Below are 108,334 nucleotides of genomic sequence, written 5' to 3'. Positions count from 1 at the left end.
TTCTGGGGATGCAGTAGAGGTTCTGAATCACTGCCTGTCTGCTGTGTGGTTAACTGGCTGAAAGTGAACAAACTGAACCCAGACAAGACAGAAGTGAAGGATGTTGTGCTTCCCCCTTTTGATGGGGTTCAACTGACCCTTGCTGACTTGGTCAGGAGCCTAGGGGTGTCAGGTCAGCATGAGGTCTCAGCCATTAAACCAAACCTGAGCCTGGTCAGGGCTGGGGGAGTGAGCTTGGCTCAGGAACTGGGGAAGAGGCCTTTCACTCTTGTCCTTTTTCATTTCTTTTGACAGTGTTTCCTGCACCCCCAGAGCTGTGGGGTATGGAGAAGCCTCAGCAGCTCTGCTGTGCTTCAGCAGGGGCGAGCCCAGGTAAGACTTGCCTTCCCCTAGGTGAGGAGTGGAAATCCACTCCTGGCCTGCCGCACAGTGCTTCATCCTTGGTGTACCAGCCAGGGGGATGGATGCCCTTCTTTGGATGGCATTTTTGCAGCTCTCTCAGGCTGGGAGTTTCAAATGTATTGTTTACCTGACCTGTAGACCTGCATTTTCCTGAATCAGACCACCAGTCCCTTTGCTCAATGGCAGTGAGCATCAAGGGCCTCTGGCAGAGAGAGGCCTTTACTAGGAGGGGGCATGGGTGGTGTCCGGGGGCCTTCTGTGTGCGAGGCAGTGTCTCTGCCTGTGAGCCTCTCCCCACTTTTAAGGTGCAGCTCTCCACTGCAAGCAGCTGCCAAAGTCATATCCAACGTTTCAAGAAGATGAGAGTTCGAACCTGGCCAGATTCTTTCTCTCTCTCTTCCTCCCACCTTATGGGGAGACTCCTACTGCCCTTCCTGGCTGGAATGCTGGAAGACTCAGTGCTTTGAACACTTGAGGGGAGCAAGTGCTACATAAGTGCTGCTATGGTTATTCTTGTTCTTAGGAGGAGGAGGAGTTAGTTTTTATATTCCAACTTTCTCTGAGAGAACTGTGAGTATCCCAAGGCCACCCAGCTGGCTTCAAGTGTAGGAGTGGGGAAACCAACCCGGTTCTCCAGATTAGAGTCTAGCACTCTTATCCACTACACCACGCTGGAGGAAAGCTTTAAAACAGAAGGGGTGTTGACTGTCCTCCAGTGTTTTAAACTACCTCAGAAGGATGGGGTAGGGGGAATTCCCTGATTCGAAGAGCTCTTGTGTGGTGGTGGAATAGCTCTCCTTCCGAATCTAAAAAGCAGCTGAGCAAACTCCTGCCCTGGGGATAAAGAATCCTGAGCCCCTTCTCCTTCCTTTCCTTTTCAAGATTCCCACCGTTTTCCCTTGCTTGATATTTGGCAGGCTTCAACAGGGGATTCAGTGGCCGGCAGAGGGGGGGTGTCGGGGAGCTGGAGCTAATTGGTTCACTTCCTGGGGGGTAACCCTGTGTTCCTTTCCAGGCAGAGAAGCCAAAGGCCGAGGGGGTCTTCCAGGTGACGATGCTCCCTGGGGACGGGGTGGGCCCGGAGCTCATGCACTCGGTCAAGGAAGTCTTTAAGGTAAGAGCATCGTCTCCCTGGGGTGAAAGGCTTGGGTGTCCAGAAGCGTTCCTGGGACTTGATTCTTTAAAGGAGACTTAGGAGGAATCTTTTGGCTCCGCTCTGCATTTGTGGTCCCTCTTGTGGGGTTTTGGTGTCGTCAGATAAGGGTTGTTGTGCCATCATGCTTTGTACTGCAGTGGCAGTGACACAAACGCCTGCCACCTTTCTACCCCTGGGGGCTCCCTGAGCAACAGAGTTCAGTGGAAGTAACCGTCTCGGTCACGCAAGATTACCACTTGTGCTTGTAAGCCATCATGGGCTTGTATGCCGGTCTGACAGGTGGTTGGAGATTGACAGGAAGGGGGAGGCCCCACATCAGCCCCCTCTTCCACTGGCATTGCCCGGTTGACCGGTCTTGATTTCCTGCAGGCAGCTTCTGTCCCTGTGGAGTTTGAAGAGCACCACCTGAGCGAGGTGCAGAACATGGCTTCGGAGGAGAAGCTGGATGAGTTTCTCAACTCCATGAAGAAGAGCAAAGTGGCCCTAATAGGTATGGAGGGGGGGCACAGGGAGGGGGGGTTCTGGCTGAACTGGCTGCTGGATCCAGGATATGGAACCCATTCGCACTCCTTGTGTAGAGGAGGGGGTCGACTTACTGGCCTGCTGTTGTCATGATTACTGAGAACAGTATAAGTGAAACACAGGGAGGTCTCAAAAGTGGACCTGTTGATGTGCCTAGAAGGGAGCTGGTGGCTGCCTCTCTTGCACCTTTCTGATGGGGGGGTGTCTCTTTTATCTTGCAGGAAAGATCCACACCCCCATGGAGTACAAAGGGGAACTTGCCTCATATGACATGAGGCTCAGGTATGCATCAGCAGACTTGACAGAGGACACTCACGCTGCACTGGGGGGGACGGGACCTGGCAGTCCCCGCAGGGCACCCATGCAAAGCCCAGCCCCAGCTGCTGCCTGAGTTGTCCGGCTCTTCTTGCTCTCTCTGCGGTTGACAGGAGGGGCAGCCTTGAGTCAGGGCAGCTGGGTCCTTTTTAGGGGACTTCCCCCCCCCAAAAGCGCAGCGAGAGCTGATTGGAGGATTTGGGGCAGCGGGACAGGTTGGTGTAATGCTGGGATGTGTTAGCCTGTGTTCACGGGGAGCTCTGTGGGGAAGACCGTCCTGAGCTCTGTTCCCTCCCGCAGGCGTAAACTCGACCTCTTTGCCAATGTAGTGCATGTGAGCAGCCTGCCTGGCTATAAAACGCGGCACAATAATCTGGACCTGGTGATCATCCGAGAGCAGACCGAGGGGGAGTACAGCTCCCTGGAGCACGAGGTGGGGCTCGACGCCTGTCTCTGCAGCACAGGGAGCACCTGCTGGCTGTGCTCTGCAGGGAATGGCCGATCTCCACACTGTGGAGCCTAGCCAGGGGAGATGGCGTCACGGCTGAGTGGATAAAAATGTCCTTCCTCCGGGGGGGGGGGGGTGTCTCTCAGGCTGTGCTTAACCTCCAAGGTGTGTGGAGGAGAGGGGCTCTGGAGAGTTTTGCCACAGGGAAGGGCTGCAGCTCACGTTTGTTTCTGTGCTCAGAGCGTAAAGGGGGTCATTGAGTGCCTGAAGATCATCACCCGGGCCAAGTCACAGCGCATCGCCAAGTTTGCTTTTGATTACGCCACCAAGAAGGGCCGTTCCAAGGTCACGGCTGTGCACAAAGCCAACATAATGTGAGTGCCAGTGGGAGGCCCCCGGCTCCGCCCTGTTTCCTTGTCCCCACCTTGCCTGAGGGGCTCAATCCGCTTCTCCCAGCTGCTTCCATATTCTTTCCCTCAATCCGTGCTGGTGCGTCTCCCGCTGTGGGGCGCTGGCCAGGATGAGGAACCTGCCTCCCTTGTTCAGGCACTGGATTGGTAGCAGGGAGGCCTGCTGGAGCTGTTCCTCTTTGGCAGCTCCATCTCTTGTCCTGGGAAACAGGCAGCCTTGAACTAAGCCAGGAGAAGGCATCTCAGCATGGCAGGAAAGTGCTCCTTGTGGAGCGGTTCCGGAGCCCCTGTGTGAACAGACTGCTGGACTTGATGGGCCTTGGTCTGATCCAGCAGGGCCGTTCTTATGTTCTTGTGCTCTTATGTTTACACAGGGGGAGATTGGGCAACGTTTGGGGTTGGAGCACTGCAATGCCAACCCTGAGGACTTTCTGAATCCGTGCTAGAAAGAGCAGAGGGGCTCCTGCCAGCGGCTAAAACTCTTTGTTTGTTTTTTTAATGATGAAGGGAACTTTGGTTCTTGAAGGCTCATCCCCTGAGAGTCTTGTTGGTCTCTGAGGTGCTCCTGGGCCCAAATTGAGCTCTTCTACTGCTGGCCCAAACTGGCTACCCTCCGGAAACTATTTATTTACAGTTTTGTCCTGCACAAGGGGCTCAGGGTAGCATGTTTGTATAAGAACTGGATGGAAGTGGTTTGGAATCCTCGTGACTCAGGGAGGGGCAAAGATGGTGGTGGAAAAGAGAGAAGCACCACGTGGAAGGCTGCACAAATGGGCCCCCGTGGGGTCATGCCGCTCTGACATGAGCACAGGACGCTGCCTGGCCCTCCGTCCATCAGAGTCATTATTGGCTATTCAGACTACCTGCGGCTCTCCAGGGTCTCAGGCAGAGGTCTTTCACAGCGCTTCCTGATTCTTTTAACTGGAGATGCTGGCGGGGATTGAACCTGGGACCTTCTGCCTTCCAAGCAGATGCTTCACCACTGAGCCACAGCTCCTCCCTTCCCTTATGCAATGGGGCACTGCTTGTATGCTAGCTTATTTAAAACACTCTCCACAGAAAACACCCAGGACAATCAAAGCCACAATTAAAATAACTCTGAACCATGAAAACCACTGGAGAGAGCCCTGAGGCCCAGTAGGCTCAAGAGGGCCTGGCAGCCTTAAAGCCAGAGGAGACTCCTGGTGGGGCAATTAACAAAAGACTCGGAAGAGCAAAATGTCTTTGTTAGCACGTAGAAAATTGCTGGTTTGTTCCAGGCAGACTTGCCCGGTCAGGCGGCTTGAATTCCCACCTCCCTTTCTCTCTGGTAGGAAGCTGTCCGACGGGCTCTTCCTGCGTTGCTGCAAAGAGGTGGCCGAATTGTACCCCAAGATCCAGTTTGACACCATAATCATCGACAACTGCTGCATGCAGGTAGGTCAGCCCCGTCCGCAGCCTGCGGTGTCCTCTCCCCACCCCGAAGCAGAGGATAAGGGGACTTCCCCCTCCCCACTTCTGCTGTTTGGCCTCGGGTCTTGTATGTCGGTTGGTGTGCAGGGATCTGTGTGTGTGCTTGTGTCTTGCCCATCCAGCCTGCCAAATGTCCACCCTTGCTGTGTTTTGCCCTGGCAGCTTCACTCGGCTGAGCAGAACCTCCTGAAGGTTCCCCTTGCCCATGGGTGAGGCTGCCAGCTGCCCACTTGTGAGCATTCTCAGCGGGATGGCCCCCACCTTGTAGAAGGGCCTGCCTGAGGAGGTCCAGAAGGCCCCCATACTACTACCATTTTGCAAAAAGTGCTGAACAGAATTTTTCAGGAGGGCATTTTTGTAAAGAGATGAGAACTGTCACATAATGGAACAGCACAGGAGGTGACTTTTATAAGGGAACAGGATTATAGTTTCTTGCTTAGTTTAGTATATGTACCTCCTTCCGTTTGCTGCACTGTCTTTTCCACTTCCTGTGGTACAGCATTTCATGCCTTAAGTACTTCTCAAAATGTGTGTTTGCACTGATGCCCAGTTCTGTGTTTCATATCCTGCTGCTGCAGGTTAATTGAAGTTCCCTGCTGTCTCCTTTATATTCTGTAATGTGCCTTGATTCTCAGTGAGAAAGGTGGGCTCTACATGAAGGAAATTAAAAAATAAACAAACCGCCTACATCCAAACCCATCAAAACTCTGAGATTCAAACTTTGAAATGCCTAGAGGGGGGCAGAGCACAGATGCACGCTCCCAGGAGGCCAGGCTCCACGTCCTTCCGGGGCTTTCTGGAACCTTGCCAGAGAGGTTGCTTCCTTCATCTTATTCCATGGCAGGTTATTCCACAGGGGGGAGATGCCATTTCACATGAATGCACTTCTTTCCTTTCTCCAGCTGGTGCAGAATCCCTACCAGTTTGACGTTCTGGTCATGCCCAACTTGTATGGGAACATCATAGACAATCTGGCAGCTGGCCTAGTGGGTGGGGCCGGGGTGGTCCCTGGAGAGAGCTACAGTGCCGAGTATGCCGTCTTTGAGATGGTGAGTAGCAGCCGCTCCCCTCCTCCTCCTCTCCCCTGGTGTGGCTCCCTGCAGGGAGTCAACTGTGCCTTTATCTCTTTCTAGGGTGCCCGGCACCCCTTTGCCCAGGCTGTGGGGAGGAATATCGCCAACCCCACCGCCATGTTGCTGTCTTCTGCCAACATGCTGCGCCACCTCAAGTGAGTTTCCTTTCTCTGCAAGGGGGCTGGGAGGCAAGAGGGGTGGACCTGATCCTGAAAGGCAGTTCTCCCGGTGGCCTGGGTCAGGCTGCTGCCTCCTAGGGGGAGATTCTGATGAGGTGCAAGAAGAGAGTGCCCCCCCCCCCTGCCACCTGTTGTGTAACCGGTCTCATCTCTCTCGGCCAGCTTGGAGCATCACTCGGCCCTGATCTCGGAGGCGGTGAGGAGAGTGATCAAGGCCGGCAAGGTGAGTGGGGCTGCTGGCACTGTGCCTTTCCTGCCAGGTGGCTTCTGCTCTTCCTGCCTTTCGGCTCCCTTTGGATGCGGCCTGCAAGTTCAGCAGGGCTTCTGGTTTGGTCCTGAGTCAGTCTGGGGGTCCTCCTTGTCCACCTCCGGGGTTTCAGGCAGAGAGGAGGATTCTTGCCCTGCTGACCAAGGCCCTCTCACTGGTTCCCTTTGGCAGGCGCTCTCTGCCTTCTCCAAAGGAAGTGCTGACGGCTAAGTGGCTGACGGCTGCTTGGCCTTTTTATTGCAAAAGAGGGGAAATTGTGGCTTGGGGAGAATTCTGGGCTGGTCTTGGGAAGGCAAGGAGGAGGGCCTGGGCCAGCTTGGCCCTTTGGTCTGGCTAGTTTTCTGACCCTCCTTGGCAGCTCAGAGCTGAAAGCACCATTAAACCCAGATTTCAGGCAGTTTCTCACAATCCCTGGCTTTGTGCTCGGAAGGAGCGGGGGGCGTTCCTGCAGGGGCCTTGTGTGTATGGCGTAGGATGCGTGAAGGAGGGTGGGGGTGTCGTGGTGAGGGGTTCTGTTCGGCTCTGGGGTGTGGCTGCTTCTCTGTCTCTGGGCCTGGCTGGCTGCACTCTTCTTTTGCCCTGCTTTCTTTGCCCCCCCCCCCATTTAGCTTCTCAGTTCACTGCCACATTTCTCCCGTTTTGTTCTCCACCCCCTTGTGTTGGCTTGTAGGTGCGGACGAGAGACATGGGCGGTTACTCCACCACCTCTGACTTCGTCAAGTCTGTCATTGACCACTTGCACCCCCACTACGGGGTCTAGGGCGGGGCCCTCCCTGCCCTCGGCCCTCCTTGGCTGCCGGTCCCTATGGAGAGTCTGTCTCGTGCCTTCTCCTGCCCCCCATTTCATGCTGAGGGGTGGGGAAATGACCACCCCCGTCCGGACCTGCCTGGCTGTTTGCGGACTGGGAATTGATCCCCTTGTTGGCTGGCTGGGGAGCAATGTGCGCCTCCCGTGCGGAGCTGAGGAAGTGCTCCAGGCCGGGAGTTTACAGCCCGTGGCTGCTGAAGAGGGGCTGTAGACCCTTGTGCTGGCTGGCCCGCTGGTGCTGCGAGAGGCTGGGGCTTGGGACCCCTCTCCCCCGGCCTTCTCCTTCCTTCTTGGCAGTCATCTGCAGGCCTGCTGTGCCCTCCCCAGGAGCGGGGTGTCCTTGACTGCTGGGGGTGGGGGGCACAGGGCATTCCTTCTGCAATTCACTCCTGAGTGCTGCTGGCCCCTCTGCTTGAGGGGGGGAGGTGCGCACACCTTTTTTTGATGCACTGACTGTTCCACTTCCATGACCTTTTGGGCCTTTGTGCGAGTTTCTCCCTCTGGGCAGGGAGAGCTTGGGGGGAGGGGTCTGGGGGGCAAGCGGAGGGTCTGGGGGGTGGCCCTCTGGGCTGCTTCATGAACACAAGCTTCTGGACACCTCCCTTCTGGAGGTGACATGGCAGATGAGAGCCTCATGAATTACCTTGGGGGGAAGAGGATTGAGGAGGCTGAGGGTGCTGGGCAGGCGGTTATATGGGGGGGCGGAGAGTGTCCGGTGTGGGGTCAGAGAACAGCATCACATCTGCTGTTCATGCTTTGTATTAATTGTGAATAAATGTGTCGATGTCTTGCACCGGCTTCGCTGCCTTGCTGGAGCAGCATGATGCCTGTGAATTCTGGTCATGCTGTCACTTTAGCTCTGGGAGAAGATGCGGAGCCCCAGTAGCCGATGTTGGGCACACGGCGCACCAGCCCAGCCCCTGGCATGTATGCCCTCTTGGCTGCCAAGGCTTGGGCTTTCCCACAGGGCAGAGGGCAGCAATTGCCTCTGTGCCTCTTGGAGTCTGTGGCCTCCCGGCCTCCGTGTCTCTGAGAGGAGCCACGCAGCCCCCCCCCCAGGTGTAACTGACAGTGTGTTGGTCAGAGGCCTGATGTGGATTGTGCTGTGGCTTCCTCCCCGCCCGCCCCTTCCTTCAGTGCTGAAGCAGTTGGACCATCCGAGCCCTGCCTTTCTCCCCAGCAACTCTGAAGACGAGCCCCCTGCCACGGGCCAGCGGTGGGCTGCTCACAGTGGTGCTGTTCTTGGCTCTGTTGCGCCACCTCCGCCCCCTCGACTGGATCCCTCCTCTGTCCCCTCGGCTCACTCAGCAGACATGAGAGGAAAACAGCTTGGCAGGGAAGTGGTTCAAAGGGAGGTCCTGTGTTGGACTTTGGTCCCCGGTCTCCTCGGAGGTTCTGTCTGGCCAGTGTCACCCCCAAGAGGCTGGTGCTGAGCTCTGCTTCTTGCCCTGCGGCTCCCACTGCCAGTCTGACGTGCCCCTGGGCCAGAGTTGCCCTCTCACACTCAGGGTGCTTGCCTCCCAAACCTTCCTCCCCTCGGCTTCGTTCCTTGCTGGCTGCCCTTAGTGCCAGCCGCCCTCTCTGTTACTGAGGTGCAAAGCCTTGGCCAGCGCTTGGATTCCCTCCCGCTGTCAGTCCATCACGTCACTTCTGGTGAAGGACAGTGTTTTTTGCGTGGCCTGGTAAAAGCCCTCGGCCTTCTGGAGCCCCAGTTCCATTTCCAGCAACTGCTGGAGACCTTGAAGAGCAGCTGCCAGTCAGAGGCAGTCTGTCTCTGCATAAGACCGTCAGAGTTAAATTAGGGGTTGCTTTTGATGGAGACCCAACATAAGGTGAGCAAAGATTGGCTTAAATTTGGCATTTTAAAAAAGGAACTGACCTTTGGCAGGAGGTGGGGCTTGCCTGAACACCACACTTGCAAACAAAGCATGTTTCCTCTGCATGGAAGGGGAGGGAGGCCCCCCTGATCTGAGCGGAGGGGGGGGGCAGTTGATGTCTTGGCTGTTGGTCAAGGCTGGCACCACACGGGCACCTCTTGGGCACAAGTGGAAGAATGGAAGCGCTCAAGGTGGCTGGCAGGGAGGATGAACTGCCTGCCACAAGGCTTCCCTTAGCTCCGCAGCCCCTCTTGCTGCCTTCCTGTCCAGCCAGGCCTTCCTGCTGTGTTTGGCTTCCTTGAAATACGCAACTCCTACCATGGCATTTGCCCTGACCTGGATGGCCCAAGCTGGCCCAGTCACATCAGATCTCAGAAGCTCAGCGGGGTTGGCCGTGGTCGGTACTTCGGTAGGAGACCTCCAAGGAAGTCCCGTCGTCGCTACGCAGAGGCAGGCAGTGGCAAACTGCCTCTGAGCCTTGAAACCCCAATGACTTGACAGCGTTTTCCAAAGTTGACAGCTTTCAAAGCTGCGCCAACTGCAAGATGAATGTGGCATCCTTCTTCTGTGGATGGCTCAGGTAATTAGGTAGAGGGGAATGTCCACAAATAGATGGCGGGGCAGGTTTTTTTCTCTTCTGTTTTTGGGGGTAAGAAGGGCATGTTGTTGCCCTTACCCACTTGCAGAAAGCTTTGCAAGGATGAGCTGCCACGTTCTGGAGCAACTGGAGTTTCCGAGTTGGCTTGGAGGAGGGACTCAGAGTGTGCGTGGCAGTAGTCCCCAGGGCATGGTAGCCAGATTGAGAGGGAGCCGTCTTTCAGGCTAAAAGAAGATGAAACACTGTTTTTCTTTTTCTTTTTTTGCAATCGCCTTAGCTGGCTTCTCCAGCAGTAATGCTGGGTTCAGTTTAATCTGCAGGTGCTTAGCTAAGTTGAGTGTCAGCTGGACCCCTTCAGAAAGGAGGGGCATCAGGTTCCCCAAGGCCTCGCCCATTGCAAATATATTACCTCTGTCTTGTCCGGATTTAATTTCAATTTGTTGACGTTCAGCCATTTAACCACAACAGTCAGGCAGATTTGGATAATGACCTGGAGTTGGGGTTAAACAGTGAAGTAGCCAAGTTTGCAGATGACACCAAATTATTTAGGGTGGTTAAAACAAAATCGGACTGTGAAGAGCTCCAGAAGGATCTCCGCGTACTGGAAGAATGGGCATTAAAATGGCAAATGAGATTCAATGTGAGCAAGTGTAAAGTGATGCATATTGGGGCAAAACCCAACTTCACATATACACTGATGGGATCTGTGCTGGCAATGACAGACCAAGAAAGGGATCTTGGGGTGGTAGTGGATAGCTCAATGAAGATGTCAACCCAGTGTGCGGCTGCTGTAAAAAAGGCAAAATCCATGCTGGCCATTATTAGACGAGGAATAGAGAATAAAACTGCTGATATCATACTGCCCTTGTACAAATCTATGGTGAGACCACACTTGGAATACTGTGTACAGTTCTGGTCACCACACCTAAAAAAAGGATATTACAGAGCTTGAGAAGGTGCAGAAAAGAGCAACCAAAATGATTAAGGGACTAGAGCAACTGTCCTATGGGGAGCGGTTAGGACGCTTAGGGCTGTTTAGCTTGGAAAGAAGGCGGCTGAGGGGAGACATGATAGAGGTCTATAAAATTATGCATGGTTTGGAGAGAGTGGACAGGGATAAATTTTTCTCCCTCTCCCATAATACTAGAACACGGGGTCATCTGCTAAAGCTGGAGGGTGAGAGATTCAAAACAGATAAAAGGAAATATTTTTTCACACAACGCATAGTTAAATTGTGGAACTCCCTGCCCCAGGATGTGGTGATGGCTGCCAGCTTGGAGGGCTTTAAGAGGGGAGTGGACATATTCATGGAGAGAGGTATTCATGGCTATTAGTTAGACTGAATACTGGTCATGCTGCATACCTATTCTCTCTAGCATCAGAGGAGCATGCCTATTATTTTGGGTGCAGTGGAACACAGGCAGGATGGTGCTGCTGCACTTGTTTGTGGCTTCCTAAAGGCACCTGGTTGGCCACTGTGTGAACAGACTGCTGGACTTGATGGGCCTTGGTCTGATCCAGCAGGGCCTTACTTATGTTCTTATGTTCTTATGATAAAGAAATATCGAGCTGAATGTCATTAGCATATTGATGATGGCCCACTGGAAAAACCACAAATGATTTCACCGGAGAGCTTTGCACAGAGATTGACAAGTGCAGGGGCTGAAACCCCACAAGGCAAGTCCCTCATGGACGACAGCTGGTTTATGACATCAACCTTCTGACTCTGACCTGTCAGGAAGGCTTTCAAGCAGTCCAGAGCACCAGCTGTTGTGGCCCAGGGCATCGAAGGCTGCTGCTAAGCCCAGTAGGAGCAACGGTGGGGCCTTTGTGTACATCCAGCCAGAGGTAGTCAACGAAAGCTGATGGGGTCGTTTCTGTCCCACTGCCGGGCCTGAAACCAGCATGGGGGATAGGATTGCATTCTGTGGAAACCTATTGGGTAGGTACCACACTGAGATAATGGGTCTCCCGTGGCAACCCTTTGAGACCAGTCCATGATGAATGATTTAAACCAGTCAAGAGCACATCCCCAATTCCTTCTTCTGCCTCCAAATGTTTCCCCGAGACAGCCTGGTCCATAGTATCAAAGGCTGCAGATAAATCCAGTAGGAGGAACAGAGAAGCCATGAAGAAGCCATAGCCTTTGTCTACATTTGGACGGAGGCTCTCTGTCCCGCAGCCTGGCCTGAAGGCTGCCTGGAAAGGGTCCCAAGCGCGAGAGTTACCCAAGAATATCTGAAGTTGTTCCCCAACTGTGCTCTCTCATTCACTTTGCCCAGGAAGGGCAGAGTGGAGACTGGGTGACAAGTGGCCACGTCCCTTTTCTGTAGGGATTTTCTGACAGCGGTGGCCGAGGGAAGGCGCCCTGAATGATTTAATACCTCGCTGCTGGGGTCCTTACATAATTTCAGCAACCAGGATGGGCTGTTGTCTCAAGCAGAAGTCTTGGCCTTCCCAGATTGCTGAAGTATCCTGTCAACATTCAACACAGTAACTGGGTCAGAATGATCCGTAAATGGACTAGCTGAAAAATGAGGTGTGCCCTTATGGTGCGGAGACAATTTTTGGAGGGGTCTAAAGTCCCTTTTGAAGTGTGGTGCGATCACAAGAACCTGGAGGCGCTCACGGGGCCCCGTAAACAGTTCGCGAAACAAGTTCGCTGGGCGGACTTCTTTGCTCAGTTCCGTTTCGTATTGAAACATGTGCCGGGGAAACAAAATGTCCTGGCTGATGCTCTCTCCAGACTTCCCCAATATCCAACCAAGGTTGAACTCCCCACGGAGTCCCTGTTCACTCCTGCTCAAAGGGGTTTTCTGCCCACTCTAGCAGTCCAAACCCGATCGGAAGCCCGGCTCCCACCGCAACCCCCACAGGGGGGGCACTTCAAGCCCAACCACACCGGTCAGCCCGACCGCGCCACCCCCCTCGCCTCCTTCGCCAGCCCCGCTGGCACCCGGTCACTCTGACAATCCAGCCATCCAACCCCCCTCCGGGACATCCCCTCCCTCCGGAGCTGCCGGAGGCTGCTGCCGCCGTAGGTCACTCAACTCGCGCCACATCTCTTCCATCAGGGTTTGCATGGCATTCATCCTTTCTGCCATCTCCTCCTTCTCAAAGCGAAGTTGACGGCGTTCTTCTTCCAACTCATGCCGCAAGATCGTTTCCCTTCGGGCCGGGTCATCCTCAAACCACATGCCCGTGAATCCTTGCCGCTGAGGCCGAGTGTCCATCGCCGACGTCAAGCCCCGGGGGGATTCCAGCCAGGAACTAAAGCGGGGGGGGCTTGAGCTGCGCGCCCGAGCCACTCGGCCTTTCCCCCACTGGCTTGTTAGTCTTGGAGTCAAGATCGGGCTCACCCGGCATCGTTCCATCCGGTGGCACCGTCTTGTCCTCCTTCTTGCCATCTCCATTCCCCGCCATAGCCACCCGCACGCTGGGATGGGAGCGGAGACCGGAGGAAGATGGTTTATCAGCTTAATGTGAAGTTCTTGAGCTGCCCTCAGCAATCCCAATAAGTCACTTGCTCGAACAGGTTAGGTTGAAGCAGGTAAATCTTTATTGAGGAGCTTGCAGGTATACAGTGTAAGCAATCCACGGAGGCAAAGCTGCTAATGGCGGCCAAAACTACAAAGCATAATTTTAAGCACGACACCCACCCAGGTGCAGAGCTAAGCGGCTTGGGAACCAGGAGATAACAGCGCCTAGTAGAAAGCAAGGGAGTAAACCAGCCATAACACTGAGAGGCCTGTTAGGGGCTCAAGGCCGGAGCAGGGAGGGGGATGGGAGAGGGGAGTTCAAAGAAACGAAACCTAAACGAGACATGAGAACAGCAGTGGGCCTAACTCATGTCAAGAGCCTGCCTGACAAACACTTCACCGAGAAACGAACCCACATGACCTGATACTGACAGAGCCAGGCACAGGATGTCAGGACCCTGAAGAAACAGTCAGGATCCTGACACGTATATATACATAATTACATTGGAGTATATCAATAAAAAGACTTACTTTTTAAAGTGGGTAAATTAGAGTCCTGCTTGGTAGGTGACTGTTTGAATAAGATAATATACCACTTCTCAGGAAGGGGTCAGTTCTAAGAGTATAGTCACACAAAAGGCATTGACCCGCTTCAGTTGCTGATGAGCCACAAGCAAATGTGAAACATTAGGAGGCAAATCTGTTTGCCTAGCACAAAAAAATTGGAATAAAACCCCCTCAACTCTCCCCCCCCCCCCGCTGATTTCAGGCTGTTTCAGTTCCTTAGAACTTCTGTCTGCGCGGCTCTATACTGTTAAGCAGCAGCATTTTGTGCAACCTTGAATTAAAATGAGCTGGAGTTTGGGGCCAAGGCCCTTGACCAGGCCCTGGATCCACTGCTGGGATTTGGCGTTCCCCACCTCTGTGCAGCCCCCTCCATACATCCAGGAGCAGAGGGAAGGGCCCACCACAAAGGCGGGGGGATGGGACATGTTTTGAGCCGCAGAGGCCTTCTCAGAAGGGGCACGTTTAGACTCCCCCCCCCCCATTGCCATTCAGCTGGCTTGCTCACGGTCTTCTCTCTCCCTGCCCACAGGTGCGGACGCCAGACATGGGCGGCTATGCCACCTCCCATGACTTCACCCAGGCTGTGATCACTGCCCTCGGCGAGTAGAAGGGCCCAGCGCCGCTGCTGGACGGCTGAGCTGTTGCTTGCTCATTTATTGTGTCGTTACAAAAATAAAGCACCTGTGGCTGATTGCATTCTTTTGAGTCGTGGGAGGGGGCGGATCTGAAAGGTCTCCTCCATCTGCCATGCTTCTGACTCAACCTTGGTCTGCTCCCTGTGCTCAGAGAGGCCAGGCCTGTAATGTTTCTCCAGGAGCAGGTAAAAGTAAACCTGAGCCTGAGGACAGCTGCCGTGGAGGGCGGGGGGAAGAGCAGGTCTGATCAAAAAGGTTCTAAATCAAGCCTCCAGTTTTGTGTGTCCCCCAGCCCCGCACTCTTAGAAGCACTTCTGCCCTAAGTGGAGAACAGCCAGCCTGAGCGCCAGGGAACACGCTGGGAGCCCCCAACGCCCGATAGCAGCACGGTTGGCAGCCCCCTGGCCAGAAAGGAAACCTGTGAGTAACCAGTATGTTGGATGAAAAGCTTTGGGGCAAGCAAGCGATCCTGGAGTGGGTGGGGGTGGGATAGCGGCCACTGCCTGTTGGGGATGGCTTTTAAAATGCCACCTCCCCCAAAAAAAGGCCATGAATAAGCAGCTGTGCACCGGATCAAGCCTCAGCTCTCCAGAACCAGGCTGGCATTTTACAATCAACCGGGTCCCATCGCCCACAGGGAGCTTCTAAAAGGTTGTGTGTGAAGAAAGGATTCCACGCACGCACAGTCCTTGGCCACACTGTGCATGGCCCCAGCCCAACCCTTGCATGTCAGCGCCCACCTCAGGAGCAGCTTTTGGGGACCTCAGGTTCCAACCTCTGGGCAGAGGACCAGCCTAGGCGAGAACCTACAAGCCCACCCCTTCCATCTCTACCATGCCTGACTCCCCCCCCCCCCATACCAAACATGCACAGCTACTGATTTACTGAGGAGGAAGACGCTCTTATAAACAATCTGCTTTATTGGAAAATGAAATGTTCTGCTTCACACAGCTGGACTTCTGCATCAATTGCTGATCCCCAGGGGTCGGAACAATAAGGCAGGCCAACCCCCGCCCCTGGCTTGGGATCCTCTGCATTCCTGCTCAGAGTGAGGTGTGTGTATGCGCCATAGGCCTGCAAGCCATGGCCCCAGTGGCCTTCAGACCAGACATTTTGACAAAGAAGGTCCAACCTGGGCTACATTCTCCTGTCTGGAAAACTCTGGGGAGAGCGGCAGTCAACTCCCGCAAAAAGCCAGTTCATTAAAGGAGGGAGGAAAAGGGCTCTCTGGTCTCAGCCAGGCCCAGATCCCCCTCCCCTGCTAGTCTGTGCCGTCACTGTCCTGCTCCGGCTGCACCTTTTTCTTCTTCTTTTTCTTCTTCTCTGGGGTCTCCACAGCAGGCGGGGGCTCCGGCCTCTTCTTCTTCTTGGGTACAACTTCAGGCTCCAGGCCATTCTCAACCGCCTCCGCCTCCTCTTGCTGCTTCCTCTTTTTCTTCTTTTTGGGCTCAGTCTCATTTTCCTGTGCAGAAACAAGAACATTGAAGTGAAGACACTCGGGTGGCCCTGGGTTGGCACCTCTGCAAAAGGCAAGTCACAGTGACCATGCCTGGTCAGCCCCCAGTGGGTCATTCCCTGAGGGTATGTGGCCAGATTGGTTAGGCTGCCAGCATGGGAGATCAGGCGGGCACCCACCTGTCAACAGGAAAGGCAGGGAGAAACAATACCAAGACAGGCTTGTTACACCACACAGCACCCCCTTTCCCGCTCACCACTTCGCCAATGAGGGCTAAGAGGCTAGGGGCCGCTTGGCTCATGGAGCGAAGATCATTCCCTAAGGGAGTGGAGGCACAGGGAAGTCCTCAAAAGGAGCCAATGAGACTGGGGGGGAAGCCCCTCCAAGCTCCCTCACCTCTGCCGTGGTCTCCAACACCGAGTTCTCTGCAGCAGCAGCTTCCACCACCAGAGCCTCTAGCCGCTTTTTCTCACGTTTCCGCTTCTTCTTCTCTTTCTTCTCCAGCCTCTTTTTGATCTCCGCAGCCACCTCTGTAGCCTGAACAAGGGGCAAAAGGATCCAGGTCAGCCCCAGCCCATTCCCAGCCGCCATCAGGGGCTGTCAGGCACTGTGCTGGATCAGGCTCATTAAATCAGTGTTTGCCTCCACGGGTGGTGGGTCAGGGACTCCAGACTTCTCATCACATCCAGCTGATGCCAGCAGCGGGCGGCAGGGACACCTTCCCCCACTCACCTCCACCATCGCCTCCTTCATGACGTCCAGGTTCTTGCGGGGGGGCTCTCCCGTCTCATAGAAAGCCAGCCGCTCCTCGACTTGCTCCCGCAACTTGTCTCCAAAGACACAGGTCGGGACCTCTGCAAATGGAAAGGGGGGGGCCACACCTGTCAATCATGGCCTTGAAAATGCCCCGTGCAGACAGGGTGTGGCAGCTTTAGCCCTGACCCACCCCCAACAGGCAAGCTTTGCTCAGACGTGAGATGTCACCATTCACTGCGTGAAATACTGTTGACGAAAAATGTAACCATCACAGCAAAGCGTCCATTGAGGACCCTCCGCCTCCCGGGGCTGCGAGGGCCAGACCCCAGACAGCCCAGCAGCCTCACCTGAGAAGCAGTCGATCCGGGAGGCAATGGTGCACTTGTTGGCCAAGTAGCGGGAGATGCGGCCCTTGTTCTTGGCCGCTGCTCGCCCAATAAAAGTGGAGTGAAAGATCAAGCCGTACTTGGGGGTGTTGCCTCGGGTCTTCAGAGCCCTGCAGCACAGGAGAGGAAGAATCACGAGCATGGCACGGGGTCAAAGCCCTCCCAGCCACACCGGCAAGACTCCCCTTCATCCAACACCAAACCTCCTCCTCCTCCCAGCCAAATTCGGTGCAAGAAGCTAACCTGCCAGACCAAGGGGAAAGGGAAGGCTCCAGGTAGCCACTCAGAGGGTGGGAGCTGGACTATCACGCACACTTGGCAAGTGTGTCAAGCCTCACTCTCCACAGTCCTGCCATCACTGTGGCTGCCCTGCAGCTGTACCTGAAGAGGGCCTTCTCTGCGCCCAAGATCTGGACGGTTGAGGCTGGGTACTTCGCCAGATTGGTTAGGCTGCCAGCGTGGGAGATCAGGCGGGCACCCACCTGTCAGTAGAAAAGGCAGAAAGAAACAATACCAAGACAGGCTCGTTACACCACACAGCGGCCACGGAGCACAGATTCAAGAACTAAGTGGCACTCAATGGCACTTAGAAACTGCTCCTTACTCCCCCCCAACACCACAACTGCAAGGAAACCTAGAATCATCTGCTTACCTACAGAGGGAATGGTCCTGTAGAGCTGGCAAACCCTGAACACAGGTATACCCACCCTCTTGGCGAGTCTGAAATACCACCCGGACTAAATACCCAAGCCTATGGCAAAAATGGGAACTGTCACACCTCCTGCACACCCACAAAACACGAGGCAAGCTTGAAAAAGCTCAGCATTATGGATAGCACCAGGCCTGCCCCTCCTTCCTCTGGCACAGATCAGTAGTGATTGGTTGTCAGCAGCAAGAGCTCAGTGGATTGACAGATTCACAATGCACATCATATCTGTAGCCATTGGGGAATTCCACAGAAGCGGCCAAGTTCTAACCAGGCTAAGTCTGCCTCCTGCCCCTTGCAGGGGACTGTACAGGCGGGGGGGGGGGGGGGCTGTCCCTTGTTGCCCGCCCCCTTTCCCACTCACCACTTCTCCAATGAGGGCTGAGAGGCTGGGGGCCACTTGGCTCATCTTGGAGCGAAGATACTCCTGCAGGCCTTTGCGGTATTCAGAGAGCGAGATGACTCGACTGGAAAACCTTTCAATGTTTATCAGGTCAATGGGAGATATGTCCATCCCTGTGGAGGGTGGGGGGACATGAGAACTAGGGGGAAACAGTGAACAAGACATCCCCTCTTCCCTTCCACTTCGAGGGCTCGGCCTCCAAGACAGCCTACACTATGCCCAGGAAGGAAAGCAAAGAGTCTGAAGATCAGCATGGAATACCTACATGTAGCCAAGCCAACAGGCTACAGAGCAAGCATTCCAGATTGCTCCCCAGGAAGCCTCCGCCATTTTGAATTTTTCAGCTGCTATAATTTTTTCTGCATTGTTCTGCATTCTCTTTGGGAATCTGCATGAGACCCCAAGCAACGCAAAAAAAAAAACACACACCAGGTTACTGTGCTATGCTGGCATGCTTTCTTTTGCTACAGTGCAGGGAACAGTTTGAACAGGGAAAAACCCCAGCCCTGTGGGTCTATTTTTTAGTGCCAGATGCTGAGAACAACAATCTTGTCCCAGAAGGCATCCACTGGTCTTTAGAAACAGATATGAACTTGGCCCACGCTGTGCCTCTGCCTCCTCCTTCCCCCATTGAGGCACCGCTGGTCTGTTTGGAACCAGGAACTGCCTGGAGAATCACTGGCAGACCCTTAACCGATGCAGCACTTCCATGCCTCCTCTGCCCACCCACACCGCTGGCACTGACCCATGGATGAGCGAGAAGCGTCCAGAATCGCCTGCGCTTTTGCGCTGTCCATGACGATCTCTTCCAATTCCTCCAGGCTCTCTTCGCTCAGCTCCTTCCGGTTCCGGATGAGCTTGGCCAGACGGCAGTAAGTATAGTTATCGCTCACAATCTTGATCAGTTCTGGGAAGTGATACCCGTACCATTCTCTGCAGAGAAGAGGGGGAAACAATCGGGGTAAATAGCCGGCCCTGCTGGACAGAGAAGCTGTACACTTACTAACACATGGCACGGTTTACGAGAAAAGGCTGAAGCCCCAGAGAGGAAAGAGCTGTTCCCTGTTCACAATACAGCCCGGGCGAGAAGCAGCCCGGCTGTGGTGCACGTAGGGTGGTGGATTCTGTATCTCTCGTTCCTATGCAGTCAGCGCTCAGGGCCAGCTGCCTGCGGTAAGCACTGAGAGACAGCGGGTGCTTTCCCTGCCCCCCAGCTCACCTGACCCGCATGGAAAAGGTGTTGATGTCCTTGTCCAGCTGGTCCAGGAGGCTGATGGACTGGATGATCATGTTGTCCACCCTGTTGACGTTGAACTTGACCTTGGCCCGGGAGTAGCTGTGCCCCAGTCCCAGCTGGGCCTTGGAGGCTGACTGGGCCGTCAGGCCCTTGATTAGGTGGCAGAAATGCAGCCGGATGCCTGGCGGGGAGGGAGGGAGGGGGTCAGGACGGGAGGCGGCCAGGCGAGCCCCGGCGCCCCCCCCCACCGGCCCCTGCCTCACCTCGGGTGATCTCAGCGACGACCCCCCCAGTCTGGCACTGGCAGCCCAGCTCCTCCTGGATGGCGGCCCCGATCTTGGCGTCGCTGACCCCCAGGAGCGCCTTCTTCCTCTTGGCCGGCAGGTGGGTCTCCAGCAGCAGCCGCAGGTCCTCGTGGAGCAGCCCTGCAGGGGGGGAGGGGGAGGGGCTTGAGGAGTGGGGGAGGGGCGCGAGGGGGAGGAGCCTCTGCTCGGCATGCGGGGGGCCCCAGGCGCCACCCCCAGTGCGAGGAGGGGATGCGGAAGGCCCTTTTCTGCCGGTCCGAGCAGATGGGCCGGGGCGGGGGGGTGCGAGGGGGGGCGCGTCCACCGACCGACCGACCGACCGACCGACCTTCGGAGACGGCGTGGATGTTGTCGAGGGCGGCCTGGGCGGAGCGGAAGGGGGCGAAGGCGACGAGGCGCACGAGGGCCTGGAAGGGCCCCAGGCTCAGCACGGCCGCCTCCACCTGCGGCGCCAGCAGCGACACCTCCTCGGCCTGCCGCAGCGCCACGAGCGCGTAGCCCGACGCGTGCTCGAACAGCACGTGCAGCAGCACCGGCCGCGCCTGCGGACAACGGGGGGGAGGGAGGGAGGGGGGGAGAGACAGCCGGTGAGCGAGCGAGCGAGCGAGGGGGGAGGGGGGAGGGGGGCAGCGGGACGCCCCCTCCAGCCCCCCTCCCCCTTCACCCACCATGGCTGCGAAGACGGCGACGGCCTGGCCTCCTCCTCCTGCTGCTGCGCCAGACACGACTGAGGAACGGAAGTGACCCCCCCCCCGCTGGTCGCCTCTCTTCTCTTCTCCTGGGCCCGCCCCTTCCGCCCACCCGCCGAGCGCGGGCCAATGGAGCGCCGCGGCCGCTCTGCACGCCCCGCCCCCCGGCGCCATGGCTGCCCCTCCGCGTGCGCCGCCCGGGAGCCGCGTGCTGGGCGCCGGCGCGCTGCCTGCCGGGAAAGCGAGTCGCGGCCACGCCCCGCCCCGCCCCCTCCCGCCGCGGCTCCCTGGGGCGTCGCTGGCGGGCTTGAGGCGGGCGCGGGCCTGGCGCCCGCCGGGGGGAGCCGCAAGGAGGGGCGGGAAGGACCGTCCCGTGGCGCGCCCGCCCCGCCCGCCCCTCGCGCGGGAAGCATCCCGGGAAAACCCACCCCCCCCCCGCGCGCTTCAGAGCCCCCCCCCCCTTGCCAGCCTGTGTGAGGTGCGCGCGGGGTGCAGCCGAGCAGCGCGGTGCGCACAGGTGCTGCAGGCCCCGGCAGAGCGGAGGCCGGGGAGCCCGCTGCTGGCCTGGGGACCGGCCACGGTTCTCCTGGGAGGGTGGGCGCGTCCCTCGTCCACATCGGCGGGAGGTTTGGGGGGGGGCGTTTTCTCCAGGGGAACTGGTCGCTACTGGCTGCAGATCAGTTCTAATAGCAGGAGATCTCCAGCTACTACCTGGACGTTGGCAACCCTATCTCCTCATAGGAATGGCCTCAGACCTCTAGGTTCCCACGTTGCTAAAATACTCTCGCTTCCATAGACCAGATGAGCAAGTTCAAGGTTGCGGGGGCGGGGGGGGAGTATCCCTCAGCCCTTGAACTTAAAAAATGTACGCTTGTCACATGCCCTAAGGCCGTGTGGCAGCAGCCAATTTTCCCACCGAAGAGCAAACATTTTAAAAAAAACTTCCCCTCTCCATAGAGTCCCCCCAGATATCTGTTGGAAGTCCAACGCTGCTAAAAATGCAAGAGCCAATAAATTCCTGACTTGTCTTGCTGACAACTTCCTATTCCAGAAAGTGGACGCGGAAACAAGGGGTTCTGCTATCTTAGACCTGATTCTCACCAACAGGGAAGAACTGGTCAATGAGGTTAAAGTAGTAGGCACCCTGGGTAGCAGTGACCACGTACTCTTGGAATTTACAATCTTGGGGAGAGGAAAACCTGTACGTAGTCAGACATGTAGGTTGGACGTCAAAAGAGCAAATTTTAACAAACTTAAACTTATGCTAGGTAGTATCCCATGGTCAGAAATACTTAAGGAGAAGGGAGTTCAAGAAGGGTGGGAGTTTCTTAAAAATGAAATACTGAAGGCGCAATCACAAACCATTCCTATGAAAAGGAAAATTGGGAGGAGCCAAAAGAGGCCAGGGTGGCTCCATAAACCGCTTTTTAAAGAGTTGAGAAATAAAAAAGACTCATTTAGGAAGTGGAAGGAGGGCCTTATAACCAAAGAGGAATATAAGCAAATAACTAGTGCTTGTAGGGAGAGTGTTAGGAAAGCTAAAGCTCAGTTAGGAAAGCTAAAGCTCAGTATGAACTTAGGCTAGCGAGAGATGCTAAACGCAACAAAAAAGGGTTCTTTTCCTATGTACAGGGTAAGAACAAGGACAAGATAAGCCCATTGCGTGGACCGGACAGTGAAATTGTAACAGGAGATGAAGAGAGGGCAGAACTCCTCAATTCCTACTTTTCCTCAGTCTTTTCTTGCAAGGAAAGCGGTGCTCAACATGGCATAAACAGAACAAGTGATGAGGGAAGGGATTTGCAGCCTAGAATTGGCATTGGGGTAGTGCACAAACACCTGGTTTCTTTAAATGAAACAAAATCCTCTGGGCCAGACGAATTGCATCCAAGGGTACTCAAAGAACTTGCAGATGCAATTTCTGAACCTCTGTCCATTATTTTTGAAAAGTCTTGGCAAACAGGTGAGGTGCCAGAAGACTGGAGGCGGGCAAATGTTGTCCCCATCTTCAAGAAGGGGAAAAAGGAGGATCCGAGTAACTACCGACCCATCAGTTTGACTTCTATACCAGGAAAAGTGTTCGAACAAATCATCAAACAGTCCGTCCTTGAGCATTTAGAAAGGATGGATCTGATCACTAAGAGCCAGCACAGGTTTCTCAAAAATAAGTCCTGTCAGACTAATCTTATCTCCTTCTTTGAGAAAGTTACTACCTTGCTGGATCAGGGGAATGCTGTAGACATAGTTTATCTACATAGTATTCTAGTTGACAAATTGAGAAAGTGTGGGTTAGATCCTATTATTGTTAGCTGGATCTGCAACTGGTTGACAGATCGTACCCAAAGAGTGCTAGTTAATGGTTCCTCGTCCACTTGGAGAGAAGTGACTAGTGGAGTTCCTCAGGGATCTGTGCTGGGCCCTGTGTTGTTCAACATCTTTATAAATGATTTGGATGAAGGAATAGAGGGGACGCTTATTAAATTTGCAGATGATACTGAATTGGGAGGGGTAGCAAACACGGTAGAAGACAGAACCAAGATGCAGGATGATCTTGACAGGCTGGAGAATTGGACTAAAACCAATAAAATGCATTTCTACAAAGACAAATGTAAAGTTCTGCGTTTAGGTAGGAAAAATCAAATGCATAATTATAGGATGGGGGAGACTTGTCTGAGCAGTAGTGTGTGTGAAAAGGATCTTGGGGTCTTAGTAGACCAAACACTGAATATGAGTCAGCAGTGTGATGCGGTAGCTAAAAAGGCAAATGCAGTCTTGGGCTGCATCAACAGTAGTGTCCAGATCACGCAAAGTGATGGTATCGCTTTACACCACTCTGGTTAGACCTCAACTAGAAACTAGAGTACTGTGTTCAGTTTTGGGCACCACAATTTAAAAAAGATGTAGATAAGCTGGAACGTGTCCAGAGGAGGGCAACAAAGATGGTGAGGGGTCTGGAGACCAAGTCCTATGAGGAAAGGTTGAAGGAGCTGGGTATGTTTAGCCTGAAGAGGAGAAGACTGAGAGGGGATATGATAACCATATTCAAGTATTTGAAGGGCTGTCATATTGAGGATGGTGCCGAGTTGTTTTCTGTTGCCCAAGAAGGTTGGACCAGAACCAACGGGTTGAAATTAAATCAAAAGAGCTTCCGTCTAGACATTAGGAAGAATTTTCTATCAGAGTAGTTCCTCAGTGGAACAGGCTTCCTCGGGAGGTGGTAAGCTCTCCTTCCCTGGAGGTTTTTAAGAAGAGGTTAGATGGCCATCTGTCAGCAATGCTGATTCTGTGACCTTAGGCAGATGATGAGAGGGAGGGCACCTTGGCCATCTTCTGGTCACTAGGTGTGGGGGGATATGAATTTCCTGCATTGTGCAGGGGGTTGTGAATTTCCTGCATTGTGCAGGGGGTTGGACTTGATGACCCTGGTGGTCCCTTCCAACTCTATGATTCTATGATTCTGATTCTAGTTTCCACGCCTCCACCTGCGACAAAATGAGGCCCTGACAGAATGCACACCTCAGATTAGGAAAGGTATCAACCAATCTAAAAGGATGTCGGCACGGTTAATGGCCCAAGTGAAGAAAGCCACAGAAGGCAAAAAGGCACAGAATGAGGTGCACAGAAAGGACTCCTGCTAGATCCAAGTCCAGTAGCACCGTAGAGCTTTGACTCTCGAAAGCTCACACACACACACCCAAAATCTGGTTGGTCTCTAAGGTGCTGCTGGACTGGAATCCAGCTCTTGTACTGCAGACCAACTCCCCTCTGAAGCTCCCCTCTGAGGTTATCTTCAGGAAAGGACTACAGGTTCTGACAAATGTAAATAGACAATAAAACAAGCAAAGAGAATAAGGAGGTCAGATGGTCAAAACCCCCAAGACTGTGAGGGGGTTATCGCGCTTGTATTCCCAGAAATGTATTAAGAGTTTGAAAATGTTATAAAAAATACTGTTCGCACTTTGTTTGGTCCCTTTAGCTGTGAAGATGTCTTCCAACCATTTATAAGCCGTGGTATCCAAAAACCCTTTTAAAGCGATGTTTTTTTACAACATTTTCAAACTCTTAATACACCGCTGGGAATACAAAGTGCAGTAACCATAGCAAGCATTTCTTCAAACATATCCGGAGCAGGAAACTGGCCTGGGAATAAAAGGATTGCTTAAGGAAGATGGGCAGAAAAGCTGAAAAATGCTTTGCATCTCTTTTCACTACTGGAGCTGCTGCTTTGGGGAAGGGTGTCTGAAGAACTGAGTCAAACGGAGGTGAAGCTCCAGGACTGCTAGGAACCAGCTGTTGGTCGTCTAACCAGTATAAGTAACTTGTTGCTAAAACTCCATACCAGAGGACTTGGACGTAGTAAATGTTACACCACTTCTGTAAAAGGTTGAGGGGTGTTGAAGCCAAGGTTGCAGGTGACACCAAATTATTCATGATGGTGGATAGTGAAGGGCCCAGGAGTATTTCTGTGGATTGGGTGAGTGGATACCATGGCAAACGGAGTTCAGTGGTGGCAATTGTAAGGTCATCCACATTGGAACAAAAAATCCTAACTAGGGGGGTTACCGCACTTTGTATTCCCAGCGATGTATTAAGAGTTTGAAAATGTTATAAAAAACATCACTTTAAAAGGGGTTTTGGATACCACAGCTAAAAAATGGTTGGAAGACGTCTTCACAGCTAAAGGGGCCAAACAAAATGCGAACAGTATTTTTTATAACTTTTTCAAACTCTTAATACATCGCTGGGAATACAAGTGCGGTAACCCCCTAGGTTCTGAACTGTCCAATGCTGAGTTAAAGGGATATCTTGGGGTTGTAGTAGATGGTCAATTAAATTGTCGACTCAGTGTGTGGCAAGGGTAAAAAAGGCCAACTCCATGCTAGGGATTATTAGGAATATTGTAATGCCCTAGAATGCGGCCTCGTTTGGAACACCGTGTACCATTACAGTCACCATCTCTCAAAAACAAAGCTCAAAAAAGTGCAGAAGGCGGCAACCAGAGTGATCGGGGGGTTGGTGTACCTGTCCTATGAGGAAAGGCTGGAGACTGGGGCCTTTCCTGTTTGGGAGGAGAGACAAGGGAGGGGGAAAATGATATTTGTAAAACGAAGCAGTGGGCTGGTGAAAGTGGAGCGACCTTTTTCTCCCTCTCCCAGAATAAGGGAACTTGTAGGCACCCAATGAAACTGACGGCCAGGATGGAGGACAGGGAAAGCCTTCGTTTCAGGGGCAAGGGTGGTATTCAGTTCCAGTAGGACATCTTGATGGACACAAGCAGAGATAGCTTGAACAGGGAGCTGGACACATTCACGGAGGAGGGGTCCATCAGTGGCCACTAGTCAGTGACTAAAGAGAACCTCCCAGTTCAGTGGCAGTCAACCTGCAAATCCCAGTGCTGGGAGGCAGCAGCAGAGAAGGCCTCGTGTTCTGCTTCTGCTGCAACGGACTGACCTGCCTGTTCTCCTGTCAGCCGACACACCCAGCTGTCGATTGCCCATCAGCTGGCAGCAGAGTGGGCACGCCAAAGGAAACCTGCCCTCACCCTGCTTGCGAGCAAGACCCCAAGCAGGTGGAATGAAGACTCCTTGAGGGCAGAGAGGCTCACGGATCCCCTAAAGCAGGGGTCCTCAAACTTTTTAAACAGGGGGCCAGTTCACTGTCCCTCAAACACTGTTGGGGGCCGGACTGTTTCGGGGGAGGAGGCGGCGGCGCGAGGGGGCTCTCCGGAAAAGCATCCTCCTTACAAGCCCGGTCATTCCCCCTGTAGTGGTTAAGAGTGGTGGTTGGGAGCGGGGACTCTAGAGAACCGGGTTTGATTCCCCACTCCTCCACTTGAGAAGCGGAGGCTAATCTGGTGAACCTGGTTGGTTTCCCCACCCCTACACACGAAGCCAGCTGGCTGACCTTGGGCAAGTTACAGCTCTGTTAGCGCTCTCTCAGCCCCACCTGCCTCACAGGGAGTCTGTTGTGGGAGGGTATGGGAAGGGGATTGTAAGGCAATTTGAGTCTCCCTTTAGTGGTAGAGAAAGTTGGCATGTAAAAACCAAGGCCATTTATTCATGGAAGGGTTTGCCTTGGATTTGCCGCTCTCCAGATGCACATTTTCCCCATCCGAATTCTCCAAACTCTCCCCTGGGGTGGTGGTGGGGGGATTTACTTTTGAGTTCTGAGAATTCGGATGGGGAAAATGTGCATCTGGAGAGCGGCAAATCCAAGGCAAAACCTCCTGTGCATAAATGGCCACAAGTCTTTTTCTTCTCCCTGGAGATATGCCCAGCCCCCCCCAAGGGGCCCCTACAATTACCTCCAGGCCACAAGGATACCCCCAGGAGGAGAGAGAGCCCCGAGCCGTGAGAACGCTGCCAACTGTGGCCAAAACAGGAACGCCAGGACAGGAAGGGGGCGACTGGGCGGCGTGCGAGGCAGCAAGACGCCTCGCGCACCCAGGAAAGGAGGTTTTGGGCCTGGGAGGGAGAGGGGGAAGGGGGCGACCGGGCGGCACGCGAAGCAGCAAGATGCCTTGTGTGCCCAGGAAAGGGGTTTTGGGCTGGAGAGGGAGCAGGGAAGGGGGCGACTGGGGCGGGAGGGAGGCTTCCAGTTGTGCGTACACAGCCAGGAAGCCCAGAAAAGCTCTGGGGAGGGGGGCAAGGGGGGACTGGCTTCCTTGGTCCCCGGGCCGGACAAAAGCCCTCCGGGGGCCGGATCCGGCCCTCGGGCCTTAGTTTGAGGACCCCTGCCCTAAAGGGAGTGAGTCGTCTTCCGCTGCCAGCAGGGCAGGAAGGGAAGGAAGAGACGGCGCAGAGCCCAGCCTTGAGCGGAGAGAGTTTATTTATTTGAAGAGCTCATTGTACAGGAGGCTTCTCCAGCCCCAACCTGCTCCCATCGGAGGCAACAGCGGATCCTCCCCCCCGCCCCCCCCGGTCTCTATTGTAAGTGCTGCATAGAGGAACTGCAAGGGCAGGCCAGCAGCAGTAGGGAATGGAGGGACTTAGGAAGAGGCAGAGAGACCCCCCGCCCGGGGCCCCGTGACCCAAATGCTCACAGCAGAGGGGGCAGCATAATGTCTCTTAAGGCCAGCCCCCGGTGGCAACCCCTGCCAGACGGCAGCAGCAAGAAAGCAGAGTGGTCTTCACAGAGCTGTCATGAGCACCGTAGCGCACCCCCCCACCCTCCTCCCAGGGAGCTGAGCAAGGGGCTGTCTCCTCTGTGCCTGCTCCTGGGCCCCAAGGGGTGCTCAGCAGCCTTGCCTACAGAATGGTCAGAAGCCACTGTGCAGCCCGCGAGACGGTCACAGGGGGAGGGGGAGGGCCCCTCCCTGGCCCTCCTCCCCTGCAGGCAGAACCCTCTGGATGGGGAGGGAAGCCTAGCTCGCATCAGGGGCACCTGGGCAGTGCCCAGGCCACATGGAAGAGCCCGGGAGTGGTGGAGGCACAGAGAGAGAGAGAAAGAGGAAGGAAGAGAGTCAGTGGTGCAGGGAGAGGATTGCAGCACAGGGCAGTCTCTTGGGTCATGGGCAGCAGGCTGGCAGGGGCAGGGTGTGCCCGGGCAGAAGCTCTCTTAGGAAATGAGACGGGTGTGGAGCTTGTGAAGCTGCTCCGGCGTGAGGACCAACTTGTGCACTTGGCTGTGGCCCGGCTGGCAGGGGAAGGTCACTTTGCCAATGTAGACGGTGTCCTCTTTCTGCTCCTCTTTGGCCTGGAGAACAGAGAACGGCGGACAAGGGGTCAGGAGGAGAGTGGGAGGCATGCAGGCCCTCTTCCCCTCCCCCATCCTGGCCCAAGCCCTCACCTTCAGGAAGGGGGCAGACGGGAAGGTGCCAAAGTCAGTGGGGACGCTGGCGCCAGGGTGCTGCAGGATCGTCTCCTTCATCACTTCGTCCTGCCAGGGGGGGGAAGGAGGCCACACCCCATCAGCCCCTGCTGCTGGTCCCGGACTTTAAGCTGCTCAGGCCAGGAGCAGCTGTCACACTGGCCATGCCCTCAACCGGCCATCTCCGTTGCTGCTCCTTGAGATGGGAGGGAGGCCCCACTAAGAGCAGCAGGGTCCGGTTCCAACAGCATCCCGGGAGGGGGTGGGGCTGGAGTCTGTCCGTCCAGCCAGGCTGGGGCAGAGACCCTTTTGGAAGAGGAGAACCCCCCGGAATTACCTTCAGCCTCTCGATGGTGTCACTCAGTGCTTTCAGGCGTGTCGTCTGCTCTAGGAGCTGGGCTGCTGGGCTGACTGCTGCACACAAGGGGAGAAGAGAAAGGCACGGGTTGTTTTGCGCATGTGCACACTCCCCCTGCCCCCACAGGCATCCCTTGAGGGGAGAGCGCCTCCCTCCCCGCCCCACATGAGACGCACCTGTCTTCTGCCGTGTGACGTCCACCACCTTAGTGCTGGCGCTCATCTGGTAGAGGGTCTCCAGCAGCTGGCTGGTCTTGCGGTACAGAGAGCCAGAGAACACCTCCTCTGCCTGCCGATCCTTGGGGAGGGAGAGCTTGGGCACCCGCAGGGGGGGCAGAGAGGCCAACTCCTTCCGCATTTGAGCTCCCTGCAGAGGACAGGAGGGGGGCCGTCATTTTTGCTCCGGTCGACCTTCCCCCCCTGCTGCTCTGGGTCACCCCTGCCATCGGCAGCCCCCCCCCCGGGGCTGCTGATTCAGACCAGAGCTGCTTGTGCCCCTTCCCCCTCCCCAGGCTCTCTAGCCACCCCCTGCATGCATCCCTTTGAGGACAGCGCCAGACTTTGTTTCAGCTGGGAGGTCGAGAGAGAGAGCGCTGTGAGCTGGGGCGGGGGGCATCGCTGGAAAATCTCTTCTGCAGGACTTCTGGGGAGAGCCAGCTGTCTGCTGTAGGACACAGGGACCACCCCCACCCCCTTTCTTTGCCTCTGCCTGCTGTAGGACACTGGGACCACCCCCACCCCCTTTCTTTGTCTGCCAGCTCAGTGGCCTCTGGCATCAGACACCACAGCCTGCAGGCCAGAGCGGAGGAGAGGGAGGGGAGCCCCCCTCCCGGTCTGTCTCTGTCCATCCTTCACTCTGCTTCCAGGGGGTGGATGCCCCTTCAGCAGCCGTGGCTGCTCAGGTCCCAAGTTGCCCCCGGTCGGCTGGCCGGCCCCCTCCCTCCCCTCCCCTTCACCTTGAGCTGGTTGTTCTCGTTCTTGAGGTGCTTGAGGGAGAGCTGCATCACATCGATTTGCTGGAGGAGGAGAGGGGAGTCCTTCACCTGGAAGGGGCCTGACCCGCCCATCACCACCTGGCCAGCACCCACGCCTGCAAAGGGGGCAGAGGAGAAATGGCAGCACCTGCCGAAGGAGAGACGAGAGCTTCCCAGTTGCCCTGGGCACGGGGGCTGCTCAGACCCCCCTGCCAGGGTCTGCGAGAGAGGACCATGCCTCTGCCACGGGGCAGAGGGCTGGAGAAGACCAAAGCTAGCCTAGGAGGAGGATCCTTGGACATGTGTGCAAACATGCTGAGCGCAAGGTGGAAGCCGACCAAGGGCACAGCCCACCCCAGGGCATGCCAGCAAACCGGCACCGAGCGTCACCGACAGGGCCAACAGCCCTTCAGAAATGGGCACCACGTCATGAACTTGAGGGATGCGTCCCTCCTTCCAGGACACCCCGTGGCAACTGCCTGTGTACACAGGTCATGGGGAGAGGCATTTCACTACCCCACCCTGGCAGAATTTCCCTGGCAAAGGACCCCCCGCAGCTGTCCCTTCTGCTTCTCCCGCTTCCGCATTCCTGGTGTCCCCCGGCACTCCCCTTCCTCCCTCCCCTCCCAGTCACCCCCACACCCAAGGGTGGCCTTGGCCTGGGGGGCATGCAACTGTACCTCTCTGTTGTTCCTCTGCAGGGCAAGCATGGGAGAGAGGAGAGGCCACAGAATTACAAGAGGGCTTCCAAAGCCCGCCCAGAGCAAGCAGCAGCCTGCCCCCGGAGAGCCAGGCCTGGCCACAGGGGCCTCCTGAGGGGGCTGCTCCTTCTCAAGGGCAAGGGTCACCCCGGGGTGAGTTCCTCCCAGACACCCCCCAATCACTCCCCCGTGCCCCCCACTTGCGAGCCCGCCCCCTGCCCGTGCTCCCAGCCGTCCACAACACCCACACACCCTTCCCAGACAGCGCTGGGCAGAGCAAGGGGCTGGGAGTGCAGGCAGAGGAGGCTCACAAGCACGTGGGCAGAAGGGGAGGCACGCAGCAGCAGGCCTTGGCAGCTGCCCCATCACATGACCCTGCCCAGGCAATTCCCTTGGCCTGCAGGGAGACCAAAACCCCTCCGTTTGAATGCCAAAGGCCACGGCTACGAGCCCGGCTCCATGGGCTCAAACCCCACCCCCCCACGGGAAAGGTGGGCGGAACTCGGAAAGGAGCGCCAAGCCAGAGATCTTCGAGGGAGTCAGCCCCCGACTTGCATCCCCCAGGGACATGGCCACCGTCCCAGCAAGCACCTTCTCTTAGGGACTGGTTCGGGGCAGTTGTGCAGCAAGCAGGCAACCCAAAGAGCCTCCCCTCCCCAGCTGCCTGCCTCCCTGCAAACACGAAAAGCCACATGCGGTAACCAAGTCTTTCTCCTCTCTGTGGATCGGCCCCGTTACCCCAGTGCTAGCCTGAGCCAAACGCTTGTGCCCACAGCAGCCCCCCTGGCGGGTGCAGAACCCAAACATTTCCTGGGAGTCGTGACACTGTCAGCTGGGCAGCACAAAACCATTGGGGGTGTGTGCGCTGGCGGCAGTTGGACAGTGGCCCTGCTAGAGTGCCCACATCAGGGCAGTGCCAGGCTTTGGCGCTGGCCCGGCTCCTACTCTGGGACAGGGCCACGGCTCGGGCAGCACCTTCACCTCCTGTGATGCCAGAGAGGACAGAAGCGATGCCCGAGGCCGGGGAGCCACGCAGGCCTTCGATGGTGCGCTTCGACTGGGTGTTGAGCCGCTGCTTCAGCTCCATTTTCTCTGACTCCAGCTGGTCGATGTCAGCCTGGAGGGCGTCCATGGTTTCCTCAAACTCCCTGCGGGGGCACAAAGAAAGACAGCACCAGGCTCGCTAGTGCGGTGCCAGCTGGAGCTGCTGACTGAGAACTCTTGGGGGCCCTCCATGGGCAGAGGCAGGAGCGCCTCCGGCCAGCTCTGACCCCCCACGGTTCTTGGCCCCGATGTTCATGTCCTCATCTGCATGGCAAAGACCTGGCCATCTTCCTCCTCTGCCACATGTGACTAGATCGGCCTGTCAAAGAGCTGGAAGACCCAGCAAGATGCCCAGCCCTCCCCTCTCTCTGGTACTGTGAGAACCACCTCTTGGGCCAGTTTCCTGGGATGCTGAAGGACTGCAAATAAGCCCCGGCAATGCCTGGCAGATGTGGCCTGGGGCATTACACAAGTGCCCAGGAGGAGGCAAGTGACAGCGTGCCCCCCACTCACTTCTCTTTCTTCTTCAGCACAGCCTGGGTCTCGTTCAGCCGGGCCTGGATCTTCTCCACCCGGTCGTCGGCGTCCTTGGAGGCACTGTCCAGTTTCTTCTCCAGCAGGCTGAGCCGCACGTTCGCCTCGCTCAGCTCCTCGCCCTGAGGACCAACCAAGCACAAGGGCCGGATGGGGAACTCTGGCAGAGCGGCAAGCGCAGAAGCCACACTGGAGCTGCCCTCTGCTGCCGCCTGGGAACGTGGCCTACGGCCCCACCTCTGGGGAGGGGAGGGGGCAAGCTGTGCCCAGGGTTTCTGGGGCAGCACCTTTCTGTTCCCAATCTGTTTCCAGGGAGGGCAGCTGGACACATGCCTGCCCCAAGCTGCTATCAGAGGGGCCAGCTCACCTTGATTTTGAGGGACTTCTTCAGCTCCTTGATGACGGTCTCTCGGTCTTCCAGTTTCAGCCCCAGCCCCTCCGCGTCCGTGATCTCCGCCCGCAAAGCAGCTGCTCGGAGCTCCACTGGGGGAGGTGGCTGCAAGAGGAATCCACATTGGCTCGCTTGGGAGAGGAAGCCGGTGCCCCGAGCCCCCCCCTTAAAGCCATTGTAAGGGAGAAACAAGAGGCTTCCGTGAGGACACACAAAGAGGCCTTCCTGGCACCACAGCCGACAGCGCAAGGGACCCTGCCCCAGAGGCCGGCCCCCCGGCCCACGCTCTGCCTCCTCACCCTGCTCTGGGGTCTGTCAGCGTCGTATTCGCCCTCCTGCATAGCCGTGGCCATTTTGTTCATGGTGGCGATGAGGATGTTGCACGACTGGCGCAGGCACTCATGGGGGTCGATGCCCTGCACCCCGTAGATCTAGAAGGAAGCAGCCAGCAGGTCCTTGGGGGTGTGTGCCTGGAGACGGTGGCCCCAGCAGCACATACCCCCCTCCTCAGGCGCTGGGGACTGCAGGAGCAGCCAGGCTTGCCCCCAGTCCTGCTTCTGGAGTGGGGGCAGCAGCGGACACTCCCACAGCAACCCTGGCCAAGGCCATCGGGCTGACCAGGCAAGCCCAGGAGCCCGCTTTTGCCACGTGCCCATGGAGCTGCCCACCTGCTCGCTGGCCTTGAACGCCAGGTCTTCCAGCTTCATGGCCTGGAGGCCCTCGTTCTCCGTCAGGGGAGCGATCAGTTGAGCCCCGGCAGCAGCCACCTCCTGCAACACGGCCACCACCCACGTCAGGTGCTTGCGGCAGTCCAGCAGCGTGTCCGAGACCTGGGGGGGAAACGCCACAAAGAGGGGTCGATGTGCAGCGGCACCGGCCGGGCCCTTCCATCTCATGGGCTGCCGGGCGCTGCTGCACTTGGTGTCGGCCTGCTCAGCGTTGGGCCGAGGTTGGAGCCACGGCAGGGCCAGGCCGCTCACCTGCTGTCCAAAGCCAAGGGCCGCAGGGATGCCGGGGGCGTCGGTGCCAGGCATGCGGCGCCGGATTTTCTTGCAGAACTGGCGGATGTCGCTGCAGGAGGTTTCCAGGTCTTTCAGGAGGATGGCCCAGTCTGAGGCTTCTTGCCCGGTCTGCAGGTGAGAAGGGGAAAGGGAACCAGTCCCCGGGCTGGACCTTCCTGAGGGAGGCAAGCACTCACTGCCGCAGCCTGCCTGGTTGCACACACACACACACCCCAGCTTACCTGCAAGAAGGAGCGCAGCCTGCCCACCTCCACACTCATGCAGTCCAAGGCACTTTGGGTGAACTGTGGAGAAGCACAGGCACTGTCAGCTCGGCACAAAACAGGACCCACCAGAGACGCTCTCACGAGCGTGGGCAGTTTCTTGCTTTCCTGCTCACAAGGCCCTGACCCCGGCTCTTCCTTTCTCCCCTTCCTGGCCAGCAGAAAGCCAGATGCAGACCTGGAGGGAAGGATGAGCCAACAGGGCCCAGGAAGGACCCTCCCTCCGAGCCACCTTAAGGGACAGCCCACTCCTCACCTTGATGTGGTCGGCCAGCTGCATGGTGCAGTCTTCAGCCTGGTCAGCCAGGTGGATGCTGTACAGGTGCTGCAAGGGAGGAGGAGAAGCACAGCTGGATGGCTCCACAGCAGCCCAGAGAGCACCACAGGGGCAACGCTCCGGCAAGACACCTGGCCAGCCTCGGCCCTTGAAGTGGCAGGGAGACGGGCAGCGGAGCCGAGCAAGGAGCAGAGAGGCCCTGGAACCAGGCTGGCCTGCCCCTCTCAGGAGGACAGAAGGGACTGCTGGCAGGAGCCGAACCTTGCGCTCCCTCCCCCCGCCCCGGTCTGGGGGCCTGCTGGGTGCCAGGAGGGGGGCCAGCGCTGGCTACCTCACCTGATAGTACTTGATAGCTTTGGTCAAGGGTTCCACATTGACGGTCTCGTCCAGCTGGTCTTTGTGCAGCAGCTCGATCAAGAAGTCCAGCGACCGCTCGTGCACGCTCATCTCCGGATAAAGCATCCCCACTTTCTTGTAGACCTCCACACTGCACTTGTTCAGGGCCCTGGGGGCAAGAAGGGGAGGGTTACCAGCTGTCACAGAGGTCCCACAGGAGACTCCGGCTGAGGCGACGGCAGGGCGTCGTCAGGCACGGCTCCCGGCATTACTCACTGCTCGTATTTGTGCAGAGTCGCTTGCAGGAGCAGAAGGGAATACACCAGGCCGGCGGCAAAACTCAGCTGCTCCCCTGGCGCCCCCCGGAGGCCAGCACGCTCAGTACAGCTCTCGTTCAGTTCGAACTTCTCCTGGGCCTGCTTGCTGATCAGCTCGGCCTGTTCCGGACAGAGAGGGGCCGTCAGAGTCGCACATCCTTCACCGCCCTGGGCGCCCCCTGAGCCCATTCCCCCAGGCTCCAACATGGGGCCCCACAGCCTAGGGTGGGGGGGTCACAGTCTGCCCTGGGCTCGGGAAGGGCTGGGGAGCAGGGAGACCTGTGCTCAGAGCCCCCTCCAGCTGGGGGACCAACTGTCTGCTTTCCTCCTAGGAGACAGAAGGCGTCTCCTTGCAGTAGGCCAGGCCCCCAGGCTGCCTTGCTCAGCACCACCACCATCCCGCGGCAGTGGCTTCTCCTGGGTCTCTCGCAGCTTTCCCACCAGCTGCAGCCCAAGATGGCAGGGACCACACCTGAGAGACTGTGTGTGTGTGTGTGTGTGTGTAAGGTGTGTGCCATCACTAAGCTACACCCACTCAACCCCCGGTAAAAGGGTGGGGCTGCACCAAACCTGGAGAAGAACCAGCAGGCAAAGCCATCTGGAGTCCAATGCATTCAGCGTGCCTCTTCCATGGCTATTCTGAAGCCAGGACAGCACCCCTGCCTGGTGGCCGCACAGAGCGCCTGGGCCCCACTTCGGCCTGCCAGGCGCCTGCTGCTTACGCCCCTCTGCAGCACTCCTCCCGCAGCCCCTCCCTCACTCCCACAACAGGCAGCCAGTGACCTTGCAGATGAGCCTGGGGATGAGCAGGAGCACCAGCACACAGTCGTGGTCCCCGCCGTGCCGCAGGAAGCTGTCCGGCATGAACGAGGTCAGCAGGGAGACGTGCCGGTTGGCCTGCTGCACCTCCATCTGCCGCAGCTCCATCTCAATGGCCTGCACAGGAGGCACGGCATCCGTCAGAGCACGCCCAAAGCCCAGGGGCACCCCAAACCCACTCCGCTCCACATGACCCCTGCCACCGAGCGCTCCACGGACTGCGCCCCACGGACTGACTGCAAGCTGGCAGGGCATTTATCAAAATACTTATCAAATCCCTGCAATTCAGTTGTATTAATCCATGCAAGCAAGCACACCACAACGAGGAGCCACGCCCCAAAGCAGCGAAGCCCAGAACATTTTACACCCCTCCACGCAGCACGGCCCCCCTTTCTCTCCCCAGCGCCGCAGATCTGACTGTCCTGGAAAAGGGACAGAGAGTGAGAGGAAAGGGAATGGGGCAGCCCTTTCAGATGGGCGGGCCATGGGGACCAGCATTCTGCAGCGCTCGGGCGTCCACCCCAACAGGCAGGCCTGCAGGAGCCACGCTTTGACCACTCAACACGACTGACCGGGAATCCTGAAGCTCAGAGGCTCTCTCAGCAGTGTGAACTGGCTGGAGAAGTGGCCGTTTAAAGCGCTGCTGCCCAGAGACTCTTGCGGCACACGTTTATTGGGGCAGAAGCTTTTGTGAGCCAGAAGCCACGTGGTGGCATGGACCTGGGTTCTGGCTCACGAGCTTTGGCCACCATGGCCGTGCGGGGCCTGCTGCAGCCAAGAAGACCAAGAGCCTTGAGGCATTCCCAGGCAAACGGGGCCTCCTGGCTGGACCCTCTGGACACAGGTCTTGTGCCACAAGGAAGTCCACTGCAAGGGGCTTTTCCAGTTCCTACGTCCCGCTGTGGGGAAGGAGCAGGCCTTCCCATCTCCATGCGTGCCCAAATGCCCTCCCCCACAACCACCCCCAGAGCTTGCCGGGGCGGGAGGGACGCGGCAGGCTCTGCCCCACAGCTCTCCTACTGGGCTTACCTTGGCATGGGCCTTTGTCTCGGCAAACTTGATCTTGAAGTCGAACATCTCCGGCGGAGGCTGCTGCTGCTGCCTCTCCACAGAAGCCTCTTGCTGGCTCATGAGCTCTCGGTTCATGTCCTGCAGCAGGAAAGAACGAGCGTCAGGCCTGCAAAGCGGGGAGGGCCCAGCCCAAGGATAAAACCATGCAGAGCCAAAGCGGTGCCCATTGGGGGGGAGCATCCTGAGGGCCCAGGAACGGGTAGGCAAAACTGTTCAGCTAGAGGGAGGGAAGCCTACAGGGCAAGAGATCGCACAGGTCAGGGCAAAGGAGATCCTTTCCTGCTCACTGGCTTCTTCCCTGCCAGGGAGGAGCTATGGCTCAATGGGCAGGGGGGGGGGGCTCTGCTTGGCATGCAGAAGGTCCCAGATTCAGTCCCCAGCGGCATCTCCAGCTAAAAAGATCACACGGAAGGGGAAAATGGAGGCCTCCACCGGAAATCTTGGAGAGCTGCTGCTGGCCAGAGCAGACAGTACTGACCTCGATGGACCAATGGTCTGATTCAGAAGAAGGCAGCTTCGTTATATTCAGGGTGGCATAGAGGTAGAGAGGGGGCTGCTCTGCATTGTGACCCCTTCCCCTTCCCGAAAAAGTCAGTTGGGTCTTTCTTGGCCAGCTTCAAGGGCAGCCAAAGTCTCCTTGACTGGTTAGGGCTGGTACAGGGAGGGCTGCCCTCCCAGTCACTGGGCCCTGATGGCCGCTGGCAACTTCCTCACACCCAAAAAGTGCCCCCTGATGGGTTGGAATCCCTCAGAAGGAGGACTCAGGGGCCACGGCCAGCAACGCAGCAGGAGCAGCGACTGCAGCAAATGGCACCTGAAGGCCACTTCCACACGAGGGGCTTTTTTTCAAGGTGGGGGGGGGGGCGGCACTTTGACATCCAGAAAATGTTTGGAGGCAAGTGCTTTGTGCAGCCCTAGAGCAGGAGGTGGCTGCCTGGGTGCCGAGGGAGGGGGGAGAGGCAGCAGCCCCTCCCTCAGCTCACCCAGCAGCCGGACTGGTCTCCTCTTTGCCAAAAAAGCCAACATTCTGTACCAAGACACGATCAATTTTGTGACTGGGATAAATTGTGCAAATGCCCTTGCTGCACAATTCATTCCATTCGTCACGGAAAGAGGCCAGCAGGTCGGCAGGGCACTGAGCACCAGGCAGCCCGCTCGGTTCCGACTTGCTATCAGAATGCAGTGGGCCAAGACTGCCAAAGGCGCAAAGCTTGCCTTGCCCTGCAGCATGGTCAGCACCGACCTCAGCCTGTCCCGGCCAGAGACGGGAGGGTCGTGAGCTCTTCCAGCACAGCCAGCAAGGGGTCGCAGCCATGCAGGCCATGGGGCCCCTTCCTTCGGTACCTGCAAGTGGGCAGTCAGCTCCCGGTACTTCTTGATGGTCTGCTGGTAGTCGGCCACGGTCTCCTGCGCTGCCTCGACGCGCTTCTCTGCTTCACGCACTCGAGCGGTCGCCATGTCCAGCTGCTCCCGCAGCTCCAGCTCCGTCTCCCGGGCGTTCTCCTGCAGCTCGTCGTTCATCTCGTTCATGGCCTCCTGGAAGGGGGGGTAGAAGCGGCCGTCAGACCAACGCTCTGCAGGTAGTCAGGCCGGGGGCGCCACTGGAGGCCCTCTGGAGGGCAGGCAAAGAGCAGCTGCAACGGTCAGAACAACGTTCCCCCAAGATGATGGCAGTCGGCGCAGGGGAAGCGCCGAGCCCCCTCCTCCCGCCCAGCAGGGCTGGAAAGTAAGCGAGTCACATCCTGAGATCAGCCAGTCCCCTGCAAAGTGGGGATAAGGGCCAGGAAAGGACTGCCGAGAGCACCCCGCTTCCTCTCCACCTGCCAGCCAACGCTCACCAGGTCGCCGACCGTCTCACGGAGCTCGCGGACTTTCTCCTCCAAGTCCAGATTCCTCTCGGTCAGCGTCTCCACCATCTCTTCGGCCCCCAGAGCAGCGTCCACCTGGGGCAAAGGAATGCCGGCTGAGTTGGGGCCATGTGAGGGAGGGGCCAGTTATGCACAGGACAGCCCTGAGCATGGCTTTTCCACCACCACAGCCGCTCTCTGCCACCTGGGGGGAAGAGGGCCAAAGCCCTGGGGGAAAGTGGCTGAGGAAAGGGGAGGGGCCCGGGCCCACTTGCCTGTTCCTTGAGCTCATCGACGGTCCTCTCGCCCTGCTTGAGCTCCTCCTGCAGCTTCTCCTTCTGCTGCCGGAAGGACTCCAGCTCCATGTTCTTCTTCTCCATGTGCTTCTGAAGCTTCACGTGCTCCTGCTTCTCCGAGGCAGACAAATCCCGCATCCTTCCCCAGAAAAAAAGGGTGCTCAGAGAAACTCCTGCAGGGCAGAAGGCTGTCACTGTCCCCCCCCCCCCCGTTCTGAGCCCTTGGGCAAAGGCCCCGGCCCCTGGCTGGGGGCAGAGCAGAAGACCAAAGCGCTCCTACCTCACGAGGGCCTCCTTCAGACGGGCATTCTGCTCTTCTAGCTGCTTGACGTGGTAACTGGAAGCGGCACCATCTGAGCCTAGGGGCACACAATGGCTCTTCAGGATGAACGGGGCAACCTACTCACAAGTAAGCTGCGCTATGTGGGAAGCAGGGCTGGGCAACCCCCCGCCACACACATCCCTATCGGGCTCCCAGCCCTTCGTGGAGAGCGCGCTTCAGAGCTGAGCTCTGAAGGACGGGGTCTCACTGGCGGTCTTTAAGCAGAGGCTGGGCAAGCACCTGTCAGGGGTGCTCTAGGCTGATCCTGCATTAAGCAGGGGGGTTGGACTAGATGGACTGGATGGCCCCTCCCAACTCTGTGCTTCTATGATTCTAATAATTGACACACTGAACCCCCACCCAGGTGCATTATGCACAATGCGTGCAGCCAAGTGCTCCTTCCATGCTCCCCCTCACTGCAGCTGGCTCACCCTTCTCCTCGATCTCGTGCTTGAGAATCTCCAGATCCATGGTGAGGTACTCCACCTTCTCCTTCAGGGAATCCACCTCCTGCTGCAGGGACTCAGCCCGCTCCTCGGCCATCTCCTTGTCCAGAGTGGCCATCTCGATGGCATCGGCCGTGTCGGCCATCTCCTCCATGTAGCGCTCTTTGGCCTCCAGGGCCTCTTTGGCTTCCTGTGGGGAACGGAGGCAGCCAGGCTCGCTCAGGGGAAGGGGGACCAGTCAGGCGGCCCCCGGTGCCTGGCTCCCCCTTTCTGGCAGGCACCAAAGCCAACTGAGCCAGGATCTCAGGCTAATCGGCCAGATCAGAACTGTCAAGAGTGTCCTTTCTAGATGGGTGAGGGAACATGCAAGGTGTCCCAGAGGACGTTGGGGGCGGTGGTCTCTCGTCTACAGATTGCAATGCCAACCAAAGCAATGGCCCTCATGTGGACTGGCAAAATGGCAAGGAGCCCCTCCCCCAGTGACACCCCACTGGATGCTTCCCCCCCCAATTCCTCCAGTGCCAGGCCACTTCCTGCCTCACCTTTTTGGCCTCCTTTAGGCGCTTCTGGAGCTCCGCCTGCTGCTCCTGCATTTTGCTCTTCCACTCTTGGACCTGCTCCAGCTGAATCTTGTATTTCTCCAGCTCCTTCAACTTGGCCTTGTCTTCGTTCCGCTTCATCTTGAGAGTCTCCAACTTCTCCTCCAGGTCCCGGACTTGAGCACGCAGGTTCTCCTCCTCCTGCCGCCCAAAGGAAATAGGAGCTGCCACGGCCAGCCAAGAGGGTTCCAGGCAGAGCAGCGCTTTGCTCTCCGACACCAGCAGCTGGGAGCCCCAATCGGGAACGGTCCCTTACCCCCCACCTTCACATCAGCTGAAGGGTCAACAGGAACACGTGACCAGCAACCCTGAGCAGCTATGGCCATAGAATCATAGAATTGGAAGGGACCACCAGGACCATCAAGTCCAACCCCCTGCACAATGCAGGAAATGGTGACGCCCTGTGGGCTGCAATTCAGGTAGCCCCTTGCACATCTGCAAAACCATGCAGACGTTTTGACAAAGAGGATACAGAGGGAAAGGGTGGGTGTTGGAGACAGAAGGGCCATGGGGTGAGTAGCCTCAGGAAAGTGGCCCCTCCCCCAAGAAGGGGCTCTGAGATTTCACCCTGCTCACTTCATAAGCTTGCCACAAAAGAAAGCGAACCCCTCTCCCCAGCCAGCCATCTCCACTTCCTTTAGGGCACGACATGGCATGGGCAAGGGGCAAGCCAGCTCTACAAAGGGGAAGGCCAAGGAGTCACTGCCCCCCCGCCGTCCTTATTCTAGTTTCTCAGCACCAGGGAACTCCGAAGTTGAGCCTGGTGGCAAGAACGGCCAGTCTCCGAGGCCGCCTGCTTTCCAACTCCAGGGCTCAACAGAGGCCAACCTCTATGTCAGGTTGGTAATACAACAGATGGGGCATCAGACTTGAGGAGCCAGTCACTTCCCCTCCCCCCCGCTGGCATCCAGGGCAGAGCCAGAGCCCAGAGGCTGTGATTCAGTGCCTGGTTTGATGCAGAGTTTAGTCTCCGCCCTGAACTTAACAGGAGGGTCTTGGTTCCTCAGTCTCCTGTCGGTCAAGCAGCAGCTAACAAGTCAGCAAATACTTCCCATGGCTGCAGGGGGTGGGGGCCGGGCCAGGCCAGGATCTCAAAGTTGGATCCAACGGTCAGTCCCCACCGGCCACATGACATGGGCCCCAACGGGACTGGCCGCAGACAGCCCCAGGGCCCCCTGGGCACACGTGGTGATGAGCAAACGCCCCCCAGAGGCCCCTCCCCAAGGGGCGCAGCAGAGACAGGGCCCAGCGAGAGGAGGCGGGCACCCTCCCACAGGGGCCGGAATCCTCGGGGAAGGTGCCCGTTTACCTTGGTGGGTGACAGGGCCATGGGCGGCGCCACCGGAGAGGTCAGAGGCGGGGTGGGGACGATGGGGGCCGCCAGGGGCGTCTGCGCAGGCGTGCTCGGCTCGCTGCTGCTCATCTCTCCAGCCGACGCGGAGGCCGAGCCCGAGAGGCCAGCCGTGCCGCTGGACGCAGCGGAACTGGCCGTGCGGGTGGGCTGGAAGAAAGCAGTTGGGGAGAGAAAGAGTCAGAAGAGCGGCTTCCCAGTTGGGCCTGGAGGAAGCCCTGGCATCCAGGGGCTGGGCACCCTCTGCGCAGGAGCACCACGGTGATGGCCTCTCTCCTTTCTCCACGGGATCTGGAATAAAAGCCCAGGTTCAAAGAAGGCCCTCGTCTGCAGCGGCTCAGGGCTTCCCACACACAGCGGGATATGCCCCCGAAGAATCCGTGCAGCTGGGAACAGAATGGGCAGCGCCAGGCTGGTGAGGTTTGTTCACGCTGAGGCCCATTCCTGGAGAATTTGGCAGGAGAGGGATCAACTAGGCCAGAAAAACTTAGCAAACCGCCATGAGCTGCCCGCATGAGGCAGTTAAAGTGGGAATCTGCTTCTTTTCTAGCAAAAATATCCAAACAGCCATAAGCACGGTTTTTAAAAAAGGGACCTGGAGTGTAATAGGCCAGTCAGCCTCACATCTGTTCTGGATTAGAAGGCCAAACTGGTTATTAAAGAGAGAACTGAGCACCAAGAGGGACAAAGCCTGCTGAGGGAGAATCAGCCTGGCTTCTGCACAGGGGAAGTCCTGCCTCACCAACCCTTTCAAGTTCTTGGAGAAAGTGAACAAGCACATAGACCAGGGTGACCCAAGAGACGTTATAATACTTGGCCTTTCAAAATGCTTTTGACAAGGTACCTTTCCAAGACTCGTGAATAAACTTAGCAATCATGGGATAAGCAGATGGGTCCTTCTATGGATTAAAATTGGAAAAACAACAGGAAGCCGAGAGTAGGAATAAATGGACAGTTCTTGCAATGGAGCGAAATGAGCAGCGGGGTTCCACAAGCTTTGTGCTTTGCAGTCTGCACCCTGCCCCAGACTGCAAAGCACAAAGTTTGTGGGACCCCGTTGCTCCCCTCCCCACACACCCCTCGGGTGTATATGTGTACAAAAATATGAAGTTTGGAAAAAGTGAAACTCCAGAATGAGGAGTCACCCAATTAAAGGGATTGGAAGAAGATTCAGAAGAGTCAAGGAAGTTCTCCTCCACTTAGGCAGTTGACAGCGGCCACCACAGAAAACTCTGGGGGGGGGGCAGGGGTGTTGCCTGCCCCCCTGGCTCACCAGTCTCCAGAGGCCAGCCAGCACTGGGATCAGGACACTGGGCTTGATGGACCCTTGGCTGGACGTTCGTATCCAAACAATGTCAACCAGGGAAGTTGTCAGTAATCAGCTGACACAAAGCTTTGTATTGCCTACAAATCAGACATTGGCCACAAAACCTACATTTTGCAAACTCCCAAGACGGTTTTCAAAGCACATGCCTTTGGTTGCTATTTCAAAGAAGTTGAGTAGGAACGGAGTTGCACTCTGGGAGAGACAACAGTCTTAAGAATAATTCACAAGACCCAAACTGAAATTTAAAACCAAAAGTGAATGTCTGAAACAACTTCCTCCATTTCATTCTTGTCTGTTAAGTGCCAAGATAACAGCAGCCTCTCCATGGCAGCCCTGGACTTCCTCGGTGGTCTCCCGTTGACCAGGGCTGACCCTGCTTAGCTTCTGAGATCTGACTAGCCGAGGCCACCCAAGTCAAAGCAAGAGACGTCCAGAGCTTCTAAGATCTGACAAGATCAGGCTAGCCTGGGCCACCCAAGTCAGGGCATTCTTCTCCAAGGAGATTCCTGCTACTCACTTGTGGGATTCATTCTCAAGATGCCCAAGCCCTTCTCCTTCAAGATTTTTCACATTCTTGGCTACAGCACATGGCACATGGGCGTACGAGACTGTCGGGAAGACCAGGAGAGGCAGCCAGAGAGTCTCCGAGTAGGTTTTGATCCAATTAGGATAGCTAATACCCCAGAGGACAGGGTTAGAGTTCAGAATGACCTTGATAGACTGGAGAGCTGGGCCATAAACAATAAAATGGATTTCAATAGGGAGAAGTGTAAGGTACTTCACCTAAGCAGAAACAACTTAAGGCACAGGTACAGGATGGGAGATATTTGGCTTGACAACAGTACACGTGAAAGAGATCTAGGAGTGGACCACAAACTGAACATGAGTCAACAGTGTGATATGGCAGCTAAGAAGGCCAATGCAATTCTGGGCTGCATCAATAGGAGTATTGTGTCTAGATCAAGGGACGTAATACTACCACTGTATTCTGCATTGGTCAGACCTCACTTGGAATACTGTGTCCAGTTTTGGGCTCCACAATTTAAGAAGAATGTTGACAAGTTGGAGCGTGTCCAGAGGAGGGCGACCAGAATGGTCAAAGGTCTGGAATCCATGCCCTATGAGGAGAGACTTAGGGAGTTGGGTTTGTTAGTCTGGAGAAGAGAAGGTTGAGGGGAGACATGATAGCCATGTTTAAATATCTGAAGGGATGTCATGTTGATGAGGGAGCTAGCTTGTTCTCTGTTGCTCCAGAGACTAGGACACGGAGTAATGGATTTAAACTAAGAGAAAAGCGATTCCACCTAAACGTTAGGAAGAACTTTCTGACAGTGAGGGCTGTTCGATGGTGGAATGTGCTGCCTCGGGGGGGGGGGGGTGGAGTCCCCATCTTTGGGGGTCTTTAAGCAAAGGCTGGATGGCCATCTGTCGGGAGCACTTTGATTGTGGCATCCTGCATGGCAGGGGGTTGGACTGGATGGCCCTTGTGGTCTCTTCCAGCCTTGTGTGATTTTGTGATTTGTGATCTGAGACGGCACAGAGAGCAAGGCACGCCTAGTGCCACTGGCACCATGGAGAACCATGCCATGCTGGCAGGGGCCAGTGTCAAGAGGGATTTCTCCCTTCTGCAGTCCTGACAGTTCCATGGCAGAATTGATGGTGCACGCGAGTGAAGCCAAGGGGTGGGTCTTTGGGGTCCCAGGGGGGCATCACAACAAGTCACAGGGAGCGGAGACCCCTTTCTGAGGGTGGGGGAGTGGAGAGTGAAGGTTTGCAAAACAATCGTGTCCCGGTCCAGCTTCAGGAACTCATCCAAACTCGTGGCTAAGCCCGCCCGATTCCCCCTCCCCCCTTTACGCTGGCTTCAGGGGCCAGCGGCAGCCACCAAGAACACCCGAGCGGTGCCAGAACAACATGGAGGAAGACTGAACGGGAGGGGGGGGGCAAAGAGTACCGGCTGGTTCTCACCTTGGGCCGCCTGGTGGCGGCGGTCTGCCGGCCGGCAGGAGGTGGCAGCAGAGGAGGAGAGAGAGACAGGCGCACAGGGGGAGACGGGAGCAGAGAGAGACAGACAGCGGCAGTGGCGGCAGAAGGAAACCAAGCAAGGGAGAAACCAGACAGACAGCTTGTTAGTGGACAGGCCATCAGTGCCACACACTTGCCAATGTTCATGCATGCAAGCCCGCCCACCCACCCATCCATCCCAGCTTCGTCTCAGCCTGCCTGGGGCCCCTCTCATCCACATGCATTCCTCCCACAGGAAGTGGCGGAGGCACCATGGACTGCCTGCTTAGAGAGGGAAGAGCTGATCATGTCAGGCGTTGATGGTGCACAGCAATCTCTCACGTGTGGTGGAGAGTGCTGCCAAGTTGCAGCCAACGTATGGTGACCCCTCTTGGGGTTTCCAAGACAAGGGACGCTCAGAGGTGGTTTGCCACTGCCTGCCTCTGCATCACGACCCGGGACTTCCTTGGTGGTCTCCCATCCAAATGCTGCCCGGGCCAGCCTGGGCCATCTAGGCCAGGGCACCCCCTGAAACACCATCACCCCCCCACACACCAAACACATCAGGTGGCAACACAGAACAAGAAGTGGAGGGCCACACCCTGGGGGGAGCTCTGCCGAGACCCAGGGGCAGAATTTGGAAGGCTCCTCTCCAAATACTGCCGTCGGTCTGCTGGGCTACAAGGCACAAACATGGGGGGGGTGACTTCCCTGCTCCCCACCCCGAAGCAGGCTTCTCAGGAACAAATCTCCACAGCAGAGCCCCTTCTGGCAGAACACCAACCCACTGCCACAACTCACTCCTCCCCTCTTCTGCCTGTTTGCCACTTCCCTGCCCCAATGCTTCTCGCCGAGAAAGGCAGGCCACAGAGGAAGGAAGGAAGGAAGTCCGAACTCTCCCCAGGACCAGTGGGGAACCTGGAACCGTTTGCACCACTGCCAGAGCTCCCACGGCTCAGGTGCCCATCTAATATTGCGGGTGGGGGAGCAGTGCCCCCAGAGCGGAATAAGCACCAAGGAGGATCAAGGGCGCTCACAGCTCTCTGGCCACCGCCTCCCACGCGCTAAGGTAGCGCTTGGAAGCTTCTCAAGATCTGTTCGCAGCCGAGGCTCCGGGAGGCTGAAAGGCCAGCAAAAGCAGAGCCCCAGGGACTCGGGAGGTCCGGCCCCCGCCCCATCAGCGGCATCTGCCGAGGGCCACCATGGCGCTGCACCAACTCTCACCAGGCAAGCTGCCAGCTGGTGCCACTGGATGCTCGTTTGTGGCTCTGCACACGGAATTCAGCAAGAGACTACCTGGAGGGGGGGGTGTGTGCTATATGGTCCTCAGAGGGCAGGGCAGGCTGAGGACCATTCCCAGGCCCTTTTCTGTGCTAAGACAGGCAGCCTGGTGCCTAGAGCAAAACCCCCATCCCTATCCAGGGGCTGACGGGAGGCCAGGGAGGAAGCAGCTGCCCTTTAAAAGGGGAACACCAGCGGCTCACAAAGGGGCTCCCGGTGGCCCCAGCATCCTCCTCTGCCAGGGGGTGCGTCTGTGTGGCCAGCACAAGACTGGAAGCTAAAAAGCTGGAAGGGAAACCAGCATCGAGATTTGCCCTCGAAAGGCCTCCAGCACATTCTGCTGCGTATCTGTCCCTTCTGCCTTTCTCATGCGCTCGCATGGCAAGCCCCAGAACACAGCCCCCCACCCAGCTGGGAATGGCTTAGCCAGCCCAAAGGGCTCTACTCCTGGCCAGCGAGGGGCCTCAGCGCCGCCTGCCAAAGAGGGACAAAGTCGCCATTGTCAGAGATGGCCCTCCCCCCCCACTCGGCCCTTGCAGCCCTGGAGGGGGAGGAAGCAAGAGGAAGAGGAGCCAGCAGAGGCCAGGCCGGCAGAACAAGCCCGCCGCGGGTGCCCAGCCAAACCAGTGGGTGGGGGCCGGCAACTAACTTTCTGCACCTGGGAAACAGCTTAGCAGTGCCCCACGCTGACTATGGGGGCATGCCAACAATGGGGCTGGCTGAAATCTGGGCAGCTGCACCTATTTAAATCTCACGTCTGGGGAAGACCCATCAGCAGTGGGGATGCATTTCCTGTGGCCAGGGTGTGGTCTTCGATAGCCTCCGCAGCATCTGCTGCTAGTCAAGCTTCCGTCCCACAGGCAGTCTCTCCTGCAGCAGAGCATGGACTTTGTTTGCAGAGGGACCCCGGATAAGCACTGCTGTACAAAGTCGTCCCTTCAAGCCCAGAAAAGCGTCCCCAAAGACCAAGAGCCAGATGGGGAGTTTGCTCTCGTCCTAGGCACATCTGGTCCAACGGAAGGAGAGGGCAGAGAGAACCGGATCTGGGCCGATGGCATCCACTGGGGGATCCAGAAGCTCACACACACACACACCAGGGGTTCCTGCCAGGTACAGGGAGCAGTTCTGCGGGAGGAGGGGAGCCCCAGTCAGAGATGGAGAGGGAAATGGGAAGGTGGGCAAGCCCAAAAGCCCAGCCTCCGCCCCTGGCAGGAAGCCTTTTGGCAACAGGCGGTGGAGGGGTGCCCTCCAGGGTCAGCTCAAGCACAGCTCGGCTGCACCCAACCTCAAAGGCTCTCCGTGCAGGCCCAAAGGAGGCACAGCGGGGGGAGGGCCTCCGTCTGCCAAATGCAGCCCACAACCTCCTGCTCTCTCTGCTCCGGCACCTCTCACGTCAGGTGAAGCTGCCCACAGTCCTGGAGGGACACTAATTCTGCCATCCCCAAATTCTGCTATAAAATTCTATTTGAGATATGGTGATAAATACTGCCACTTGCTCCCCCCCCCCCCGCCACAACCTCTGGTGCTGGTGAACTCTCCCAGAAGGAAAGCTGAATTCCATGACCCAGCTGCAGGGCCCTCAGGGGATGGGGGGGGGGGCTCTCCCTTGGCAAAGCACACAGAGCCAGTGGCCCTGGGCCCGGAGGGGCTCCCCTCCAACAACACCGGCGACTCGGCCAGCCAGGGGGAATCCGCTGCCGTTTCCGGAGGTTTGAGTTGCATAACGTTCAGGACAACCTGGAACAGGAAAGGGAGAGCACCCGGCCACGTGACCTTCTCCTGCCTTCCTAGCAAGCGCTCTCTAAGAAAGGCTGCAGGGGCCTAAAGGCCTTTCCCTTCTGGGGGGCATCTTCAGAGCCCCTGCCTCAATCACGGCAAGGCCTGCTGCAGCCACACCCCCTTTCTGTCCCCCTTCCTCCTCTCTTTTTATGCAACCTCGTCCTCAAGGCGGCAGGGAACCTGTACGTGCCAACACTCATTAAAAGCCCTCAGGATGCCACATTGGCCGTGGCTAGCTACCCATGCGTGGCTGTCACGCAGTTCGGCTGGATGGAGGGGTTGGCTTTGAGTCTGAATCACTGAAGACCCAGCTGCAGAGGCTGCAAGCCCCCCTTTGCCACCCTCCCTCCCACTTTCAGCCTGGTGCAATACCAAGCCCTCCTTCAAATGTGGAGGGAGGGGAGAAGCAAGCCTTCGGACTCCAGAGGCTCCAGACGGCCAGATCCACCAGGACTCCCATGCCTGAGAAGGGAACTCAGTTCCAGATCCCTGCACTCTGTCCTCAGGTTTCTCCTACCTTTGCAGAATATAACAAGCATCCACCGATGCTCTAGGGCCCCTTCCCAGACTGCAATGCGCTCCAGGCTAACTTTCTGCTGCTTCCCATTGACTGATCTGCAGCCTGCATGCCCCTGACACCCCACTCACCATCATGGGGCTGATTTGAAGCTTGCAACAAAGGCCCTGAGGAAGCCAAGGAAGATGCATCTTCTTCTAGATGCAGACGCAGCCACAAAAGCTGTTCACTCCTCCTGAGAAACAAACGCTGTCCTGGCAGCCCACAGAAGCTGCTTCCAGAGGCCACGTACGCCGGACACCCACCCTGGGGGAAGAGTTCTGCATCTGGCCAGAGACAGGAGGTCTTGCCCTGCACTTGAGTGCCCAAGACACAGCTCCTACCGAGACCCCCCCTTCTGAGGAGCCCCTGGAAGCCCCTGGTGAATGTCCCATCAGACAGCCAAAGCTACGCAGCAGGCTTGCCGCAACAGGAGACTCGCCTGCCAGAAGTCCCCCAAGCGGACCCCAGCAATCGCACCAGCAGACCTGGCAGATTCACATCTTGCACTCAGAGCTGGGCTGCTCAAAATGCGAGAGGTGGGTGAAAATGGCTGAGCGGGCAGCCGTGCCCGAGCTCCTCCGGAGCAGGCGGCCACCTCTCCCCCACTCCGTGGTGGCACCGGACTCCATTCTGCAGCATAAAGCCACATGGAGAAGGAAAAGGAGGGGAAAGCCTGCCCACAGAAGGCCAAATTGGCACCTAAAAGACCGTCCACATTTATCTCTCCCCCTAGGAGCTCACTGTGAAATAAACACGGGCAGCCCCTGGGCTTCTGCTTTATCCCGCTACGCCAGACAAAAACGGCCACCCCTTCGCCATTATAAAATGCAAACACCTCTCCTTCGAGGCAGGCACCCCACAACCCCCCCCACACACACACACAACCCCCGGGGAGCCAGCTCCAAGGCAAAGGGCACCCCCTTTGTGTTCAAGCAAAATCCAGCCACTCGGAAGCGGCAAGAGCGAGTCCAGCGGCACCGTACCTTCCGTGTGGTTGCGGCCTGTTTCATGGTCGCAGAAGACAGACGGAGCAAGAGAGAAAGAGAGAGAGAGAGAGGCAGATAGAAGATTAGCCCATTCAATCACAGCAGTGCAGCGCTCCCGAGAACAGCCTGTCCAGGAGATCTTGCAAATGGCCGCAGCTCCCTCGCCTCTTCACTGCTGTCCTTCGACCCCAGCTGGTTAGCAGGGCACTGGAGCCTGGCAGCCTCCTGGCAGCTGCCAGAGCCCTGGGCCGCGCATCCTTCTGCCGCCGCCGGCCTCCAACCACCGCCCCAGCAGCTCATTACATCACCGCTCCTGGCCCTTCCCCTCCCTTCCTCGAGCTCCAGGCAGGCAAGCAGGGCTCTGATCCCGCATGCAGTGCCGGCTTTCTCTTTCGCAGGCTGGGGAGAGGAGGGATGAGGAGAGGGTGCCCGCTGCTGCTGCTGCTGCCGCTGCCGCTCAGGGACCTGCGAGGTGCTCTGCGTAACTTAGCAACGCTGTCTTTCTGGCTAATTAAATGGCTTCTTCTTCAAAGCGCCCTCCCCTCCCTCCCCCCTTCTTGCCCCTCCCCAAGCCAATGGGCTCAGTGCCTGGCAGAGCCAGGAGAGTTCCCTCCCATCCTTGACAAGTCAGGCTTGGACCCAGCTGCGGCCGCCTGTGATCCCACAAAGGCCCCCAGAACGGACAGACTGGCTCTCACATGGATCTGGGATGTGCACAGAATTGCCTTCCCACCCCCCAGCATCGCAAGTAGGACAACACGGCGGAAAACAAACACGGCAACGAATGCAAAGGAAGATTTATGACTGGAGGCACTGATGGGGCTCTCTTTGGATCTCAGCCACTGTGGAAACATTATGCGCTCCTCAGCCGGGCTCCATGGAGCAGATGGACCAGCCTGTCCTCCAGCAAAAAGAAGGTTTCGAAGTCTGGAAGATACCTACGCCTCCTGAAGACCGTGTGCATTTGCAAAATGTTGATGTCATAAAAATCGATACAGATTTCTGCAACAGCCTTTTCCTGGGAGATATTGGCGGCCGGGTCTGATCCTGCAAGTCACCCCCAGAAGGAAAGGCAACCAGTGTTCCCGGAGCACCCTGCAGGAGTCTGGGACGGTTTAATTCAGCACAGCTGATAGCAAGTTATATTTGGAATTGTAGTGACCTCCCTCCCCCCACCCGGATTTCTGGGTATTATCCTGGAGGCACCTTCCTCTTTGCTATAGTCCAACACACACAGATGCAAGTTAGGCACCAACTCACTCGGGCATCATTACTCCGTGCTTGCATTTTGCACAAGTTCAGCTCAGCCGGTTGAATGGCTGCCTACAAAAACAGGTGCCTAAAAAGCTCTTGCTCTCACCTCGATGCCCCAAATCCAGTCCTTCCATAGCCCAATGAAACAGAAAGCCCATGCCTCCCCCGCTCCCTCCAGCATTCCTCAGATGATAGGTTCGGAGGTGGTCCTGCTTGTGTTCCTCTGAATCTTTAACTCACGCAAAGAATCTCTGCTTTTACTGAGGGCTACAAAGATTAAAGCAGCTCAAGAAACTGAAGACGCAAGACAGACCAGATGCCAGAGGGAAGAGCACTGGTGGGTTGGCCGTACCATTCCACAAGTGGGGCTCTGTCGCAGGAAACCGGCTCTTTGGTCAGCTGGCCCTCTGTGCCCCCTCCACACGCCCAGGTGTGACAGTCTGGCCTCCCTGCAAGGGGCCTGCTCCTCCTCCTGAGAAAGCAGACCTCCGAGCTGGTCCCGGGAAAGGCCCCCTTGCAGGGCAAAGGTCCATCTTTGACAAGCTGAGTGATGCACCCAAGAGACCAAGGCTGTGCTCGGCACTCGGGGCCCTTTCTTGCATGCCCAGGGTCATGCCCATTGCCACTTTGGGGTCAGGACCATTCTCCTCCAGGCCAGATTGGCCCAGGGAGCCTGGAGGGAATTATTTTTTTGCCATCTTCTGGGCATGGAGCAGGGGGCACTGGGGGCGGAGGTAGTTGTGAATTTCCTGCATTGTGCAGGGGGTTGGACTAGATGACCCTGGAGGTCCCTTCCAACTCTATGTGTCGTGCTTTCCAGGGCAGGCCCCTAGCCTCGGACCCCTCCAGCAAAATATTGAAAGAATCTGAGGAACTCATTCCCCATGCAGGAACATGAACAAGTCTCTGGGGACACACCCTGGGAGGAGCCTCAACCAGGAAACTTTTAGCTACTGTCTAAAACACACAAATCAGAAAACCCGGGGCATGCATCGCGCCACTTCACAGCAAGACCCAGTCCAGGAGTTCCCGGCTATGCGGACCCTCTTTGGGTCCCAACCACCAGTGCCCTGTTCGTTTTTAAGATATTGCCAACTTCTGAAGGAAACCACAACCCGTCTCTCACAGAATGCCACATGAGCCACCATGAATATTATATTCGAGTCCAGAAGCACCAACAACATTTTTGGAGTGTGAAAATCCCTGAAAATCTTGTTGGTCTCTAAGGTGCTCCTGGACTCGAGTCCAGCTCTTCTACTGCAAGCCGACACGGCTCCACCCTCTGGAACCATGAATGTTCATACTCTTTATACCAACATCCCCCACAAGTTGAGCTAAAAACCGTTAGGAACATTATCCCTGGTAACATCACAACACACCCTGCTATCAACATTTGGTCTCCACCCATAACTGCTTCAGATTTGGCAATGGCTTGTGCCTTCAGGTTAACGGCACAGCCATGGGTACAGCCACAGCCTCACCATATGTGAGCATATCCATTGCTAACCCAAACCCACACTTCCGCAACTTCTACCCACAAACACCTCTCCTGTGCTTGAGATTTATCAATGACTCTCATCTTCTGGGAAGGAAGCTTTTGAAAGATTCCACCAGGACTTCATCCTGTATGATATGCACCACTATGTACAGCCACACCCTTCTGTTCTCTACATGGGACAAGCAGATTCGCCCCCAAGCAAAAGAATAAATGGAGGCAAATCTGGGACTTAAAATGGCAATGCGCAGAAACCAGTGAGGGAGCACGGCAGCATCCCAGGTACACCACAGCTCTCCTGGCTCCAGAGGAGAATTTTGCCTTCAGACAAAACTCAGACAAAAACCAAGGTGGCGTGGGTGAAGAAAACCGGATGGGTCTGCCAACCCTGGATACGGTGAGTTGGTCTTCAGCAGATCATGTAAAATCAACTCCGCTGTGACCTCTAGGCTGGACTCCTCTGTGCTGCCTCCCAGGCAATTTGACATCTGTGTAAAGCCCCTTAATGAAATCACCCGATGCTTTGCAGCGGAAGGTCATCAGTGCTGCTCTGGATAAGCTTCCAGCAGCAGCCACCTCTGCCCTGGACTGGAATCCAGTGGCTGAGGGAGAACAGATTGCAGCTAACCCAGGTAAGATGGAAGTGAGACTGGTTGGAAGGGCCACTGCTGTCCGCGGGATTTTCTTCCTCCATTGACGGTGTGCAGCTTTTGTTGAAAGAAACAGACACAAAAAACAGCAGTTGGTACAAGGGAAGAGTTTATGATAATTAAATTGCCCCTATGCATTTTGCATACGCTTCGTCAGGGGGATCTTTAACTCAAACTCCCAAGCAAGCAATTATTAAAAACGTTTCCCTTGCACCAATTGCTGGTTTTTATCTTCGTTTGGTTTGGTGGGCCCTCTTTTCTTTTGTTTGAAAGATGTCATAGTCTTGCTGTATGCTGCATTCGTCAGGCCACACCTGGAGTATTGTGTGCAGTTCTGGAGGCCTCACTTCAAAAAGGATGTGGACAGAATGGAACAGGCACCGAGGAGAGCGACGAGGATGACCAGGGGCCTGGAGACCCAGCCCTGTGAGGAAAGGCTGAGGGACTTGGGAATGTCCAGTCTGGAGGAGGTTGAGGGAGGACAGGATTGCTCTCTTTAAGTATTTGAAGGGCTGTCACTTAGAAGAGGGCAGGGAGCTGTTTCTGTTGGAGGCAGAGGATAGGACTTGCAATAATGGGTTTAAATTGCAGGCGGAGAGGTACCGGCTGGATATTTGGGAAAAAACTTTTACAGTAAGTGTTGTTAGGCAGTGAAATCAGCTACCTAGGGAGGTGGTGAGCTCCGTCACTGGCAGTCTTTAAGCAGAGCTGGAAAAGCACTTGTCAGGGATGCTCTAGACTGATCCAGCATTGAGCAGGGTGTTGGACTAGATGGCCCATCTGGCCCCTTGCAACTCTATGATTCTAAATGAACCCCTGCACAGATGACATTCCTCTGGTCGCCTCCTTCTCACGGTGTCCTTCCACAGACTGGCCACTCTTCCTCTCTGCAGTTTAGGACATTTTTGGTCACTGCACCCTCACCCCTGATTTCTAAGAGGGCTTGCACCCAACAAGGCAAAAAGCCTCCCTTTCAAAAGTGGGACGTTTCCCAAATGAGATGCCACCAAGGCCCCGTCCTTCCTCTTCCAGTGCAGAGAGCAAGACTCCCAGGGAGGTTCCAGCATCCCCCTACCCCCACCCTTGGCCGGTTCCCTTCCTGCCTTCCATAGGGTGGCAGCGACGGTGCCCTTGCCTGGCAGCCATGAGTGGGCCAAGGGGATGCAACCAATGCTGGATGGCCAACAGGAGCACCAAGCAGCAGAGCACTGGAAGGCGAGATCGAGCCCCAAAGGCCTCCGGGCACTGAAGCTCCACAGCACACCCCAGAGAGGCAGCTCCGTTTGCAGGGGAGGGGAGGAGGCCCAGTTGGGGGGGGGAACAGCCTGGCCTTCTGGTTTTTCCTGCAGGGGACTGGTGTAGCTTCCACTGTTTCCAGTTCCCTTCTGATTCCCAGGCAGGAGCCAGCTGGGACCAGATGGGGGGGGGGACGACAACTGCATGAGATCAGAATAAGGGCAGACCGAGGCAAAGCCCAGGAGGCCGCTTGTTCTCTGCACTTCAAAACACCTCTGCCCCAGAGAGACTCGGCAACCTGCACAAGCCAGGCAAACACATTTGAACAGCCTTTGTGATTTCCCATCATTCAGTTGGCTTCTTCCCATCCTGAGCTACGCAGGCTGCAGGAATACCAGCCTGATCTCAGCGGATTAAAAGCCAGCAAGAGCCGAGGGAAAAGGGGGGCACCGTGGCAGCCTGCCGGGGCTTCTTTCATGGTGGGATTGGTGCCTTTCTCCCTTCTGTCCAAAACAAAGAAGTGTCAGCAGTCGACACCCATGGCCAGATTCTGCGCGCACACAGTGCAGTCGAAAGAAACAGCCCTGCCCGTGGATATCAACATTAGACAGCTCTCCCTGCGGCTGCCCTGCGGAAGGAGGAATCGGCACCGACAGTTTCCTAAGTCCTAAGCTTCCTAAGAAATCCCAACTGCTGCAAAGAGAGAGCGGAAGACGGGGCTCGTGTTTGGCCTCTCCAAATGCCACCGAGATGGGTCCAGAATTCCACGGCACTAGCCTCTTCCCCGTGGACCAGCAGGCTCCTCTCTTCCTCCGCCAGGGACTGGCCAAGCCATACCTGAAGAAAAGCCACACTGGGACCAGCCCCCACCCTTGGCTCAGTCCTGTGTCAAAAGCAACACCCAGCGTCAGGCCACAAATCCTCCTCAGCTAATGAAAAGCCAACTGCAGCTCCCTCCTCCCCCAAGGCTGCCCAGGGAGGAGAGCAAAATCCTCTCAAGGAAGTGCCTGGGCAGAGCCCCCCACCCCCCCAGGGTCCTTTCTGCTGCCTGGGAGACAGATGGTGGGGGCCGAGAGCGAGGGAAGGCTGACAGGTTCAGGCCACGGAGGGAGAGGGCACCTGGGGGGACCTCCCCCTGGCCATCTGCTGCCCAAAAGCACAATAGGGCGGAGCCAGCCACCAGATTACTGTTCACATCTGCGCCCCAGCCTCTGAGTCAATGCTCAGAGAGCTACCTAATCTCATCAACAAGGATTTATCAACTGGCACCTTCCGCTGTTCTGGAGCAGCTCAGTTGCTAACACAGAGGGAACCTCCCCAAAAGTGCTGCGGCAGAAAGTCCGCGCTCCAAAGGGCCGTGAGCTGCCTCCACGGGGGCCACGTCGTTTCTGAAGGAGAGACTTTGCCCACAGGCCGAGGCAAAGAAGAAACAGGGCAGCAGGGACCACCTGCCTGAGCCGCAGCACCAAGAGCTACAGACCCCTCCCCGGACACCGAGGGCACAGGAGCAATCAGCCCGTCAGCCACCACTCCAAGCACAGACCTGCCACAAACAGGAAACACAGCCATGGGACCCCCCAGGGAATACCCACAGCTGAGGGTGCCTCCCAAGCAGGAAGGCAAGGCAAACCGGGGGACTCGCCGGGGGCTTCATGCAAAGCAGCAGGTATGCAAGCCAGAAGACAGAACGCATGCAGGGCAGGAGGCCTCTGGCACATGCAGCAGAGGGAAGGGGTCGCTGCATGATGGCTGGCCCTGACGCTTCCTCCTCAAAGCCCCGTTGCGAAGGCCTTTTCCACCCGGACATTGTTTCAGCCGCACCCTGGGAGGTCCTAGAGGCGGAGGGGGAGAATGATCCACCGCACCGTCTCCACCAAGAAGCAAACAGGTAGGCCCTCTCTTGGTGTCTTGCCAATAGGCCTCCTCTGGGGGCGTCTGCGTGCCAGAGCCCGGGGGGTGGGGGACAGCCTGGTCTGTGCCTCAAAGCCTGAATGCAGCCAGCTGCCTCCACGCTGGAGAAAGCAGAGGAGCCTCCTGCCATGACTTCCACCCCGTGGCTTGTGGCCTGGGTGGCTGAGGTCCAGCAGGGCGAGAGGGTGGGTAATCTGGAGGAGCTGCATGATCCTCTGGCTCCTTCCGGACGTGCCACCCTTCCCCTCGCAATGCAGCCTAGCAGGCAGAGGCGGCTCAGAGGAGCAGGTCGCAAAAAGTAAGCAGCTCTGCAAGCAGTAGGGAGGGTTGCAAGGGGGGGGGAGATTATTCCCACAGTACTGAAGTTTAGACAAAACGGCGACCTGGATCTAGGTCAATATTCATGATTTCCCATTGGCCACTTCTTCCACGCCCATATGCAGATGGTTTTCTTGTTGCAAATTCAAGGTTCCATCACTTATTCCTTGATTCTGTACAGACACCCCCTCCTGTATCTAACATCCCTGTCTTGGCAAAGCTGGTACTTGGTAGTCAAAGACCAATGGCTCTGCTATGCAGAGAGAACACGTTCACTCTTCTTTAGGAGGAGGGGCTTATGTTAGAGAAGACAGCCAAAGGAAAGAGCAGAGAAAGCCAGCCCAAGGCTGCTGGAGCCTCCGTCGTGGCACAGAATTGCCAATCTGCCTACTCGGCCAGGACACGGGCCCCGTGTACTGAGTTCAAGCATTCCTTGATTACTGCTAGAATTCCACCTAAGGGGCAAGAGCAAAAGGGCATAAGCCCCAGGCAGAGCCAGCGTCGCACAGAAGACCACCCTCGCTGGGTCCCACATGCTCGCCAGTTCTGGCAGAACCCTGCCGCCACGCTTTCCCCCTGGACCGCTCACTGTCCAGCTGCCTCTCCCAACATGTAGGCCAGCAGGGGGGACACACATGCAACAAAGACACATGCACAGGAGCAGCCACAGCTGTCCTTGGATCTGTCGCATGCGCGGGGGGTGGGAGCTCTGCCAAAAGAAGAAATAGACACCACCTTTTTAGGTTTCGCTCCACGCTGCATGGAAAGAGGACAAAAGGTTAGATGTTAGAGAGTCAGCAATTACTCTGAAGCCGCACGGGATGGGGTGGGGAGGGCACCCAGCAGCCTCCAGGCTCACGCAGGAGAAGCAGAAAGGGAGATGGAGCACAGAGAACTTGGCTGGTTCCTGCTCATCCGCCTCGTTCATCTCCAAACATTTCACCCTGGCCTGAGAGAAAGCTCTGGAAGCCAATGCAGCCTGCAATGGCCCCCTCCCTGTCTCACCCCAGAGGGTTCCTGTGGGGAAAGGCAGAGGCAGGCGCCCAGCATAGGCTGCCTCCGTGAGGTTCCAGAGCAGAGATGACGGTGCCCCCGGCTGCAAGTCCCACAACAACCTCATTGTCACCCACCTCCCTGCACACATGTTCCTGCCGCTGCTAACAAAGTGTCTCTGCACCGCCTCCCGCCCCCCACAAGCCTGCTGCCAACAGCAACCCGAGGGGAGGATGGGTGGATGGAGAGGCAGGCAGCCAGAAGGGCCAAAGCCCTGAAGCCGGGCAGAGGGCAGTCCACAGTCAGGGCATGTGACTTGAAGCATCCTTCCTAAAAGCCACAAACGGGCATGCTCCCACACCTGGAGACACAGCCCTTCTTGCCAAAGGGGAGAGGCTCACTGCCTTCCCAAGGCAGGCATCCCCGCTTGTTTATGCCTGCGGACTATGGATCTATTTCAGACTTGCAGGTAGAGGGCTAGCAGGGGCTTGGCCCTGTTCACCTCCACCCTTCTGCCTCAGCCAGGAGGCAGCTGCGGGAGGCGGAACATCTCCAGAGGCAAAGACAGCCCGATCCCCCACGAATTTTCTTCCACACAAATCCCATGGATTTCAAGGAGACACTTCGCAGGGCCACCCAGGCACGGGGGTTAGAGCAACTACGATCCAGGGGTCCAAGTCTGTTTCTGGCCCATAACGCTGGAATCATGATGCATTCAGCAGTGAGCCAAAGTGAGTGTTTTAAGGATGTGGAAAAGATCCTGCGCCTCCCTCAGCTGGTTTCCCAAGCCGTGTTTCCATGTGGGCAGGGGACGGAGGCTCTGCCCTTTCTTGACTGACTGCAAGCTGTGGCCAGTAGGACTGCATACAGGTGGTAGTCCTGCTCTGAAGGTGATGGGGTGGGACTCTGAAGTGATGTCATGGCGCTGTGTGTGCAGCTGAGAGAGAGGCAAATTTCTTAATGCAGTGCCTGCCCCTCTCCGCCGTCTTCCTGCCCATTTTTCTGAAGCAAGTTCTGGTTTTTATTCAGGGCGTATTTATTCAAGCTCAGGGGCTGCAGAGCTGTCTGTGTTTCCATTTGGAATCTTTCCTGTCACTTCCCCCGGAGGCCTTAAATGCAGGGGGGGGGGGTATTCTCTTTGTCTGAAATTTGGCAGTGTGGGTGTCCTTGGAGAATACTACAGTCCTGGAGTTTGGATTGAAAAACATGAAGGTACAGACCTAAGTAGTAACGGGGGGGGGGGGGCTTCCACTGAAACCAATGGAAAATAATAACAATAAAAAAATTATGAAAACTAATTAATAATGAAAGAAACAATAATGAAACAAAAACATATGAAGAAACCCAATAACAAAATAGTCCCTTTTGGAATTAACAATGGAAAAGTCTACCCCGTTGTTCACAGCCGTCAGTATGCAGCTGACATCTGTGTGCCCTCGGAAGCAGGCCGTCTTCTCATGCAATGGGTTTTCCAGTGAGAGCTGTTTGCCCGTGGAACGGGCTGCCTGGGGAGGTGGTGAGCTCCCCCCTCACTGGCGGTCCTTAAGCAGCGGTTGGACAAGCACTTGTCAGGGGTGCTCTAGGCTGATCCTGCACTGAGCAGGGGGCTGGACTAGACAGCCTGGGTGGCTCCTTCCAATGCTATGGTTCTGTGATTCTACCACTCCCAGGTAGCTGCCAGAGAACTTCACTGAGCCAAAGTCAGCTTGGGAACCCTTGGCAGGAGAAAATCTCGCAAAGCACTAAGAGAGAGATTTCTACACATCTGTCTCTTCTCCTTTCATGCTGACCTGTGCATGTGATGGTTATTTGAAAGTGGGTTGTTGTTGTTATATCCTATTCCAGTGTGCAAATCATAAGTAAAATCTGTTCTTGTGTAATCCCGTTCCTTTTCCTTTAACATTTCTTACAGATTAAACACTTATCATTCTATTCATGGTAACAGCAAGCCAACTGATTTGTTTTGTTCTGATATTTGGTTTGGATCGGGATTGTATGGGGAGGGGGGCAGGTGGAATCTTTGTCTGGGGGACACAGTGGCTCTCAGCCCCCCTTACACTTCAAGCATGCAGACTTCGATATCAAGCCAAAGCTTGCTCTACAACCAATTCTGGCCCCACAGAGTCCTTCAAAGGCCACGGGGCCTCTCATGCTGGTCTCCGCCAGACTAAAGGCAAAATGGCTGCCGAGCCCGGGGATTTTGCTTCCGCAGGAGGCTGAACCTAAGAACCCAGCTTCACAATGGCCCTGTCCTCAGCAGCCACCCTCTGTCGAGGACAGAACACTAACGTGGAGGCAAAGGCACTGGAAGCGTGAGGGGCGCCTGCATGCCCGTCTCTGAAGGGGCAGCCCTCTTAGCAGCCCAGAGGCCAGGAGAGAGGCGGTCTCCTTGCAATCCTCTTCTGGTCCCTCAGCGGTCTGAGCAGCTGCAGCCCCTGAGACGGGCTGTTTCTACTGACATCTAGTGGTGCTCTCTTCTCCGGCATGGCAGGCAGGCTGCGGAGCAGAGACACGTTGCAGCTACTCAGTCCTAATCTTATGAAAAGACTGCTGGCCCCCAGCTGGTGCTCACCTCCTGGCACCCAGACTTTTAGCACTTCTACGGTCACACTTTTCAACTCAGCGCTGGAACCAAGGAAGTCACCAGTGGCTGCTGGAGGATCATGCTGTCCGGTTGGGGCATGTGGGGGAACTCCCGTGCACACAGCCAGCCACCTCCCACTCTGGGGATCCCATCAGGTTTAGAGAAGGCTCTGCCCAGGCCCCAGGTGAAGCAGGCCCAGGGAGGAGAGCTACGGCCTGGTCCAACATGCTCCTCAGGGGTGCCCGCAGCCCTTGGCCAAACATGGGCTCAGCAACTAGGGTCCTTGGCACCACACAGCAGCCTGGCAAGGGCACAGAGGCCCTGACCTTGTTGCCCGGAGCCTCCAGCCCCTTGGCCTCCCCAGCCAGCCTCAGAGAAAAGGGGCTTCCTTGTAAACGGCCTTGCTCAGCACAAGGTCTCTCACTCTGGGAACTGTTCTGGGGGGTCCTGACGTCTGTCCTGCACTTCTGCCCCAACTGGGCAGCCTCATGAGGCAGACGGCAGCCACTTATCACCACCAGCCTCCCCCTCAGCAGGGCTGCTGCTGCTGCTTTCAGTGTGACTCCCTGCTCCGCCCAGCCAAGGCCCCCCGCACAAGGCTGCCCTCGAAGCACCACAAGTGAAAAACGGACATGAGCAGGACATGTGAAAGCGGGGATGAAATGGCTGCTTGCCAGGACCCAGTCCTGCCCCACAGCAAGGGGACCTGGTGAACTTCCATCGTTTGCAAAGCACAGCTAGGAGCACCGGCCTCGTACACCAGCCAGGCGAGCAGGAGACTGTACTTGGACTCTCCAGAACGCCACACCGGCCAGCTACAAGGAGGCACGATCACCTTCTCTCCAGCTGCACCCCTGGCCTCAAGGGACCCGCCTTCCCCAGACAAGGCACACAAGCAGCAAGCAGCGCCACCCGCACCCTCGCCGACCAATTCAGACCAGCTTCAGCCCCCCTGCTACTCCCTGGCATCAGGCCCAGCCAGAATGGATACATGGCCCCATGTGGCAGCCAATGGCAGCTAATGGGCCACAGAGGGGCCGTGGCTCAGTAGCAGAGCATCCGCTTGGCACGGAGAAGGTCCTGGGTTCAATCCCTGGCAGCATCTCCAGCTAAAAGGGCCAGGTAACAGGGGATGAGAGAGACCTCCACCTCTGAGACTCTGGAGAGCCGCTGCCAGTCTGAGCAGACAATACGGAACTTGATGGACTGAGGGTCAGATTCAGTACAAGGCAGGTGCACGTGTATTCAGCATTCAACAGAGTGGGAAAAAGGGGTGTGAGAAAACAGGTCTTTCTTATATGAACACAAGAGCGCCTCCTGTGGCTCAGTGGAAGAGCATCTGCTTGGCAAGCAGAAGGTCCCCAGTTCAGTCCCTGGCACCTCCAGTTCAAAGGCTCAGGTAAGCAGGGGGACAGGAAAAAACCCCATCTGAGAGCCTGGAGAGCCACTGCCAGTTTGAACAAACGATACTGGCCTTGCTGGACCCATTATTCAGCACAAGGCAGATCCATGTGTTCTGTCGAGCGCCCCCCCCCCCCCCAGGGTGCAGCACTTGCTGGATGGCTTGAGCTGTGGAGCCCCAGAAGGGAAGACCCCGCAGGGCGCCCCCTGAAACACCACGCAAGCCAGGCACACTGGCCAGCAAGTGAGATTTTGAGCCCCCGGGCCCCACATGCAACAGCCGTCTTTCAAGAGATGGGCTGTACTCCACGTGTGGCCCAAGACCGCAGGGTGCAGAGGTGGTTTTCATGGACTCTGTTGCAGTCTTTAAAGCTACTGCTGCCTGCATGGCTAGCCCTGCTCTGTGACACAGGCTGCCTTGAGAAACTGGGCCCTGGGAGACGTCGTTCACCCTCCCCCCCAAACCCCAGCATGAGTGTGTGGACAGGAACATGGGGCCCACGGAGGAAGTACTCACCAGTTTGCTGGCTTTGGGACCCTCTGAAGAATCTGGGGGTAGGGGAGGAAATGAGCGTCAGAAACAAGCCCTTCGGAGGAGCCTAAGCTCCAAAGACCCTCCCAGTGCCCAGCCCCTCCCCAAGACCAGCTTCCACATTTTGCACGTCCCAGGAAGAGCCCTTGGCACTTCTTCGTGAAGGGACCAGACTTCCATCCTGGGAGCCTCTCGGGGAGAGGCACGGGATATGAGGCACGATCAGACGTGACAGGAAAACACACGCAGCCCTGCTCCTCAGCTGGCCCAAACCCTGACTGGCTTCGCCTCTCCTACATTCTTTCTAGAGCAGGGAGACCAACAGTTCTGCCAATGATAGAACCTCGAGCATTTCTGCTGCTAAAGGATCTATCCCTGCTTGGTTGGAAATGAGGTTGCCGGGCCGTAGGATGGGCTCCCATCCACCTGCACCAGATCCCAGCAAGCCTCCGGAAGGGCCCTTTTATCCTGGGGGCTGTCCATTCCAGCATCCCCTCGCCCACTTGGCTTTACAGGATTCATTTCCTGGTGCCCATTGTCTGGCAGCCCCTCCAATGACAAAGCAGGCTTCTGAGCCCAAGTCAGTCAGTCATCAGGAACCCACCAAAGGCAACCAACTGGGATTCATTCACAAACTGCCTTCCACCCGCCCACCTTTCAGGGCATTTCTTTCCTTCCCAGTTTCAACTGCCTGGCCTCTCCATTGGCTCAGCGGCCCATCAAACAAACCACACTGCCCCACTTCACAGGAGAGGTAGGAGGAGGAGGGGGCACCCTTCCCCCCCCCGCTCCACCCTATTGGCTCCCTGCAAGCAGGAGGGGCCTTTGATTATGCAGCCCTCCCACCCGGGACCAAGCACATATTGTTCACAGGGCCTTAGAAAAACTAGGGCTCCAGCCGGGCTGCCCAGAGCACACTGCCTTGTGGTTGAGGAGGCTCTGGACGCAAAGTGCCATGAAAGCCAGGGGTTCCTAAGAGGAGAACAAGAGCTAAGCAGACCCCAGAGCACACTTCCAAGCCAACACACAGCATCACGAATGGCAGCAGGCACCAGTTGCCGTGGGAACTCTCTAGCAAAGAGCCAGCCCCCCAGCAAACAACAAGCCATCAGCCTCTGACGCCTCTCATCAGATCTCCCCCTCACCAGTTAACCCAGTTACTTCCTGTAAGCGCCTCCACCCAGGATCGAGCCCATCCTTCACCCCCACCCAACTTCTTGGACTTTTCCGCTTGCCTCCCCACTGAGAGCCTCTCTCAGTTGTTTGCTCTTAAAGCTGCCTGTTGGTCAAATCCAGCTGCCATCTGTAGAGAGCGTGAACAGCTCCAGCAGAAAGCTTGCAAAACCAGGCCTTGCCCTACCAAGACAGGCTGCACAGGCTAGCCAGGCCGATCAGCTGCATCTCCAAACATCTCCTGGGGGTACCCAGCCCAACACAGCCGCCCCACCCTCCCTCCACTAGGGGCCCACATGTCCACTGTTGCACGTGCAAAAAATTTGAAGCACCCATAATAAGCCACCTAGCAAACCTAACATGGGACCAACCTCAGCACTCAGCCCCTTTCTCACTCTGTGCCACACCTACCTGGTGGTCCTAGTGCCTGCCTGCTCTGGCCTCCCCACTTCCCATCAGTATTCTGGATTGTGTGAGAATTCCTGCTGGCTCAGAACTGCCAGCAGCTCACCTTGAGCGCCAGGATTCTGAAGATGCTCCTCACCCCAGGCTGCCACAAGGAAGCACCCAAAGCAAAATGCAGCGGTTTCAAACTGCCTGAAGTTACCCGACGCCTCCCTCCCCGCCGGAGGACAGCTCGTCACACATGTCTCGGGCAGGAGGGGCCCCCTCTTGGCTGCACTGGCCTCTCTCGCCCCCCAGACAGAGGCGCCCGCCCAAGGGGCCCTCTGAGGACCACCGCTGCTCCCCCAGAGCGCAGAGCTGAAGGCAGGGCAGGGGTCTGTCCTCAGGACACCAGGGCAAGGGCCTTACCTCTCTTGGGGACCTTGGAGGACGAAGACTCTGGCGTCTCTGGAGATGTGGTGTCTGCGCCATCATCAAACACCTGGATCTGGACAAAACGGAGTGAAGGCACACCATCAGCAAGGTCTCCAGAATGGGCCTCTTTCAGTTCAAGGAACCCTGGAGGCGGAGGCTCCGCACAGGTCATTCCTTCTCCAGCCCAACAGAGCAACTTCCCCTACCTCTGAGGCAGGCCCCGCCCTGGCTGCCAAATGGGCTCTCTCTGTGTGGCAGGGCGTGAGCTTTCGGGAGCCACAGCCCACTCCTCACTGATACATACACATGTGTGTGTTTGTGTTTAACAATATAGTGAGAACACACATGCAACCGGGGAGGAGGAACAATGAGAACTTCCTGGGGGAGCACCAAATGAAACAAAAGCCTCTTCTCCTGTTGGGGGAAGACAATGACAGAGGGAGGCAGGCAGACAAATCTCCTTGGGGAGACGGTTCCAACGTTTCGGACTGGCGGCAGGTCGAGTGCTGTGAGCTACCAAGTTGTATCCACAGCTGGGGTGCTGGAAGAGAGCCAGTGTGGTGGAGTGGTTAAGAGCGGTGGCTAAAAGCGGTGGACTCTAATCTGTTGAATCGGGTTGGTTTCCCCATTCCTACACATGAAGCCTACTGGGTAACCTTGGGCTGGTCACAGTTCTCTTAGAGCTCTCTCAGCCCCACCTACGTCACAGGGTGTCTGTTGTGGGGAGGGGAGGGGAAGGTGATTGTAAGCCGGTTTGATTCTTCCTTAAGTGGGAGAGAAAGTCGGCATATAAAAACCAACTCTTCTTCTTCCCAGGCACCCAGGGCCAGCATGATGTTGGGGTGGGGGTGTTGATACCTGGCTGGTGAGCCATAAGTGAGCTCACTACTGGCCCACCCTCTGCCCCACTCTAAGCAATGTTGGCGCAAAAATGCCCACCACCTCCTCTTCTTTGCTAATCTTATGCCACGCCGGATTGACGAGGAACAAAACTGCCCTCCTGACTGAGTGGAAACCCTGGGAAACCCTGATCTCCAACACACCACGATTTTGTGGGGCAATGAGATGAAGACCTGCTTCCCCACAGCATCGAATTCAGCAGGCCAAATAACTTGCGCGGAAACTGCCTGAGAGATGCCATCAGCAGTTAGTCTGGAGATCTGAGTCCAGAGAGGGAAGAGCTAATTCAGCCCAGCAACTCCTAAAAACTCCCAATTTTGTGTAGCATGTTCCATCTTTCTGTTCAAGGAACTTCTAAGGCAGCTAATTTAAAAAAATAATATAAAATTATATTGTTGCAGGCTTTGATATATGTGATCATTATGTACATGAAGAATTGTGTATATTTGCAGAATTTTCCCATTTTGAAATCCTTGACGGTTCTCATTTAAAATCCTTAAGAGGCTTCTCTCTAATATTAGTGGGAGCAGCAAAACCTGCTTCTCTCTCTGTAACACTAGTTCAAGCTGCCAAAGCTGCTTTTTCAGTTAGACCCTGGCAATACTGGGAGGAGTGCCAAGTCTAACATCAATGTCCACTGAAGGGGTTCAGTACAGAGCATCCGACTGCTGTCAAAGCCCGCGCCCAGGACGTTCTGGCGCCGGGCTAGGGGAGGAGCTGCCTTTAGGCAGCCTCCAAAGCCCTTTCGGGCCGGGAACACCCCTTTTTATTTTTGCTGAGATTTTAGGTGGCATCTCTCCCGTGCAACCTTAATGCCGGGAGAAAGTTTTGGCGGGACTGAAACCTCCTTTGGCGCAGGCATTCCTCTCAGGAATGCACTGTTAGTAACTGGACAGTGTTACAGCAAGTAACACAGTCATTTTCTAGTTTCTCATTGTTTGTTTTAAATAGCTCTGTGTTTTTCATAGTGATTTCTCATCCCCAAATGATCATTAGGGACACATTAGTCCTAATGTTAAGAAAAAGTAAGTGCTTGTGAGGTGCTAAGGGAAGAAACATTATGATGCATGCTTATAGAAGTCTTATGTACTTTTTATAAAGACGAATGATTCCGAGATTGGAACCTTAATAATTATTTGATATTAAACTGTAATGATATTAAACTGTCAATATATATTAAAGACAGTAGCAACCGTCAATACTAGTATTTGATGGTACTGAGGCAGTAAAAGGGGACGCAGCTAGAGGGTCTAAGTGCTTAAATGGAAATACTTAAGTACTTTAAAAGTGCTCAAATGGAGCAGCACTAAAAGTAGACTTAACAGCGAGCAGCAAGTGCGGCTTTCATACTATTTAAATAATAAAGAAGACATATAAATATAGGTGTAGAGACACAGGAAAGTCAGATCTCTCCAAACTGTGTGTAGATTGGAGGGTCTCAGAAGACATGATTTGGTAATGTATGTCTACTTACTTATATGATATTTGAATCATGATTCTTTTAACTAAATCAGAACTCTTTAACTGTTCTATTTTCTAAATCAAATATTTTTACTGTTGTATTTTAAGGACTGAAACTTTAATATAGATCTTGCTTGTAATATGAACCATGTTTAAGACTTGATGTTTAAGACTTTTGTAACATTTTAAGACTTTACTTGTATACATATGCATGCATATTCTGCTTCAATATCAACTACTGAAAAACTCAGTCAACTCCTGAAGACTAAGAAAAAGTGCCAGGCGAGTGTCTCTCAGGAGGGAAATGCATAGGTGGGGCACCAACACAGAGCAGGCCCTGCCTCTGATGGTGCCTGCCTTGCCTACAAAGTGTTTCAGGAGACAGTCTGATGGTCTCTTCTGGAACTGCCTCGCTTATAAAAGCAATGGGGAAGCGGCAGCATGCCCTGAGCACCTAATGCTACCACAGGAAGCCACTTGCTTGGCCCACCCTGCAAGGGTAGCGTCGGGGAAGAAGGCAGACCAGCAGCAGAAGGTAGTCCATCTTCAAAAGCCCTTCCCTGTGCACCGTGGCAGATTTCCTGCCAAGACTTTTGGCAAAGGACACAAGGGGGTAGGCGGGGCAACAGCAACCTCTCCATGACTCGACCTAGCGGGTTAGCTCATATCCAAGAAGACACAGAGGCTGCCCCCTGTTGCTTGAGGCAGCTGCCCATCAACCTTTGGTTCAGTCAAGGAACTGGAATACGATGGTAAGAAACTGGGGCGAGAACAGTGGCAGAAAGCTCGAGCAAGTGCGGCTCAGCACCGCCAGAGGCCCGGCCATCCCCAGGAAGAGGCAGAGCCCGCTACAGCCGGCTCCCTCCAGCTTCCAACTGCATTGCCATGGCAATGGATCTCCCAAGCAGCACCAGAACATTCAAGTGTAGGAGGAGGAAGAGGCAGACGTTGCGGCCCCCAGTCCTCCAAATCAAAAGAGCCGCTGCACAGTGCAAGCCTCTCCCCACACGAGGGAGCAAGGCGGCCCCCTCCTTCTGGCAGGCGACTACGAGATACAGAAGAGCTCTGCAAGGCACAACTCACAAGATCTTCTTAACATGTGAGGGAACTGTCCGTCAGAGAGGCCAGAAGAACTTGGGCTGGCTGGTTTATTTGTTTATTTATTTGGCTAGAATGCCGGTGATCCACTGCCATGCTCCCAAAACAAGTCTATCCTCATGGTCTCTTATTAGTTAAAGCATTATTAGTTTGCGTTCAATTACCTCAAGACCACACTCTTCGTTAAGAACATCAGAAGAACCAGATTATATCAGAGCCAAGGTCATGGTCTACCCTTCTTTACAAAAACCTGGGAGGCCCACATACTGCCTTCTGTGTGCTGCTACATGACCCTCCACGCCTTCTTATTCATTCCACTGGGAACATCATATTCTTCAACACATCTCCAAGATGATATGATGTACACAACTGGAACAAAACACGGCAGAGCAGCATGCATGCATGGCCAAGCCTCTGATGGGGGACCACAGACTGCCCCGCCGTCCCAGCCCCTCCCTAAACTCCTGAGATCAGAGTGCATGACTACCCCAGTTGTGGGTGTCCATCCAAAGGAAGCTTACCTGTGACTGTCTCACAAAGATGCCGTGGTTCTCCTCGCAGGTGAAGTACTTCCGGCCCTGCACGGTGCCGTCGTTCTTGCCCTTGGCTTCATCCAGAATGACGCCGACCCACTTCCCAGAGGCAAACAACGTGGCACCAACATAGGCCACTGTGCCACGGTACCCCTTCCCAATGACTTCCACTCTAGAGCCCACTTTCAGGGGCTTGCCACTCGCTTCCGCACTCATCCTGGGGCCGGAGCTCGATACCTGGGGTGGAAGGCAGCAACAAGAAAAGTTAGCCAATCATCTCAGACAACTAAAACGAAAACGCTTCCAGCCACACCGACTCATCCGCATTCTTACAGCACTAAAGAAAGACTGGCCCCGCTAAGATTTCCCCACAGCTGTATTTTCAGGAGATTCGGTACAAGCAAACTAAAATTCCACGCATTGGGATCCTGAATGAGTGACAAACCAAAAGCACGAGGGAAGCTGCAGCTGCGGTGGATACTTCTCCAGTTATTTCTCGGTATACAGACATGGCTTCTAAGCCAGTTTCAGAGAATGGCATGTTGGTCTGCAGTAGAAGAGCTGGATTTGAGTCCAGGAACCTTTTAGAGAGCAACAAGATTCCTGGGGTCTGAGCTTTCAAGAGCCAAAGCTCCTTTTGTGGGGAAATTTACCCCAGAGAGAAGTTCTAACTGCCCAGTTGCCTGCAATGCTGAAGGGAACTCTTAAGGCAGGGCTGTGCCTCCCTGGCAACCACCCGCCTCAGCCTGAAGCCGGCCAGCGGTGTGGGGGCCAAACACCTGAGCAGCCAGCCCTTCCCCTCGCTCCGGATTCACAAGGGCTGGCCGGGCAGAGAGACCCAGACGCACCCAGAGTCACGGCTTTAAAAGGTCACGGCTATACATTTAAAGTTAATACTTGTCTCGCATCATATGCGCGAGTTTGGTGGGGTTGTGCACTGGGCGTAATGTCGTCCTGCAGCCCTTTCGGGCATGGTAAGGACGGGGCTTTTCACGAGCCACGGAACGAGCACTAGACTTGCACACAAGAGGATCTTTCATTTTTGTTATTAAATCCAAAAGGGACTATTTCATTACTGGGTTGTTTCATATGGTTTTGTTTCTTTTGATAATGTTGTCTTGTTTTCATAATTCTGTTTCATTATTATTTCCTGCTGGTTTCAATGGAAGAGCCTCCCCACCCCACCCCCCGTCCCACACCTTCATGTGTTTCCATCCAAATTGTACAAAGCACAGGGGGGTTGCAGTATTCCAAATCTCAGGCAGAGACAATAACCCCGTCCCTTTTTTGAAGCTCTGGTATGTGCTCGTGCTTAACATGCAGGTCTGGGGGAGAATCGATAGGAAAGATTCCAAAAGGAAGACACAGACAAGCACTGCAGCCGATGAACGGGAAACGCAGGAGCCGGAGAAGAGGCAGGCGGAGGCGGTGAGGGCGTTTGGTGGCACAGGGAGGGCAAGACACCAGGGCAGGTGGGCAGGCAGCAGGACCTCGAGGCAGATTTGCCTGCATGGGGGGGGGGATGAGGTTTGGAGACCGGCACGGCCAGTGCGGAGGGACGTGCAGGCTGCAAAGGACAAACTGGCACCGCAGGGCAGGCGTTGGGAGGAGAGAGAAGGGCAGAGCTGCACCCCAGATTTTTCAGAATTGGGGATGTCACACATGCATGTGATCCTACAGTCTGCAGTCATCCAAGGAAGCCCAGGGCCTCTGCCCCCCTCCCCCTAAGGAACATGGTGCTGTCTCTGTGCTGGCCCCCCGCCCCGATCTTTTTTAGCCTGTGGGCCCCTTTTGAATTCTGCTGCAACTGGCAGAGGCAACTTCACAGCGGCTGCTGGGGGAGGCAACTGCCTGATGCCAAGGAGAGTGGGGCCACCATTCAATTCGGCAGTTGGCTTGGTGGCCCTATTTGAGGGCGGAAAGGCGGGGTATACATTTTGTAAAATAAATAAATACATAAGCTCTAATAGTAAATCCTCCAGATTTCAGGCAGAAGCTCTGTTTGACGGGACGCCTTTTAAAAGCAGCCCTCCAATTTAATGGCCTCCCGGCACCTGACCTTCCGCCACTCCTGGAAGAGACTCTTGTGCTGGCAGCAGCTGCCAAAGCAATGCTTAAAAAAAAATCTGCACAGTCAATCAGAACTCCAACAGCCAATCAGCATCCCTGCTGGGCAAAAACCCCATCCGGTCCCACCCACTTCCTAAAACCACTTGGCGGGTGCCAGGAAAGGGGTTGGTGGGTGCCACCATGCCCCCCCCCCGCCCCACTCTTTGCCTTCTATCAGGAAAATGCAGGCTTCCTCCCTGGCAGGAAAACCAATAGAGGCAGAGACTGCAAGGACAAAAGGAGACAGAACAGGAGGGGGGGATTGGGGTGTTTTTGTTATATGCTGTTTTAGATGGTGAATTAGTTTCATTTTCTTATTCATTGTGGGTACCCTGTTTTTGTAACTGCTATAATTAACAATGAAAGAAACAGAGAAGTCTGGTGACGACCACAAGGGCTTGAGACTCAAGTCTTCTTAAAGCGAAAGCTGGGAATTCAGAGAACCTGAGAAACAGACCCCCCCCCACACACATTATAATGGGGGAGGGAACAGCTCAGCCACAGAAGCCTTTGGGAAACTGCCCCAGTCTGTCTCCATGCAGAAAACCAGCATCTCTTACTCAAGGGCTTGTCTGAAACTCAGGAGGCCACAGCACAGGACATATATTTTGGCACATAACATACAACACCTCCCAGAGTTAGCTTACTCCACACCACTGGGGCAACCACAGAGACGTTTAACCTGCAGCAGACATTTTAAATTCTTGGAAAAAGGAAATCAGGAGTCATTTCCAAAGATGAGAGCCAGTTAGGGTTGCCAACCTCCAGGTAATGCAGGAAAGGCTGGCAATAAACAACTGACAGAACTAGTAATATAACAAAGTGTATTCAGTGCAACAAATAGGACTAACAAAGCTATGTACAAAATATATACAAAACTCTTTCAAAAGTCCAAAGCAGGTACAATTGTCCAAGAAATGCTATGATAAGGATGCAACAAGAGACATCTTCATACAGAAGTTGATAGGAAGACCATCGTTTCTTTTTCTTCTTCAGTTCCTTTCAATTAGAATTTTTCAATAATGCACATAAGAACATCCAACTTTCATTCCATTCTCCTCTGAGGATGAGTAAACAACTATGTAGACTGAAAATAGTGGGGTTCCAATACAGGATACATCATATAAGGTACATAGTTGTACAGACGTTTCTACTAGTTTGACTGTTCCCGACGGGATAATGTGAGTAACTGAACAGAACTGAAGAAGAAAAAGAAACGATCCTGTATTGGAACCCTCCCATCTCCAGCTGCAGATGGGGCCTTGGCCACCTAGAATCCAGCCTTGCTTTTGCCACCACGGCCTCCTGAAAGAGCCAATAAAGCCAGATGCCCTGAGCAGGTCTTTAAGGATAAGACTGCTTTCCAAACTACTCTTGTTGACCCAACAAAAAACGCAGATTTGCACCCTTCTTTTGTGATGCAATGAACTGCTAGTCCTGGGTCTGATGGGCAGAGAGAGGACACAGACAACTGTCAATGAACTGGTCTGGGTTGTCAGGATATTTGGCCACAACCTGCAAGCACCATTGGCTGGAGGGCCAGAAGGTCCACCACTCCCTTCAGCCTCTCTGGAGTCTCTCTCTGTCACATCAGGGCTCTGGAAATCACTTCAGACTCCACTTAGTTCACAGTCAATCAGAGATGGAGTCTTCAGTATCTGTCAACCTTGGCCACATTGGGATGTTCTGAGTTCTGCCCCTGTCGACCCAGGAAAAGGGTCTGTGCTCGCAGAACTCCAGTGCCTGGCCTGTGGGCAACCCAATACCAGGTCTTCCTGCTCAAACCCCACTGAAATGGATGCAAACTCCACAGGAACAACACCCGAGTTATAGGACCACTAGAGAATTGCTCTTTAAAAAATCTTACTGCATTCTTAGACAAGTAAGAATTCAACAAACAGAAGGAAGGGATGCTGCAACTTCTGAAGATGACAGAGTGTGAGAGTGGGTGTATAAACAAAAAAAATTAAGCTGGTAAGAAAGCAGGTTAAAGAGGCCAGTTATAAAATGCGGCAATGCAGGTTTCCCGATCAAGACTGATTCCCAAAGGGAAAGCCTCACAGCTTCTGCAATCAATACCTAATTTCCACAGGCAAATGATTGCAGCCCCCCAGCACGAGCTTCTCACCAGGAGCCCCACATCCAGCACCAAAGGGCTCAGGGGGAGGGGCAGGATGCCATTGGGCAGTGCAGCAGAAGCAAGGTGGGGGGAGGCTGTTGTGGGGGGGGAAGAGGAGGGGGGAAGAGGAGGGGGCGGGGAGAGGAGAGCCACTGCCCTGCCACTGCTGGGCAGAAGAGAGCAGGAATGCTCCAGTCTCCATGCTGGTTCTAGCCAAGAGAGAAGGGCTCTTGCCTTACCATCTCTGGGCATGAGCCCACTCCCCTCCCTCCCCCAGCACGGGCCAGTACTGAGGAACATTCTAACAGCAGGCCTCTGACGCATCTGCCATGGACCTCCGAGGCCCCTGCCTCCCGGTGAGCCTAAGTGCCAGCAAGCCGATCCCAGGGAATATGTCTTAGGAGCCCAATTGGTCAAGAAGAACGAGGCTCTGCAGAAGCAGCCAGCCCTGGAGCTGCCGATCTGGACAGCCTCCAGCAACCAGCAGCCAAAGCTTCTTATGGAAGCTGCCGTAAGAGGGCAGCTTCCTCACCGTGTGGTTAATAGGGAAGTCCTGGGAAGCTCTTGAGGAGCTGCCGCCCCCATAGGCCTTTGGCAAGGAGGGCTACTCTGCTGAGAGCCTCCGGCAGGTTCTAGGAGGAGGCCCTCCAGGGAAGGCCTCCTCCTAGAACCTGGCTTACTGGAGAAGGGCTAGCTGTGCTCGCCAGCAAAGGGACTCCAGGGCTCAGCCTTGCAAAAGCCGGCGGCACAGTCAACTCTGCCGATGCGTCAGGCAACCAGGCCCACTAGAGACAAGAGCCCCAGCCACTTGAGTGCCTGCCCGGCCACATCGCTCAGCCAAGGGGAGAGCAACAAAGCTACAGGGAGAGGAGGAGCCCACACCTGTTTCCACCCAGGGCCAGGCTCCATATTGCCTGGGCTGCCTCAGGGAAGAGATCCAGATGAGGCAACTGGATCACTAGGGCATCCAGAAGCTAGGAAGGTACGACACGCGCACCTCAGAAGATGTCGCCGGTATGGGGGCCACCAGGAGCACCTCTTCTCTCTCCGTGAACGGAAGTCCCAGGAGACCCTCCCGGAGGTTGCATCCCAAGCAAAAACCTGTGGGATCAGCAGGAGAGAAGCCTCTTCACAGTCTCTCTGCCCTGCCAGAATCAGGAGCCTTTCTCTGCGCACAAGGTAGTCACGCAAAAGGCAAGCCAGAAAGCCTGAGGATCCCAAAGAAGGATTCCACACAAGTCTCCCCAAAGAAAGGGCAAGAATGCCACTGAAAACACGGCAAGGATCACAGAACCACACCTTTCGGCAACGGACAGATGAAAAGCTTAGCAAGTCTGCTACTCAGCACTGAATCTTCCAGCCTGAAAAATCCAGGAAGCCACGTTTCCAGCCCATCAGTGCAGAGAGAAGCTCAGCCTAGCCAGGGCCTATGATGCTCCAGACTCCCTTCCTTCAGTGCAGGAAATCACACTCTTGCTTGCAAACAGCTCGGGCTTCAGAGGCTCATGTTCCCCACTCCCCGTTCCAAACGGCTCATCAGCTTAGAGCATTACCAGTTACTGGTTTGAGGCATGTGGTCAGCTTATGGTGGGACACCAAAGAGCTTTGAACAAAAATGCAGTATCACCACGAGCACCCTGCGCTCCACGCAGTAAAGAGGGTCAGACCCCAGAGACAACTTTAGAGCAGCCGGGCCTCACCCTGCCAGCCCCTGTCAGGACCCAGACTGCACTGACTCCCCTGGGGGGCACCAAAGCCCCCGCACAGAGCCAGCCATCCTGGAAACTGCAGCAGCTGCCCAGCTCCACGGGCCCCCAACACACACCCACAGACGCTTACAAGCCCAAACTAGGTGGGCCCCCACCGGCCTCTTCCAGCAGCCTCTGTGCTGCGTGTCTCAGCTGAGAGAGAGAGGCAGGACATCAAGGACCAACACCCCCACCCACCCGTCCGCCCCAGCCCACCACTTAAGATCTGCCCCCCAAGTCCTGCTTGGTGCCCAAGCCTTCAGAGGCAAGGAGGGTGGTGCCCGGAGGCAGAGCAGTTTCAGTGGCAGCAGCTCACCTGTGGAATGCCCTCCCCCTCGAGGATCACCTGGTGTCGTCCATCATGTCTTTTAGGCACCAGGCCAAAGCATTTGAACTGAGGGCTTTCTGAGCTGATGTATGGTCTGCTTCCGGCGTGAGGCCCATTCTGTGTGTGTGTAAAGTGCCGTCAAGTCGCAGCCAACTTATGGCGACCCCTTTTTTGGGGTTTTCATGGCAAGAGACTAACAGAGGTGGTTTGCCAGTGCCTTCCTCTGCACAGCAACCCTGATATTCCTTGGTGGTCTCCCATCCAAATACTTCGCTTCTGAGATCTGACGAGATCAGGCTAGCCTGGGCCATCCAGGTCAGGCCAAGGGCCATTTTACGGGTGACTTTATGCTGCTGTTCGTACGTCCCCGGCTTGTTTTCTGATGGAGCCGGTACTTATAAGCCGCCTTGAACAGGACTCTGAGCAAACCAGCCTCTCCTCCTCCCCCCATTCTGCCCCAGACGTCTCTTGCATCTGTCGCTGCTGCCAGCTCCAGAGGTGCCAGGCGGGGAGAGGCACAGGGCCCTCTGCCCCAACAGGGCTGCTGTTTGCCCAGGGCACCTGTGAAGGTCAGAGCACTGCATAAGACTTTCAGATGGCAAACTTCTTTGACCGCATGTTAAGGGGGCTTGCTGAGGAAGCCTTGCCTAAAACTCTTCACACACACCCGTCCCAAAATCCTGCAGCTGGCACTCCCTGTCGCTTTCTGCCTGTCAGGACATGGCAGGAAAGGGGTGCTGCATTCCTTCCTAGGCCCTCCTGCACCCTCTCCCCATGGGACGCACACCACAGCCAACAAGCAGGCATATGGGTGCTGCAACTGGTGCCACCAGCCCGGCATGCAGGAGTTGCAGAGAACGGCTTTCTTCTGGGGCACAGCTCATGTGGGCCAAACGGTCCCCGATTATGGCAGTCTGCCTCTCCTGCTCAGAGGGAAACCCACTTTTAACAGCCATCCATTTAGACCCTTTCCCAAACACTCTCAAACTCGCACCCGTTTCCAAAACCCATCAGCTCAGAAGGCCCTGGAGAACGGATCTGCTCCACGTCACCCAAAGACACTGTGCCCTGCCCTGCCCCACAGCCCTCTGCTGGAGGCCCCTTCCCTCTGTCAGAAGCTGCAGCATTTAGACTCCAGTGCCTCTGGCTGCCAAGTGCCTCCTGCCACTCCAGGTCTGAGGCACCCTTTCGCACAGCAGGCCTGCTCTCCCACCCCCCCACACACACATCAGTGCATGGTTCGATTATTACCTGGAAGCCACCTTGAGCCCAGAGGAAAGGTGGAACACAAGCAGTCAAACAAACAAACAAACAAACAACACATCCCCACTAACAGTAGGACTCGTGATCCCCCTCCAGAGCGCTGCCACTTTCCTTCTTCAAAGGAGGCGATTACTCAAGGATTACTAACTCGCTCGTCACCCAGTGACAGAATGGGGGTGGCGGCTGCTGTCTTCTCCAGGAGGATGATCTGTTGATCTCAGACTGGAGGCGAACAAGGCAGCAATGCACCCGTCGGTGGGACCGAACCTGGGCTGATGTTCAGAAGCCAGTAGGCCAGCCAGCCAGGCGGGAGGGAGGGACGGCCAGGCAGCTGCGGCGCCACGGATACAGGGACGTGAAAAGAGAAGCACAACAGCAGCCAAGTGACAAAGATGAGCAACAAAAAGCCCCAGAACACAAACGGATGCCCCAGGCCAGCCCGGCCTCGCCAGACCTCCGAAGCTCAGCCGGGTTGGCCCCGGTTAGTACGTGGATGGGAGGCCACGGTGGACGACCCGGGCCGCTACACAGAGGCCGGCAGTGGAAAACCACCTCTGAACATCTCTTGCCTTGAAAAAAAACCCTGAGGGGTTCCCAGAAGTCAGCTGCGACTGGATGGCCCTTTCCACCTCCAGCAGAGAATCACAGGAAAGACTACGGAGCCATCAAGTCCCCCCCCCCACAGGGCTACTGGACTGCCAGGGGGGTGCAGTGGTTAGAGTGCCAGACCAGCACCTGGAAGGCCCAGAGGCAAACCCCTACTCGGCCCTGGACACTCACTGGGTGAGCTTCCCTCTCAGCCTCACCTACCTCACAGGGTTGTTGCGAGGATAAACTAGAGGAGGAGCGAGGATAAAATAGAGAGCATGATGTAAAGCGTGTTGGGTCTTCAGTTGGGAGAAATGTGGTGGGTACATGATTTAGTTATTTAAGTAAATAAAACCAGGCCTGGCCTCACAAGGGTCAGTGGAGCATGGCAGAAGGACAGAGAGCAGCTCCTGCCAAGCCCCCCAGCCCCCAGGACTGCTGCCCGTGGCTGGCCTGCTGAATGCAAGTAAAACCCATCCAGATTCTACCAGCTACAAATCCAGCATCACCTCCTGGCATCCCAGAAAGTGGGAGGGAATGGCCCACCCTTGACAGCAGGGATGGGAAAAGGTGTTCCTGTCTGGACAACCACAACTGAGGTCCCCGAAGTCGCCTTCCCTTGAAGGAATTCACAGCGCTTCCTTGAACACACATGAGCACATGAAGCTGCCTTCTACCGAATCAGACCCTTGGTCCATCCAAGTCAGTATTGTCTACTCTGGCCAGCAGCAGCTTTCCCTTCCTACTCAGGGAGAAACGCTGAAATGCACCACGAGTCGACACATTCCACGGAGCCAGCAATGCAGGCCACCGTGGCCACCAGGCCTGGCCTGAGCAAAACATGGCTCACATGAAACCCCTGGCCTAGGGCTGTCTTCCGCTTCCTAAACTGGGAAGGGTTCCATGGGTCCCCCAAACGCTAACCTCCTGAAGTAGGCAGACCAAGCAGCCGGGGCTTGCTTCAGAGGCCTGGCCACACAGGCCTCCCAAGAAACACCGCAGATTTCCAGGGACACTCGGGGAAGCGTCTGCAGAGCAGCCCTTGACAGAACCATGTCGGTGGAGCAGACGGGCCAACTTCTCAGCCCTGAGGGCAAATGTTTTGTACTTCGGCTACATCAGCTGAGCTGCAGAGACCGCCCCCCCCCCACAGCACCAGTGAGAAGAAATCCGGAGACTGGGAGGGTTTGCAAAGGTGGAGGGAGGCTGGAGCAAGGCCATTCAGCGCCCCAAACCACCCTGAGTCACATGCAGCTCTTTGCCAAGTGACAGGGATGTCTAGTCCTTGAGACCGGGGATGGGGGTGGCAATCGCAATGAGAACAAAATGACAAAGGAGAAAACTCCAGAGACAGCCTTCTCTCCACACATCCCCCCAAAGTTCTGGGCCAGTTCTGAGTTTTGCTGCTGAGTTTGCCGCTGGAGCCCAAACGGCCCCCCAGCAAAAGTCTGGCTTCCCAAAGGCAGGCACAGGAAAAACACAAAGCCGCCTGGCAGGAAGGAGGCAGGGAGCGCTGGGGAAAGGAGCCCTTTGCAGCAAAGAGCCCCCCCCCCCGCACGCAGAGGCTCAGCTGAGACCTCCTGATGCTGGCACCAGTCCTGCCCAAGAACCAGCAGGGTCAAGCGGGAGGGCCTGGCTTCTGGGGAAATCCAGACAGAGAGCAGTTCTTCACGCTCCCGATACAGCCACAGCCAGGGAGCAGCATGGCAAACACGGGCGGTCTCTTGAGCCCAATCCTCACCCCGTTCCCGGCTGCCTGCAGGCCTCCCTTGCAACAGATTGCATTGAGAGAGATGGCACCTCCAGGGGCACTGACCGCGGCCCTGGCGTGGAGCTCCCCGGTGGCCACCTGCCTGCCACTTACCCTGCTGTACGAGTGCCTCTTGGGCTGGGCCATGCCGATGCTTCTCCTCTCTCTCTCTCTCTCCCCGTAGGATCTCTGAAAGGGCTGGCTGGTCCTAGCTCATGGCCAGGGGCGACCCAGGGAAGAGCCTGCCCGGTGCTGCAGAAGCAGCCCTCTCTCCCTCTAGCCACACGGGGTGGAGGAGAAAGAGAGCCCTTTCCCAGGGAGGAGGAGGCGGCAGCGGCAGCTCTCAGCCTCCAACACACAAAAATCCGGCCCAGCTGATGGAGACGCACTCTGCGCTAGTGCTGCTCCAGACTCCTGTCACTGAGGGTGTCAGAGCCCACTGGGTCCTAATGCTAGACCAGTTCTCCCTGAAGCCTCAGCAAGGGGAGGCAGGGGGCTTGGACGGGCAAAGCTGGGAAGGCCAACGGCACAGCGCAGGAGGGACAAGTCCTGGGGCGGCCCCCCAAGAGCCCCCGTGCAGGGGGGGGAACAGCCTCCGTTGGGCCTGGCGCTTCTCTCAATGGAATGAAAGGGCAGGACAGCTTGAAAGGCGCTGGGGAGGCAGCACCCACCCTGCAAGCGGGCAGCAAAGTCCCTCACAGTGCTGAGCGGCCTGGCATCTCAGCACGGGACATGGGCATAAGCAGGGAGAACAAGCTAGCTTCAACCCTCACGCTCTTTCCAAAGGCTGCCCTCGAAGATGCCTCCCCCCAGCCCACAGCATGACGGGGGTGGGAACAGGACAGGTAGGCTGTGACCGGCGGTTCTGGCAGAACCAGACTCCTGGCGTGCTCTGAAAGCCAGGAAGAATCCAGCTGCCATCCCTAAGCCCAGCCAAGGTCCTCCACCCAAAACAATCAGCATCCCTGCACCGCGCCACCACGGGCCCGAGAAGGCCTCTGGAATCTCCCAAACAGAAGAAAACGGCCGGCACAAAACCTCACTGCTCAGCAGCCAGGTCAGGAGCTCCCCGCTCTTTCCTCCGGCTGCTGCTTGTGCCCATCTCCTTCTCCTGCTCTGCCTGCCCCCCTTCTACCACACTGTCCCCTATGCAAGGAAGAATGTGGTCCCGACCCCTTAGGCTCCCCCCACTCTTCCTTCAGGCCACTGGGGCCAATGCTCTCCTGAACCACCCCACGCCTCCCCTCCCCTGCCACCCAGCTTCTCTCTGCTCTACTGATCAGACCCTTCCTTCTCCGAGCAGTTGCTCTGGCTAACGGAAATCAAGTCACCTGCAAGGAACCTTCTCAGTGATTGCCTTCGCCTGGCACTTCAGTGTTAATCCAGCACAAAGCCCAGGGCTGCAAGATCACCCCATTCCTTCTGCGGCAGGAGAGTGGTGAGCGACAAAGCGGAGGGAAAACCCACAGGGGACCAGCCAGCCGGTCGTGCCCACAGTAGCCAACCTGACCTGGAAAAGCAAAGAGGTGGTGAGACGCTTGCTTGTAAAACAGGCCGGAGAACTTCAGAACAGCAGTGCTTTAAATAAATGGATCAGACCTGCTGGATCAGACCCAAGGCCCATCTAGACCAGCGTTCTGTTCACTCAGGGGCCGACCAGTTGCCTGTAGGAAGCCCACAAGCAGGACGGCCGCAACAGCATCCTCCCGCCCTGTGCTCCCCAGCAGCTGATACAAAAAGGCATCGTTCTGCCTCCGGGACTGGAGGGAGGAGGGAGCCATCATGGCTAGTAGCCATCCAGAGCCCTGTCCTCCATGAAGGTGTCCACTCCCCTTTTAAAGCCTTCCAAGTTGGCAGCCATCACCACACCCTGCGGGATCCAGTTCTAGAAATTAACTATGTGCTATGTGAAGAAATTGTTCCTCTTGTCTGTCCTGAATCTCCCACCCTTCAGCTTCAGTGGATGACCCTGCATTCTAGTATTATGAGAGGGGGAGGAAAGCTTCTCTCTCTCCACACCAAGCATAAATGTATAGACCTCTATCATGCCTCCCCCTACTCGACTTTTTTCTAGGCTAAACAGCCCTAAGTGTTTTAACTGATGTCCTGCCTTCTGCCAACCCACCTTAGAACCAGGCCTGTCAACATAACCACGGTAGTTCCAGAGAACTGCAGTAAAACAGATTCGAGTCCAGTAACCCCTTCCAAACCAACAAGATTTTCGGAGTATCAGCTTTTGAAAGTCAAAGCAGCTACCCCCCCCGGTACCCCCCCCCATCTCAGAGGCAAAGGGCTCCCCCACTGACAAGGTAGGGAATTCTCAGTGACTCTGTGCACAGAGGTAGTGCTGTGCCCCTGCCAGGCACCACGCATGATTAGGAAGCATGCTCTGAAGAGATGTCTATCACATCTTCTCTAATAAAAAATCAATACTGTGGGTAGTTAATGTCTCCTTCCGTCTGCAGCCGAAGCACTGGAAGGCAACCACAGCACACACAGGAAGTCCCATACATCCCAAAGTCCCATGGAAACCAGGGCAGGGCCCGGGCCAGTCCTTGCAACCCACCGTCTGCATGGCCCTCTTCGAAGAGAGGCACTTCAAATGCTGATCCAAGACCAGAACTGGAAGATGAGCACTGGCTTGGCATGCAGAAGGTCCTGGGCACAGGCCCCAGCACCAGCCCTCCCTTTAAAGAAGGATTTCCGGCAGCAAGTCATGCTGGGAGAAACGTCCCCTGGCTGAGATCGAGAGCTGCTGTCAGTCCTGCGCCACGTGGACCGAGGAGCCACCTATGTCAGTGGCAACGGCGGCCCACTTCTTAAAGGTAAAGGTGTCCCCTGTGCAAGCACAGGGTCATTCCTGACCCATGGGGTGACGTCACATCCCGACGTTTACTAGGCAGACTTTGCTTTTTACGGGGTGGTTTGCCAGTGCCTTCCCCAGTCATCTTCCCTTTACCCCAGCAAGCTGGGTCTTCATTTTACCGACCTCAGAAAGGTGGAAGGCTGAGTCAACCTTGAGCAGGCTACTGTCAGGCCTGCTCTCTGCTGAGACAGTCAGACTGTGTGTGTTATGATTCTGCCAGGTGCGTCCCAAGGCCAAGCCTGGTAACTGCCAAATTCCTTTCCTCTGTGGGAACTGCTCTCGTAGGGGGGAGGTTGCCATGGCTGCCATCACTATCTGATATGACCAATGCTCTTCCATATAGGCCTTTAGCCATGCCTTTAGTTCTCATTCGTGCCAATTCACCTGTTAGCTCTGTATACCTATAGGTTTTCTAATAAATCAACTCTATTTTGGACTACTCGCCTGTGGATGTTGTTTATGGGATTACCACGGGGACAAGTGCTCACATTTTGGCACGAATCCCTCTCTATTTTTTACCTGCCTGGCTGGAGCCCTGGAGGGATCGCCGGGATCTCGGATTGGAGCAGGGAACGTGCTCTCCGAGTGAATTGCCTGTGGCTGGAGCCCCAGAGGGTTCGCCTGGGTCCCGGGTGGGAGTAGAGACAGTGCTCCCCGGGTAGAGGGTTTCTGGCCGGAGCCCTGGAGGGTCCTGAACCTTGGTGCCCTCCGTTGGGACCGTCGGACGAATACCCCGACGACCCTTCTCTGCTGAGTGACATTCTTGCTGAGGCGCTGCGGACGGATGCGGAGATCAATCGCCTAGTTTTACTTATTCGAGTTCAGTGGCGTCGCCTTGCTGAAACGGCCCCCTGGACGACCCCCGACGCAGATCAAGGTGCCCAGCACGACCTCCGAACACTGGATAGTTTGTTGGAGGAAGTTCGGCTGGTGCAGGAGGATTTAGCGTCTTTGACCCGTTTGTTAGCAGGATTAACTTTACACGAGACGCAACAGGAGTCGGCAGTGGCCCCGATCTGCCCTGTGTGCGGCTCTCCCATGGCGGGAATGCGGGAGGAGGAGGTCCCGAGATCAACCGTTCCTGATCCCAATGTGTGCCTGAAGGAGGCACAAGATGTGGCGGTCCGGACAGCTTTACAGTTTATGGGACTGACCTTGACCACGACCATGGTGGCCGAGATCGCGAAACGACTAACCCCGGAGTTCGGATCGGACGCAGCTGCTCTGGCAGTCCGGGTTCAACCGTTGTTGGACCAAACTTCCTCTGAGCTCCTTCTGCTTCTGGAGCAAGAAGCCCTCCCGATTGCTACAACGGCGCTCGCCGTTAAGCTCGAGGCCGACCAAGCGCTTGCCGATCGGAAGCGAGCCAAGTAACAGTTGCAGGCTGCCGATGCGGCTGCAGCTCAGGCGCTGGCCGATCAGAACAAGGCTGAGGAGCTACGTTTGACTCAAGCGGCCAACGCTCGGAGCAGCGCGTCGACGGCCCCGGACGTACGTCCAAAAGAAAGTACAGGGTTCAGATTGTTCCCCTCGTTTTCCCCGACCTATGGCCCATCTCGGGACGTGCAACGCGCACGCCGGCTTGCTGGTCACCGGGTCGAACCAGATTACACAGATGAGGAGGACCTATACCATGAGGAGTCTCACTGGGCTACTGGCCTCCGAGTCAGCCAGACCCGACTTACTGGGGGAACTGGGGACGAAATGCATCTCTTACGGGGCCAAAGCCGGGACTTGACTGATCGTGTGGTCCGTCTGCAGGACCAAATGGAGCTCCTAATGCGTGAAAAAGAAAGTTTACAGCAAGCTCAAACGCCCCCAGTTCAACCGGTGCCAGGGCATCCGACTCAGCCGGCTCCACGGCCACAGGTTCCGCCGCTGAGACCACCAACTCTGCCCCCTCCGGGTCAACCGGCCCAGCCGGCACCGGGGGCACCACAGGTTCCGCCGCTGAGACCGCCACTTCTGCCCCCTCCGGGGCAACCGGCCCAGCCAGCACCGGGGGCACCAGTCCTACCGCCTCTGGGACAACCAGTTTTGCCGCCCCCAGGGCAACCCCCAGTGCCCCCTCTCATGCAGTGGAAGCAACCATGGTTAAGGGTGACTTACAACGGCTCAGTTGAGGCTCTGCCCTGTTTCCTACACCAAGTGGACAGTTATATGAGGGAACAGGGGCAGCACTTCCCCACTGAAGACAGCCGAGTACGGTTCGTTGCCTCACTATTGACTGGAAAAGCCGCCGACTGGATGGTTCTCCAGTTTGACACTCGGGCCCGATCCATACGCTCACTCAATGATTTCATGCGAGCGTTACGGCGACGTTTTGAGGACCCCTTCCTGGGAGAGAAGGCCAAGGCAGCCCTCCTGCAACTTCGACAAGGCTCTACACCAGTGCAGGAATTCGCGGACGAATTCCAAAGACTTGCCAGTAAAATAGTGGACTGGACCGAAGCTACCCCAATACATTATTTCCGGGAAGCCTTACATCCTGAGATACTGAACTGGGCTTACATGCAACGAGACCCAGACACTCTTGAAGAATGGATTTTACTAGCTGAAGAGATGGAGAGCGCCGCCAATTCATTTCGCCAGGGAGGGGGGCAACCAAAAGCCCCCGCCTAAGGCTGCAACTCCTACACCGCGGAGACCTGCTCTACCCTCGCAAGACCGCGTGTCTCGGTTTCAAAGGGGAGCCTGTCTCGTTTGCGGAGCCATGGGCCACTTTGCTGCAGCCTGCCCGCTTCAACCGGACCGGTTGGTCCCTTTTCGACTGGCTGGACCGCCCCGGAATCGGGCGCAACCTCAGCAAAGAGGCACTGCGGCCAACCGTAGCGCTGCTCCAGGACGGACCGCAGCGCTGCTCCAGGACGGACCGCACCATCGGCTCTCCACATCGGAGATGCGCCCAGCGAGCCTGCACCGGCGGACCCATCGGGGTCCCGGATTACAAGTGCCCCGAGAGGGGACAGCTCACCATCTTCGGATGAGGACAGAGACTGGGACCCCCCTGCTTTAAATCTTGACTCTCCTTTGGATCTGTCAAAAAACGGGCAGGGTCTGCGGTGAGTGGAGCGACACCGCGGACCCTCACAGCTGTTCCTGCAAAACCCAAAGCTCCAGTGAAGGTGAGTGAGATCGAAGATACTGTGTATGTGGATGTAGTGTTACAACACCATAAAAGGGCCCCCCAATTACAAGTCAAGGCACTCATAGACTCCGGGTGTGCCCGCTTCCTGATCAATGAAGCCACTTTCAAAGTGCTCAAAGTCAAGTCAGAAACCCTGCCAGCTTCCATCCAGTTTGCCCAAATGGATGGCAGTGACTTCAAGGGTGGGCCAGTAGATCGTCACACACGCGGGGTGGCGATGGGCATTGGCCACCATTGGGAGCAAACTGACTTCACCATAGCCCCTATCAGATACGAAGTGGTGTTGGGAATTAACTGGCTCAAGGGGCACAGTCCATATATTGACAGGGGGGCTGGGACTATAAAGTTCTCTGATCCTAATTGCGACCAACACCGTCACGAGGTGGCTGTTGTGCCTCCGTCGACCTCGGCTTTAGTCTCAGAAACCCCCTCGTCCTCTCCACTACCTGTTGAATATCAGGACTTTGCGGACGTTTTTAATGTGCAGGAATGTGATGTACTACCCCCCCACTGCCGAACAGACTGTGCTATTGAAGTGGTGGGAAATGAGAAACTGCTTAAGAGTAAGATTTATCCCATGAGCACTTCCGAACGTACAGTGCTATGTGAATTCTTGGACAAGAATTTGGCTCGGGGTTTCATCCGACCGTCTACCGCCCCCTCTTCGGCCCCTGCATTCTTTGTGCGCAAGAAAACAGGTGACTTGCGCTTATGCATCGACTTTCAAAAACTCAATGCAGTCACCCAGTCCAATGCCTATCCCATTCCTCTGATCTCGGATCTCTTGGGACAATTAAAGGAGGGGCGTATCTTTACTAAATTAGACGGTGGAAGCCTATTACAGAATCAGGATTCGGGAAGGCGATGTACCTCTAACAGCCTTTTCCAGTTGCTTTGGCATGTATGAATTCTTAGTGATGCCTTTTGGATTAAAAGGGGCCCCGGGGGTCTTCATGCAATTCATTAATGAGATCCTACATGACTTGTTGTATAGAGGAGTGGTGGTTTATTTGGATGATATTCTCATTTACTCTAAAACTATGGACGAACACGTCGCCCTGGTGAGGGAAGTATTGCAACGCCTCAGAGACAATCAGCTCTATGCTAAGGTGTCCAAGTGCGAATATCACCAAAAACAATTGACCTTCCTGGGCTATATAATTTCACACCACGGTCTCACTATGGACCCTGACAAGGTGCAGTCTGTAACCAGTTGGGAACCACCCTCAACCCGTAAGCAGGTTCAGCAATTTCTTGGGTTCGCTAACTTCTACAGGGGGTTCATCCCCAACTTCGCTCAAATCGCACTCCCCATCACTGATCTCCTTATGACTAAGGGAAAAGGAAGTGCCGCCGCGTTGCCTTCGGCTAAAATCAATGGGACCCCCCAGTGCCAAACCGCTTTCGATACTCTCAAGCAACTGTTTACCTCTGAACCGGTGTTAAAGCACCCTGATCCCGAACAGATGTTTATAGTCCAGGTTGACGCCTCCATCAAGATGATTGGGTTGAATTGTTACCCTTTGCTGAATATGCATACAATAATGCTGTCCATCAATCCACTGGGTATAGCTCCTTCCGGGCCGTGTACGGTCAGGACTTCGGCCCCATCGGCCACTACGATGTCTCAGGGGAGGAGGGGGGCGAAGGTGTAGCCGACTGGGTACACACTATTCAAATAACCTGGCCCTGGCTGATTAAAACCTGGAACGGGCCAAACGTAAATACAAGGCTCAAGTTGACAAACACAGCTCACCAGGGAAGGATTATAAAGTGGGGGATATGGTTTACTTGTCCACCAAGAATCTGCAGTCCAACCGCCCGTGTAACAAACTCAGTGCCAGGTACGTGGGACCCTTTCCCATTTCTCTCGCTCCCAAAGTCTTTAAGACGGATCCATCCCGTGTTCCATATCAGTTTACTGAAACCGCACATTCCCTCCCCGGGAATGTAGGTTTTCTAATAAATCAACTCTCTTTTGGACTACTCGCCTGTGGATGTTGTTTATAGGATTACCACTGCACAGAACAGAATCCCCAAAAGAAAACAGTCCATGCTATTTTCAGTAGCGTTCTATTCCCCGTGGCAGTAGAGAAAAGTCCAGAAACACACTACCCACTACAGCTTCAGAAACCAAATGCAGTCAAGGGCTCCAGATTCATGTGCCAGAGACTGCAGGGTGCTCCCAAGGAGCAGGATTCCAGATCCATGTAAATACAGGGATGCTGCATGGATTCCTTTGTACACCAAAAAAGACAGGATGCCCATCCCCTGGTCCAGCCCTCAGAGTTGCGGCCTCCTGGCCTCAAAGAACCCTGCCCAGGAAGGTATTCAAGCGCCCTGGGCATCCCACAGGAGAGCGGCCCCACTGCTCCGAGGCGCCTGGAAGAAATCACCACTGGAAGATAAGTACATCAGAAAGGCCCTGCTGGATTAGACCAAGAAGGTGGGTACCCAGGGTTGGGTGAGAGGAAAATTTAAGTAAGTCTATGTGGAAATATTACAAATATATTTTATTGGAAGCGCTATACAGATTTTAAAATTCTTTAAAAGCATTAAAATGGCACAATGGCCAAATTTAAGGTTGATATCTGTAAACACAAACACAAACGCATTTCAGCCACTAGGGCCTTCATCAGTGGTGAAGCAGTTTGATATCTGCACACAAAATATATGAGAGACTTATACTAACCAGTACTACAAAAAAAAAAACCCAATATACCAGTTGTTTGAATAATTGATAATAAACTTTACAACATATTCACTTACCTGGTTGGGTTTTAAATCTGTTTGTACTTTGTATTTTGCATTTGTTCACATCATTGTATTTCTATATATGTGTGCAGATTTTAGAAAAGGTTTTAACTAACTACTGATGAAGGCCCTAGAGGCCGAAACGCATTTGGGTTTGTGGTTACAGATATCAACCTTAAGTTTGGCCATTGTGCCATTTTAATGCTTTTAAAGAATTTTAAAATCTGTATAGCACTTCTAATAAAATGTATTTGTAATATTTCCACATAGACTTACATAAATTTTCCTCTCACCCCCGGGTACCCAGCTTTTGTTTTCAGGTTGGGTTTCATTCCCCTCTTTTTTCTTCCACTTCTTAGACCAAGAAGGCCCATCAAGTCCAGCAGTCTGTTCACACCGTGGCCAACCAGGTGCCTCTAGGAAGCCACAAACAAGACAACTGCAGCAGCATTGTCCTGCCTGTCTTCCACAGCACCTAATATAATAGGCCTGCGAGAATAGGTATGCATCATGACTAGTATCCATTTTTACTAGTAGCCATGGATACCGTATATACTCGCGTATAAGCCGAGTTTTTCAGCCCCAAAAATGGGCTGAAAAAGCCGGCCTCGGCTTATACGTGGGTCAATACGGGGGGAGGGAGGGAGGAGGGAGGGGGGAAACTTACCGCCGCCGCCGCCGCCGCCAGGCCCGTGCCGCTTCCTGCTGCCGGGAGCGGCCTGGGGCAGCCTCCTGCAGCCGCAGGATGGCTGCCCAAGGCCCCCCGCCCCTGCCCCTGCCGCCATTTTTTTCGGGCGGGAGGGGCCTTGGGCAGCCTCCTGCAGCCGCAGGAATGCTGCCCCGGCCCTTCCCGCCCCTGCCGCCATTTTTTCGGGCGGGAGGGGCCTTGGGCAGCCTCCTGCAGCCGCAGGATGGCTGCCCACGGCCCCACCCCGCCCCCGCCGCCATTTTTTCGGGCGGGAGGGGCCTTGGGCAGCCTCCTGCAGCCGCAGGATGGCTGCCCAAGGCCCCCCCGCCCCTGCCGCCATTTTTTTCGGGCGGGAAGGGCCTTGGGCAGCCTCCTGCAGCCGCAGGAAGGCTGCCCAGGCCCCCCCGGGCTGCGCTGCCGCCGGACCCTCGCCGCTGGAGAGCCCTGTCAGGTAATCCTGCGGGGGGGGGAGGGGTTATAAGCCGACCCTCGGCTTATACGCGGGTGCCTAATTTTTCCCCATTTTTGGGGAGAAATTAGGCACCTCGGCTTATACGCGGGTCGGCTTATACATGGGTATATACGGTAGCCCTCTTCTCCATGAACATGTCCACTCCCCTCTTAAAGCCCTCCCAAGTTGGCAGCCATCACCACATCCTGGGGCAGGGAGTTCCACAATTTAACTATGTGTTGTATGAAGAAATACTTCCCTTTATCTGTTTTGAATCTCTCACCCTCCAGCTTCAGCAGATGACCCCGCGTTCTGGTATTATGAAAGAGGGAGAAAAGCTTCTCCCTGTCCACTCTCTCCAAACTGTGTATAATTTTGTAGACCTCTATCATGTCTCCCCTTAACCGCCTTCTTTCCAAGCTAAACAGCCCTAAGAGTTTTAACCGCTCCTCATAGGGCAGTTGCTCTAGCCTCCATCCCCCATCATTTTGGTTGCTCTCCTCTGCACCTTCTCAAGCGCTGAAATATCCTTTTTTAGGTGTGGTGACCAGAATTGTACACAAAAAATGGGTGGTTCCAGAGGCAACAAACCAGAAGTGGTGCAGGGATCATTCTGCAATGGCGGCTCACTCATCCGGCGCATCCCCGGATGAACCAGGCCCCTCGTCCCCCCTCCCCTCCCCAGCTTTGCTCACGACAACAAAATTACCAGAACAGCTGGGGAATCCTAAAGACCAAGGTCATCGCTGAAGAAACAGCCACCCCCTTTCCACCTCGTTCCCCACTGGCCGCCCATCCCGGCCAAGCATGTCCCACGTCAATGTAAGAGCACAATCCACTGAATGCTGAGCACCCTGTGCCTTGGGACAGCTTTGCTTGTGGGGAGCACATTAGCTTGCAGGGCTGGATCTCCACCACACCCCACAGGCTAAGGGCACTGCCCAACTCCCACTGCCTTTGGGTCAGCCACGCCCTATCGCGACATACAAAGGGGGGGCAGGCACCAGGAGTCAGCCACACAGTATGGCATAGCCACAGTCAAGGTCGGGATTTATAGAAGCCAGCAATAAAGGCGGCATGGTGGTTAGTGTTTAACACTAGGATCTGGGAGGCCCCGGTTTGAATCCCCACTCTACCATGGAAGCTTGCTGGGTGACCTTGGCCCAGCCACGCGCTCTCAGCCTCACCTACCTCACAGGGTTGTTGTGAGGATAAAATGGAGGACAGGACAATGCAAGCTGCCTTGGGTCCCCACTGGGGAGAAAGGCAGAGGGTAAACGAGGTACATGAACAAACACACGGCAAGAGCAGAAGCGCAGCTGTGCTGGACCTGACCAGTGGCCCACTGAGCCAGGCACCCCGGTGCCCACAAGGCCCACAGCCTCCCCCCTCTGCAGCTGCCCCCCAGCACTGGCATTCCTTGAACCACAAGGAAAGATGGGCCAGGCTTGACTGAGCCCAGCAGTGCTTTAGAGACCAGCCAGATTTCCCGAGTATCAGTTTCCGAGAGCCAAAGCTCCCTTCGTCAGACACAAGACAAAGGAAAGATGAGACACTAATATTTTAATAAATTCATGCAAGAGTACACTGCTTCAGAACATGGAGGTTCAGTCCAGTCATGGTGGCTCACAGCCACTTATAGGCCCCTCTGCCAAGAACCTAGTTAACATATAAAATAGTACTATTTGGCGTATTTGTGGGATGTAAAACTATAGACATCCTAGTTGTTTTAGAAGAAAAACTGCAACAACCTAAAACCCCTGATCCTAGGCACTGGTCAAGGCAGCTCAAGAGTGGATTTCTGCATGCACACTTCCCATGTCAGATTCTAGATTGGGAAGGTATCAGTGGTCAAGATACCGAGTACAGAGCCCGAAGGTCCTAGATGGATAAACACGGAGTACAAATGTTCCTGCAGGGGAGTTAAGATCACAGGGAGAGGCCCTCCTGACTATACCGTTGACCAAAGAATCTCATCTGGTGGGTACCTGAAAGAGGGAGGGCCTTTTCAGTGGCAGCCACAGGATTATGTAAAAACCTCCCCAGGGAGCTGTGCCTCCCACCCCCCACCACCACCCCCCACACACACACTTTCAATCTTTAGAAAGCAGCTGAAGAGTTTTATTCAGGACTGAATTTGATTCAGTCACTAGCAATCCTAAATTGTGATTTTTAATGTTGGGTTTTATGTATTTTATGTATTCTAAGCATTTCATCTATTTGGTAAACCGCCTTGAGCTCCAGAAGGAAGAAAGATGGCTAGTAGAGGTTTTTAATTTAAAAAACAATAACAAAGAAGAAGCCAAGGCAAGGCAGACCCAAGAAGTGACTCCTCTACATTTCACCCCCCAAAAAGCAGCTTCACCCCTTCCGCCACGCCCTGAAGGTGGGAGAGGTGATGAAGCCGTGCATAGCTATAGCAGGGCGGCTCACATCTGTCTCCCTCTCACGAACTAAACAGGCCGGCAGTTCCGGAGACATCTAGAACCAGCCAGGCCGCTCGTGCAGCAGTTCTGGCTGGGGCTCTTCACCCCAGGACTGTCATCTCCCTGGCACTAGGACCCTGCATGGGCCCAGCCTGGCACATCTGCGCACTGACAAACTGCACCATTTCACAGTTCAGGCAGCAGCTGAAGCAGCCCTTCCAACAAAGCAGGACGGCAGGGAGGGCAGTTCGCAGAGATGCCGTCTGACACCACTTCAAGGATTTTTTACTTTTATTTTTTTTCAGCTGGAGCGAGACCCCAGATCAATATATCTGAAACAACACTTCATTGACGACGTAACCATAGCAACACACACAGGAGCTGAGGATGCGGCAGCGTCTCTCTGGTAAGAAGAAGCGGCTCGTCTGCTTCATCTCCATCCAGGCCATTCACCTCCCACCCATCATTCCACAGCCAAACACCTTCATAGGTCTCTCAGGAACCGCCTCTGGGTCGAGCTTCTAGTTCATGCCCAGCAGCTTTTCTTCCCTCACTGTGTGAGCCAAAGAGCTCCAAAGCCGCCCCGGCTGTCAAATTGGGAACCCACTCGTTTTGGGTCCAGGCTGCTCTTCTCTTTCTCACATTCCCTTGACAATGCCAGCTCTCCCTCATGCTCCTTGGAAGGATGCTCACAAATCAGACCCTTGGTCCACTGAAGTCATTACTGTCCATTCAGCCTGGCAGCAGCTCTCCAGGGTCTCAGGCAGAGGAAGGTCTTTCACATCATCTCCCCCTTGGTCCTTTTAACTGGAGAGCCCGGGGATTGAACCTGGGACCTTCCGCATGCCAATCAGATGCTCTTCTATTGTGCCACAGCCCCTCACAAAACCAGTATTGTCTATTTCAACTGGCAGCAGCTCTCCAGGGTCTCACCCTGAGGTCTTTCACATCACCTACTGCCAGACCCTTTAATTGGAGATGTCGAGGATTGAACCAAGGACCTTCTGCACTCCAAGCAGATGCTCTGCGCACTAAATCATAGCTCCCCATGTTTGAGAATTGAATCTCTCTTCACTTCTATTGATTCCATTCTGATTTGCCATCAAAAGTGCCTATACTTAGATCCCTGCTAAGGCATCGCCCTGTTAGTCTGTCATAGCAAAATGAAGTAAAAACCCAGCAGTACCTTAAAGACTAACAACTTTTATCTCGATATGAGCTTTTGTGGATCACAGGACAGTTCATCCCCAATGAAGAGGGACATGATCCACGAAAGCTCATAATGAAATAAATGTTGTTCATTTATAAGGTGCCGCTGAATTTGTGTTCCTTTTTTGGATCAGCTATGATGGGGAACAGATAAAGAACTCGGGGAAATTAATATGCTGATTTTCAGCTGGAGCAAACAAGACCACAAATCAATACATAACCAACAGTTTATTGATTCAAGCCCCCACCTCCCCAAACAGGATATGCTGCACAGCAGGGCTCAGGCGAGCTACATGTTTTTACAAGCTCAACTTTGCATTGCATTTCCCCCCCTCCCCCCCAATTCTCCAAGCGCTGGAAAATGTCTCAAGCTCCACAGAGGTGTTGGTTATTGTGCAGCAACAGAACTCCTCCCGTTCACCCACGGATGCTGAGAGCCACCCAGCATTGCCGTCCTACAAAAAAAAAGCAGCAGAATGCAAGGGGGTGCCACTTGGCAGCCTCTTTCAGATGCAGAGAAACCGAGGCCTGGAGATCAAAGAACTGGAAGCCCTCTGGCCAGCAGCAGCAGCATGGAGAGCCACTGACATGCACAGCACGCACCCGCGGCAGTTCTGAGACAACTCTGAAAGTCACTGAAATTGAGTTCTACTCAACCTTTTGGGAGAGGCAGCAAATATACTTGCAAGGGGTATCTCTTCATTAGAAAAGAATTTTGAGGAGGTATTTGAATCATTAGAGATGACAGCTGCTTTGAAACGAACGGCCGCTGTGGACCCTGTATAACTGACCAGCCAAACCGAATTAAGTTCCACTGGATCCCTGAACTGCAAAGGCCCACGCCCTGGTGGTTTTTATGCATTTGGCCATTGCTGTGCGGACAAATGACAAAAGAATCAGGTCCTGCCCCACAAAGCTTGCAGTCTAAGCAATACTACCCCCCATGCAGTCAGCTAGTGGAGACAGGGAGTTATCAAGGAAGAGGCAGTTGTGACTCTGCTCAAACCGGCACCCTTCCCCACCTGCACTGTCCAGCTGTCCAGATCAGAGCAGCGAACAAGCAAATGGACTTCTATGGCAGCCATTCAACTAATCATTCAGTCATGACTCTGCATGTGAGAGAACATCAACTGACCCAGCCACCCCCTATAGGTGCTGGCAGAGGTGGCACATGGGGCGATGCTACTTCAGCTACGGAGGTCCTCAGCCACGAAGGGCTTTAGAGGTCACAAGCAGCACCTTGAATCAATCTCTGAAACAAACTAGCAGCCAATGCAGCTGCTTTAATGCAGCGGAGATGTGTTCCCATAGGGCGGCTAAACAATCCTGTCAACAATCGGGCTGCCGCATTCTGAACGAGCGGCAGCTTCTGGTTTACCTCCAAGGGTAGCCCCATGTAGACAGCAGCACAGTAATCCAGCCTTGAGGTTACAAAAGCATGGATCGGTGTGTCCAGATTGGCTGAGTCTAGGAAAGGAAGGAAGACAGCAAACCAAAGGAAGGGGACAGGAGGGCGCTCCTAAAGGACTCAACACGCTGACTCCAGTTCGACCACTGCAAGAGAGTCCAGCCTCTCCGAAGCACCAGCCTGCCTGGCCAGCCACTCCTCCCTCACCTGAATCCAGCCTCAGCTTCTTCCGCCCAGGCCACTTGGCCCCGATCTCCAAGCACAGGGCTCGCAGCTGCACAGGGGCACATCTGGGGCGCCTTGGACCACCGGCGGTGAGTAGTGATGGGTGCCACGGGCATCTTGGGAACACCCCAGCTCCAAACCTCCAGCCGGCCTCATTCAACAGACTCAAGGAAATGGCCAAGGGCGCAGGCGAGGGAATGGAGCTAGGCCGCTACCCGGCAGGGGGGGCGTAGAGGCCGGGGATGGGGTGGGGGGCGGCGGCTGACCGCTCAGACATAAGAACATAAGAAAGGCCCTGCTGGATCAGACCAACGCCCATCAAGTTCAGCAGTCTGTTCAGTGGCCAACCAGGTGCCTCTAGGAAGCCACAAACAAGACGAGTGCAGCAGCAGCATCCTGCCTGTGTTCCACAGCACCCAAAATAATAGGCATGCACCTCTGATACTAGAGAGAATAAGTATGCAGCATGACTAGTATCCATTCTAACTAATAGCCAAGAATACCCCTCTCCTCCATGAATATGTCTACTCCCCTCTTAAAGCCCTCCAAGCTGGATGCCATCACCACTTCCTGGGGCAGGGAGTTCCACAATTTAACTATGCGTTGTGTGAAAAAATACTTCCTTTTATCTGTTTTGAATCTCTCACCCTCCAGCAGCCACACACTGGGTTGACATCTTCATTGAGCTATCCACTACCACCCCAAGATCCCTTTCTTGGTCTGTCGCTGCCAGCACAGATCCCATCAGTGTATATGTGAAGTTGGGATTTTTTGTCCCAATATGCATCACTTTACACTTACTCACATTGAATCTCATTTGCCATTTTAATGCCCATTCTTCCAGTATGCAGAGATCCTTCTGGAGCTCTTCACAGTCCGATTTTGTTTTAACCACCCTAAATAATTTGCTGTCATCTGCAAACTTGGCTACTTCACTGTTTAACCCCAACTCCAGGTCATTGATGAACAAATTGAAAAACTCCGGTCCCAACACAGATCCCTGAGGCACCCCACTGCTCACATCCCGCCACTGTGAGAACTGACCATTGATTCCTACTTTCTGCTTCCTATTTTTCAGCCAGCTCTCAATCCATAAGAGGACTTGTCCTCTTATCCCATGACTATGAAGTTTGCTTAGCAGTCTTTGGTGGGGGACTTTGTCAAAAGCTTTTTGGAAGTCCAAATACACAATGTCCACAGACTCATTCCTGTCCACATGCTTATTGACACTTTCAAAAAACTCTAATAGGTGAGACAGGACCTACCCTTACAGAAGCCATGTTGGGTTTTGCCCAGCAGACCTTGCCCTTCTATATGCTTGACAATTCTATCTTTAATAATGCTTTCCACCAATTTACCCGGTACAGACGTTAAGCTAACTGGCCTATAATTTCCTGGGTCCCCCCTCGAACCTTTTTTATAAATGGGTGTTACATTGGCCATTCTCCAGTCCTCTGGTACAGAGGCTGATCAAAGGGACATATTACATATCTTTGTTAGAAGTTCAGCAATTTCCCATTTGAGTTCTTGAAGAACTCTAGGATGAATACCGTCTGGTCCCTGTGACTTGTTAGTTTGCAGTTTGTCTAGACATTCTAGGACTTCCTGCCTTGTTACCACTGTTTGCCTCAGTTCCTCATTTTCCCCTCTCCAAAATCTCTGTTCAGGAGAAGGAATCTGCCCTGTATCTTCAACAGTGAAGACAGATGAGAAGAATTCATTTAGTTTTTCAGCAATAGCTTTAACCTCCCTTACAGTTCCTTTACTCCCATTGTCATCCAATGGTCCAACCGCTTCCCTAGCTGGTTTCCTACTCCTAATATATTTAAAGAATTTCTTATTGTTTGTTTTGATGTTTTTAGCAATATGCCCCTCAAAATCTTTTTTTGCATCTCTAATTTTCTGCTTGCATTTCCTTTGTGCAAGTTTGTGTTTGCTTCTGTTCTCCTCGTTTGGGCAAACCTTCCAGTCTCTGAAGGAAGACTTTTTTTCTCCAATTGCTTCCTTCACCTTACCCGTTAGCCATGGTGGTGACCTCTTGGACTTATTACTACCTTTCTTGACCTGCGGTATACAAGCTAGCTGAGCCTCTAGTAATGTGGACTTGAGTAACCCCCAAGTCTTTTCAAGAGATTTAACTCTCCTAACTGTTCCTTTCAACTTCCTCTTTACCAGTTTTCTCATTTTAGAGAAGTTCCCTCTTTTAAAGTCAAAGGTAATTGTGTGAGATTTCCCAGTCACTTTCCCACTTACATATAAATTAAATTTGATGCCATTGTGATCACTATTGCCAACTGGCTCAACTACATCCACATCCCGCACTAAATCACTGGCAGCACCACAGAGTATTAAATCCAGGATCGCCTCCCCTCTGGTTGGGTCTATGATCAACTGGTCAAGGGCACAGTCATTTAGGATGTCTAAAAAAATTATCTCTTTGGCTTGACTGGAGCATACATTTATCCACTCAATATGTTTTCTCTTAAAACCATGCACTCTAACTCCCCCATTTTTGCTTGGAGGCTTCTAGCATTAGCACAGAAACACCTCCGCACTGTTTTTCTCTTTCGACTTTCCTGGCATGAGCCTTTGGGCATCTTTAAGTGGCTATCCATCATTATTCCCCATTCCCTTTCATGTCTAAGTAATTCCTATGTGGGCAATCTGAAGCAGTTTTCCCTTTGTCCGTAGGCACCGAGTCTGCCCGAACCGGATGCTTCTCAGCTCCTGTCGGCTTTCCCCCCAGGTTCAGTTTAAAAGCTGCTCTGACACCATTTTTATATTACGCGCCAGCAGTCTGGTTCCATCCTGGTTCGAGTGGAGCCCATCCCTTTGGTAGAGGCCCGGCTGGTCCCAAGACGTTGACCGAGCAACGTCAAGACAGGCCCCGCGTCTTGAACATGCAGAGAGCGTGTGTGTGTGGGGGGGGGGGGAATCCTCTAAGCGGAGGGGATCCGCCGGGGGGCGGGGAATCGCCAGACTCCGTGCAGGGGGGCTGTCGCCTTCGGAGCTAAGCGCCAACGGATGAGCCCCTGGGGGGGGGGGGCTGCGGCGGCTCTGCTCCCCCATCCCCAGGCACTGATGTGGGGGGGGGCGCACGCCCCTCGCCCGCCCCGGCCTCACCTCCCTTCTGCTCGCCGCTCGGGCCGCGCAGCCTGTGGCGAGGGGGGGGGTCCCATTCTAGGCCGGGTCGCCCCGTCACCGAACCGGCGCCCCCCCCCCCCCGGCAAGGCAGCCTCGAAGTGACTGGCTGTCTGGCCGGCCAGCCGCCCCCCACAACAGCCCTGCGGGGTGGGCCCCCTTCTACTCACCGGCCGGGTCCCTGCCGGCGCCGCCGCCGCCGCCGCCCAGTGTGGAGTGGTCTGCTGCCCGGGCTGCCCTCCAGGCGCCGGTGCCGGCGGCCCAGGCTGGACGGGGGCCTCCTGCTCAGGCACTGCCCGGGACAGCCCCTACCGCGGGTCCTTCGCCGCCGGCCCGCGCGCAGGCGCCGCCCAGGGGAGAGGAGAGGGGCGGGGCCGAGGGAGGGAGCGAGGGAGGGAGCGAGGGAGGGGGCGAGCGGGCTCCTCCTCCGGAAGGGGCCCCTCCCTCGGGCGGTAGACTGCCGCTGGGCGGGAGGCTTCGCCGACTCCGCTCCTCCCCCCTCGCCCGCTCGCCCCGCCCAGCAGGAAGCAGGAAGCGGCGGCAGGCAGGCAGGCAGGCAGGCAGGCAGGCAGGGGAGCCGCGGGCCGAGCGCCGGGAAGGAGGCTGCGGCTGGGCTCCAGGCCCGTGTCGAGAGCTGGGCCTTCCTCGGAGGGAGGGAGGTAGGTAGGTAGGTAGGGGGGCGGGCGAGGGGTCCCCGGCGGGGCCAGGGAAGCCCCTTCGCTTCGGGGTGGGAAGGGGCGCGCAGGCTCGAAGCGCCCACCGCCAGCCGGCCAGCCGGCCAGCCAGCCGGAGCCGCGGGGGCGGGGCGGGGGGCACCCGGGGGGCACCCGTGGGGCACCCGTGGGTGGGTCGGGGGCCTCCCTGGGAGCGGCAAGGCCGCCCGGTGTTCTTGGGCTCGGTTCCCCCGCAGGGAAATGGGGGGCCTCCCTGCCCGTGGGGGATAGAGAGGGCTAGCCAGGGCTACCAGTCAGTAGGAATACCAGTCTCTCATGACGCAGACCTAGCCTCCCCAGAACCAGGGGATCATGCTGTGAAGCAAAGCTTCTTAAACGGTGGGTTGCAACCCCATCTGGGGTCACGTAACTGAATGTGGGGGTCGCAAAAAAAATGGCAACAGTAAATGGTAACATTATATGTATACCAAAGAATTGTTTTAAGATAAATTTCTTTATGATTTATTATCAGTAGATGTTTGATTTGTATACCTATTTTATATACCTATATACCCGGGGTGGCATATGAATTTCTTGGACAAAAAGGGGTCCCTGGGAAAAGTTTAAGAAGCCCTGCCGTAAAGGAACACAGGCAGGATAAATGCAGCTGCGGTGGCCTTGTCTGGGGGATTCCTGGAGGCCCCTGGTTGGCCACTGTGTGAACAGACGGCTGGACTTGATGGGCCGTGGTCTGACCCAGCAGGGCCTTTCTTATGCTCTAGGGAGCCCCCAAATGCCCCGGCGGAGGAGTGCACGGCCGCTGGCGAGGCTGTGTCTGGAGAGCGTGGCGGAGCACATGCAGGGCCTCTGGGCCAAAGACTACACCGACCACTACCTGGACCAGTACTGCTTCCGCTACCTGCTGGGGCCCTTCGACCACCTGGGTGAGAGCAGGGGGAGAGACCCATGCCAGGCCGACACACACACCCCGTGCCACAGCCTTAGGGTGCCAAGCGTCCGGGAGGGTGGGGCAGAGTTTTCCTGGTGCGGACACGTCAATTGCACAACCAGGGAGAAGGGGAAGGGAGGCCCCACAGGGAGCCGCCCCCTCGCAGCACTTGGGCCAGGAGGTACCGCTGTCCTGCTGCCCACCCCCCCAGGCGTGAAAACTGCCGGGTCAAAGGGACCACGTGGGCCATCTAGTCCGCCCCCCTACTCAGCGTGGGATTAGCCTAGAGCCTCCTCCCTTCCTTGGTTCACAAAATCCCCCTTTTCTCCCAGAGTCGGGCAAGAGGCCGCCCGCCCATTCTCCTGCTCCCAGACAGGTGGGTTTGTGCCCCGGAGGGCACTGCTGCTTCTGTGGAGGGGCGGCATCATCCTCCACACTGGGCGGGGAGTGGGGGAGCGGTGTGAGCCAGCCAAAGCCCCACCAGGCCAGGCAACCTCCAGCCCACAAACACTTCTGCTGGTGGGGCTAGAGGCTGCCCCAGAGCTTAGCTCTGATTTCTGGCGACAGGCAGGCCCGGATCCCCCTCTGGAGTTGTGCCCGTTCTCTTGGCATTTTTGAACGGGAGGGAGCTGCTGACTGGGCGGGGGCCGCTTGGATCCTGCCTCGAAGTGGAATTACCAACCCGCTGCTCCTGGCGGGTTCCAAGCCAGGAGGGTTCTGACCGCGGTGCTGATCCCCACCTGCCCCCTCCACCCTGGCCCAGCAGCTCTTGGCTCCTTTACTGCCTAGTGCCCCCTCCCCCTTGGAGCGGTAAACTCTGATCTGGAGAACCAGGTTGGATTCCCCACCCCTCCACACGAAGCCTGCTGGGTGACCTTGGGCTAGTCACAGCTGTTAGAGCTCTCTCAGCCCCACCTCCCTCACAGGGTGTCTGTTGTGGGGAGGGGAAGGGAAGGTGATTGTAAGCTGGTTTGATTCTTCCTTAAGTGGTGGAGAAAGTCGGCATATAAAAAACGACTCTTCTTCTCCCCTGCCCCCTCCAGCTGGCTCCCTGATCCAGGAGCTGCTGCAGCTGATGGGAAGTAGCCGCCGGCTGACTCGAGCAATGCTCCACCTGCTGCTTGTGCCTCACCTGACGGAGCTGAGTCTGCGCACCTGTTCCAACCTGGTCAGCGCAGCCATTGTGCAAATGATCTCAGTGCGCTGCAAGGTAAGGGGTGAAGGAGTGCGTGGAGCTCTGGCCTCTTCAGGATCCCCTTGGGAGCTCTTAGCCCCCCCCCCACAGCCTAGTTGTTTGTGGCTTGACTCACTTGCTTGATACCCCAGAGTGCTGTGCTCTGTGCACACATTGCTGTCTCTTGGCAACCTCCCGCCGGTGGGGGGGGAAATCTACCTTCCAGTTGCTTCCTTTCTTTCTTTAAAGCGCTTTCTTTACTTCCCATGCTCTTGCCGCAGAACCCCGGGGGGTGGGGGGAAGCCAACAAAATCGGAGGGGGAAAGGGGGCCGTGAGGCACAGAGACATCCGTGGCCTGGCACCCACTGAGGCATCTGGCATGCCTTTCTTGTGATTCTGTGTCAACTCCTGCTTTCTCAGGTGTTCCCCACTTGTCCGTCACAAGATGGCAAAGCCCAGAGACATGAATGGGCAGCCCTTCCTGATTGGCACAGTTTCCTTAGCTGGCGGGGGTGGGGGGAGGAGTTCTTTTGGGACTTGCTTTGATATTTCAGGTCCTGCTTGTTTTAAACATTTTCTACGCTGCCTCCATAAAGAACCTCCTTTCTTGCCCACCTTAGATGTTGAGCCAGACTTCCATCCCAGGACTCACTTGCGCACACGGACTCCATCTACAACCTTGTGCTTCTCCACTGACTGCCTCTCTCCCTTCTCTTTCTGGTTCCTGGGCAGAACCTGTCCTTGCTGGACCTTCATGGCTGCAACCGAGTCCCCTCGGCCACCCTGGTTGACCTGCTGGAAGGACTGCCGTGCCTCGCCAAACTGGGCCTGTCCGAAACGCAGTGCGACACCCGGGTCTTGTTGGCCGTGGGCTGCTCCTGCCGGCGCCTCCGCGAACTGGCCATTTCAGACTGCAAGAGGCTGACTGCGGCTTCCCTCCTCCACCTGGCCTACGATCCCACCACAGGGGCCCTCTGCTGCCCACAGCTGCAGGTGCTGTCAGTGGACGGGCTGGAGCCCACTTCTGGCAGCCACGACTTGGTGTGGGCCCTGGCCTTTCTGCTGCTGGCGCTGCCCAGCCTGAAGTCCTTGGTCCATCGCCTGGCCTCCGAGGCAGTTGCTCTGATCCACGCCCAGCAGTTCGACGGGGCTCAGCTCACCCCTGGGTTCCCCTCCCTGGAGGAGCTGGTGCGGGACGGGTGGTCCCGCCACATGTCCCTGGAGTGCCACTGCAGGATCATACTGCCCCTCAAGCGCCTGGCTGAGGTGGGGGAGCCCCTCTTGCCTGCTGTCTCCGCAGTGTGCCCGGACTTAGAGGAGGTGACGGTGCTTCTGGGCGAGAGGCCTGGCTTGGGCCAGGGGTTGCGGTTCTGGCAGAGCCTCACCCACCTGACTCTGGACTGCGTGGGGAGCAGGTGCCTGGGGGAGCTGGTGCCGCTGCTGGCGGGGCTGGGGGCGCAGCTTCACTCCCTCTTGCTGGGGGGCTTCTTCTTGGAGGACGAGCCGGCCTTCCATGCCCTGCTGAGTCACTGCCCGGCTCTCCGGACATGTAGCATGTCCCTCGTGCCCCCGGTGGCATGGGGGGGCGATGACCGGCAGCCAGAGGGTGAGGCCTTGGCAAGGGCCTCCAGCCTCCGACCTCAGGAGTTCCCCGAGCTCCGGGCTTTCAGCCTGATGTTCACCCCCCATGATCACCCCTTCTCTCCCCCCAAGGCCATGGTGCTGGAGGCCAGCCTTGTGTCCTTGCTCCAGCGCTCCCCGCGCCTGGAAACCTTGGCCTTGGTCTGCCTGCCTTTCTCCTTGGACGAGGTCTTTGAAAGGGCCCTGGAGCCCCCGGGGACAGCCTTGAGGCACCTCCGGGGGCTCTCGCTGTCCCAAAGTGATGTCTCCCCTGGTACCATCCACCGACTCCTTTCCATGGACAATCAGCTGAGCCAGCTGGCCCTGGGGGGCTGCCCGGGCATCCACCGGAAGCACCATGCGGAGTTGCTTAGGCTGGTCAGTCAGCAGGGTCTGGACTTGTGCATCACGTGGGACTGAGAAGCCCACCCTCATGACCTCTGGGGGAGTGGGCAACTCGGCTGCATGGGCCAGGGCCCAGATACAGCTGGTCTTAATCAAGTTGGGTTGATACAGGAAAAAATTCTCTTCTGGATGGAATGGTGGGCTGAAACTAACAAAAGGAAATGCAGGATAAAACAGCATGAGTTGGTTGGATTACTGCAACACGCTCTACGTGGGGCTGCCCTCAAAGACAACCTGGAACATCAGAAGAGCCCTGCTGGATTAGGCCAGTGGCCCATCTAGTCCAACATCTGGTCTCACACATTATATTTATTGTCTGTTTTATTTTTCAATCCCTTTCCTGATAATCCCCAGCATAGAGGTTGCTTTTTTTCACCACTGCAGCACACGACGGGGTTGACACTTTCCTTGCTCGACCTGTCTACTACCACAAGGAGATCTTTTCCCCAGTTGAGACCCCAGTAGCCTATACTTGAGTTCCTGCGTGCAGCACTTTACACTGACCTGCCCTGAACTTCATCTGCCGCCTTGTCTCCCACTCACCCAAACTGTGGAGACCCTCCTGGAGCTCTTTTCAGGTGACCCATGGTTTTCACCATCCAGAATAATTTTGTGTCACCTGCGAACTTGGCCACTGTGCTGCTCAGCCCCAGTTCCAGATAATTCGTGGACAAATTAAATAGTACCAGCCCCAATACCAAGCCTTGTGGGACCCCACTGCTTTAATCCATAAAAGGACCTATCTTCTTATCCCATAACTGCCAAGCTTACTCAGGAGTCTTTGTTGAGGTGCCTTGTCAAAAGCTTTTAGCAAGCCCGAGTGTATAATATAGAATCATAGAGTTGGAAGGGACCACCAGGGTCATCTAGTTCAACCCCGTGCACAATGCAGGACATTCACAACTACCTCCCCCCCCCCACAAACCCCTAGTGACCAGAAGAAGGCCAAGGTGCCCTCCCTCTCATCATCTGCCTAAAGTCACAGAATCAGCATTGCTGACAGATGGCCATCTAACCTCTCCTTAAAAACCTCCAGGGAAGGAGAGCTTACCACCTCCCAAGGAAGCCTGTTCCACTGGAACTGCTCTAACTGTTAGAAGATTTCCTTCCCCACAGCCCCAACTGCTGCATAAAAAAGCATTTTAAGAACAAAAAACAAAAAATGGAGCCATTTGAAAGAAGGGGGGGGCGAAATCCAAGCCTTATTTTTAAAAAGCCTTTCTTTCAGAAAGAGCTCCCAGGAAGCAATTGAATCCCTGCCTCTTCGTGATGGCTGTGAGGGATGCCAATCTTCGCTACTTCCCCTGTATGGCTATCAGCAAACAGAACAGAAGAGGGGTTTGGTAAGGGTGGGGGAGCTCAATGCGAGGCAAGTGTTATGCACGCTCTCTGGATCTGGTATGAGCTAGGAAATACCGTTTGACTCCGGCAAGAAGAGGAATGGGAAAAGCCGAGTTCGTTTTAAGGTTGAAACGGGGTTGAGCTGAAAAGGAATGAAGTAACGTGCATTTTCAAAAATTTGATCCTGGCTGAAACAGGGAATGAAGGAGGCTAAACCGACCATGCATAACCAACCTCCAGTCTTCCGGTACAGTGGCTGAATTTTAATGATAACTACAATTGGTCCAGAACGTGGTAGCCCAACTACCACCAGAGGAACATACGTGGCCCTTTTTGAAACAGCTACGTGGGCTGCCAGCCTGCTTCTGAGTTCAATTCAAGGTGCTGGTTCTGTCCCTTTGCGCCCTGGGACCCCCACGTGGTTGAAGGACCACCTCCTTCCGTAGGTTGCTGTGCCCCAGCTACAGTCATCAGGCAGCCGTCTGTTGGCTACCCCACCACTTGGGGTGGCCCGCCTGACACTGACCAGAGCCCGGGACCTTTTCCATCGTGGCTCCCAGCTCTGTGAAAGGAGCTCCCTGAAGAGGTGAAAGGCCCCCCCTCCTTGCCGTTTGCCGGACCTTTTGAGGGGGGTTGAATAGCAGCCATCTTTTAAAGGGGGGAGAGAGATTTGTGGTTTGTTCTCTTAGTTAAAAACTTTTTCAGATAAAATAAAAAATATTTTTGTAAGCTGCCTTGAACCAAAAGGAAAGGTGAGCTATATAAATGTTTTAATAAAATAAATGAAGAAAAATAAGCCCTGCCAGATTGATTATGGGTTTTCATCAGGTTACAAGCCCTGGGGCAGCATGAGAAGGATCGGCTAGCTGGCACTGTAGAAGGAAATTCAAAATGGCCTCACTAGGCTGTACTGGTAGGCTGAAACCATCAAAAGGAAACACAACAGAGACCGGTGCAGGAGTATGATGGGGAACACCTGGCTTGCGTGTGAAAAGGCGTTGCAGCGGATCACGGAGTCGGCCGTGTGAGGCTGCGGCAAAAGAGGCAAAGGTAATACTAGGCTGGGTCAGTGGAAGGATGGTGTTGGAGCCATGAGAAGGAAGAAGAAGAAGAGTTGGCTTTTATAAGCCGACTCTACCACTTAAGACTCAAACCAACTTAAAATTACCTTCCCCCCCCCACAACAGACACCCTGTGAGGAAGGTGGGGCTGAGAGAGAGTGACTGGCCCGAGGTCACCCAGCTGGCTTCATGTGTAGGGGTGGGGAAACAAATCCAGTTCCCTAGATTAGCCTCCACCGCTCATGTGGAGGAGTGGGGAATCAAACCCGGTTCTCCGGATCAGAGTCCACCGCTCCAAACCACACCCACCTCTGTTCTGCACTAGTAGGGTAAACGGCAACTCCAAAGGGCCAGCCCCCACAGAGGATATGAGGCTACTGCTGGAAATCTTCATAATGGAGTTTAGAGCAAATTTGCCATAGGGAAGTCAAAGATTATTATTTTGAGTAAAGACAATTTGATTTTCTAAGTATTCCTATTTTCTGTCTCGGTGCCAATCTCTTCCCCCGCCCCATGATTGATGGATCCACTTGGTTTCCATATGGCCCTGGGGACCCTGAGATCATGAACCGTGACTCACCAAAGGCCCTCGGCAGAAGCCTGGAGTGTTAGTGACGAGGGTTTCCCCTTGGCGCCCTTTGCTTCCCCCTCAAGGAGGGCTCCGGTCCCTTCATTCCCAGGGAGCGCTGGAGAGGGGGCTGGAGCCGGGGTGGTGGAAAGCTTGTGCCACCTCAGACCGAGGGTGCACCGGAGGGCCCGTTTCCTTTTTTGCTGCTGTTGCTCAGGGCGCTTCAGGGCCTGATGTCAGCTAGGGCCACTTCTGATTTCGGCTTTGGCATCTTTTATTCTTCACCAATAAAGTATCTCTTCCCGTCCTGCTCAGATGCCAGTTTGAGGGTAGATCCGATGCTGGGGGGAGGGCGTCAGTGGGGATCTTGTTAGAGATCTTTGGCTAATTTCAGATTGGTTTCCCTGACTGATGCTGACAGAGTGCCTTGGGGTTGTGAAAGCCACTTCTACTGGATCCTTGCCTATCCTGGCAGTCAAAACAATGCCAGGAAAAGGTGCAAAAACTCTTGGGGATCAGAAAAATTGCCCCGACCTGGATGGCCCAGGCTAGCCCGATCTCGTCAGATCTCAGAAGCTAAGCAGGGTCAGCCCTGGTTAGTACTTGGATGGGAGACCACCCAGGACGTCCAGGGTCAATTCAATTCGATTTATTAGTCATTTGACCAGCATTATAAAAATACAAGAATGAATATCGTCGGCCTTACTAAGAAGGTCAAGACAAATTTGAAAACAAACCTTAAGAACATTATCAAAAAAGAGTATGACCATTATTGAAATAAATAAATTAGAATTAAACAGTTAACAGCTGTAATTTCCGAACCCTACATATCAACATGCAGTATCTAGCGACCTTGATCGAGACCTGGGGATTATTGCCTGCTAACAAGTGATCCACTTAATTTTATCCGTTTCTCCAGAGAGTTTTTCTAGCAAAGGGTTAATCATTTTAATTCTAGCCTCCCTGTAGAAGATACACCATAGGAGCATATGGTCAATCGTTTCCACCTCATGGAGCAGGCATGGGCACTTTCTTTCTATAAAAGGGATCTTCTTAAATTTGCCTTCAAGAACCGCAGAGGGGAGTGCCGCACACCTGGCAAAGGTGAACGCTCTCCTGATGTTATTGGCACTCTGTGGGCATATGAAATCTGGTGTTCTAGATATATCAGCTTGACGCTCAGTGTCTTCGATCCTCTGCCTGATCAGCTGTTTTGCTTGATCAAGCCCACTCCTTAGGAGGGCCTGAGGGGAGAAACCTAAGTTCCTAACATAATTCAAAACAGCCCGTAGCCATTTTGACTGGAAATTATCTGTAAATATCAGGGGGGAAAGGCCCTAAGAATTCAGATTTCCTTTTAGCCGTAAATAAGTGGACATAATTCCGACCCTGGCCTCCATCCTCATCATTCCAGTTTCTAATCTGATCCAGGCATTTGAGACACTTTTTGGAACCTGTAAAATCACTCTCAGAAATTTGGATTGGACTCTCTCCAATGGGGCATAACAGGAGGAGGGTGAGCCCAAAAAGGAACCATATAGGAGTTGAGCCATAGTTTTCGCTTTATACAGTTTCAAGGCTGTGGGAATAGAGTGACCACCATGTGATCGTAGAAATCTAACTATACTATTTGCAGATCTTTCTCCCTGATCTGCCACAAGTTTATAATGGTTAGTCTTAGATCCCGTTGCTTGAACCACAACCCCCAGGTACTTAAAACTGGTCACTTGCTCTATCTGATGCCCCTTGAGTGCCCATAACCTGTTTTGGTTTTCTGATAATTTTGGTTTTCTGATAATTAATTGTGAGATATTCCTCATCACAATATTTTGCTAGCCTCTTGAGGGCTCTTCTCAGCCCTATGGGGGTTCTAGAGTCCAGGGTCTCTATCCAGAGGCAGGCAACAGCAAACCACCTCTGAAGTCTTTTGCCTTGAAAACCCTATGGATTGCCAGAAGTTGGCTGTGGCTTGCCAGCACTTCGTGCACACACAATATGTGCCTCCTACATGGGTAGTTTCCTTAGCTTACAAAAGAAACCTCTTCTTAAGGCAAAGAGGCATGTGGACAAATATCAGCTTTGAGACCAAACACCCTTCCTCGGGCAGGCGATCCAGCAGGTTGTGGCAGAGCAACGGGCATTTCCAGATGCAGCTACTGCCCTTGGCTTCGGGCCAGGATTTGAGATTGAAACACAGTAGACGGTGCTGCTCAACAATCTCCAGCTAGGGTTGCATAAGGGCACTCCTCTCCTGCTGATATAGCTAGATTTAACTAGCAACCACCTTTGACACGGTTAACCACAATATTTTGGAGGACTGACTGCAATCAATGTGTGAGGGTCTCTGTCTATGTGTCTCTGCTTCCCATCACCTGCTTTGTTATCAGTGAACTCGTAAAAGCAGTTCACACCTTCTGGTCTCAGGCGCCAGGCCTGATTGCCCCTAGTATCTTCCCCCCCCCCCGCTGTTCTTCCTGTCAGTACTCCCTCAGGCCGATGCGGCCTTGGAAGTGTGATAGCTTCACCAGACTTCCTGGGACTCGTCTGATGTTTTGTATTATGCCAAGCTTGTAACTTCCCATAACAATAAGTGTGAACCCCAGTGCCCCAGTGCCCTGGAGTCAATATATTCTGTAAACCCGAATAGCCCCTCACTTGCAACTTTCTACCTGTGCCTGTCTCATCTCCTGATGTCTTCAATAAATCCTTTGTTTCTTTATCAACGTCTGAACATTTGATTTGGAGAAGTAAACTCAGAGAGAGGGGATCTTTCACATTAAGTTGCAAGTCCTTGCCTCTCGGACTGCTGCTGTACCTTTTGGGACAGAATGCAAGGCGACGAGGAAAACACCCCTACTACCCCTGACGCACCGAATGAACCGGTGGTGCCGGAGAAACCGGACCCCAAGGAGGAGGGTGCCAAGCCAAAGAAGCCTAGGGATCCCATCCCCGACCAAGGCCGGGATGGACGTCCCCGAGGACTTTTTAACAATTGGCTGGACTCCCCCAAGGGTTGGTCTCTCTCCCGAACCGCGGCGAAGGATCGCCGGTTGGCCTTCCCCAGCACGGGACTCGAAGGGGACCCGGCACGCAAGGAGGCCCTGATGGAAGAAGAACGCAAGCAGTGGCAGGAGGATCGCCAGGCTATGCAGGAGCAGATGGAGACCATGCAGCGTGTGATGGGTGAGATGGCAGCGGCCCTGGACGCGCTGAAAGTGCAACCGCCCGCCGGCAATCTCCCGGACGGAGCACCGGCAGCCCCTCCCGCGCCTCCTAGCCTCCCGTCCCGTCGGGACCTGAAAGTCACGTATGACGGTTCAGGGGACCAGTTGACCTTTTTCATGGTCCAAGTGGACATTTTTATGCGAGAACAAGGCCGAACCTTCACTTCCGAGGAGTCCCGGGTGCAGTACGTGGCTTCCTTACTGCAAGGGGAGGCGGCCGCCTGGATGGTGTTGCAGTATGAACTCCGCTCGCCGGTGCTGCGAACCCTGGACGAGTTTATGGTAGCACTCCGAAACCGCTTTGAGGACCCGACTCTGGGAGAGCGGGCTAAAGCCTCCCTGATGCAACTGCGCCAAGGAACCAAGTCGGTGGCGCAGTATGCAAGTGAGTTCCAGTCACTGGCCAGCCGAATCCTGGACTGGAGTGAGGCCACTTTGGTACAGTGTTTCAGGGAGGGCCTCAACCCGGACCTCCAACATTGGGCCTTTATGCAAGGGAACCCCCCGGATGTGGAAGGTTGGGTTCGCCACGCTGCCGACATCGAGAATCGCAAACAACTTTTGACCTTGTCCAAACAACGCATTGGACGAGACCCGAGACCCCGGAGCGACCGGGGCCGAGACTTCCGACTGGGGGGCAGCGGGGGTCCCTCGGCCGCTGAACGCCGCAAGCGTTTTGAGACTGGTGTCTGCCTGACCTGCGGAGGTAAGGGACACTTTGCGTCGCAATGCCCCTCTCGTTCGGGCCGTCCCAACCCCCCACGCCAAGCCCCGACTGAACCACAGAAGGCGGCTGCCGAGGACCAGCCTCGCCGCAGGAGCGGACCACCGGGCCGACGTTCCGGCGCACCCTCCGCTCTCCATGCGCGCCCCCAGGACGGGGTCTCCACTTCTACTGGCCCAACGGGGTCCCGGATTACAAGTACTACTTTTGATTCGGACGGGTCCCCGACCGCCACCACTCCTTCCCCCTCTTCCAGCGAGGAGGAGGAGTGGGAACAGCCGGCAAAAAACGCCGTCGGTCTGCTGTAGAGGGGGCTCCGCAGCAGACCGCCCCTGTTGTTGTGCAAGGAGCTCCACCGATGGTAAGCGCCCAAGAGGACAATGTATATGTGCGTGTTCACCTTTCCCTACCAAAAGGGGGTCCCAGTTTAGAATTCCCCGCTTTGGTTGACTCGGGGTGTGCCCGCACCATGATTAGTGAGGACACTGCCAAGAAACTGGGAGTCCGGCGCAAGCGGCTTCCGGGACCCCTCCGCTTTTCCCAAATGGACGGGAGTGATTTTAAACGGGGCCCGGTGACCCACAGAACTGCAGCCGTGATTATGTCCGTGGGGGAACATTGGGAACGCTTGTATTTTACCATCGCCCCTATAGTAACCCCTGTGGTATTAGGGATGAACTGGCTACGGGGACACAACCCGTCCATCAACTGGGTTGAACGGGTGCTCTCGTTTCCCGAAAACCCCTGTAGATTACATGACAAGGAACGGGTTGTCCGGTCTCCGGCCGCCGCTGTGGTAGGGTCCCCCCCCCAGCCACCGTTCCTCCTCAACTGCCCACTGAATACTCGCAGTTTGCGGACGTCTTTGATGTTAGGGAATGTGACGAACTACCCCCCCCACAGAGAGACGGACTGCGCCATCGAAATTGTGGGGGAAGGCAAACTGTCTAAAGGGAAGGTCTACCCCATGAGCCCTAGTGAAAAGGCGGTGTTACGGGACTATCTGGATGCCAACTTGGCGAGGGGTTTCATACGCCCTTCCAAGGCTCCTTATTCGGCCCCAGCCTTCTTTGTGAAGAAAAAGACGGGAGATTTAAGACTGTGCATTGACTTTCGTAGGCTAAACGCCGTCACCCAGTCTAACGCTTACCCTCTCCCTCTTATTCCCGACCTTCTAGTACAATTAAAGGAGGGCC

At 55.4% G+C, this 108,334-nt stretch overlaps 3 protein-coding genes and 3 non-coding genes across 6 annotated transcripts; 1 reads left to right on the top strand and 5 right to left on the bottom strand.

Annotated features, from left to right (window-relative positions):
- Nucleotides 1-299: 299 nt before the first annotated feature.
- On the top strand, nt 300-14,161 carry IDH3B (isocitrate dehydrogenase (NAD(+)) 3 non-catalytic subunit beta). The gene is made up of 11 exons (XM_056855279.1): nt 300-372; nt 1,418-1,516; nt 1,928-2,048; nt 2,302-2,362; nt 2,696-2,828; nt 3,084-3,217; nt 4,567-4,669; nt 5,608-5,754; nt 5,839-5,933; nt 6,120-6,180; nt 14,084-14,161. Exons 2-11 carry the CDS (start codon nt 1,457-1,459, stop codon nt 14,159-14,161), a joined length of 993 nt encoding a protein of 330 aa, XP_056711257.1. The 5' UTR covers nt 300-372; nt 1,418-1,456.
- Nucleotides 14,162-15,942: 1,781 nt separating this feature from the next.
- On the bottom strand, nt 15,943-20,540 carry NOP56 (NOP56 ribonucleoprotein). Its single transcript, XM_056855751.1, has 11 exons — nt 20,103-20,540; nt 19,767-19,980; nt 19,397-19,558; nt 19,116-19,314; nt 18,642-18,829; nt 17,858-18,009; nt 17,169-17,269; nt 16,749-16,897; nt 16,378-16,499; nt 16,042-16,182; nt 15,943-15,963 (listed from the first exon to the last, which is right to left on the bottom strand). Exons 1-11 carry the CDS (start codon nt 20,538-20,540, stop codon nt 15,943-15,945), a joined length of 1,887 nt encoding a protein of 628 aa, XP_056711729.1.
- On the bottom strand, nt 16,260-16,333 carry LOC130483148 (small nucleolar RNA SNORD57). Its single transcript, XR_008933570.1, has one exon. It is a non-coding gene; the product is annotated as a small nucleolar RNA SNORD57 (small nucleolar RNA).
- On the bottom strand, nt 16,608-16,678 carry LOC130483149 (small nucleolar RNA SNORD56). The gene has a single exon (XR_008933571.1). It is a non-coding gene; the product is annotated as a small nucleolar RNA SNORD56 (small nucleolar RNA).
- Nucleotides 18,950-19,086, bottom strand: LOC130483151 (small nucleolar RNA SNORA51). The gene has a single exon (XR_008933573.1). It is a non-coding gene; the product is annotated as a small nucleolar RNA SNORA51 (small nucleolar RNA).
- Nucleotides 20,541-27,589: 7,049 nt separating the features above from the next.
- Nucleotides 27,590-95,592, bottom strand: DCTN1 (dynactin subunit 1). Its single transcript, XM_056855195.1, has 28 exons — nt 95,589-95,592; nt 67,186-67,434; nt 63,200-63,278; nt 61,199-61,230; nt 40,862-41,053; nt 39,496-39,693; nt 38,939-39,143; nt 38,466-38,544; nt 38,165-38,324; nt 37,881-37,985; nt 37,387-37,578; nt 36,001-36,120; nt 34,936-35,088; nt 34,112-34,272; nt 33,836-34,004; nt 33,479-33,547; nt 33,181-33,243; nt 32,918-33,067; nt 32,606-32,767; nt 32,237-32,368; nt 31,914-32,042; nt 31,526-31,668; nt 30,950-31,116; nt 29,250-29,383; nt 28,471-28,660; nt 28,274-28,350; nt 27,916-28,005; nt 27,590-27,822 (listed from the first exon to the last, which is right to left on the bottom strand). Exons 2-28 carry the CDS (start codon nt 67,411-67,413, stop codon nt 27,685-27,687), a joined length of 3,717 nt encoding a protein of 1,238 aa, XP_056711173.1. The 5' UTR covers nt 67,414-67,434; nt 95,589-95,592; the 3' UTR covers nt 27,590-27,684.
- Nucleotides 95,593-108,334: the final 12,742 nt, after the last annotated feature.

The sequence above is a fragment of the Euleptes europaea genome, chromosome 9, assembly GCF_029931775.1.
Source record: "Euleptes europaea isolate rEulEur1 chromosome 9, rEulEur1.hap1, whole genome shotgun sequence".
Classification (NCBI taxonomy): domain Eukaryota; kingdom Metazoa; phylum Chordata; class Lepidosauria; order Squamata; family Sphaerodactylidae; genus Euleptes; species Euleptes europaea.
This window is presented reverse-complemented; position numbering and strand designations above follow the sequence as displayed.

What these genes read in the sequence shown, in the direction of transcription:
- IDH3B (XM_056855279.1), top strand. Translation starts at nt 1,457, where the DNA reads ATGCTCCCTGGGGACGGGGTGGGCCCGGAGCTCATGCACTCGGTCAAG. An exon ending in GAGCAAAGTGGCCCTAATAG is followed by an intron (nt 2,049 to 2,301) that starts GTATGGAGGGGG and finishes TTTATCTTGCAG; the next exon opens with GAAAGATCCACACCCCCATG. An exon ending in ACAGCTCCCTGGAGCACGAG is followed by an intron (nt 2,829 to 3,083) that starts GTGGGGCTCGAC and finishes TTCTGTGCTCAG; the next exon opens with AGCGTAAAGGGGGTCATTGA.
- DCTN1 (XM_056855195.1), bottom strand. Translation starts at nt 67,413, where the DNA reads ATGAGTGCGGAAGCGAGTGGCAAGCCCCTGAAAGTGGGCTCTAGAGTG. An exon ending in TCTTTGTGAGACAGTCACAG is followed by an intron (nt 63,279 to 67,185) that starts GTAAGCTTCCTT and finishes CGTTTTGTCCAG; the next exon opens with ATCCAGGTGTTTGATGATGG. An exon ending in AGCTGGCCGACCACATCAAG is followed by an intron (nt 33,244 to 33,478) that starts GTGAGGAGTGGG and finishes GCTTCTCCACAG; the next exon opens with TTCACCCAAAGTGCCTTGGA.
- NOP56 (XM_056855751.1), bottom strand. Translation starts at nt 20,540, where the DNA reads ATGCTTCCCGCGCGAGGGGCGGGCGGGGCGGGCGCGCCACGGGACGGT. An exon ending in ACCTTTTCCATGCGGGTCAG is followed by an intron (nt 18,830 to 19,115) that starts GTGAGCTGGGGG and finishes TCTTCTCTGCAG; the next exon opens with AGAATGGTACGGGTATCACT. An exon ending in CAGCCCTCATTGGAGAAGTG is followed by an intron (nt 17,270 to 17,857) that starts GTGAGTGGGAAA and finishes TTCTACTGACAG; the next exon opens with GTGGGTGCCCGCCTGATCTC.